The sequence below is a fragment of the Mytilus californianus genome, unplaced genomic scaffold, assembly GCF_021869535.1.
Source record: "Mytilus californianus isolate M0D057914Y unplaced genomic scaffold, xbMytCali1.0.p SCAF_1, whole genome shotgun sequence".
NCBI lineage: Eukaryota > Metazoa > Mollusca > Bivalvia > Mytilida > Mytilidae > Mytilus > Mytilus californianus.
This window is the reverse complement of record NW_026262581.1, coordinates 124,407,418-124,524,600: the sequence shown is the minus strand read 5'-3', so window position 1 is coordinate 124,524,600 and position 117,183 is coordinate 124,407,418. Positions and strand designations below refer to the sequence as shown.

Below are 117,183 nucleotides of genomic sequence, written 5' to 3'. Positions count from 1 at the left end.
ACACGGTTAGATTTGGCATATCAAAGAACCCCAATAATTCAATTTTTGATGAAATCAAACAAAGTTTAATTTTAGACCCTTTTGACCTCAATATGAACCAATTTGATAGCGGGGCCCACAAATAAAAAATCTAAATACATGGTTAGATTCAGCATATCAAAGAACCTCATATATTCAATTTTTGTTGAAATCAAACAAAGTTTAATTTTGGACCCCAATTTGGACCAACTTGAAAACTGGGCCCATAATCAAAAATCTAAATACATGTTTAGATTCAGCATATCAAAGAACCCCATATATTCAATTTTTGTTGAAATCAAACAAAGTTTAAATACTGGACCCTATCTTGGACCAACTTGAAAACTGGGCCCATAATCAAAAATCTAAACACATGTTTAGATTCAGCATATCAAAGAACCCCAAGAATTCAATTTTTGTTAAAATCAAACTAAGTTTAATTTTGGACCCTTTGGACCTTAATGTAGACCAATTTAAAAAACAGGACCCAAAATTAAAAATCTAAATACACGGTTAGATTTGGAATATCAAAGAACCCCAATAATTCAATTTTAGATGAAATCAAACAAAGTTTAATTTTGGACCCTTTTGACCTCAATATGAACCAATTTGATAACGGGGTCCACAAATGAAAAAATCTAAATACATGGTTAGATTCAGCATATCAAAGAACCCCATATATTCAATTTTTGTTGAAATCAAACAAAGTTTAATTTTGGACCCCAATTTGGACCAACTTGAAAACTGGGCCAAAAATCAAAATTCTAAATACATGTTTAGATTCAGCATATCAAAGAACCTCATATATTCAATTTTTGCTAAAATCAAACAAAGTTTAATTTTGGACCCTTTGGACCTTAATGTAGACCAATTTGAAAACTGGACCCAAAATTAAAAATCTAAATACACTGTAAGATTCGGCATAACAAATAAATAAATGTGATCAAAGATTTTACAGATCTAATGCGCCATACTGTGCAATTAAAGATTACTTCTTGAAATTTTTCAATATTTGAAATTTGAAAAAAAAATAATATTTGAAGAATAATTCTTTTTAATTTCTGAAATCTGAAATGAGAAAAAATTGACCCCCCACAATTTCTTTTTATCCCCCCCCCCCCCCCCCCTCTTTTTTCCCCAAAAAAATTCTTTCCCTCAAGATATGGTCATAATCTCAATTCAAATTTCCAATGGAGTTGGCAACCATAATTACCCATTTAAATTTACCATAGTGCTAACTTAATCTATTTTATAATAGAATTAAAAATATAGTGTCAAATCTTTCATATGAATTTTTTTGTAAAAAAAAAAGATGCAACATTTGAAGATATTTTTACTGCTCTTCCTTTATAAATATGTATTTCTTTAATTACATAATTTAAAAGCAGTGTAAGGGAAGTAACCAAAACGTTGTATTTGGATTACCTCCCTTACACTGTTTTAAATTATCTTTATTGTTCATTAACCATTACTTTATACATAATTTAAAAGCAGTGTAAGGGAGATAATTTCAATGATGTATTTGATTTATCTCCCTTACACTGCTTTAAATCATGTTTTGTACTAAAGTATTTGTCCATTAACCAGGACAACCTTGTTTTTCCCCCTTTTTTGCCCCTAATTCCTAAACGGTTTGAGCCATAAACCCCCAAAGCAAATCCTAACCATCCCTTTGTGGTATGGAAACTTGTAGTATAATTTCAGAGAGATCCATACACCGTTCCACAGTTATTGTCTGGAAACTAGAAAATGCTTATTTTTGGCCCCTAATTCCTTAACTGTTGGTACCATAACCCCCAAAATCAATCCCAACCTTCCTTTTGTGGTATTTAACCTTATGGTCAAATTTCAAAAAGATCCATTCACTTAAACTAAAGTTAGAGTGCGAAAACCAATGTGTCTTCGGACGACGACGCCAACGTCATACCAATATACGACCACAAAATTTTTTTACGGTCGTATAAAAAACTCCCCCCAATTTTTTGAACCCCCTTATGATTCATCACCCCCAAACTCAATCCCAGCTTTCCCTTTGTGGTATGGTACCTTGCAGTACAATTTCAGAGAGATCCATACACTTGAACACAAGTTATTGTCTGGAAACTAGAAAAATGCTTGTTTTTTGGCCCCTTTATGGCCCCAAATTCCTTAGCATTTAGGGCAATTACCACCAAACTCAAACCCAGCTTTCCCTTTGTGATATGGAACCTTGCAGTACAATTTCATAAAGATCCATACATTTGAACACAAGTTATTGTCTGGAAACTAGAAAAATGCTTATTTTTGGCCCCTTTTTGGCCCTAAACTTTTTGGGAAATTACCCCCAAACTCAATTCCAGCTTTCCCTTTGTGATATGGAACCTTGTAGTACAATTTCATAAAGATCCATACACTTACACACAAGTTATTTTCATGAAACTAGAAAAATGCTTGTTTTTTGCCCTTTTATGGCCCCTTATTACTAAAATTTTGAGGGAATTACCCCCAAAATCAATCCCAGCCTTCCCTTTGTGGTATGGTACCTTGCAGTACAATTTCAGAGAGATCCATACATTTGAACACAAGTTATTGTCTGGAAACTAGAAAAATGCTTATTTTTGGCCCCTTATTCCTAAACTTTTTGGGCAATTACCCCCAAACTCAATTCCAGCTTTCCCTTTGTGATATGGAACCTTGTAGTACAATTTCATAAAGATCCATACACTTACACACAAGTTATTGTCATGAAACTAGAAAAATGCTTGTTTTTTTGGCCCCTAATTCCTACAATTTGGAGGCAATTACCCCCAAAATCAATCCCAGCATTCCCTTTGTGATATGGAACCTTGTGATACAATGTCAGAGAGATCCATACACTTACACACAAGTTATTGTCATGAAACTAGAAAAATGCTTGTTTTTTGCCCCTTTTTGGCCCCTAATTCCTAAAATTTGGAGGCAATTACCCCCAAAATCAATCCCAGCATTCCCTTTGCGATATGGAACCTTGTGGTACAATGTCAGAGAGATCCATACACCGTTCCACAAGTTATGTCTGGAAGTTAAAAAAATGCTTATTTTTGGCCCCTTTTTCCTTAACTGTGGGTACCATAACCCCCAAAATCAATCCCCACCTTCCTTTGTGGTATTGAACCTTATGGTAAAATTTCATTGAGATCCATTCACTTAAACTAAAGTTAGAGTGCGAAAACTAATGTGTCTTCGGACGACGACGACGATGCCAATGTCATACCAATATACGACCACAAAATTTTTTTTTGCGGTCGTATAAAAATCCCTGGCACTTGTGCTGTGGCTGAAATTCTCACGAAAGGTGTCATGGTTAAGGTCACTGCATACAAAAAAGATTTCAGAAAATAGAGTATGGGAAGACAATAATTCAACAGCAGTACATTTCAAAGATTCGGATAAGAAAAAGGGATTTTCTTTTAAAGGAAAGACTATGTACACATGTTTTATAGTAAAACTTAGCCATAAAACATGTTCAACATTTATTATATGACCAAGTGAAATACAGATTAAACAAGACCAAGACCACTTCAGGTTATTTATACATGTACCACAAATGTTGCATAGATTGTGTGGTTTGACAAGGATGTAGTTTCAAAGGAAAAGTTATTTATTAGTTCTGATGGCCATGATGACTGATATAATTTTATGTACTATTAATCGAAATAATGTAAAATGTGTTTATTTTTTGTCTCAGAGAGTGCTTGTGTAAAATGAATGCAACAAAAGACAGTGATGCCAGTACCTCAAGCCTTGCTTCCCATTTTAGTTGAAACCTATTTCTTTTTCTTTTTTTAACTAAATCAAAGATAGTGAAGGGTTAACATTTCCTATTGTCTGACTACAATATATCTGGTTTCTGTAACTACTGGAAAGCTACGTAGTAGATTTATCTGTTTTTAGTGTGTGATGTTATCGTTCATTGCATATTTGTTTTCTATAATGAAGGTCCACAATGGCAAAAGTTTTGGATCAAACAGTAAAAGAGGCATTTCCTATTGTCTGACTACAATATATCTGGTTTCTGTAACTACTGGAAAGCTACAGATTTATCTGTTTGTAGTGTGTGATGTTATCGTTCATTGCATATTTGTTTTCTATAATGAAGGTCCACAATGGCAAAAGTTTTGGATCAAACAGTAAAAGAGGCAATAAAATTCTTTTATCAGTAACCTTTATTCTGAATGACATTTTTTTATGTTTAATTATCCAAAATAAAATTTTTCATCTGTTTGCAAAATGTGACAGCAGTCTTTTTTATGGCCACCTTATGAACACAATGTGCCAAAAAAAATAATAAATTACACAATAAATAATAGCAAATTTCTGCTTGGCTACTATTTACAATTGTATTGTACATTAATAATGATATAAATAATGTTATCTAAGGCAAACATACACAGAAAATAAGAACAATTGATAATTAAAAAAAATACATAAAAAAGTAACAATTTTTCTGAAAATAAGAATATGAAGAATTCTGGTAAAATGTCAAAAATGTTTTTAAAATGATAATCTTAATTATATATGATAATACTGTTATTTATTTTAAGAATCAGTTGGTAGTTGTATACTTTGAAAAAAAACCTGCAACATTATTTCTTTGCTATAAAACAGCATATTTAAGTTTTCATAAATATAAACAACTAGAGGCTCTAAAGAGCCTGTGTCGCTCACCTTGGTCTATGTGAATATTAAACAAAGGACGCAGATGGATTCATGACAAAATTGTGTTTTGGTGATGGTGATGTGTTTGTACATCTTAATTTACTGAACATTTTTCCTGCTTACAATTATCTCTATCTATAATTAACTTGGCCCAGTAGTTTCAGAGGAGAAGATTTTTGTAAAAGATTACTAAGATTTACGAAAAAATGGTTAAAAATTGACTATAAAGGGCAATAACTCCTAAAGGGGTCAACTGACAATTTCGGTCATGTTGACTTATTTGTAGATCTTACTTTGCCGACATTTATTGTTTTTTACAGTTTATCTCTATCTATAATAATATTCAAGATAATAACCAAAAACAGCAAAATCACCTTAAAATTACCAATTCAGGGGCAGCAACCCAACAACGGGTTGTCCGATTCATCTGAAAATTTCAGGGCAGATAGATCTTGACCTGATAAACAATTTTACTTCATGTCAGATTTGCTTTAAATGCTTTGGTTTTTGAGTTAAAAGCCAAAAACTGAATTTTACCCCTATGTTCTATTTTTAGCCGTGGCGGCCATCTTGGTTGGTTGACCAGGTCACGCCACACATTTTCAAAACTAGATAACCAAATGATGATTGTGGCCAAGTTTGGTTTAATTTGGCCCAGTTGTTTCAGAGGAGAAGATTTTTGTAAAAGATTACTAAGATTTACGAAAAATGGTTAAAAATTGACTATAAAGGGCAATTACTCCTAAAGGGGTCAACTGACAATTTCGGTTATATTGACTTATTTGTAAATCTTACTTTGCTGAACATTATTGCTGTTTACAGTTTATCTCTATCTATAATAATATTCAAGATAATAACCAAAAACAGCAAAATTTCCTTAAAATTACCAATTCAGGGGCAGCAACCCAATAACGGGTTGTCCGATTCATCTGAAAATTTCAGGGCAGATAGATCTTGACCTGATAAACAATTTTACTTCATGTCAGATTTGCTTTAAATGCTTTGGTTTTTGAGTTAAAAGCCAAAAACTGAATTTTACCCCTATGTTCTATTTTTAGCCGTGGCGGCCATCTTGGTTGGTTGACCAGGTCACGCCACACATTTTTAAAACTAGATAACCAAATGATGATTGTGGCCAAGTTTGGTTTAATTTGGCCACGGAGTTTCAGAGGAGAAGATTTTTGTAAAAGATTACTAAGATTTACGAAAAATTGTTAAAAATTGACTATAAAGGGCAATAACTCCTAAAGGGGTCAACTGACCATTTCAGTCATGTTAACTTATTTGTTAATCTTACTTTGCTGAACATTATTGCTGTTTACAGTTTATCTCTATCTATAATAATATTCAAGATAATAACCAAAAACAGCAAAATTTCCTTAAAATTACCAATTCAGGGGCAGCAACCCAACAACAGGTTGTTCGATTCATCTGAAAATTTCAGGGCAGATAGATCTTGACCTGATAAACAATTTTACTTCAGTCAGATTTGCTCTAAATGCTTTGGTTTTTGAGTTATGAGCCAAAAACTGCATTTTACCCCTATGTTTTATTTTTAGCTGTGGCGGCCATCTTGGTTGGTTGGCCGGGTCACGCCACACATTTTTTAAACTAGATACCCCAATGATGATTGTGGCCAAGTTTGGTTTAATTTGGCCCAGTTGTTTCAGAGGAGAAGATTTTTGTAAAAGATTACTAAGATTTACGAAAAATGGTTAAAAATTGACTATAAAGGGCAATTACTCCTAAAGGGGTCAACTGACCATTTCGGTTATATTGACTTATTTGTGAATCTTACTTTGCTGAACATTATTGCTGTTTACAGTTTATCTCTATCTATAATAATATTCAAGATAATAACCAAAAACAGCAAAATTTCCTTAAAATTACCAATTCAGGGGCAGCAACCCAATAACGGGTTGTCCGATTCATCTGAAAATTTCAGGACAGATAGATCTTGACCTGATGAACAATTTTACCCCATGTCAGATTTGCTCTTAATGCTTTGGTTTTTGAGTTATAAGCTAAAAACTGCATTTTACCCCTATGTTCTATTTTTAGCCGTGGCGGCCATCTTGGTTGGTTGACCGGGTCACGCCACACATTTTTAAAACTAGATACCCCAATGATGATTGTGGCCAAGTTTGGTTAAATTTGGCCCAGTAGTTTCAGAGGAGAAGATTTTTGTAAAAGTTTACGGACGACGGACGACGGACGACGGACGCAGGACGACGGACGACGGACGCAAAGTGATGAGAAAAGCTCACTTGACCTTTCAGGTCAGGTGAGCTAAAAAGCACTGTTGAGAATAAACAGTTGTTTGGTTATGATGTATCAAAAATTATATCACTGCTTGATACTTCTTCTTGAATGGTCAACAAGGTCCATTTGATTAGACAGCATTACCTAGGTACCTAGACACGTATCAGTTATTCATTGAAACTTCTTTAAGTACAGCTAGAGAATGATATAACAAAAACTCCTACAAGTAAAAAGTCTAATGTTTACTTTATTCAGGTCTGTATTAATGTTACACAAGTATTCAACTTGTTTTTATGGTGTACAATCCTAAATCTCTGTTCATAGACTTAAGTGTGCGGCAATGTGTTACAGTTGCTTTTATACAAATTCCATGTTCATGTCTTCATCAAACATGTTTTTATCGTGTAAGTAAATACCAAAAATATGTATAAAATGATTATTTGTTAAAAAAGCACCTTAAATGAAAAAATGAAATGAAAGCAAGTAATGGCCAAATTAAAACGGGCAGTGAAAAATATAAATGTTTAAGTCTGCAATGCATTATGTATGCCATCATTATAAATGTAGATGGCAAGATTAAAAAGTTGAGTATCATCTGAAAATTATGTTTTAATGATTTTTTATTGTCTAAACAATATATGTGTAATATTTCTTTTAGTGGTCAGCAACAGACAATGATTAAGGACAATCTCTATTTATTGTTTGTTCTCGCTCATTGGTTACATCATCTTTCTGGTTTAAACAGGAATATGAAAAAGCTTCAACAACAAATAAAGAAAAAATATGGAAACATTCTACTTGCAGATAGTAGGCATTTAAACCCTGTACGAATTAGAAATATGAGAAACTTTTGAGATTTCATTTTGAAATGGTATATTTTCTGGAATGTGAAGGGGAAAAGTAACTATTTATCTAACAAACAATAAAAATAAAGGGAAATCAAACTAGCTAAATTATTTCAATCATACAAGAATAATTTCATTGTAAAAACCATTGATTTTCATTGTTTAAAAAAAGATAAAATAGTAACACAACAATCTTAATGCTAAGAAAAACACTACTAAAATGTCTGAATATCACAAATCTTATAACACTAGCAACATTGTTTATGCATATGAAAAATTATATACATATGAGATATGATCAAAGATCCTTGTCCTTGATACGACTAGCTTATTCAACTTTCAGTCTTTTGGCACTTGCATCACCAGATCCAACTGCATTGGAAACTGGCATAACAACAATAGTTTTTGCCCCTGGGACAGAATTTTGGGCTGTAGCTGCTCGGACTGTCACTGTTGTAGGATTAGCGGCTGTGGATATCACATTTCCATTGACATTGTGTGAACCTGAATTTGATGTCAGAACCATAAGTGTAGTTGTATGTTCCTGACCAGTATGATCTCTCGTAACTGCTGGTTTACTGGCTGGAGCTTTGTTTATAACAGGTGAAGGCACGGAATCAGATTCTAATGTTCCTAACATAACAGCACTACTAAGGTCAATGAACTGAAATATAAATACATACATTTTATCAAATAGATCCTTCCTTATTTTATAACAGCACTACTAAGGTCAATTAACTGAAGCTTAAAAACGTAAATTTTATCAATAGATCATCCATTATTGTAAAAGTTTCTTTTCCTCATAACTATGACAAAACAAGTCTGATAACTGATGACAAAAACTTTTATAAACAATCTCTATGAGGTGACTTTACATTAAGTGAAATATCACAATTTGTTCTCTTAACTACCTGATTTTTAGCATTATAACTTGTATTTCATTTTTGTTTTCTTGCTGACAAGAGTGTTTTAATCAGCAAGCGTTTAAATATTTACAGACTTTAACCATCTCAAAAATTATCCAATTCCATGAAACTAAGGAAGGACACATCTGTAAAACAGATGAATTTTATAACAAACCTGTCTGACCTCTCCCATAACAGCTATAGGTGTTTCTCCTGTAGCTGCTGCTACTTTATGTTCCACCAAATAAAACATGTACTCATCATACAGTAATCTAATCAGATGGAAGGATCCAAAACTTGCTGCACTACGTAAGGTCAGGTCTCTGATCACCATTGAGCTGATCAAACAAAAAAGTATTCCCATAAAGTTACGTTGATCAAATTCAAGATTCTTACACTGCTGTGCGAGAAATTCTGTACCTGTTCCATTTTTTTAGATATGGTTTACTCAAGAGAAAGTACTTTCTAGGTTATATATCTTACTTTTCAACTGAGAACATATGATGTCATAAATTTCTTATTAAAAGTACATGGTGTGATAAAAGATCAGTATGCTCTAATGTTTTATGATGCTTTTTCCATTGTTAGTTGTGTGGCAGGAATAAATAATGAAGTACATTTTCAGTACATAAAGTAACTTCAAACAGAAATTTTATCAAACTTGTTTTTTTTCTTAATATATATATTAAAGAGTCCTTTTGTTAGTGGATGTGGAAAACTGTAGTTTGTTTGGGCATACATTTTGCAATTATGGTTCATTCAAAAAACTAGTCCCATCCTTCTTGCCAAAATAAATGACAAAATGAAAAGATGAAACCGTGTGCAGAGATAAATTGACTTTGTTTGTTGCTTTACAATTCCCAATTGCAGCAATTTATATAAAAAATTATGCAGAACTGATTGTATTTTTGTCACACTGCTATCATACACTTGAACTGGTTCATGAATTAAAAACAAACTTGACAGAAATATCAAAATAATGTCCAAAGCATGGATTTCTTTTTTACAAGTATTTCTAAATTAGTGCTTAATGTGTTACTCACCTATAGAAGGACCATTTTAACAAAAACTGTCGTGCAGCTTTAGGAAAGTTATCTGTTCCATCATGTGGTTTGAGCACTTTGTTTACAACACTTTCTAACCATACAGCCCACTGTTCTAAAGAGTTTTGTCTTTCTAATGTCTGTTTGAAATCTTCTTGCAACTGTTGAACAACTGTGTCTTCACACTGACATACCCATGATGCTTGCTCCTGTTTTGATAGAACAATACTGAATGTTTACTAGGTTTTGACCAGAAAACATCAATGCTGATAAACTAGGAAATACATTAAAGAAATATTTCAAAAAGTCTTGCAAATTTGTCTTGTCAGAGGAATATACATGGTTTTGGAAGATAGACTGTGATAAACTCTTTATATAAATGTTACTAAAAACTAGTGTTGTCAAATTGAACATTTTTAACTAACCAGTTACTCGGATAATCTTTCGACCGGTTAACCGGTATGAAGTTAATGTTCGAAGAGAATGTAGCCAATGGGTGATTGGGGTAATGAAAAAATGGACATTTTTGGTCTTCTTCTGACCTGTAGTAAAACAGTTTCCACAATGGGGTGTCCTTTTGGCTGTGTGGGATGTATGAATTCGAAGCCATGTCTAGTCAAAATAGGGAAATTAAATCTGATGCCTCGAGTAGAGAAAGTTTCGCGATCATTGCACGTTGATAACCCTTGCCACAACTCTTTGCAGGTGAGTTGGTGGCCTGTTACAAGGCTTAATTTCTGTAACTTTTGAATACCTCCTCGTTTTCCAGTAGCATTCCAAATGTCTTATCCTCCAAACCGGTTGACCTCTATTACAGGACCTGCCTATTGATTAATTGTTAATTTGTTCTAATCCTGAACCTGCATGAAATATTTTCCATATGACGTTACAATCTATCAAGGTGTATGCTTACATAAAATGATGTATTAAAGTTTATCGTCGTATCCTTTTCCTAAAATATTCTATACAGTTCATGTCTGCATAGCACTGGAACTAAGTTTGCATTTCACAATCAGCATTTCGTTTGAAATATGATCAATCTTTGGATGGAGATAATTTGCATTTTTAAATTTACTCAAGATAAAGTTAGAATGAAATAGCCAACTAAATCCTATTATTTGATCAGCTTACAACTGTTCAATGTATGTTTTAACACACCTATACAAATTATGTTTATTTAAGATTTTGTCCCAAGCTGATAGTGTCTTCTTGCTAATTAATTTAGGTAAAATTGAAATGTATTCAATTTTAATTGTCACAAAATGTACTGGATAATCTCCTTAAGTACCATGCTGATTATTGATTTTTTTATGATTTCAATATATATTTATATCCAACTATTAAATTTGATAAATTTGGAGTTTGTAATTTTGTTGAAATTTTCTGACACATCAAAAGATTTCTTATGCTGGTATTTTAAGAATTAAATTTATTTAATTTAAAAGCTATGATAAATGTGGATAAGTGATGGATATTTTGCACAATTATTGATTTTTAAGATTTGAAGTCATGAGGTAAGATTCTGATAAGATATCATAAACACAAGCGTTCTGTGAGTGTTGCATGGCAATACATAGTCCCCTACAGGTTACAAATTCATTGTAATGGAACAAAATTCTAACTTGATCTATAACTTGTCATGGTGTAAGCTACATAAAAATATCAAGTCAAAATCTTCAAGCATAACGAGAAAACTGTTGAAAACTGATTATATATGTGAATTTTCTATGTCAAAAGACCATAACTCTGCACAAATTATCAGACTGGAACAAAATTCCAACTTGATCTGTAACTTGTCATGATAAAACTATATACTAATTATCAAATCAATATTTTCAAGAAGAGTGACAAACAAACCTACCACTAAATTCTTCAAACAATTTACCAAAGAAAAAGGAAAAAAATCCAAATGTCATTTTGTCTTTTAAGTCTTTTGAAAATTGAGTTATTTCCCTTTGAACAGAAATCTTCTAATTAATAAGTATTTCATCAAAAATTTAATTCTAGGGAAAGGGCTTTAACTGAACAAAGAGAAAATCTAAAATCGTGAAAATTGAACTTGACCTGTAACTTGTCATGATAAATCAATAAACCAAATATCAAATCAATATCTTCAAGCACAAGAAAAAAAGTCTGGAAAACTGATTTGCTGGACTGACAGATGGACAGACGGAGTGCAAACCTAAAGTCCCCTTCGACTTCCTCGGTAGGGGACTAATAACAAGTAACAATGGGACATCAATAATTATTGTATATTATAATTATCTCCCCTGAAATTATATAGATTCCCCTTAAACAACAGTGCACAAGAAATATTTGCATCATTTCTGCCTTTCTAGTGCAGTTATTTTACGACAATCATGGCAGTGATTTTGCAAATAAATTAGTAACCTATACACACATGTAATAAAAGTTTGAAATGAACACTTCAATCTAGAATTACAAAGGTAGGATTTTGAAAATTAATTTTTTTTATCAATTATAAAGCAATTCAGGAACTTCATATTTTAAAATTTTTCCAGGAACTTTGATCAACTTACTGACTTATCCAACGAAATGTTATTTTCCCTGAAGCAACAAAAATTAGTACATGTACTACTTAATATCTTAATATTAATTTCAAAATCAATAAAAATGATTTCCCAGTATGCAACATTCTTTTTCTACCTGTGAAAGTACTTACTTGTACATTAGCAAAATCCACTCTATTGAGGTCAGTTAACATTTGGTTTATCTGTGATGTGTTCTGTAAAACTGCCCTAGCTGCCTGTGCCAGATGATTTAATGATGTGTATCTCCTTAATGTTTGGGCAAAAGCACTAACTGCTCCTGCCTGAAATACAAATGTTGGATCTTTAACATTGAGCATTTGCTTTAGTCTTTACAGAATAAAATTTTAGCAGGAGAACCTTTTTAATATGAAGCCTCTTCTACAATCATTTCCAAATATCATTTAAATAAAACAAATTTTTAATGCATACTTGATATATTCAGGAAGTTAAGATTAAAATAGATTATATGACAACTTGCAAGATAGTAAACTTTTGATAACAGTGTGAACAACTTTGAAAGAATTATCCATACCTTTGCTTTGTACATTTTATCAGGAACACCAGTCATTGCACCCTTCAACCAATTTTCTAAACTTTTTGCAAAATTTCTGATGGCTTGAGTAAGAGAACCTGAAAAATCGCACATTTTCATTTCATATCTAAAATTGTAATGAAAATTATTTGAATGCAGTCTATTTATTTGTTAACTGCAGATTTAGTAGTTTTATTCAAAAGTCTTCCTTACTTTCAATAACACTACAGTTATTATTTATTACTGATAATAGGTACCCTCATTAGAGAAAATTCATGTAAATAACAATTTTCTTTTTCCAAGAACATCAAAAGATGTGCTGTACACTAACTTATTTTTGGGATACTTTTTGTATTTAGCACTTTCCAGCTAACTTTGTGTTTATCAATTTTTGCATTTTTCTATGTTTCTTGATGTACTTATATATATATATTCAGGCTATTTTTCCATTCCAATTCCAAAATAAATTGCTTTCTAAAATTAAGTTGGTTTTCTGTAATCTGTCATTATTTCAAAAAGTTAATGCTTATCAACTTTTATAGTCATATAGTTACTTTCAACAGAAAGAAACAAATATATTTTCTCACTAAAAACAAAATACATACTACAGAGAACTTCATTGCAAAAACTTTGGACTTACTTGGTATTGGCCTCAGCACATCAGGTATAAGAACTTCTACTAAGGCTTGATAAAAAGCATAATCTGCCTTTCTAACATATTCTTGAAGTGGTTCATATAAACTAACAGCATATAATTTTTCCCTTGGCAATCTCTTTTCATAATCATTATCTGCTCTGAAATTAAAAGAACATTCTTTTATAAAACATGTAAGTAATGCATAAAACATTCAAACCCATAATGTTAAACCATATAACAAATTTGAACAAATAAAATCAATGTCATACAGTCATGAATAAACTAATTATTAAGTACAAGTTGAAATTTCTCACCTGCTTAGATGATTGAATAACTATGTAATATATTGACAGTCTTTGAGATAAATGGCTTACTATACATTTTCTATATAAAACTCAAGCATAATCAATGAACTGTGAAAATGAGGTCAAAATCAAGTGACAGATATGTACAGACACCTTGAAACCAAACTTTAGCCAAATCAAGTTGAAAATTTTACTCTTAGGTTACAAGTGACTAACATAAGGTTGAAATCTTAATGATTGATCAGTGACATGTACACCTTACAATACTAAATAACAAAATAGGTCAACTGACAATGCATGTGACTTATGCAAGACAAGTAACTTACATTTAATGCATATACAGGGTGAAAGACAACACGTAGATTAACAGTGTAAAATAAACTGTCATAAATCTATTTCTATAATACTTACATCATCTGATCAGGAGGAGTATTTCTCCAAAATCCTTGCCATAAAGCTTCAATCAAAGAAAACTGTAAATTGACCACTACATCCACTATAGCCTATGAAAAAGACAAGTCATGTTGAGATCTTTTATTGTGTTCAGATAGATTCATTCAGAGTTATCATATATAGAATCAAAATTGCTCCCACATAAATATGTTTGTTGAGATTGATATCATTCCAATTTTGTATACAATGAAATTGCATCTTCATGCCATATAAATCATTGAAATAGAAAACCATGAAACCTTAAGAGGACAGTCAGTTCATCAATAACATAAAATCCTAACTGTTTAGACATGAGAATTTCCTTTCTTCATAATCAAATAAACACAGTCACACACAAGAACAGTTGTCCATTAAACACCATGTAACTTTTTTCTGTTAAATAAACCACGAAAAATCAGGGTTCAGACCCTCATTTTACATAAAATTCAAAAAGCTCCTGGCATAATGTTCATGTGTACTAAGTTAGTTGATGTGACCACACCTTCATTGCAAACTACAAAAAATCAAAATTCATAACACCTTTAACCAACATTTTAACCTGATATGAGAGGGTTAGACTCACACACCAGAAAACTCCATGACTATGCCCTCCTACTATCATTGGCAGTGCATGTAAACAGTATTTCATGTGCTAAAACTGTGAGCTACATTCATATTCATTCAAGTCCATTCATGCTGTTGAAATTTCAACTTTCTCCCATTTCATTTTAGACTGTTAACACTTTAAAACTTTGATAAAAGTATTTCAACAAACTACATAGCATGTTCACCTCAGCATGTTCTTTGTGCATTTTTTCAAAGGCTTTGATATGGTCAAGGGTAACACCATCTGGTAAGGGTATTTTTGTTGTGTCTATTGTTCCAAAGTTAGGTAAGGCTCCAGAAGCATCTCCAAGAAACTGTTGGTGTTGTTGCTGTTGAGCTGTTGCAGCATCTACTGGTCCATGTTGGGCACTGTCATAACTGTCTTCATCTGACTTGTTGGGTGGACGGAATCTATAAATAAAGTATTTAAATAAAACACATTAATTCTTAATCCATATCTAATATACAAATTAAGCACATTAAAAGGGATGAGATTAGTTAATACCAACTCAATGGGAAGAAACTACTCTAGTCCATTTAAATAAGACCATTTTAAGATGGCTTTCTGAAATCAATTTGGTTTGAGGAATTCTTATTGGAAATCAATTTAAGAAGACAATAATATATTTCTGCCTGAGGGCCTCATTCTACAATAGTTTCTTCAAACTGTACTAATGGCCCTATGCACAGAATTTGACCTTAAATGTGCACTAAGAGTTAACTATTTGGAAAAAGAACTCATAATTAACCCCTTACACCTCAAAAAAGATACAATAAAATTACTTCTGTTCTTAGCAGCCTTTGAAATAGGTCTGATATATACTTTTGATATGAATTTCATGAAAATTCCTGCAAGAAGTGTAGTTGTGAGAGTGCTTACAATGCAATGTTCAATATAAATTACATTTTAAAGGGACATTGCTCCTGTAAAAAACAATTGATCAGTGCTTAAATTTTTAACTAGTCCCATCCAGTCCTGATATAAACCTTTGATATATAAATTTCATACAATCCTACAAGAAATGTAGGTGTGACAGTGCTTACAATCTTCAACTTTATATTTCTATGTTACCTACACTAAACAATCACTTACTTTTTACCCTGATACATGGGTTGTTGTCTCATGGCCATTGTTTGATCATCTGTAAATTGATTTAGAGGTGAACTGGCCTTTATTCTAATACCATAGTAATGATACTTGGAATTTCCTCTGAAAGACAGAAATTTTAGTTATATGCAAGGTTGAAGTTATAATGACATATTTTCTATACCTTAAATCTGAAACATAAATCTCCATTTTATCTTGAAGTTTACAAATAATCATGCATGTAAAAAAGTTTTAATTTTGCAGAGGTTTACCTTGTTCCCAAACGTCTTGTTCTCAGACCAAGAAACACAGATCTTATCAGTTTACCAAAGGAAGCTGGATTCATTGGGTCTAAATTCTGCTCTTGACAATGACGAAGGTAATGATTATATAATGTACTCCGCGGCAGACTTACACCCTCTGCTGTTTCATAATTGTCTATCAACCACTGAACCTGTAGTAAAGAAAATTGCTATAAATTAGTATAAACAATGTTTACATCAGGCCACAATAAATTAATTCCTAGTTCTTCAGACTCCTATAGTTGATAAACAGAAGCTAGCAACAATATTTTTTAGAACAATTTTAATGCGTAATGAAGAAAATTGATTCTATTTAAGCGAGTGGCAATTGTCTAATAATTTTTTATATAAAATTTGTTCGAGGACATTCTTTAGCTATCAATAAAAGATACTGAGCATCATTTGTGCTTTATATTTCTATTTATCTTACTTAGCCTTAAAGTTATTACACATAGCTTATCAATTCATTTTCTGACACATGCACTTAACAAGGAGTCCACCTCCTTTAATTCTTTGCCAAGAAATCTCCATGCAATCCTTCATTTAAATTGAAAATAAATGGAGAATGTGTCCATGGGACACAGATGATGCCCCTGCTTGCATATAACGTTATAAAGGGACATAAATCAAAAACAGTAAAACGGACGCTACCAAATTCTAACTTGATATGAGTTTTGTGGTAAAAAGCATTGTGTATAAGTTTCATAACAGTTGGTTGAGGCAAACTTAATTTAGAGAACAAACGAAAAATTCTTTCCATTTGTAAAGGGGCATAACTCTAGAACAGTAAAAGAGACGCCATCCAAATTCAAACTTGATCTGTGTGTTGTGGTAATAAGCATTGTTTCATAACATATGGTTGAAGCAAACTAAAGTTAGAGAACGGAAATCAATTTCGGTTCGTACGGACATACAGATGGACAAGGGTAACACACTTAATGCCCCCTCCACTGCGGTAAGGGCATAAAAAGTCAGTGAAAAATTTGCATATAGTACAGCAGCTGTCAACCAGACATCGAACAAATCTTTTTTCTTGCTGACCTTTTTAAACATGCTGCAAATCTGACGAACAAAGTATAAATTTGGTGTGGCCTAACTCTTATTATTTTTAAAAAATTATAAATCATTTAAACTGCCGTAAATTAACACTGAACTGCTAAAACTCTTTTTCTACCTTATATACTTTACTTAATTTACCTCCTGTCACTTAATAAAGTGCTATGCCAAGGTAAATTTTGTATTTATAATAGCAAATTCTAAGACCAATAATTATCATATAAAAACTTTTTTAAACACATCCAATGCTCTTCATCACTTTATCAGATGCATGTACAAACTTTCATTTAAATCATTTACCAACAAATAAATTTAAAGAAATAATTCAAGACATTATTATCCATTAACATAAAGTATCTTCCATTACTACCCTCCTCAGTCATCATTATCAAGCTGCTGACCAAGTATGAAGTCTCTCTGTTCAGTAGTACCCGAGAAAAATGTGACTGAAATAATTGCTGGACAAGAACAGACAAAGTGAATGATAATATAGCACCCACGCCTAGATAACTTCCAGTGTTCAGCCTATATATAAGTTTTTTTTACTATCAGTTAGTATTGAAACAAAAATGGTGCAATGATTTATTAACCTTTTCACTGCAATACATGGCTTTTAGTTGTTAACAACATAAGACAATAAAGGATCATGATAAAAGCATGCAAGTTGACCACTAGAAATTCATTGTCAGATCACTTTAATGTACATAAAATACAGAATGTACATACATACAGGGTAACCTTTTACTTTCATAACATACAAACATTAAAAGCAAAACAACAGTCTATCTAAACAGAACATGCTTTTATTATGAAGTCCTTTACCGTAGCACTTACTGTGGCTGGTGATGCCCTGGTAGTGGTAGTAAGTGGAGTACCTTCTCCATCCATTGTCCCTCCCTGTATCAGGTATGTACCTGTCTGGTGTTGTAATATTTGTCCTTGCATAGTACCCAATTGTGTTAATCCTGTAGCTACCTACATAAATTAATGACAATAAAAGTATGAAAAACAAGATTGCTATGCCGTAGCAAAATGTCCCCTGCCCTGTATAATGAGGAATTCAATCTTGTCACAGTGCGTTATTGTGGTACCAGTCAAAATATGGTACAAGTCCAAAACTCACATTACATATATCAAATCGAAATGACAGTATATTATAGTCAACTTAATATGATGACAAACAATCCTACCAAGTATAAGAGCTTTCCGTCATATGGGTTCAGAGGATTTGCTTTCACAAGGTGACACTATTACAATGATCCAAAAATAGTCAAAGTCCTATAACTCCCATAAAAATGTTTGCATTAAACAGATGATGTGATATGTTCAACAAAACAAGATGGCAACCAACTGTACCAAGTATGAGAGCTTTCTGTACACTGGACTCAGAGTTGTGTTCAAAAGGTCATTGTCACAATACAAAAACTAGATAAAGTGATGCCCCCGCACTCCACTCTGAAGTAACTGTTTTATAACAAAGTCAATGTAGGACTTTCTCTGAGATATTATTGTGTCTGGGAGACACAAATGATGCCCCCGCAGATGCAAAGTGTTATTTTAAAATACACAAAAATGAGCATGGGAGCACATAGGTCTATGGTTCACTGTAAGAGGAGTTATCTGGAAACCCTATGCACCTCTTATGCAAGTATATGTTCCAAAAAATAACAAAGTTCAACTATCTCCTAAAAGAGCAAATATCAATAAAATTCAAAACCCTGACCACATGCACACCTCCAATATATATGTACAAACAGCCACTGAGCCAGAAAAGTGAAAACTTCCTAGCATTCAAACTGTAGGAGGAGTTATCTGGAATAGCTATATACCCATAATGGGAAGGACAGACAGAAGGACTGATTGATTGATTGTTGGTTGCTTAACGTCCAGTGGCAAATATTTCATGCATATTCAGGACGAGAACAAGTTCACAATAAATACAATAGGTAGGATCTGTAATAGATTAAGGGATTAAGGTCGGAGAAATTTAGACTGCCACGGGAAATGAGGGTATATTGGATAGGGACAGAAATTTAGCCTTGTAACAGGTCACCTACGGACCCCTCAGAGAGTTGTTGCAAGGGTTCTTAACGTGCAAAGAGCGTGGCACTCTCTTTACACGAGGCATCGGATTTAATGTCCCCATTCTGACCGGACGTGGCTGCAAATTTGTACATCCCGCACAGCCAAACGGACGCCCCATTTTAGCACGGGTTTTACTGCCGGTCGGAGAAGACCAATGGTGACCATACTTCTATACCCCAGTCACCCTTGGGGTGCAGAAGGACTGAAAGATGGAAAGAAGGAAGGACAGACGGAAGGACGGACGGAAAGATGGAAGGAAGGAAGGACAGACGGACGGACAGGGGTAAAACAATATGCCCCTCAACTTTCAGTTGGGGGGGCATAAAAAAAGTTTAAAGTCCCAAAACTCCTGTAAAAATTGTCTAATCAAACTTATAATATAGCACAGTCAAAACATTATGACAAAAAATAATCCCGTCAAGTATGAAAGCTTTATGTCAAACAGCCGGAGAAGTGATGTGTTTTAGACCGACAAATGTGATGAGCAGGGACAATAAGTACCTCACAAATAATAATGAATTCATATTAGTTTCTGAAATTGCTGTGGATCAATTCAATTCAGTCAAAACATGCCTACGAAAAAGAAATCAAAATTTCACCTCCAAACAATAATTAGCATACTGCAGTAGAGGTATATCAATGAAATAAACAGTTCCCTCCAAACCATACATCAAATCACACAACTTCACCATGTCATCAAGCATGAAATGTAGAATATTATACTGGTGTTCCTGACCAGTGTCCTACCACATAAAAATGACTTGATACGGGATTGATACATCATGATATGTCTCTGAGAAATGGGCAACAACTGTCAGGCAGAGTAATATGTGTCTCATGGAGAGTCAAAATGCATTGAAAGTATAAAGGGAGTTTATAGTGATGAAAAACAATGATAAATTACAATTCTTAAAAGAACCCATCTATAGGCAAATCAAAACAAAGTGGATTTACAGAAAATTCATTGATTCTTGGTGTTTCACGCCTTTCAGCACTCATGGCTATATCATGGCGATCAGGAAGTCAGACCACCAGAGAGATCTGTGGACCTTAGACAAGAAAATTGGCAATCATAGTCAATTAAGACTAATGTTGAACACATCTGCCACGAGGGATATTTAAACTGTCAACCTTGCTGTTGACATTGTAGTGATCACTGTAGATAAACTACTTACACCACTCTGCCACCTAAACCCATAAGCATAAAGAATAAATCTATTTGCCAAGTAGCTAAATAATGTATTATTATTTGATTGGCGTTTTTCTGCAAATGCTGCAATTTTCTTCACCAATAAAATCTACAGATAAGAAATGCACATATAATAATTTCCAAAAATATTTTCTTATTACAATGATATTGTTATTTAAAGTTCACAGTTTTCTTGTGAAAAAATCTTACCTGTGTACCAGAAGCAGTCTGGTAGTAAGTACCAGATACTGGTGTGTACATTGTTTGTCCGTATTCTGTTTGGAAAGTTGTACCCTGCCTAAAATATATCATTTAGAGCATATAATAATTCATGTTCAAAAGTCTGCTAATGACCCTGCTTGATTCTTTACACAGATTAATTATACTCTGTTTAATCTTGGGCAACTCACTGTATTTCAAATTTATCTTCTTAAATCTTTCCTACAAATTGTATACCAAACATAGACCATACAATCATACCCAAAAAAAATCAGTTTTATTTGGATATCATTTATATATTTGTTGAGAAGAGATTTTTGTTTAATATTTTGTGACACCATCAGCAGAGATATGACATATGTACTGCATAACAGAATTACTTAAGGCTATAAGCTTTAAGCCGAGGGGACTGAAACATTTAAATTCAGAAAATAATTTAAAAACTCAAGTTAATCATGTGTTTCTTGTCATTTGTTTAGTTAGTGGAGATAACTGCCTTAGATTATAAACAAAACTTCAACAATCAAAGGTACCTTTTTCTCAACCTAGAATAAGCTTGTATATAGTAACATTTGCAGAAAAGGTAAGAAATTAAAACAAGTAGCAAGTGCAATCATGAGTTCCAAGTTGATATTAGGGAAATTCATAACAAGGGTTCATCCATTAAATGAAAAGTTTGTAAAGGGTTTCGTGGGTCCCTGTGAATGCTGCCTTTTTCAGTAAATAACATAATTTAAAATAAATAATCAATTTTTTCTTTAGATGCTATTTCTTGAAGAGGAGCTTCTGTCCAAGATATATATTTAAATACCTGGGTGTCTACATGTTAAGAGTTTCAAAATTTGCTCTGGACACTGTCTTTTGGTCATAAAAAATATCCTATCCAAATGTCATAAAATTTCATCAAGGTTTGACAAAGTTATTGATAAATTAAAAACTTTAAAATTAAATACATTTTAAGGTCTTAGTTTTTCAGTCACCAATAAAAAGTCCATTTAAGCTCACAAGGGCCATGTGAACTCAAACTGAAAATACCATGAAAGACAACACAGTGTAGTTACAAAATGTAAGTGAGCATGTGTAAAGGTAAACAGAAAATATGTCTCCCATTTCTAATACATGTACCAAAATAAATTTTGATTAAAAATAACAAATAAAATGCTTCACTGAGCGCAGCCTGATACGACTGCAGAGGTCAAACCCTGAACAGTTCGGGCAAATTTGGACACAACATTCAAGCTTGATACTGTCTGAATTTGGATTGTGATCAAATTTTTGACATAATATAGGCTTCTGACACAAAATAAATGTGGTCAAAGATCTTACAAATATATTGCGCAATACTGTTGATTGAAAATTTCTTCTTGAAACTTTTTAAAAATTTGAAATTTGAAAAATTTTGAAAAAAAAATATGAATCACTTAAAAAAATTGGAAACCCCCCCCCCCCCCCCCCCAAAAAAAAATTTTGTGAAACCCCCCTTGGAGCAATAACCCAAAAACTCAATCCCAGCCTTTCCTTTCGTAGTATGGAATATTGTACTACAATTTCAGAGAGATCCATACACTTAAACACAAGTTATTGTCTGGAAACTAGAAAAATGCTTGTTTTTGGCCCCTAATTCCTACATTTTTGGGGCAATTAACAGCCTTCCCTTTGTTATATGGAACCTTGTGGTACAATGTCAGAGAGATCCATACACTTACACACAAGTTATTGTCTGGAAACTAGAAAAATGCTTGTTTCTGGCCCCTTTTTGGCCCTCAATTCCTAAACTGTTGGCCCCATAACCCCTAAAATGAATCACAACCTTCTACTTGTGGTATCAAACATTGTGGTACAATTTCAGAGCAATCGAAATACTTATACACAAGTTATTATCCTGAAACTAGAAAAAATGCTTGTTTTGGGTCCCTTTTGGGCCCCTAATTCCTAAATGGTTGGGACCATCATCCCCAAAATCAATCCCAACCTTCCTTTTGTGGTATTAAACCTTCTTAAAAAATTTCATAGAGATCCATTCACTTAAACTAAAGTTATTGTCCGGAAACCAATGTGTCGTTGGACGACAACGCAGACATCATACCATTATACGATCCCAAAAAATTTTTTGCAGTCGTATAAAAACCAATATGCTGTTTTATTTGCTGTCCAATAAATATTACTGCCATTCTAGTGATATTTTTATTCCATTAGATAGCTAACATTTCAATGTATAAAATGATTTGAGGTGAAATACATGAATCAAATGTGAATTTTGCATAGAAATAAATGTGAATGTGTTCCATTAACACACCAATCTTCAAATCATTACAGAATCAAAATTTTCAAACTGGTAACAATCCCTCCCATAATTTAGACCAGGTTTTGATACCCATTATACATTTGTTAGTGCACACAACTTCAAACAACTGACTTTGATTGTTAGTTAAAAATTCATTCCAATAATTACCACTGAGGTTCTGGTGATTGCATTCTGTACAATAAAGTACAACAGAATGTTAGGAAAGGCTATATGAATTGTGTCACATTACTTTTACTAAATATGTGCGATTCATTCAAATGAATACTTGGAAATTTTTTTATTCAGTCCTAGTTTGGCTAAATTAAAAAGTTTTAAGTTTTCATATAATATCATATAATAAATAATAATTCTTGTATACTTAGTAATTTCCCAACATACCAGGCAAATGTACGCATCATCATGAGTCGATGTGATCAATGCAAAAATAATAAACTTAGATGAGAATTTAAACAAACATTAACTGAAAGATGAAACAAATGTTGAACATGTATGTAAAGATAAAATCATCTGAAACCATGCACCTAAAACAGCTACTCAAAATAATAAGATATGTCAGTTTCACCTGAGGTACCTATAGCATAATTTATAAACCTATACAGCTGAATAAATATTTGCAGATTAAAAAGTACATCAAAACATGCATTACTACACTTATACAAAATAAGTACATTTAAAATTTCTACTAAGAAAATATTAAAGTGAAACAAAATTTGGAATGTAGTGAACTGAAAATAAAGAAGATAACAACATTTTTGAAATATGCTTAAAGGTACAACAAAATGTAAAGGGTAAAACAGGTTAATTGTGAGGAAAACAAACACATCAGGTCAAAGTATTTAGAACAAAGTGCATGATTATCATTCTTATGTTGCAGAAAAAAAACAAAACAATAAAAGCCTTAAAATGCTATGTTTACATGAACTGTGCAATAAATTTAATCCTGTGGACAAATTTCAGGGACAATATTTTGTATGGAAGATCATGAAAATGTTGTTCAAATCATTACAAAGAACTAATTGAATAAAATATGTATTTTTTAGAGTCAGGACAGAACTTGGTCCCGGTAATAAATACAGTCAAACCTGCCTAAACTCTCACCTGTCAATAACAGTCACTTTCAGACCCTCCCAAACACTTTCTCAATACAAATTAACTTTTTTCAGCAGTCACCTGTCTGGACAGAGTTGGCAGTCACCTAATATTGACACAAAATTGTCATTTCAACTTTTAACAATGGTCATTTTAACTATCAATATAATATGACAGAAAATAAATGCATTCAGTATGGAAGTCAAAATGAGAATTGGAACCGGTTTTCAACTGAGACCCCTAATAGGAGGTGAATTCCTCGTCTTCTACATCTTTTAGTTTCCATTGAAAACAGTATCATAGACTTTATTTTTTAAAGAATATTAACATATTGCTAAGTTTTCTACTAATTTACAACACCTGATCCACCATTTTTTATTTGTTTGTTGGCAAGAAAGATAACTCTACTGATTAAAGACAATAAAACATTTTGCCGTGATCCCCGCAAAGGGCCATGTAGGAATTCGTTGGAACCTCTTTAAAAAGGTCAACTCTCTTGAGCTGTCACTTTTGATAATTCCCAGGAGTGACTGATTAATACAGGTTTGACTGTAATACTTCTATAAAATAAATAATTATTCATTAATGAAAAATAGCCATTTGGAAAATGTTGAAAAACAGGAATTCATATTTTTGATATTCAAGTAGTTACCTTTAAAAATTGATTTCAATGAGTACCAAAGGTACAAGAAAACTGTTGCAGAACGGTAATTTTTTCGATTTACATATGGTGTAAAAAAAATATAAATGATAAAAAAAAAAAATTTTAAAATAAGTTTTTTTTTCAGAAATACTTCCAAAAGCTTAAAATATTTAAAACACTGCTAGTCTTTTCTGACATTGAACTTTGTATTAATAAGTGCATATTTCAAGATCTTTTTAATCATCCCTTTAAAAGGAGTTTATTTTTCATCTAAACTACTTCTTGTACTTAAAAATTACTAAGAAAATTTTAAAATGCACCTTTCTAGGTTTTATGTACAATTTTATTAAACACGGCGAGATGATCTTGATTTTATCTTTATATACTGGTGTGTCTTTCTAGTGACATTAATTTTGTTTGACATAAAAAAGGGAAACTTTTTTTCCAAACATGCAAACCAAAAGCCTATGAGCAACTGTGCAAAATAAATGGAAAGCCACAACAAAAAACACTGCACTGCCACATCTATAGTATTCGTACATTTGCCCGTTGGTTGAGTAGAGACTTGGATCATCTACATACTGTACTTGGGTGGAATAAACAGTTGGTCCACCTTGTTGTAGTGTAACATTTTCATGTCCATGCTGGTTCTCTAAGGCTTCCTGGACAGCTGATGCTAAAATGAAAAAAATATTTTTATCTAAACAGTTCACTGGCATGTGGACAGTCTGAACAATTCAATTTGTGCTAATATGTTTGCTTGAACATACTTTTTTATACATAAAAGATCCATTTCATAATCAATTAGATTTAAGAAGAAGAAAAAGGATTGTCTTTTTCTCAAACATTTAATTGGTATGATACCATCCATATCTAATCTACAGGACTCTCAAGATGTGTGTATGCACCTTAATGAGAACCCCTTTTTTTTATTTATATTTTTTTGAATCACTTTTGGAGTTTTGGTGGTGCTGTACTCTTTTTTGGACATTAACATTTATTTAGTATGTACATTGCATCATTTTTTCCATAACTATAAGACAACTAAAAACAGCTGATCATGACTTTTAATGAGATTAACTGGGATACCTAATGTTATTGTCTGTTTGAATGAGGAGAATCAAACCAATGCTTACAACTTAAAACATGATTTCTGAACTTATAGCATTCAACTGTACTGCCAGTTTGCTTAGACTTACTTGTAATAACAAACTGTTGAGGATGACCCTGTGCAGACTGTATTATTGTTGTGCCCTGGGATTTCTGAGATGAATCTGAATTCTGAACTTGCTGTGCCTGTTTGGAACTCTGCAATATATATATAAAATTTACAACTCCCAGAACTCCCTAGTCATTTTAACCTTTGTATAATCATGATTCCTTGGCATTTGTGGTTCACTTTTGATAAGATTTTTTACTTAAAATATTATTTATAGTTTTAGAAATGACTTGCCTGACATAGCTGAGAACCTGTCTGGCCAAGTAAAACTTTACGCCGACTGGTAAGTTGCTATCTATGACAATTATTGAAAAGGATTATGAATGCTACTTTCTGAATGGTAATAAAATATCAAGTTCCTCCAAACAAATTAACGGAATCATTTTTTTTGCTATTTAAAAAGAAAGACAACTGTTCTATTAACTCTTAAACAAGGGGTTTAAACAGTACACAGAGAAATAAACGGGTGTATAAAAAGAAAACTAAATCAGCACAAAATAACAAAAAGAAAATATTTTGATACCAATGAAAGGAAACAAGAATTTCAACTCCATAAATTGAGAGTACAAAAGCAAAAATTATACATAAATAAGTTTAAATTGATATGATATTACAACAGGTTGTAATCCTGAGGGACAAGTTGAGCTTTATTACTTGTAGGTAAAATAAATGGGGAATGTGTCCATTAGACACAGATGATGCCCCCGCTTGCATACAACGTTATAAAGGGACATAACTCAAGAACGATAAAAGTGATGCTACCCAAATTCATCTTGATCTGAGTTATGTGGTAATAAGCATTGTGTACAAGTTTCATAACATTTGGTTGAGGCAAACTTTAGAGAATGGAATTGAAAAATTCAGCAATTTTCAATTTGTAATGGGGCATAACTCTAGAATGGTATAAGTGACGCCACCAAAATTCAAACTTGGTCTGTGTTTTGTGGTAATAAGCATTGTGTATAAGTTTCATAATATTTGGTTGAGGCAAACTAAAGTTAGAGAACGGAAACCAATTTCGGAACGTACGTACGGACAAGAGTAAAACTTAATGCCCCCTCAGCTACAGCGGGGGCATAAAAAAATCATTGTTACACTGGAGGTGATAACTATTATCATCAACATAATTATTAACAGAAACAATACACACAATTCACTTTCATGTTATGACAAAATTCCTTGTTTTGGTTTTTTTGATGGTTGTATTTATGTTCACTGTTTAATGGGGTTCAAACAGTGGTTAATAAAATGCTCCGTTGGGCGCAGCTTGATACGAACGCAGAGGTCGAACCCTGAACAGTTAGGGCAAGTATGGACACAACATTCAAGCTTGATACAGCACTGAATTTGGATTGTGATTAAATATTTGACATAGCATAGGTTTCTGTCACAGAATGAATGTGGTCTAAGAACTTGAAAATTTTTTAATTTACCTATTCAAACCATATCATTATTTTTTACTTTTATATATAAATCAGAAATAACCAATTAAAAATGGAAAATTTTAAAGAAAAAAAAATCCCTCCCCCAAATTTTTTGAACCCCCTTATGATTCATCACCCCCAAACTCAATCCCAGCTGAACCCCCTTATGGTTCATCACCCCCAAACTCAATCCCTGCCTTCCCTTTGTGGTATGGTACCTTGCAGTACAATTTCAGAGAGATCCATACACTTGAACACAAGTTATTGTCTGGAAACTAGAAAAATGTTTGTTTTTTGGCCCCTTTTTGACCCCAAATTCCTAAATGTTTGGGGCAATTACCCCCAAACTCAAACCCAGCTTTCCCTTTGTGATATGGAACCTTGTAGTACAATTTCATAAAGATCCATACACTTACACACAAGTTATTGTCCTGAAACTAGAAAAATGCATGTTTTTGCCCCTTTTTGGCCCCTTATTCCAAAAATTTTGAGGCAATTACCCCAAAAATCAATCCCAGCCTTCCCTTTGTGGTATGGTACCTTGCAGTACAATTTCAGAGAAACTTAAACTAAAGTTAGAGTGCGAAAACCATTGTGTCTTCGGACGACGATGCCAACGTCATACCAATATACGACATAAAAATATCTGACTAGCATTTTTTTGGAAAACCTGGTATAAATACTGAATAACAGTACAATGTTTTACGATTGAGAGCAGAACTTCAATCCTTGGTAAACAAGACCAATACTGTATCTGCATCTGCGTCGCTGCGTGCAATTGATTGCGGTTACATTTAAACTGAAGCAAAACAGATCATTCCCTTTCGTTAAGGCAAGAAATCTATGGACTTAAATTTTCGGTGTACAATAAGTATTGGAAAAAATTCAAACTTTTGGCAATCAGGAAGTGGCTCCATTGCGAAGTATAAATTGCTCACATCTGATGTTCATTTTTACTGAACTTATACACATTTTTGTTTAGGGGCCAGCTGAAGCCCGCCTCCGTATGCAGGATTATCTCGCTGTGTTGAAGACCCATTGGTGGCCTTGGGCTGTTTTTTGCTCTTTGGTCGGGTTGTTGTCTCTCTGACACATTCCCCATTTTCATTCTCAATTTTACAACTCAACATTAACAAATTACAGCTGACCAAAAACAAAAGCATTCCATTGCATAAACATGTAGAAGGGTAGAAGCAAGGAAAGCTTTGATGAAAGTTTTCTACACAAGGTCTTTTGGACAGATGAAATGACTAAGTGTAGTGGTTACTATAACTGCTTTAGTACATAACAACACAAGTAATGTCCTTATTCTTACCTGTAACTGTACTACTGTTGGATTCATGGCTTGAAGATCCGTTACAAAGGTCTGTGTAGCCATGTCTCATGCCTACAAATATAATGAAAACTGTTAAAAGATGACTTCTACTTCAACTTTATTTTAAATGTACTGGCAACAAAATCTTTCTTAATGTTACATCTATATCTCCTTTCCCTTGAGGTGTACATGTAGAACTTCATTAGGTCCGGTCAAGAAGAACATACAAAAAAATTGTTCATTTTTTAAACAAAATGGTTCCTACATGTACACATAGCTGTAAATTTGTAAATAAGTAAAATATTTTGGTCATTTTTATATCAAATGAAAGCTTAAGACTTGGGATTACTGTTAAACCCTTTTTGAAAGTTTTAGAAAAAAAAAATTATGAAATTAAAATAGAAGGGCATATTTGCCATGAAGCTCAGATCAGAAGTATCTGATTTTTATCTACCAAACATCCAGGAAGCAGCGTGCCCTTATATGCAATTGAAGGTTTGTAAAATTTTTCAACAAAAGCCAGGATAAGGTATTGTTTTGATCTGAAATAGGTGTTGCTTTATTTAAACGCAAGACCAGGGTTCTCACTAAGCAGTCTATGGATTTTTGAAGGCAAGTTCATGCATTTGTCGTTTTTGGCTATGGCGAGTCCAACAGTAAGACAATGAAATTTATTCTATTTTATTCTATATAATTTATCATTGAAAGATCTCTACTAGAAAATTTGTATTTCTCATGAGTTTGTTTTAATCAAGTTAAGTGATTAAGTGTAAAGATGTCATAAACAGTCTGAGAAAAGCATGGCTTTGTGTAAACGTATAGGCAGGATAATATTTTAAAAAACACTTTTTTCCTACATCCTACAGGGTTTTCACTAGGATAAAAGTGTTTTTAAATATATATATACTGAATATAGCCACATACATTGTATTTCTACATGTAGTTACATTTTAATTTATCAAAAATTAAAACAATGTTATCACAAATAAAGACAATATTCAATACTGTAATCAGCCTTGTATAGTTTACACTGGTACATAGTCCGCAACCCCTTCTAGCCACGAGAATTCAAGTAAAAAAATATTTGTAACGGGTCAAAACATTTCTTGAAACTACTGTCAGGGTTTTCATTAAGAACCGGCACCCGGCAGAATGTAGCCGTTTCAAAAGACGGAAATCTCCGGTTCATATGCTTAAATAATAAATATTTTTTAAGAGAATTGTCTCATGGAGTTCTTAATTTCATAGATTTTACAAATACGATGCCCTTTTATAACCAACTGGAGTTAAGTTAACTTAAATCAGTGTCATTAATACATTTCACTGCATTCAAATATGATATTCAATCAATCGCATGAATGATCAAGATTGTTTAGTTAAAAGCAAGAGAGGCGTTGAAATAAAAACTACGTTATCAATGGATAGTTAATGAGAAACCAAAATTTTAAAGTTTTAGGAGGCAATATTTTTAATGTCAATAAATGAAACGGAATGAAAAGAACGACAAAAATAAAATGATTTCTTTAACAGTAAAAATTCAAAATCAGTAGAATCATTAACAGGTTAAGACTTTCTATTTGAAGTTTAAAAATTTTAAAGAAGGTTTGTACAGTATCATGTTTATATAAATGAGGCCTGCCCAAGTTTGCCTTCTTTGCCCTTTTTTATAATGTAATTAATATGTCACTGATTTTTACCATCCTTTAGGCTAAGGGGGTGCTGCCCAAATTTTTTTGATGTTTGGACCTTTTCTCTCAGTTTGTACTGAATACTAATAGCATAATGTAGTCCCAGGTTTTCCTCACTGCCCATTTGTTGGGGATGGGGGTCAACAAAGGAGCCTGGGCTAGGAGGAATGCAATGTTTATTTATAGTTGGACCTTTCCTCTCAAGTTTTTACTGAAAAAGGGGGAGGGGTAAATGTCAAGGCTATGGAAAAGGCTGTCATTTTTCATAGTTATAGTTTTCCCATTACTAATCATTAGCCCACATGTTGAAAAAAGTACCTAAGCTAGGTAAAAATAAGGAGATGTGGTATGATTGCCAATGAGACAACTATCCACCAAAGTTCAAATGAAGTGGATGTAAGCAATTATAGGAAACCCTACGGCCTTCAACAATAGAAAAACCCATACCGTTTAGTCAGCTATAAAAGGCCCCGACATGAAAAATGTTTGGATCGTTTGCAATATTTTCCTGGAAAAACTGGTTTTCCATCATCAAGAAGTTAAAAATGCTTGTAAATGATTCTAGGACATTTCACGAGTGTTAAAATAAGTCAAAATCACAAAAAAAAATATCCGGAAGCAAGAATAGCATGTGTAAATCGAAAATAAATACAGTGATAGTATGCAGAAAATCCGAACTTAATAGATAACACTAGAATACTACTTTGAAAGTAATACAGTTCCATCCTTTAGTAAAATACCGTTCAACATATCCATCATATTGATGTTTGAAGGATCTCAAGCTAAAACAAAACACATGCTTCAGTTTGAATCACCAAAACGGAACAAATAACTGATTACATTTTGTAGTTTATACATCGTTATTCATAATCTGGTTCCTGGCTGACTTATACACTTTTTTAATGCTGTGAAAACAAACGAAAAATTTGTAAATAAACATTTATTTTTGAAATTTATCACTTTTATAATGGATTTTTAATTAAAATTGCATATTTACATGGGTTAGGTAAAATATTAGTTTTGAAAATAATACATGTAAGGGCGCCCTCTACAATTTCAATAACAAACATGGTGGAACGTAAACAAACCTTGCGAAATAGAGTTTTTCTCTTATTTTCTTGCTTATCATACTCCATTATCCGCAACCATGTCTGGCAGCTTTAATTTTGGAGAATAAAACAGCGGACAATACAAGCCTGAATTCTTCAGTCATAAATAAGGGCAATAAGTGCGAGATCAATAAGGTGTCAACCAAGGTAATTTAAAAAAAAAACAACACTCCCTCTCAAAAGATATTATTTATGGAATGGATTTCAAATTAAACAAAATAGATTCTGGATGAACTTTAAAAAATGACAATGCCTCCTGCTTATTCAAAGATTTCACTCCAATTAGGCTCAGGCTGATTTGCTTTCAGGTTAAACATGACTGGACATCATAAATGAAAGAAGATTTGAATGAGTGTAATCAATTCATTTTTGTAGGTGATGAAAAAATGCATTTAATGCATTGTTAAATTTTCTCAGATACAACACTTGCACACACGAAAACTATCTAGGTCAATGAATCCATATTACAACACTGAGCCAACATTGAATAGGGCACATTGAAAGCACAGAAATACTCTTTACTTAATGATTAAATAATAAAATTCTCTAGAATTTTTGAAACAGTTTTCTTAGTCAAAGCAATATGATTTCTCATTACCATTTAAATCATTTTTCATCAAGTACCTAATATCTATATCTCATACAATGGTAAGTATTGGATTCTAAACAAATTAAAAAAACGATTTCCTAAAGTTCATATAATTCAACACATGTAAGTGTTTTATATTACACTTCTCAAACAATGATGGACATTTTCATTGACGCTTCAAAATGTTACAAGTTTCGGCCTCTGTTGACTTGAACTTCCGCAAGAGTTGAAATATGTCAGAAAACATTAAACCCTCAAGATAATCATTCTGAATATTTAAGTCAAAGAGTTATATAATGTTATCTGCTTGTATTTTGCTTTAATTTAAAACAATATTATTTTCAGTATATCTGAATTTAAGAAATTGTTCAAAATGAAAAGTAAATATATATATTAAGTATAAGGTTGGATCCATTATAAGTTTTCAAATTATATATTGAACTTAAAAAGAAGTCCTAATTCTGTAAAAAAAAATATTCACAAGATTAAAACAATATGTTGAGTATACACTGAAAATGAAAATTTATCATTAAGAAGGATTAAATAGGTTGAACATGTATTAATTGATGTTACTTTAATTCAAATGTGGCCTACTGTTTTATTTTGTTTTAATGTACATTCACTACAATACTGAGTATTCTGCAAAATGCATATTTATCATTAAGAAGGATTATATAGGTTGAACATGTATTAATTGATGTTACTTTAATTCAAATGTGGCCTAATGTTTTATTTTTTTTTTAAATGTACATTCACTACAATACTGAGTATTCTGCAAAATGCATATTTTTCATTTGATAATCATTAGTGATAGAATTCAATATATCCATATATATATATACATGCTGTATCTAAATAAACAAGACAAAAAAATTACAATGAATTCATATATGACACATGATTGGACATGTTCTCTTATAATACCAATGTCAGAAAATATTAAACACACAAGATATTCATTCTTAATACTTAAGTCAAGAGTTTAAACATTAATAATAAAACTAGCAAATTCCCACATATTTATCACACTTTTAATACCTGCGACAACGTTTTTAAGAATTCGATCCTGTTACTTAGCAACCCTCTTTTTGGTCCTTGGTATCAGGCCAACAACCATGGCATTTGCCCTACATACGAACCAATCGACGTTTCGAATGTTATTTACTACCAAAAACGTCTTTGTTATAACATTTCTAGCCAAAAATACAATAATGGGTGTATATATTATAAATTAAAACTTTAAGGGTAAAATTACAAAAGTTTTAAAAGTTGAAATACACTTTAACAAATCAATGTTTTTTTTAATGATTCGCCATTTTAACTTGTTTACACAACGACAGTAACTGGGGTGTGTTAAAACACAAAATGGGGAAATTTCTCTTCATTTTAAAGGGTATCATAATTTCAAATGATGCGCTCTAACTACATATGATTAGATGTAAAGAAAATTCACCTTAATTGTTGGTGGGTAACAGTCGTCAGAGCTACGGTGGCTATGGCGTTTATTCCTACGGCAACTGTTGCCAGACTCCTCGCGTCAGCAAAAGGAAATATTCATCCGCACAGGAACTGAACTATTTTCTGCATATCCTGTTTTTAGTTGAATGAATAACATACAATTGAACTATTGAAACTTGAATAATTCCTTACAACAATCAATAAAAAATTCAGTAGACAAAGTATTTCATTTGTCGCAAGTACAGAAAATTAAAGAATATGAGGAATTATTTTATCGGAGAAATATCCTGTTGCATGTTCTGCGTAAAATATGAAAATGAATTTTAAAATGGCGGAGATGCTATTGATGACCTTTTGCGTCCCTTAACAACTGGGGCATGCTTTGAGATAACTTTGTGTTTACAGAACAACAACACAAAGATAATAATATCAATAAAAAGATAAAAGCGAATATCTTCGCTTCCACTCTTTTGAATATTATAAGCTTCTTGTTGGAGCTAAAAATAAACCGTTAGCATAGGTCACGTGAGTTACTTACATTCGCACGTGGCTTTTCGCTTTGATGAGGCCCACGGGGGAACTGGAGTTTTTTTTTAATTTTGCAACATTTATTATATAATCATTCAAATAGTCCGATTTTCAAGTATGGACAAGGGATTGCAAAAATGTTAAAATATATGCTCTGTTAATTTATTTTTATCAGATACTAATAATAATATGACGTTACAATACGTTACGTTAACAATTAGAGTTGCATAAGTAAGTGTCTCTGTATTGCGGTTAATTCGTAATACCAGGCTTATAATTTGATGCGACTGTCATACAAGTGAGAGGTTTAGCTAGCTATAAAACCAGGTTCAATCCACCATTTTCTACATAAGAAAATGCCTGTACCAAGTCAGGAATATGACAGTTGTTATTCGTTCGTTTGATATGTTTGAGCTTTTGATTTTGCCATTTGATTAGGGACTTTCCTTTTTGAATTTTCCTCGGAGTTCAGTATTTTTGTGATTTTACTTTTTTCGTACGCCAGACACGCGTTTCGTCTATATACTCAACAGTAACGCTCGAATAAGAAAGTCAAAACTTATAGATATCTTCAATGTAGATATCAAATAAAAATAGCAGAAATAGGTGTAAACACAAATTTAATATTTCTTTTTTATCATCAATAATGACTATTTCTATTTAATCACCATAATTTCGGTAATATTCTAGAAGGAACTAAAATTTTAATTTTAATGTTATATGTTTCACATAAAAGAAACTTAAATCTTTAAATGATGCTGAATTTTTAAAGTTATCAAAACAATTTGTTTTAATGTGAATCCAAATTTCTACTTATCTTTATTTTTTTATTATAATACTTAATTTATACCTAAAAAAAGGGGGGGGACTCGTTGAAGCTGATTGTTTTTTGCTTTTTTTGTTGTTGTTGAATTCGTCTTTTTATTTTATTTGTTTTATGATATAATCTCATTGCATTTTACCTGAAGTCATAATGAATTAAATTAACCATCATTAATGTAAATTTAACTATTCCAATCTTCAAAAATAGACAGATGCATGTCTACACAAAATGTAAGGCTTTAAGTTGTTTCTATAGACAGTCCGAATTGTCTTTTTAGTAGACACTCAATCATCAGTTATATAGTAAAAACTCTCCTTTAATACGTTGTTTGAGTTGACATTACAGACGGTCCGAGTTGACTTTATAGACAGTCCGTGTTGACTTATTGACGGTCCGAATCCAGTCTGTGCCTTCAGCCACTAGCACTATGCCCAGGTCTAGTAAAAATTGATTCAGACAGTGATAAGATCAGATATAAGATAAGATATTTTTTATTCCAATTAAAGGGCCCATGAAGAGCAAAGTAATTTATTACAATGATTTTGATAATTGACTGGCACAATAATTTTGGTAATCATATATAAATATGAATATAATCATCTCAATTCTAAGATCTTAAACAGCCAGACCAGAGCTATCTAATTGTGTTATCCCTGATTCAGGCTAGTGAAAATTTAGTGAAATTTTGTTTACTTATGTAGGAATAATGTTGAAATCGGGCTAGTAGCTGGAAAATTTTTTGGCACAGACTGCGAGTTATGTTCATATACGGTCCCGAGTTGTCTTCTGGCCAAGTTGTCTTGCACCCATCGATACAGATAATTTTATCAACCAACCAAGGTGCCCTTTGGAGGACAGCTTAATTACGATATTACGATATGTATAATTATTTATAACGTAATAAACAAACGAAACGATATTAACTATTAAGACACTAATGGTTCATTTGCATAATAATTGTATTGATTGTATATATATTTTTAACTTAATCATAAAATTGAAATGTCAACATTAATGTATTTTTATTGAAGATATTCATCTAGATTTGGACAAAGAGAGACAACTCCATCACACTCATATTAGATGTGCGGTCCGAATTTCCGTCAGTTCAGATATCATATTTGATATAAGTTTTATAACATAACTATCTTCATTAGTCATTAACCATTAACATTTATTCTCTGAAGAAAGCTAAATAAAAATTTTGTATCTATAATTCAGATCAATGATTTAAATCTTTAATATCAGTATAAATAAGAAGATGTGGTATGAGTGCCAATGTCTCAGACAACTTTGTTTTGATAAGAAACTATGCTTTGATAGTAGTTGTTACTGTCTTGCCTTAACCATTTATTATAAATGTTTTCGTACAAATAAAGATTGTCTATTGTCTTTTGTCTGTATTCAATCATATAATGTTTTCTGATAGATCTAAATAGAAATGCATGGAATGTGTCACCCAGCATAAAAATAATTTAATTGTCTATGGGCCTCAGTATTCTGTGCTGCGCAGTAGTGTCAGCTGGATTTTGTCCTTATTTTGCATTTTTGTGTTGTAAGCATGTTTTAATTTCATTTCTTAAAATAATGCATTCTTCTTTTCGATTTCGTCTAAAATCTGTAAATAGAGAATCCATGCTGAAATATATATATAATCAGTGACTGCAGTGGACAGCAAACTAGGGATTAATAGTAAATGGTAAACACATGTTTTTTTCCAGTATATTTGTGATGATATCACATAAAAACGCGAAAATGATTGAAATTAAAAGAAGATAAAAAAATTACGGATTTTAGAAAAAAGGGGGAGGGTAAAAAAAAATTTGTCCTGTCCCCAATTTCCTATGATCTTGACGTCGCAGTATCAAATCGAAGTCCAAAACTTTTATTTGTGGAACGCCACAGCTGTCTTATATGTGGTGGTTTTTATTATCTGTTGATAATATTATATCTGTACATTTACTTAAGAGCTATCGAGGATGGATAGAAGGCAACAGACGATAAAAAGTTCGTCGAATTAATATTGTAAGGCAATCGACTGTTTGTCGCATGAGTTATGGTTAATAAAATAGTTTAATAGTTGCCTATAATTGTTTACATCCACTTCATTTGAACTTTGGTGGATAGTTGTCTCATTGGCAATAATACCACATCTCCTTTTTTTTATATTAATAGACTGATTACAAAGCTACTTGCAAAACAGAAAACAATGTGTAAAGTTTAATAATAGCTGTAGTAATTTTTCAAAGGTGATCCGCCACTGGACGTTAAGCAAACAACAATCAATCAATCAATCAAAGGTGATCCATAATTGGTCATATATGAAAAAAGAAGATGTGGTATAATTGCCAACGAGATAACTCTCCGCCAGGGACCGAATGACGTAGAAGTTAGCAACTGTATACGACATTCAACAATGAGAAAATTCCATACTACATAGTCAGCTATAAAAATCACCGAAATGACAAATGTAAAACAGTTCAAACCAGAAAACTAATATATTTGTATGTAGAGATAGCCAAAGCCAACAGAAAAAGCTGCCTGTGTATATACGTGGCTAAGCCTAACAAAATCTTTGTAAGGAGACTTCTCTTGAAAATATAAACCTAGATTTTCCAATCTTTTGAAAAACAGGAACCGGCCTGCACAAGAAACTACCGTTTTGCGTTCTTATTTTTCATGTGAGGCCAAAAGAGAGGATGAAATAGCTATGCCAAAATAGATGAAAACAGTCCAATAGCGGAAACGTTTAGTGACCACAATAAACACAATACGTTTCAAAATTTAATGAACCTATAAGCCGTTAATAGCAATATATTTTTGATGACCAGTAGCAGTAGACTAGTTTAATACAATAAAGAAATTAGATAAAATATCAATAATATATCTTTTAATTTTTTTCTTTCATTTCTCAAATTGTTTTGTGATCAGATGCAGTGCACGCAATGGCGTGTTAGCGTATATGGAGCTACCCTCTGTCTACCTTAATCTTGGAACGTTGTTTTAAGAATACAGCATAACATCAGTTGGAAAGGGCTCACTTGACTCGTCAGATCGGCACAAAACTCACAATTCAACTTACAAAACAAAAATTAAGAAAAACAACAAGATATACAAATTTTGTTTACCGTTTGTTTTGCCTTATATATATATAGACTTCTTTACTTATTTGACGACCGCCACAAAAAAAGCGTGTATGACTAATGTGTCTATATTGAGAGAAAACAATAGTTTTAACATTCGAACTGTTTTATCTATTAAACTATTTCTTTGATTGGAAAATAATTTTTTTGCACTTTATATATATATAAGAAACTGTTAGTCCTATGTAGAGAGGTTAACAGGGACCGGTCTTGATTATCATTCCCCTCCCCTTACCCCCAGACTGACATCGGTCAAAGTAACGTTTCAAGCATATTCATTCCCCCCCCCCTCTTCCCTGGGATTCGGGCCCCTGCCGGACTACAGCTTCTCGCCCCTCATTTCCAGGATCCCTAAATGACATCATCAGATAGGACAGTGCATACCTTGTTGAAAAGGACAGATTTGTGACGTCCATGACGCAATATAGAATAGGACACAGATCTGAGGAATGGACACAGATTTGAGTGTAGGTATAGATTTGATGCCTACATACTAGTATATACGAACATCAATCTTTTATTTCGATAAATTGCATTCTCTGATATACCTCGCACTATCTTGAAAAAGCAACTACTATAGTATTTGGATTTTTATAACACTGAAAGAGTTTTGTCTTAACTATTTGTTTGCAAATAGTAACTGTGAAAAAATAGGGGATGGAACCATTGAACAGAGAACATTCCCTTTGTGTTCGAAAATTTGGTTTTTGTGTACCCTTTTCTCATATTTTACTACCTTTTTTTCAGCGGGATCCTCCATCCCCTTTATGAAAGTACTCGGGGGAAATAAGAACTCAAATTAAAACTCAAAGTTTAACTCAAAACGCAACTGGAACTATATCTCGAAACGCACATACAGATTTATCTTACCTCCTATACAGTAAATTCCATATGGGTTGCGAGTTTTGCTCTTACCCATATGGAATTTACTGACCCGATATATATCGTATTAGGTCACTAGCACACTGTGTAACTAATAATATTGATGATGTTCTGTCTATCAACAATTCTAACTTTTCTGATTGGTTGCATACCCTTTGAACTTTTCCCAAGACTGCCTGTACTTGAAAAACGATGTTTGATAGAAGGCAGAATAAATAACTTTTGACATAATGCTGAAAGCACCCTTCAAGTGAATATGAAAGAAAATAATTCCTGTAGGAAAAGGGATTTTGTGGGGCAACTAAAACAATGTATAGTTTTGCTTTAGAAATAACTTTTAATTGTTGTGATTACCATATTAAACAAACTATTGATGATTAACGTCCAGTGGCAAATATTTCATACATATCACGACGATAACATGTTAAGTGACGATCATTTGTGGGCAAGCAATATACTTAACCAATATATCATGCATTGGGAATCATGGACCCTGTGGAACAGGTCCAAAATTAATGATTTTTACTATTTATTAATGACTTACCAGAACATGTAACTTGCATTGCAAGACTTTTTGCAGATGACTGCTTATTGTATAGAAATGTAAATAATAATTCTAATGCACAATTACTTTAAAATGATTAATCTAGTTTAGTGAAATGGGAACAGGACTGGCAGATGAATTTTAATCCTGAAAAATGTTATGTAATACATATATCTAATAAAAATAACCCTTCTGCTTTTGATTATACATTGCATAATCATGTTTTAGAATCTGTTAAAGACAGTAAATATTTAGGTGTAACTATAAGCCATGATCTTGACTGGGGAACACATAATATTACCTGTAACAATGTGTAAGGCAAATAAAACCTTACTGGGTTTTCTTCGTAGAAATTTAAAAACTGCACACATAAGGTTAAAAACCTTACGTACACATCACTTGTCCGTCCAGTCGTCGAATACTCTTCCCCTGTTTGGGATCCGTACAAAAAGCACCACATCACTCAGGTTGAGCAGATTCAGCGTAAAGCAGCCTGATTTGTCTTTAACGATTATAAAGACAGAACACCGGGAGCAGTTTCCAACATGATAAATTCTTTGCAATGGGAAAGTTTACATATAATAGACGAAATAAAGCTAGATTTACGATGCTATATAAAATTAATTGGGGGTAGTAGAAGTTCCAAAGGACAATTTAACAAAATCTGATAGACGTACTAGGGGGCAACATAAATTTCGTCAAATTTCAACTAATAAAGACTTCTATAAATATTTTTTATCCGAACACCATCTCTGACTGGAATTCACTACCTGAAGCAATAGGTATGTCTGACACCCTGGAATCCTTCAAAAGTGGCATATCTGTCGGGGCTAACTCAACTATCGTTATACAGAAAGAACACAACCATACAGTTTAACGTTTACTTCATATATATTAGAGCTGCTAAGGCTACGTCCCGCATTGACGTCAACCCTAGATACAATTGGTAAAACGCGACGTCTTAACTCCCGCGGTATTCTCAACATTCTCCGGGCCGCTAAAAGTAAATATTAAAATTAAATTACAATAAAGTAAAAATGAATGAAAATTACTGTCTATCAAATCTAAACTTGACTTTAACTTAATAACTTTAGCACAGTCATTAACTTCCAGATTAGTTATCTTCGAATTAAATCACAATGAGTCTATCTCGTATACACAAATCACAGTATGTCTATATTTTCCGTGCACCTGTTCCTTCTTTCAATGAAATAGTATCATATTATAGGTTTTTGAAAGTAAGTCAATAAATCAAACATTTTCGTAACAGTCCATGATAAGTCACAACAGTTCATTAGATACGTATCATTCAGTCCATCTTTTAATATTTTCCCTGTCGGTCCTGCTTCCTCATCTCTCTCGATAAATCCGCGACGTGTCTGTTCCTTTATCATTTCTTTTAAGCCAAATTCCTCTGATTTATTCGAAACCAGTACGTTCAAGATGCTGGATGTCGTAGACGAATGTACCCTTCCTGGTTGTAAGGGTCCTGATAGTAAGTATCCAAGCTTTGACTTAACCGCGATCGGTCCGTCTCCTCTTATTACTTTGTCTTCGATAAAGTTCCAATAGTAGTCGGCACCAATAAGTAACGATATCTCAAAAGAATCGTCCTGAGTAACTGGATGAGCGAGTCTTAATCCTTTGAGATAATCCATATTTCGGTTTACGTACCGCATATGATTATGTATTGGAACTGCTATAGTAGGAACAATAAGGACTTCAATAGGAAATTTACGCCTATTCTCTGTTTCAATGTGTACGGTGGATTTACGTAGTTCGCTCGTGCTGGTGTTATCCTTTCCAAATGCCGATAAATGTACAATTTCAACTCCTTCAGTTTTCAAATTCAATTTTTTCGCTAGATCATCAGTTAAAAAAGATCTTTGTGCACCCTCATCAAATAAAACATTCGTATCCATACATATATTACCTGACCATACAGGAGCTACAGCAGTCTTCAATAGCACATTTGTACGCATCTGTGTCGATGAATGCAAAACTTTAGTATCTTCCTCGTTTTCAGTGTCATTTATAAGATTGACGGGTATAGATTGAATCTGTTTATCGGTATTGCTTGTAATGAATGCTAAACCTTCGCTGTTAACATTGCTACTTGCACTACATAGGCTGGAATGATGTCTCTGGTTGCAGTGTCGACACGTTCGTTTCGATTGACACTCATTAGCATGATGATTACCTAAACAATTAAAGCATAAATCATCACGTTTTACGATAGACATGCGAGCTTTATGATTACTAACATTGGTACAGTGTGCTGGTGCATGTATCTCTTTACAAAAAACACATGGTCTTTCTGTAATATTCTGGGGTTGGCTCTTCGCGTTGTGTGATGTGTTTTCTCGCGGTGATTCTGTTCCTGTATGAAATGTACAAGTAGATGCAATTGCGAACTGACGGTTTAAAGACTCGAGATATGTACCTGTATTTTGTCCTGCCTCCATGATTTTCAGGTTGTCCGAGCGAATCTAAACCTCTTACGTAGGCTTCACATCGGTCATAAAATAATCTTAAGCTTGACAAGGTGTATCGTGGTTGGGCAATATCTAAAAGTGCCTGTAAGTAGGCTTCCGTAATTCTGTGTGTTTGTCCGAACCGTTCCTTGAGTACATTTATAGCCTCCATGTAATTACCATTTGTAAGCGCAAATCCAGTTATCGTATTTAATGCCTCGCTTTCAAGTTGCGATTTCAGATAATTAAATTTCTCAATGTTTGTCAAAGTAGGATTAAAATGTACAGCAGATTCGTACGAGTCCCAAAACGTTTGCCAATCTAAAATGTTGCCATTAAACTTCGGTAGTGATAACTTGGGTAAACGATGGTTACTAGTACTAGCTATATTTTGTGGAGCAATATGACCTGTATCAGAGCCATTGTAGCTTGTCTGTGGTTGAGCGGCGGATGAAGCATAGAATGGTGTTGCGTTTTGAAAGTTATCAACATTTGCCGGGCGGAAAGGAGGGCTTTCTACATTGAGTACTTGATATGAAGATTGTGTTACATTGGAACTTGGTGTACGGTTTTGACCAATTTGTATGAAATTACGAAAATGTCTAAGTTTAGTGTCTAAATTATTTGAATACTCATCTGTATCTACTATTTCACTTTCAACGTTGTCTGAATCCGTTGCTTCCAATATCTGTTCGTTCAGTTTTTCCAACAATTTTTTCTTTTGCGTAAGATTTTCGTATGTTGCAAGTAGTTCATCTCTGTCGAAGTCCGTGTTTTCCTTCGCCTCCTCGAATTTTCGGAAAAGTCTCGTCACTGCACTTCTATTTCCAGTCCTAATATTCTTTAACTTCTCCATCTTCGATGTAATCCTTTGGTTACGGCACCATAAATATCGGGGCTAACTCAACTATCGTTATACAGAAAGAACACAACCATACAGTTTAACGTTTACTTCATATATATCCGAGCTGTTAAGGCTACGTCCCGCATTGACGTCAACCCTAGATACAATTGGTAAAACGCGACGTCTTAACTCCCGCGGTATTCTCAACAATATCCACTCTAACATTTGAAGGACCCACACCAAAGCCACTGTACATAATGTATATATGTAATTCTATAGACTATTTTTATTTTATTGTTTATAGTAATTTTATTTAAGTCCATATGTACATATGCGTCTACAAAGATATAAGACACAAAGAGGTTCCATGCTATTGGCAGAACTTTATAATTGCAATACTCATGTGACTTGAATATTGCATAACTGAAAACATACACAACTCCATACGCGTACTCAAGACCTTCTGAGACAGCCAGAGTGCTGTAGGACCCCTCAGTCAGTAATGGCGCCGAATAACTATATACTAGTATTTATACACATATAAGTATATAATTCGAGATTTGAAAAGATAACAGTTATTACCATAATCTATGTGTATTCTTTAAATTCGTCTAAAAATTTTACAACTTTACAACAGACGTTATCCATCAGATAACCCGTTGTACAGTTGTCTATTATTGTTAACATCCACTTCATTTGAACTTTGGTGGATAGTTGTCTCATTGGCAAACATACCACATCTCCTTATTTGATATTTAAAAACATAATGATGGGGGTTATTAACCCCTGCTTCTGTGACATCGTGGCAACACCGCTAGCACATTGTGTCCAGCGCCCTAGACAATAAACCAACTAGGCTACCATGTAGAGTTCGTTAGTCGATTACTACATCGAATTCATTTCCTCGTCGGCTTTATCTAGGGTTGTAACCCAGTACATTACATGATTTATAGTGGCAAGCAATCTAATTAAAATATAGATCTCGGATTTCGTTATACTACGTTATACTACAGATCTCGGATTTCGTTATACTACACGTAGTATAACGAAATCCGAGATCTATATTTTAATTAGATTGAGTGGCAAGTAAATAGTGTATCTTTCAGATCAGCTATGCTTTGTCTGTCGTAAAGGATGATAATGGGTCATCATATTTTAATTTTATTATATACGCAGTGGCTATTTTGCCGGCGCCGGCAAAATAGAAAATATGCTATTTTGCTGGCACTGATTAAAATATCTGAATTAAAGCCGGCAAAATAGCATATTTCTATAGCAATGGCTATTTTGCCGGCGCCGGCAATATAATGAATTTGTTATTTTGCCGGCTCTTTGTGTGAGCAAGGATTTGTATAGTCTTACTATACACTGAATCCTTGGTGTGAGTGAATTTTAATATTTACTCTTGAAAAGTACTACGAAAATGTGCATTGCCAATATAAAAGAATAAAATTATTAATTATATAGTTAAATAAGATAACAATATATTTGTTTAAAAACTGTCTTCACGATAAACTCTTAAATCTACAGGCCTGGAGCTAAATTTTTGGAAATTTTAGTTATATTCTGTTGGCCTGTAGAGATGATTTTTACAGGCCCGAAAGCAATTTTACAAACCTGGGCTGCTGGGACTGTGGTAAACCAAGAAGACTGAAAACCTGTATGAGTCCAAGTGAAACTAAGAATTTGTAAAAAGTAATAAAAATAAAAATATCGAGCATCCATTCGTAGCAATGAAATCATATCAAAACACATAAAGTTGAAATTACTTCAAAAATCATTCAGTCTAATGCTACATGCTACAGCCTAATTTTAAATTGTATGTTGTGAAAAAACAAAAGGTAAAAATCTCACTGCATATAAATTTGATAAAACATTATCCAATCTAACAAAATCAATCACATATTATATAGCTTCAAAATCAGAAGTGTTTAAATCATTTGCTTTTGAAATAATAGTCAGTTCTTCGAAATGCATTTCTGTAAACAAAATCGTTTTCTACGGCAAAACTGGCTTCCACTTACCTAGAGCCGGCAAAATAGCATATTCAAAATAGCATATTTACTATTTTGCCGGCGCCGGGCTAACACCTCAATTTATATATACTTTGAGTCAAATTTAGCCTAACAATGTTAGATCTGCAAATTTGCAAAAAATATATATCCATTGAGAAATTAAATAAACTGAAAATCTAAAGCAAAACAATTTGTTAAAATCATGGAGAACAGGCGTGACACGCCGTTTTTCCCCAGAAATGATGAGGCCGACATCCTTACAAAAACATCTTCACTGGGTGCAAAAGATATACCACTAGAGAGGAACATTATAACCTAACATGATGTCAAAAACATAGGACATACAAGAGCACCGCAAACAAGAGGCTCTCAAGAGCCTGAATCTCTCACCTGTGATTTTTTTCTTAAATCTTTCATCAATGATTATTTTTGCTTTTCAATATATATTAATGAGTGGCTTAAAAATGCCATTTAAATGTTCTTTGTATCTATCATATTTTCTTCAAAAGCAAAAAAATCCATTTTAGGGAGCTACCATTTGATTTTTATGGGTGCTAGGATGAAATTTGAAAAAAAAAACAGGACAGGAGTTTTGAGTAAAAAAAAAGGCAGGATGAGCAACTTGGCAACAAAAAAAAGGCAGGATGACAATTTATGTAAAAAAAGTCAGGACGAACTTAAAAAAATGCAGGACCGAATAAAGTGAAAAATAAAAAAGACACGACAGAGATTACAACTAAAACAGGACTCACCTGTAATTTTTTTGCTTTTTTACTGTTTACAGTTTATCTTTATCTATAATAATATTCAAGATAACCAAAAACTGCAAAATTTCCTTAAAATTACCAATTTACTGGCAGCAACCCAACAATGGGTTGTTAGATTCATCTGAAAAATTCAGGGCTGATAGAACTTGAACTAATGAACATTTTTATCCCATGTCAGATTTGCTCTAAATGCTTTAGTTTTTGAGATATAAGCCAAAAACTGCATTTTATCCCTGTTTTATTTTTAGCCATGGCGGCCATGTTTTTTGACGAAACAGAAAGTTAAACACAAACTTTATTCTAGATACCCTAAGGATCATTCAGCTTAAGTTTGGTTGGAATTGGTTCAGTAGTTTCAGAGGAGAAGATGTTTGAAATAGTTTACAACGGACTGACGACGACGACGGACGACAAAGGATGCCAAGTGATGGCAAAAGCTCACATTTCCTTTGGAAAGGTGAGCTAAAAAGGCAGAAATATTGGAAAAATGAGAATAAGGCAATGACTACACAAGAAAATACCAACCATTAAGGACATAGTCGCCCAACTGAGAATAGGATAAACAATTACTGAAACGCCAATTGATCTATCAAATGGTGAGCACCATAAATACTAATTTATCCGGAAGTGTCCCTTCTACGAAAATGTAGGGGGAATTATGTACTATAAAATAACGGAAGATGTTGGGGTAGGTAAACCAACCTAGCTACATTACTCACTATAATAGACTGCAGAACGAGGAAACAAGCAACCAATTTAAGCACTAAGAAAGTAGGTATACCTTCACCCTAGATGCATATTGTACCTAAATGCCAGAAGATTGAGGTTTTACTGACCTACAATCAATGTCTCATTATTGTGATTAGTTTGTTGTTATTTCTAAATTAGAATTTAAATTTAAAACAGCTATTATAATAGGAGAGATGACATTAAAATCAACCTTATTTTTTAACTTTGGGATGCACCAGAATTTCAAAGTTGTTCTTACAATGATAACAACATGGGCGGTGAGGGAACACTCGAAATTTAAAGTTTGGATGGTATAGACGATAAACATTTTTCCCATCATGCAATAGTTTCACGAGAAAACTGCATGCAGGCGTGGATCCAGCCATTTTGAAAAGGAGTACAGGAACACCATGAAACAAACACATCATTGAATAAATGGAGAATGTGTCTTAACATTTAATTGAGGCAAACTAAAGTTAGAGAACGGAAACTAATTTTGGAAAGTTCGTATGTACGGAAGGACAACGGTAACACTTATTCATGGCGGGGCATAAAAAACAAAACAAAAACAAAAATCGAAAAAAAGGCTGAGTCCCCCTCCCCCCCTTGGATCCACCAATGGTATGGTAGCTATACATTATTGATGTTTCAATGTATAAACAGCCCTATTACCGTATTAGACCAGCATTGACCTATCTGCTTACGGTTATCACATTAATCAACATTGATTGGTGATTCCATGAAAGTTAGGTCAGAGCAAGGACTTGTATAGTATAGTCTTTCTATACAAATCCTTTGTTAGGGTCAGATAGACATTATCAGTACAACGAACATGTAGACCTTACAATGATTAGAAATAAATAATAGATGTAACTGATCTATTGCTTTTTAAGAAGTGAGCAAATTTCCTCATCATGAAAACTTAACATTGGTCAGATGTAACTTGTCAACTAGACATGTACACCTTATAATAATTCTGTTCACAAAATATATTTGACTATCATTCTTTATTAAGAAACTGCCCCAATCCTGAAAACGTGACATTTACCAATTAAACTGAAGTTAAAGTAAGAGGAAACCTGTCAAACAGACATGTACACCTTACACACATTCTATATACTATCAAATATAGTTTTTGTGTACCCTTTTCTCATATTTTACTACCTTTTTTTCAGCGGGATCCTCCATCCCCTTTATGAAAGTACTCGGGGGAAATAAGAACTCAAATTAAAACTCAAAGTTTAACTCAAAACGCAACTGGAACTATATCTCGAAACGCACATACAGATTTATCTTACCTCCTATACAGTAAATTCCATATGGGTTGCGAGTTTCGCTCTTACCCATATGGAATTTACTGACCCCATATATATCGTATTAGGTCACTAGCACACTGTGTAACTAATAATATTGATGATGTTCTGTCTATCAACAATTCTAACTTTTCTGATTGGTTGCATACCCTTTGAACTTTTCCCAAGACTGCCTGTACTTGAAAAACGATGTTTGATAGAAGGCAGAATAAATAACTTTTGACATAATGCTGAAAGCACCCTTCAAGTGAATATGAAAGAAAATAATTCCTGTAGGAAATGGGATTTTGTGGGGCAACTAAAACAATGTATAGTTTTGCTTTAGAAATAACTTTTAATTGTTGTGATTACCATATTAAACAAACTATTGATGATTAACGTCCAGTGGCAAATATTTCATACATATCACGACTATAACATGTTAAGTGACGATCATTTGTGGGCAAGCAATATACTTAACCAATATATCATGCATTGGGAATCATGGACCCTGTGGAACAGGTCCAAAATTAATGATTTTTACTATTTATTAATGACTTACCAGAACATGTAACTTGCATTGCAAGACTTTTTGCAGATGACTGCTTATTGTATAGAAATGTAAATAATAATTCTAATGCACAATTACTTTAAAATGATTAATCTAGTTTAGTGAAATGGGAACAGGACTGGCAGATGAATTTTAATCCTGAAAAATGTTATGTAATACATATATCTAATAAAAATAACCCTTCTGCTTTTGATTATACATTGCATAATCATGTTTTAGAATCTGTTAAAGACAGTAAATATTTAGGTGTAACTATAAGCCATGATCTTGACTGGGGAACACATAATATTACCTGTAACAATGTGTAAGGCAAATAAAACCTTACTGGGTTTTCTTCGTAGAAATTTAAAAACTGCACACATAAGGTTAAAAACCTTACGTACACATCACTTGTCCGTCCAGTCGTCGAATACTCTTCCCCTGTTTGGGATCCGTACAAAAAGCACCACATCACTCAGTTTGAGCAGATTCAGCGTAAAGCAGCCTGATTTGTCTTTAACGATTATAAAGACAGAACACCGGGAGCAGTTTCCAACATGATAAATTCTTTGCAATGGGAAAGTTTACATATAATAGACGAAATAAAGCTAGATTTACGATGCTATATAAAATTAATTGGGGGTAGTAGAAGTTCCAAAGGACAATTTAACAAAATCTGATAGACGTACTAGGGGGCAACATAAATTTCGTCAAATTTCAACTAATAAAGACTTCTATAAATATTTTTTATCCGAACACCATCTCTGACTGGAATTCACTACCTGAAGCAATAGGTATGTCTGACACCCTGGAATCCTTCAAAAGTGGCATATCTGTCGGGGCTAACTCAACTATCGTTATACAGAAAGAACACAACCATACAGTTTAACGTTTACTTCATATATATTAGAGCTGCTAAGGCTACGTCCCGCATTGACGTCAACCCTAGATACAATTGGTAAAACGCGACGTCTTAACTCCCGCGGTATTCTCAACATTCTCCGGGCCGCTAAAAGTAAATATTAAAATTAAATTACAATAAAGTAAAAATGAATGAAAATTACTGTCTATCAAATCTAAACTTGACTTTAACTTAATAACTTTAGCACAGTCATTAACTTCCAGATTAGTTATCTTCGAATTAAATCACAATGAGTCTATCTCGTATACACAAATCACAGTATGTCTATATTTTCCGTGCACCTGTTCCTTCTTTCAATGAAATAGTATCATATTATAGGTTTTTGAAAGTAAGTCAATAAATCAAACATTTTCGTAACAGTCCATAATAAGTCACAACAGTTCATTAGATACGTATCATTCAGTCCATCTTTTAATATTTTCCCTGTCGGTCCTGCTTCCTCATCTCTCTCGATAAATCCGCGACGTGTCTGTTCCTTTATCATTTCTTTTAAGCCAAATTCCTCTGATTTATTCGAAACCAGTACGTTCAAGATGCTTGATGTCGTAGACGAATGTACCCTTCCTGGTTGTAAGGGTCCTGATAGTAAGTATCCAAGCTTTGACTTAACCGCGATCTTATTACTTTGTCTTCGATAAAGTTCCAATAGTAGTCGGCACCAATAAGTAACGATATCTCAAAAGAATCGTCCTGAGTAACTGGATGAGCGAGTCTTAATCCTTTGAGATAATCCATATTTCGGTTTACGTACCGCATATGATTATGTATTGGAACTGCTATAGTAGGAACAATAAGGACTTCAATAGGAAATTTACGCCTATTCTCTGTTTCAATGTGTACGGTGGATTTACGTAGTTCGCTCGTGCTGGTGTTATCCTTTCCAAATGCCGATAAATGTACAATTTCAACTCCTTCAGTTTTCAAATTCAATTTTTTCGCTAGATCATCAGTTAAAAAAGATCTTTGTGCACCCTCATCAAATAAAACATTCGTATCCATACATATATTACCTGACCATACAGGAGCTACAGCAGTCTTCAATAGCACATTCGTACGCATCTGTGTCGATGAATGCAAAACTTTAGTATCTTCCTCGTTTTCAGTGTCATTTATAAGATTGACGGGTATAGATTGAATCTGTTTATCGGTATTGCTTGTAATGAATGCTAAACCTTCGCTGTTAACATTGCTACTTGCACTACATAGGCTGGAATGATGTCTCTGGTTGCAGTGTCGACACGTTCGTTTCGATTGACACTCATTAGCATGATGATTACCTAAACAATTAAAGCATAAATCATCACGTTTTACGATAGACATGCGAGCTTTATGATTACTAACATTGGTACAGTGTGCTGGTGCATGTATCTCTTTACAAAAAACACATTGTCTTTCTGTAATATTCTGGGGTTGGCTCTTCGCGTTGTGTGATGTGTTTTCTCGCGGTGATTCTGTTCCTGTATGAAATGTACAAGTAGATGCAATTGCGAACTGACGGTTTAAAGACTCGAGATATGTACCTGTATTTTGTCCTGCCTCCATGATTTGAATTTCATTCAATATGCTCCTTCTCAGATCTTTCAAATTCCAACTGGACGGTCCATGTTCTCTTGCTAAGTGTTGTCTGATTTCACTTGGTAACTTTCTCATGATAATCGGTACCAGTAAAGTTCCATATGACGTCTCAGGTTGTCCGAGCGAATCTAAACCTCTTACGTAGGCTTCACATCGGTCATAAAATAATCTTAAGCTTGACAAGGTGTATCGTGGTTGGGCAATATCTAAAAGTGCCTGTAAGTAGGCTTCCGTAATTCTGTGTGTTTGTCCGAACCGTTCCTTGAGTACATTTATAGCCTCCATGTAATTACCATTTGTAAGCGCAAATCCAGTTATCGTATTTAATGCCTCGCTTTCAAGTTGCGATTTCAGATAATTAAATTTCTCAATGTTTGTCAAAGTAGGATTAAAATGTACAGCAGATTCGTACGAGTCCCAAAACGTTTGCCAATCTAAAATGTTGCCATTAAACTTCGGTAGTGATAACTTGGGTAAACGATGGTTACTAGTACTAGCTATATTTTGTGGAGCAATATGACCTGTATCAGAGCCATTGTAGCTTGTCTGTGGTTGAGCGGCGGATGAAGCATAGAATGGTGTTGCGTTTTGAAAGTTATCAACATTTGCCGGGCGGAAAGGAGGGCTTTCTACATTGAGTACTTGATATGAAGATTGTGTTACATTGGAACTTGGTGTACGGTTTTGACCAATTTGTATGAAATTACGAAAATGTCTACTAGTAAGTTTAATGTCTAAATTATTTGAATACTCATCTGTATCTACTATTTCACTTTCAACGTTGTCTGAATCCGTTGCTTCCAATATCTGTTCGTTCAGTTTTTCCAACAATTTTTTCTTTTGCGTAAGATTTTCGTATGTTGCAAGTAGTTCATCTCTGTCGAAGTCCGTGTTTTCCTTCGCCTCCTCGAATTTTCGGAAAAGTCTCGTCACTGCACTTCTATTTCCAGTCCTAATATTCTTTAACTTCTCCATCTTCGATGTAATCCTTTGGTTACGGCACCATAAATATCGGGGCTAACTCAACTATCGTTATACAGAAAGAACACAACCATACAGTTTAACGTTTACTTCATATATATCCGAGCTGCTAAGGCTACGTCCCGCATTGACGTCAACCCTAGATACAATTGGTAAAACGCGACGTCTTAACTCCCGCGGTATTCTCAACAATATCCACTCTAACATTTGAAGGACCCACACCAAAGCCACTGTACATAATGTATATATGTAATTCTATAGACTATTTTTATTTTATTGTTTATAGTAATTTTATTTAAGTCCATATGTACATATGCGTCTACAAAGATATAAGACACAAAGAGGTTCCATGCTATTGGCAGAACTTTATAATTGCAATACTCATGTGACTTGAATATTGCATAACTGAAAACATACACAACTCCATACGCGTACTCAAGACCTTCTGAGACAGCCAGAGTGCTGTAGGACCCCTCAGTCAGTAATGGCGCCGAATAACTATATACTAGTATTTATACACATATAAGTATATAATTCGAGATTTGAAAAGATAACAGTTATTACCATAATCTATGTGTATTCTTTAAATTCGTCTAAAAATTTTACAACTTTACGACAGACGTTATCCATCAGATAACCCGTTGTACAGTTGTCTATTATTGTTAACATCCACTTCATTTGAACTTTGGTGGATAGTTGTCTCATTGGCAAACATACCACATCTCCTTGTTTGATATTTAAAAACATAATGATGGGGGTTATTAACCCCTGCTTCTGTGACATCGTGGCAACACCGCTTGCACATTGTGTCCAGCGCCCTAGACAATAAACCAACTAGGCTACCATGTAGAGTTCGTTAGTCGATTACTACATCGAATTCATTTCCTCGTCGGCTTTATCTAGGGTTGTAACCCAGTACATTACATGATTTATAGTGGCAAGCAATCTAATTAAAATATAGATCTCGGATTTCGTTATACTACGTTATACTACAGATCTCGGATTTCGTTATACTACGTTATACTACATATGTAGTATAACGTAGTATAACGAAATCCGAGATCTATATTTTAATTAGATTGAGTGGCAAGTAAATAGTGTATCTTTCAGATCAGCTATGCTTTGTCTGTCGTAAAGGATGATAATGGGTCATCATATTTTAATTTTATTATATACGCAGTGGCTATTTTGCCGGCGCCGGCAAAATAGAAAATATGCTATTTTGCTGGCACTGATTAAAATATCTGAATTAAAGCCGGCAAAATAGCATATTTCTATAGCAATGGCTATTTTGCCGGCGCCGGCAATATAATGAATTTGTTATTTTGCCGGCTCTTTGTGTGAGCAAGGATTTGTATAGTCTTACTATACACTGAATCCTTGGTGTGAGTGAATTTTAATATTTACTCTTGAAAAGTACTACGAAAATGTGCATTGCCAATATAAAAGAATAAAATTATTAATTATATAGTTAAATAAGATAACAATATATTTGTTTAAAAACAGTCTTCACGATAAACTCTTAAATCTACAGGCCTGGAGCTAAATTTTTGGAAATTTTAGTTATATTCTGTTGGCCTGTAGAGATGATTTTTACAGGCCCGAAAGCAATTTTACAAACCTGGGCTGCTGGGACTGTGGTAAACCAAGAAGACTGAAAACCTGTATGAGTCCAAGTGAAACTTAGAATTTGTAAAAAGTAATAAAAATAAAAATATCGAGCATCCATTCGTAGCAATGAAATCATTTCAAAACACATAAAGTTGAAATTACTTCAAAAATCATTCAGTCTAATGCTACATGCTACAGCCTAATTTTAAATTGTATGTTGTGAAAAAAACAAAAGGTAAAAATCTCACTGCATATAAATTTGATAAAACATTATCCAATCTAACAAAATCAATCACATATTATATAGCTTCAAAATCAAAAGTGTTTAAATCATTTGCTTTTGAAATAATAGTCAGTTCTTCGAAATGCATTTCTGTAAACAAAATCGTTTTCTACGGCAAAACTGGCTTCCACTTACCTAGAGCCGGCAAAATAGCATATTCAAAATAGCATATTTACTATTTTGCCGGCGCCGGGCTAACACCTCAATTTATATATACTTTGAGTCAAATTTAGCCTAACAATGTTAGATCTGCAAATTTGCAAAAATAAATATCCATTGAGAAATTAAATAAACTGAAAATCTAAAGCAAAACAATTTGTTAAAATCATGGAGAACAGGCGTGACACGCCGTTTTTCCCCAGAAATGATGAGGCCGACATCCTTACAAAAACATCTACACTGGGTGCAAAAGATATACCACTAGAGAGGAACATTATAACCTAACATGATGTCAAAAACATAGGACATACAAGAGCACCGCAAACAAGAGGCTCTCAAGAGCCTGAATCTCTCACCTGTGATTTTTTTCTTAAATCTTTCATCAATGATTATTTTTGCTTTTCAATATATATTAATGAGTGGCTTAAAAATGCCATTTAAATGTTCTTTGTATCTATCATATTTTCTTCAAAAGCAAAAAAATCCATTTTAGGGAGCTACCATTTGATTTTTATGGGTGCTAGGATGAAATTTGAAAAAAAAACAGGACAGGAGTTTTGAGTAAAAAAAAATGCAGGATGAGCAACTTGGCAACAAAAAAAAGGCAGGATGACAATTTATGTAAAAAAAGTCAGGACGAATTTAAAAAAATGCAGGACCGAATAAAGTGAAAAATAAAAAAGACACGACAGAGATTACAACTAAAACAGGACTCACCTGTAATTTTTTTGCTTAAATCTTTCATCAATGAATATTTTTGCTTTTCAATATATATTAATGAGTGGCTTAAAAATGCCATTTAAATGTTCTTTGTATCTGTCATATTTTCTTCAAAAGCTAAAAAATGCATTTTACCCCTATGTTCTATTTTAGCCATATTGGCTATGTTTCTTGACATACAAGCAAATAAAATACAAAATTTATACTAGATACTCTGAAACTCATTCAGCCCAAGTTTGGCTGAAATTGATTCAGCAGTTTCAAAGGAGAAGATTTTTTAAAGTTAGAAAACATGATAAACAAATTGTGTAAAATTTTCCTTAAAGGGCAATAACTCCTTAAGGGGTCAATTGACAATTTTGGTCATATAAAACTTATTTGTAGATCTTACTTTGCTGAACATTTTTACTGTTTACAGTTTATCTTTATCTATAATAATATTCAAGATAACCAAAAACTGCAAAATTTCCTTAAAATTACCAATTTACTGGCAGCAACCCAACAATGGGTTGTTAGATTCATCTGAAAAATTCAGGGCTGATAGAACTTGAACTAATGAACATTTTTATCCCATGTCAGATTTGCTCTAAATGCTTTAGTTTTTGAGATATAAGCCAAAAACTGCATTTTATCCCTGTTTTATTTTTAGCCATGGCGGCCATGTTTTTTGACGAAACAGAAAGTTAAACACAAACTTTATTCTAGATACCCTAAGGATCATTCAGCTTAAGTTTGGTTGGAATTGGTTCAGTAGTTTCAGAGGAGAAGATGTTTGAAATAGTTTACAACGGACTGACGCCGACGACGGACGACAAAGGATGCCAAGTGATGGCAAAAGCTCACATTTCCTTTGGAAAGGTGAGCTAAAAAGGCAGAAATATTGGAAAAATGAGAATAAGGCAATGACTACACAAGAAAATACCAACCATTAAGGACATAGTCGCCCAACTGAGAATAGGATAAACAATTACTGAAACGCCAATTGATCTATCAAATGGTGAGCACCATAAATACTAATTTATCCGGAAGTGTCCCTTCTACGAAAATGTAGGGGGAATTATGTACTATAAAATAACGGAAGATGTTGGGGTAAGGTAAACCAACCTAGCTACATTACTCACTATAATAGACTGCAGAACGAGGAAACAAGCAACCAATTTAAGCACTAAGAAAGTAGGTAGGGAAAAAATCACCAGAGAGTATACCTGCACCCTGGATGCATATTGTACCTAAATGCCAGAAGATTGAGGTTTTACTGACCTACAATCAATGTCTCATTATTGTGATTAGTTTGTTGTTATTTCTAAATCAGAATTTAAATTTAAAACAGCTATTATAATAGGAGAGATGACATTAAAATCAACCTTATTTTTTAACTTTGGGATGCACCAGAATTTCAAAGTTGTTCTTACAATGATAACAACATGGGCGGTGAGGGAACACTCGAAATTTAAAGTTTGGATGGTATAGACGATAAACATTTTTCCCATCATGCAATAGTTTCACGAGAAAACTGCATGCAGGCGTGGATCCAGCCATTTTGAAAAGGAGTACAGGAACACCATGAAACAAACACATCATTGAATAAATGGAGAATGTGTCTTAACATTTAATTGAGGCAAACTAAAGTTAGAGAACGGAAACTAATTTTGGAAAGTTCGTATGTACGGAAGGACAACGGTAACACTTATTCATGGCGGGGCATAAAAAACAAAAACAAAACAAAAACAAAAATCGAAAAAAAGGCTGAGTCCCCCTCCCCCCCTTGGATCCACCAATGGTATGGTAGCTATACATTATTGATGTTTCAATGTATAAACAGCCCTATTACCGTATTAGACCAGCATTGACCTATCTGCTTACGGTTATCACATTACTCAACATTGATTGGTGATTCCATGAAAGTTAGGTCAGAGCAAGGACTTGTATAGTATAGTCTTTCTATACAAATCCTTTGTTAGGGTCAGATAGACATTATCAGTACAACGAACATGTAGACCTTACAATGATTAGAAATAAATAATAGATGTAACTGATCTATTGCTTTTTAAAAAGTGAGCAAATTTCCTCATCATGAAAACTTAACATTGGTCAGATGTAACTTGTCAACTAGACATGTACACCTTATAATAATTCTGTTCACCAAATATATTTGACTATCATTCTTTATTAAGAAACTGCCCCAATCCTGAAAACGTGACATTTACCAATTAAACTGAAGTTAAAGTAAGAGGAAACCTGTCAAACAGACATGTACACCTTACACACATTCTATATACTATCAAATATAGCTGACCTTTTATTCATAATAGCTGTAAGTGACCAAATTATGCAAATATAATGTTGATCAATAAAGCATAAAACTGAGGTCAAGGTCAGGTGAATCATGTTTGATTGGCATACATTCAGGTGAATCATGTTTGATTGACATACTTCTATACACTAAAAGTAAATTACATGTTACTTATTATGAAGATCACATGATAAATCAAAGTGATCAAAAGCACTAAAATGTTAATCCGTGTAATTCCTCAGTATAAACATGATACAACCTGGGACCAATAAATCTATAATTAGGAAGCTGATGAGCAATGAATCTGAAAACGTATCACATGTTTTAGTATTTTCACATGAAGTCTGATATCAAATGTCAGGAAGCTCTGAATTCATGTAAACAAATAATTACACTCATGTAACTATGCATAATCTATAAGTTTTACATGAGTTGATGAGCAATCAATCAGAAAATGTACCACACATTTCAGCACTTTCAAATGAAATCTGATACCAAACTACAGGAAGCTCTGATTTTGTAGTTCCTGAGAAAAATGCAATAGAAGTTTAGTGTTAGGATGGACTACTGATGGACAGATGGAGGGACAGACAGTAGTAAAACAGTATACCTGCCAGTATACCCCCTCCTTTGGAGAAGAATATAACTATATTTCAAAACAGATTTAGTGGCTAACAAAACTACATCCTGGTTGGTGAGGCAGATGCCTAAGGAAAGAATTGAAACAATAGTAAAAAAAACTACGAAGTTTTTAGGCAATTATTGAACCATGAACTTGAGATAAAAGACAAAAGTATACCAGATGGAAAATTCAGACTATAAGATATCTGCCTATATATAGAATTTTCAAGCTCTTCTACCATCTAAAATATTAAGTTTTATACAAAAGGTAATTGTCAGAAACTGTTAACAGCCATGGATTGGCATACTGATGTCTTGCATTCTACTTCATCCCAGATGAGATAAAAAATATGGAAAGAATAAACAACACTGGACTTAAAGAAACCCTTTTCAAAGCATTTTAACTGATTCATTGGAAGCAAAATTGTTGATAAAACAGCATTTTCCTTGCATAACATACATATATAAAACCAATATATATCTTCATTATTCTATTTTATTCCTTTCTTCTGACTGCTAACCTTGAGCACACTGTCAAAACTGGATATCTCTTTACATTACCATCTTCAATTCTCTATATGTATGAGAATTGAAAAAAAAATAGCTCTTCAAAAATAATTAAATTTAGCAAATACAAAATATAAATGTGTTAAGGAAAACACTTGATAACCTCTATATTTAACTCTGTCTTTTTCTTGTAGTTTAATCTGTCATTTTTAATTCCAAAGATGTCATGATTTTTTATTCAAATTTACTTCCATAGCATTTTCCTTTTCAACAGAGAATAGCAAAGCTCAGTAATACACTGGATGAAAGACATTGAGTAGTTTCTTAAATTGTCCTCACATAAAATCATCTGAGTCATTATCAGCATCCTAAAATAGAAAAAATAAATATCATATTAGATTATAAAATCAAAACTAGAGGCTCCAGGAAACCTATATCATCTTTACCACATATGTAATCAAATATAGATTAGATAAACAATTCACCAATATAATCAATCTGTTTTGGATGTTTGTTGAACTTTTCTACACATTTTCACTCAATAAGGTCTGCTGTCAATTCCACTGTTGACGTTCAGAGTCATTGGCAATGACGTTGTGCAATCACAGTAGATGTTTCCATCAAATTTTAAAAGTTTTATTTTTAAATATTTTAGAATTCATTTCATTTTGAATATTTTTAGCACATGTATTTTGCTTTTTTGTGAATAGTTTGGTCATTTCGATGATAACAAGACGTTCTGCTTTTTCCATCTATCGAATTAAGTTCACATCTAACCAGTTTAACAGGTATTTTATCAACACAGTTTGCATTTACATGCATGATACAAACATTCCAACTTTTTTTTTTATTTTGTAGATGGATGTTTTTGTATGAGAACAACATGTTGTCAGCTATTTATGAAATTCAATGTCAAATATTACATATGAAAATAAAATTTGTTATTTGTTATACAGAAATTAGAAATGTTTCAGATTCATATGTAAGAAGTAAAGTAGAATATCAATAGAATTATCCATATTTTCTTAAATTTTACTTTGTTTTTTTAGTACAATTATTTACCATTTCATGTGACTCAACTGAGTTTTTCTCAGTTTTTCTCAGTTGATTTAAGTGAGAAGATAACTATTAAATAAGCCAACAGGTCATTGAGGTTGCCTAGGAAAATAGCAGATTATCTATGGTCTTTCAACTAGAGGAAGCTTTTAGTCTACATCTCAACTCCAGGCTATTGCCCTTCCATGAAACTCCTTCTTGTTTATAAATCCATAGATTACTTATACAAAACAGTAATGTATTTGTACAGTTGCCACTGTCAATTGGTATTTGACTAGCAAATATCTGCATTACTAGCTCTGCTCTGTATCCTAGGGTAAACTGCATTTGAAACCATCTTTGATGGTGGCAACTCTTCAAACACAATACTGTTAATCCTTAAATATTAACAATTTAGATGAGAAGACTTTTTTTTCTAATATCTTATGAACTGCATTTTAGGTCAGGTAAAATAATAAAATTAATTGATTCTGGTTATCTTATATTCAATAACTTGAATTACAAATAAATAATTATAAATTAATAAATTCCTTAAATTGATTTTTTCTTTCTTATATGATTTTTCTCCCCCGCATAAAGCGTTGCGGAGGACATGGAAATACTTGGCGTCAGTCCATGTGTCTGTCAGTCCGGTTTTGTTAGCGCTCTCACAGGTACAATTCTTGGCAGATTTTTATAAAACTTACACTATAGGTTAATATCAGCAGTATCTCGAACAAGTTCTATAATGGTGGACGATCGACTTTTTTTAAAAGAGTTATGACCCTTGGAAATATTAAATTTATGGAAAATGGCATCGTTTGCGCTCTCATGGGTACAATTCTTGCCAGATTTTTATAAAACTTATACTATAGGTTTAATATCAGCAATATCTCATACAAGTTCTATAATGGTGGACGATCAACTTTTTTTTAAGAGAGTTATGCCCCTTGGAAATATTAAATTTATGGAAAATGGTCTCGTTAGCGCTCTCACAGGTACAATTCTTGCCAGATTTTTATAAAACTTATACTATAGGTAAATATCAGCAATATCTCGGACAAGTTCTATAATGGTGGACGATCAACTTTTTTTAAAAGAGTTATGACCCCTGGAAATATTAAATTTATGGAAAATGGCCTCGTTAGCGCTCTTACGGGTACAATTTTTTATTAAACTTATAGTATACTATAAGTAATGCCCTTGAAAGTCTGTTTGAAATATTAAGTAAACAATAAAAAAAACTTTTTTGTCCCCTGCGGACACTTTTTATTTATAAATTGTTTTAAAGAACAACAAAAAAAAGTTTTTTTTTAGTTATTGCCCCTGGATAGATAAAATATGTGCAATGCGGGGGACATTGGAACTTTGTTCTTTTATTTTTTTTTCTTCTATGAAATTGCAAATTGTTTTTGGTTATGATTTAAACATTAACAGACATTAAAGAGGGGGCAGGGGTTGGGTATATACAATATACTTATTAATTTTTGTTGGTACCAATTTTCGTGACTTCAGAACAAATTGTATTTTTATGGATACTTGATTTTTTTGGTTTTAGCAAATTCTGAATACAAGTCTTTAGTAAGTTTGTATTGTGTTGAAGAAAAGATTCATGGTCAACTTTTACCAATGGTATTCACAAAAAATTGTTTTACCACAGATAGTACTAAATCCAAAGTATATCATGCATTTAGTGAACATAACAGTTTTGTACATTTTTTTTTCACAACATTTCTGAAACTCACCACATTTGATGTCATATTTTCCGGCCTCATAAGTGAGTCATAAGATCTATAAAATCAAAAGAATAAAATATTAATTTTGTTTTTTGTTTAAAGTAAAACCTACAATAATTCAAGAGTTAAAAATTTAACATATGTTTCAAAAGTTGCTTGTTAATTTAAGGATTTGGTATTCATACCAGATATTAAGTATTATCTTTGGAAATCATTCAAAACCTGAATTTGGAAGATTACAATTTTGAAATAATCCTCGTCTATTATACATGTTGTAGAGTACATTTTATTGTCTTTTTTGCTTTGTGATGTTAGGTTTCTGTCTAATTGAAGTTAATGCCATATATTCTTTTCTCTGTATTTGATATGTATGATTATCTTTTGAAGGTCAAAGTCCTCTCTCATCCATTATACTTTTGATTTTTATTTAGCTATCAGTAACAAAACAATCAGATCTGCAGATAATAACTGATCAATTAGGTTCTACTTCCCTCACTATTTTTGAACTCAAATGAGTCATGATCATTATTTTCTGATTTTTTGATTCAATCAATTAAGATAAGTTTATGCGAGTTAATAAAAAGATCCCAATTTGATTTGGGGTCATAGGATAGCTGGTACCAATAATTTTCACATATCCAGGTAATCCACAATGTATACCCAGGTTATCAATGATTCTAAGATGATGCTATTCTTTTGATTAATTAACAAAGCCCTGTTCTAACTACAACATAGAATATTGTATTGAATTTACACACCTTATTGTCTCGATACATGTGTTGACATTTTTGCACTTATCTATTTTATTTTCTGTATTAACATTCATACCTAGTTTCAGCATCCTTTTTCTTTTTATCTTCATCTTCCTTTTCTCTTTTTCTTTGTTCCTGTAATTTTTTCTTCTGATCTTCTCTTTCTTCTCTATCTCTTTGCTCTCTCTCTGCACGTAAATCTACTGTTCGTTCTGCTTTTGTTTTATTAAGTCTATTTACAATTTCATTCATTCTTTTTTCTACTCTTATTTTTCTCACCTAAAGTTAAAATGCATATCTTAGTACTTGTAATTGGTAGCAACATGTATAAAAAATGAACCAAAAGGTAAATTTATCATTTAAAATTTTTGAAAACAGTTACCATTTTCAATCTATGAACAAACTTTGCATCAGAAAAAAAAAATGTGTGAGTCTTCTAAGGAGGATGGTTACGTCCATGATTTGTAATGGTGAAACTCTATTAATCTCTCAGATCAAAAATTAAGATAGCAGATGCACATCTCTATGCCCTGTATTAGAATCTGTGGAAGATTTGTAGAATTCTGTCCAGCCTTTTTCAAAGATTTGCAGATAAGCAAACAGATTTAAGCAGACATGACTAAGGTCAAATTTTGGTATAGGAAACCACAATAAACAGCTGCGCCATGAGCGCATGATACGCCCGTCGTCTTGTGTGTGAATTTTTATGCAATAAGCATAAATAGTTTCTGACATACGGCATGACATGCGAAAACCCCCTTTTTTTTTTACAAAAAAACTCAATATCTCTAAAATAAAATTTTGAATCAAAACCAAAAAGTATACAGATCTTTAGATTAATATAACTAAGAAGTGTGTAAAATTTTAAGCAATAATCATGAATCGTTTTTGAGATACGGCGCGACATGTGAAAACCCCCCCTTTAAAAAAAAAAAAAAAATCAATATCTCAAAAATAAAATTTTGAATCAAAACCAAAAAGTATACAGATCTTAAGATTAATATAACTAAGAAGTGTGTAAAATTTAAAGCAATAATCATAAATCGTTTTTGAGATACGGTGCGACATGTGAAAAACCCCTCCCCCTTTATTTACAAAATACTCAATAACTCAAAAATAAAATTTTGAATCATCACCAAAAAGTATACAGATCTTAAGGTTGATATAACTAAGAAGTGTGTAAAGTTTTAAGCAATAATCATAAACTGTTTTTGAGATACGGCGCGACATGTGAAAAACCCCTCCCCCTTTTTTAAAAAAATACTCAATATCTCTAAAATAAAATTTTGAATCATCACCAAAAAGTATACAGATCTTAAGATTAATATAACTAAGAAGTGTGTAAAGTTTTAAGCAATAATCATAAATTGTTTTTGAGATACGGCGCGACATGTGAAAAAAAACACACACCTGTTTTAGTTACTAAGTCCCGTAACTCAAAAAGTTTTAATCTTATTTTCACCAAAAAGTATACAGATTGTTTGACCATCATAAGAAACAACTGTCTTAAGTTTCATGAAATTTGGATAAGTCATTCTCAAGTTATGGTGCGACATGTTTACGCCGGACAGACAGACGGACAGACAGACAGACGGACAGACAGACGGACGGACGCCGGACATTTGTATACCATAATACGTCCCGTCAAAAATTTGACGGGCGTATAAAAATTATTCAAATCTAGGAGCAGATACTTTCTTTATACTGAAATGGATAGTGTTACCATGCTCAGTGATTTTCAGTTTTTTATTACCTCTTTATCTTTGAAGAAGCCAACTTGTCCCACATCCATTGAACCAGTCTTTTTCAGATTGTCCCACATTGTATAAACTACATCTACATTGTTCATTTTATTTCCTGCAAATTATGATATATATATATTATGTACAGGTATTTGTATCTAGTTTAACTATTTTAAGTGTTTTTTAGGTTAAACTACAAAAGAAGAAACCATGATAAGGTTTTTTTCTTGCCCTTTGTATTCAAAGAAAGAATGAGCTGTCAAATTTAAAACGGTTTTCCGTATTTTGAAGGCACTTTCAGGCTTGTTTGACCTGCCAAGTTCTGTGCCTATATTCCAATTTATCACGGATCATAACTCCTGAACGGCAAAAGTGAAAATTATCAATATGAAATTGACCTCCATTTTGTAATCAGTAGTAACAAATCAAAATTTGGAAAGCATCAGCTAAACAGTTCATACATTATTACATTGAAATGACAAAGTGCAAATTTAAAATCTATCAAGAACCATAACTCCTGAACCGTAAAAGTGAAAATCATCAATTTTTTTACCTTGCCCTCCATTTTGTAATAAAAAACAACATTTTAAAATTTGAAAAGCATTGGTTAAATGGTTCATAATTTTTGCATGGAAACAACATTAAGTGCCATTTTCCAGTCTATCAAGTACCATAACTCCTGAATGATAAAAGTGAAAATCATCAATATCAAACATGACCTCCATTTTGTAATCACTAATAACATAAAAAATTTGAAAGGCATAAATTAATGTGCAGAAACTGTTAGCAGCTGTCTGCCAGCATGCCACCCTCTGTACTTCACCATATTATTAACCAGGTCTTTCTTTCAGAAAACTTGGTTCAAAATTACAAATCTATCAAATAACATCCTACATATGCAAACCGATATTTTTGTCAAATCGGATTTCAAATCCAATTTTGCTGTGTCATGTGAACTGTGTAAAATAACATAGCCCTTTTTGGATATGTGAAATTATGATGTATATATGACAGCACAGTGATATCATAATGATAAATCCATCCCTGTTGTTGGTGACAGAATAAATTTAAAACCTGATATACTGTTGGCTTTAACTAATTGAGCACAATCTTCTATAACTGCTTGTGGTAGATCATCTAATGTCTCATACTGAAATATAAAAAAATATTGCATGAAATATAGAATAAAATGCTCCGCAGGGCGCAGCTTGATACGACCGCAGAGGTCCAACCCTGAACAGTTGGGGCAAGTATGGACACAACATTCAAGCTTGATACAGCTCTGAATTTGGATTGTGATTAAATATTTGACACAGCATAGGTTTCAGACACAGAATGAATGTGGTCTAAGAACTTAAAAATTTTAAATTGGACATTCACCTATTATGGTCCAATATCCAAAATCTAAATACATGGTTAGATTCAGCATATCAAAGAACCCCAAGAATTCAATTTTTGATGAATTCAAACAAAGTTTAATTTTGGACCCTTTTGATCTCAATGTAGACAAAGTTGATAACGGGGCCCAAAAATCAAAAATCTAAATACATGGTTAGATTCAGCATATCAAAGAACCCCATATATTCAATTTTTGTTGAAATCAAACAAAGTTTAATTTTGGACCCCGATTTGGACCAACTTGAAAACTGGGCCCATAATCAAAAATCTAAACACATGTTTAGATTCAGCATATCAAAGAACCCTAAAAATTCAATTTTTGTTAAAATCAAACTAAGTTTAATTTTGGACCCTTTGGACCTTTATGTAGACCAATTTGAAAACTGAACCAAAAATTAAGAATCTAAATACACAGTTAGATTCGGCATATTAAAGAACCCCAAGAATTCAAGAATAAAACCCCATTGAAATTGATCAAGAAATAAGCAATTTATACGAAGTATATTCTTTTGCACAATACTGTGCAATTGAATATTTCTTGCTATTGCGCAATACTGTACAATTGACAATTTCTTGCTATTGCGCAATATTGTGCTATTGGATATTTCTTGCTATTGCGCAATACTGTGCAATTGAAGATTTCTTGTTATTGCGCAATACTGTGCAATTGAAGATTTCTTGCTATTGTGCAATACTGTGCAATTGAAAATTTCTTGCTATTGCACAATACTTATTGTATATTAATTTACACATCCTGTTTGGTGTGTATCTCCAACCATATCATTATTATTTGCTTTTAAATATAAATCAGAAATAACCAACTTAAAATGGAAAATTTTAAAAGAAAAAAAAAAGGAAAAAAAGAAAAAAAAAGAAAAAAAAAAAAATCCCCCCCCCCCCAAATTTTTTGAACCCCCTTATGATTCATCACCCCCAAACTCAATCCCAGCCTTCCCTTTGTGGTATGGTACCTTGCAGTACAATTTCAGAGAGATCCATACACTTGAACACAAGTTATTGTATGGAAACTAGAAAAATGCTTATTTTTGGCCCCTTTTTGGCCCCCAATTCCTAAACGTTTCGGGCAATTACCCCCAAACTCAATTCCAGCTTTCCCTTTGTGATATGGAACCTTGTAGTACAATTTAAGAAATATCCAAACACTTACACACAAGTAATTGTCATGAAACTAGAGAAATGCTTGTTTTTTGCCCCTTTTTTGGCCCCTAATTCCTAAAATTTTGAGGCAATTACCCCCAAAATCAATTACAGCCTTCCCTATGTGATATGGAACCTTGTGGTACAATGTCAGAGAGATCCATACACTTACACACAAGTTATTGTCTGGAAGTTACAAAAATGCTTATTTTTGGCCCCTTTTTGGCCCCTAATTCCTTAACTGTTGGTACCATAACCCCCAAAATCAATCCCAACCTTCCTTTCGTGGTATTAAACCTTATGGTAAAATTTCATGGAGATCCATTCACTTAAACTAAAGTTAGAGTGCGAAAACCAATGTGTCTTCGGACGACGCCGGACGACGCCAGACGACGACGACGCCAACGTCATACCAATATACGACCAAAAAATTTTTAATTTTTGCGGTCGTATAAAAAGGACACAAGCTGCTATTGTCTATTTCAATATAGATGTAAATTGTCACACTTTTTACATTACTGGTAATTGTGTTAGGTCGATTCCTGTGACTCATCAAACTGATACTTACCGGATGAAGTCTGAGGTAGACGTGTGCTGAGGATACTTTATCTACATGGAACCTACAAAAGTAAAACTATTGTATTATGGAATTAAAAAAAAAACTATTGTACTATGGAACCTACAACATTATTGTACTGATACTGATTATTTTCCATAACGAAGTTTAATATATACTAATAAAACGTTTTGAAAAAGAAATAACGTAGGTGAGAAAGCTCATGCCTTTAACGTAAAAATTTTGCTGAAAAAGGACTAATTTTCAAGGTCCAGAAAAATGCAGAAAAATTCCTTAAACTATACTACATGTATAATCTCAATACTTATTAATGGAACTTGACCAACATAAAATTTAGGAGACTTTTGTTCATCGTTCAGCATGTTTTTATCTTATATCAATATTTTGGTTTAAACTTTGACTATGTGTTTGAAATGCATGTCAAATGAAACAAAATGTCTTCTGATGAAAAACTAGATGGCTCCATCTGGTTTTAGACCAATGACATAAGAAGGATTTCGAATCTTTCCAAATAATAATGTCATGAAACTTTTTGTCAAATGTTTGTAGACTTCTCTGGCATATATTCCATTGTTATCAACTGTTTTTTTATTGTCTCAACTTATATTTTTAATTAAGGTAGATATTCTAGGTAACTGAACAGTTTTATGATGCTTAAGAATTCTCTCATCTACTGTCCAATATTAGGTACTTGCCATACATCTTCAGGAAATCCCCATTTAATTAAGTCTTCATCTATAATTCAATTGGAAATGAAATAATACATGTATCATCAAAATACAGACTACACCTACATTAACCTTTACCATAGTATTAGTTTACAATATTTTTTATTCCTATTTAGTCTTTATTTTAACATAACCTGGTAGTCTGCTTAGATATATTTCATATGAAAACTACAAATATTAAACCTGGTCAGATAAAAAAAAAACTCCTTGAATTCCACTGGAAAATATCATGACATCATGACATCAAGAAAGGCTGCTAACAATGAGTACATTGACCAGGATCAAAGATCAGATTTTAATATTTCCAATATAAAATTAACATGTCTTGGATGGAGAGTTGTCTCATTGGCACTCATACCACATCTTCTTATATCTATTTTGCAAGGTTTCTTCAATATCTTTTTGAATCAAAATGACTTTGAAAATTTTAGTTGTTTAATATCTCTTTTGTAGTCTAGCAACCCATTTATATCAAATTGTTCTTTTCTGTTACGGTTTAGTAGAGGAATATCCATATACTCATTTATATAGTACAAATGTAGTTCTTCCTATAGCACAACAATAATATATCTTTAGGACATACGATACAGTTTTGATCCCACAGTGAATTTTTGACAAAAGTTTGCATACAAGCTGTTTTTCACCTAGTCACTTCAATTATGTAATAAAAAATATACCTTCATGTGCTACTTTTTGAGATAAATGGGGTTAAAATTTAAGACATTTACTGGAAATTTTGGTTTCTTGGACATTTCTAAATTCTAAACTTTGGATTGATTGATTGATTGTTGGTTGCTTAACATCCAGTGGCAAATATTTCATGCATATTCAGGACGATAAACTTTTGAAAGACATCCTAACATTTTTGTTCTAAAAGATAAACGCAAACAGATTTTTGTAAAAACATTTGGAAAATCTTCTCTTCATAAGTGTGCATTGAATTTTGTGTAGCAATTTTTTGGAAACAATTCTTTTTTTTTTTCAAATTTTCATGATTTTAGTTAAAAAACAGCATTTTTTGCTGTATATTTATCTAATTTAAAAAAATTTCATCAGTTATTTGTTCATAAATATTGGCACAAATAATCTTCATACATACATTTTTTGTAATCAAGCCAAATGTCATTTTTAAAAAGAGGGGTCAGTGTACTTGTTTCCAAGTTAAGTCAGTCAGAATGATAAAATCAGTTGAAAATACATCTTCTGTCACAGTTTGATGTCGCGAAAAATAACATTTTACATTAGTGATGTCATTATCTCCCGTGTAACTGTATCCTATGCCCTTATAAGTTAAGATAATAAACATTGGTTGATTGTTGTTTGCTAAGCATTCAGTGATCATACACATGGAGTATTCCTGTACAACAGATATTACTGTTCACTATCACCAAAGGAATTGTGCAAGAATCCAGTATGCAAATTACTGAACACCAATACTAAACTCCTGTAAACAAGGAATTAATTGGATCTGTAATAATTTTGAATTCACGAAAACTGATAAGAAATGTATGATGAAAACTAACCCAACTAAATAGGGTTAGCCATGTGCACATGGTTAAGGGGGGTTAGTTAGTTCATACTGAAATATCAGTGAAAGTAAATTTCACCATAGCCATGCGCTCATGGCTAACCCTATTTAGTCAGATTAGTTTTCATCATACTTTTTTTATCTATTTTCAAGAATTCAAAATTATTCCAGATTCAAATAATTCCTTGTTTGTAATACAATGTACTATTTAATATTGTGAGCAATTAAAAACTAACTTTTAGAAATCTACAATGTACAACAATATACTCTAATATGTAAATACTGGAAATATAAAATTTTAAAATTAGTTTCTTCTATCCCTTAGTAAAAAAGTTTCTACATGTTTAATAGTAAAAAGTACAATTTTATACTACTCACTTTCATGTTTATCCAGTCCCATATAAATAGTGTGTGGTGGGGAAGTAACTGAAAATATAAACTAAATTTCATGCAAAGGAACATTTTTCATGTACAATGACAACTACTTAAAATATTATGATTTGATAACAAAATATAAAACATTAAATATATGGTATGTCTTGTTGTGATCTTAAGAAAAAAAGGAGAAAAACTCCACCATGTGTTAATGTACATGGTCCCATCCCAAGGTAACCTTGTAAGCAGTTGTCTTTTTCAAATCTTTATGTTTTTAATCATTGGAGAATTTGGTGCTGATGAAGGATCCTTGGTCCACAATGTTAAATTTATTTACAATTGTTTTAGCCTCAGGGCAATACAGAGCTTGACATATTGCATTAACACCTGTCTATTGTTGAGGACCACAATTTGATGACCATGTCCCCCATATAATCTTTGGCCAGTTTGGGTTTTTGTTTTGTTAGATTGCTGTCTCATTTATGTATATCCTATATCTCCTATTAATCACATCTAAAACAAGCATTCTGAGAGTATTGCATGGCAATACATAATCCCCTACCGGTTAAAAATTCATTGTACTGGAACAAAATGCTAACATGAACTATAACTTGACATGGCGTATAACAAATATCAAATCAATATCTTCAAGCATGATGAAAAAAAAATGTGGAAAACTGATTATTTGCATGAATTTTCTAATCCAGAGAACCATAACTCTGCAAAATAATCATCCTAACGGAACAAAATTCGAACTTGATCTATAACTTGTAATGGTTAAAAACTATAACTCTGCAAAATAGTCATCCTAACGGAACAAAATTCGAACTTGATCTATAACTTGTAATATGGTTAAAAACTATATACCAAATATCAAATCAATACCTTCAAGCATAACAAATAAAAGTGTGGAAAACTGATTACTTGTCTTATTTTCTAAGTCCGAGGACCATAACTCTGCACAAAATCATTAGACCGGAACAAAATTGAAACTTGGTCTGTAACTTGTCATGGTGAAAGTATATACCAAATATCAAATCAATATCTTCAAGCATTAAGAAAAAATGTGTTGAAAACTGATTTGCCGGACTGATGGGTGGATGGGCAGACAGACAGACGGACAGAGTGCAAACCTAAAGTCCCCTTCGACCTCGTCGGTAGGGGACTAAAAATCAAGTCACTGTAGTCAAGCAAAAGTTGGAAATCAAATAAATTTCTGGTAAATGTAACTAAAATGCTAATGCAACAGCGTACCACCTATCAATAGTCTATTTTTAGTAATCATTTAAAAACACACCTTTAATGTTAAAAAATCTAACAAATTCAACTATTTATCAACTTGACCCTTTCGGCAATTCAAGTGACCATGATATTTGATTTGTCCTGTATCTAAATTTTTTACTCCCATTAATGTTAATGTCGTTATCATGATTATTGACCCACAATCATTTAATGCATTTGTAAAAACTACCGGTAATGTGTAGCAGAAAGTACTTTATCCTGATGATCTTTCAACTGTAAAACTGCTTGGCATTGACATTGATTATCACTTTTATCAGTCAAATATAGATACTCATATCAGAAAAATATGCATGAAGGCATACCAGCAACGTAATATTCTTAAACATTATGGACCTTATTTGACAAGCTAGGCAAGCTATTTATATTCCATACATTTATTTTTGCAACTGAAATGGGATTTGATCATCATAAGATAACACCAGAACATCCGAGAGCAAATGGTGAGGCAGAGAACTTTATGAAGTTACTAAACAAAACGGAACAAATTGCTCATATGAAAGGTAATCACAGTAACGATCCGATTCAGGATATGTTAATGTGATTTAGATCAACACCACACCCAGCAACAGGATTCACACGGTATGAAGCATTAATGAACAGAGAAGTGAGGACTAAATTAGACCACGTACGGAACAACGATGAAACTGAAAACATGGACAAGGAGACCACACAAAGAGACAAGGAATACAAACAACGTTTTTTAAATAAAACATTCACAGAAAATGAAGTACAGAGAACATTCATTTAAAATCAGTGACCGTGTCTTATTCAAGCAAGAGAAAAGAAATAAATGGTCAACTGCATATGAACTTGAACCGTATATCATATACACAATAGCCTGATCAAGCATTGGAGCTCAGCGGAAGTCAGACGGAAGAAAAGTGTTTTGTGACTCTTCACACTTCAAACTCGCAAATAACATTGACATTCCAAACTCAAATGATAAGTGGCGAGGTAGAATTTTGATACACACTAAACCGAATGGAGACAAACACATGGTTGTACCAGGACAAAGAGAGATGCCGATCCGAACCAAGAGAGCACCTGATAGATTTAGAGACTGTGTGGTGTGATTTTAAATATGGACTGTAATTATTGAATTAGATATCATAAGTGAAATATTCAACAGTACTTTATTTGAAATGAATGATCAGAACTTTTGAAGAAATGGAGAAATGTAATGACTTTAATTGCGCGTAACGTAACTTTATTTTTGGTGTTCTGTATGTAACGTCACATCCTTGGTTACTTTGTTATGTGTTCTTATATAGATTCTAATATACGTTCCACTGTTATATTTGTTGTCTTATACATGCCCAAGTTATTTCAACTTTTATCAGTCAAATTTTGATACTCATATCAGAAAAATATGCAGGAAGGCATACCAGCAACGTAATATTCTTAAACATTATGGACCTTATTTGACAAGCTAGGCAAGCTATTTATATTTCATACATTTATTTTGAACAATTTCAATTTCTGCCCTTTGGCATATCATTTTACTTAGAAAAAGTACAAGGAAGATCACTAAGTTTTGTGTATAAACACTAGCTTAAAAGGGCTTAGATGTCTTCACTGTATAGAATAGAATAGTATAAAAAAATTTATTTTAAGTCGGTATTATATGAATACATTACAAACATAAGCTCTGTAGAGCCTTTTTGCCGACATTAATAACAATAACAACACATACAATGTTAAGACATATAAAACATACACATGAAAAGACATACAAAGTCAGACAGCTATATTGCATAAGCAAATATGTCCATATAAAATTTGTAAGGGGTTCTGCGGAACCCTGTGTCTCGCCTGCGATTGCTGCTGATAGTGTAAAAGTGTAATGTTGACTTAAAAAGTGAGTCCATTTATCAGTTAAATACAGAATTTAAAAAATTTTCAAACTTTTTCTTTAAATGCAATTTCTTGGTCTTGAAGATTAGCTTATTAGCTTCTGTCAAAGTTTCATAACAATCTATGAAGGTTTACAATTTATCATTTTCAAAAAAAATTTAATCACAGATGTCTGTAAATCCATGATCCATCTATCAGAAAAATACTCAAAATGAAAAAAAAAAAATTTCAAAGGTTTGCTTCAGACATAATCTCCTAATTATTAAAAAGCTTCTGCCAAACTTTCATAAAACTTTATGAAGTTTTGACAAAATAATTTATGTGTAACAAACTTTAACCCCAGACTGTATCTACTTGTTAAAAAACTAAGTCCATTTATCAGTAAAATACAGAAAAATGTAAATAAATATTTTCAAAATTTCGATCTGGATACTGTCTTTTGGTCATAAACAAACTTCTGTCCAAATTTCCTAAAGTTCCATGAAGGTTTGACAAAGTTATTGATGACTGAAAAACTTTAATCTTGGACTAAATCTGAATGTTCACTATAAAAAAAAATTAGTCCTCTTATTAGTAAAATTAGGAATTTATTTTCAAAATTATGCTCTGAATACTGGCCATAAACAAGCTTCTGTCTAAATTTCATAAAAATCCATTTAGTTTTGACAAAGTAATTGATATCCAAAAAAATTTTAACCACAGACTGAACCTAAATGATGACGACGCCGACGACGGAATCTAGGATCGCTCTGTCTTGCTTTCGCGAAATAAATTTTGCAGGCTCGACAATAAACACACAAACTAGCAAAGCACTCAAATAGATTATAAGCACATGCAAAGCAGACAAAATAAATAAGGCAAAACTAGTTCTTCAAGCTGCATGGAAAACTCAACATAAACAAGAATGTGTTCATAGTACACGTATGCCCCACTCGCACTATCATTTTCTATGTTCAGTGGACCGTGAAATTAGGGTCAAAACTCTAATTTGGCATTAAAAGATCATATCATAGGGAACATGTGTACTCAGTTTCAAGTTGATTGGATTTCAACTTCATCAAAAACTACCTTGACCAAAAACTTTAACCTGAAGCGGGACAGACGGATGGACGGACGACTGAATGGACACACAGACCAGAAAACATAATGCCCCTACTACTATCTTAGGTGGATTATAAAAACCTTTAAAATTCATGAATTAGCACCTGTCTGTTTAGATGATCTATCAAATGTAAAAGATTGTTAAAAGTCCTTTAGATATAATATTCTGGGTATTTCCCAGGTAAAATTGAAACAGTTTGGTAAGCAAAGGCTTAGATTTGAAGCTGCTACTCTGTGAAACAACCTTCTGGACCATTTGAAGACTAATAATAGGTTTTCTTTTTTACATTTCAGGGGCGTAGCCAGACATTAAATGAACAGTAGGCACAAATTACGGCAGCGAGTCTAGGGCAGAACCCTTGTAGGGATTCAGGGGGAAAAACGGTTTTCAGCATTTCTAGATGCAAAATTTTTGATTTTGGTGTACACAAAACATAAAATTTACTGGTCATTTTACAATGAAATAATTACATGAAAAAATTTCCAAGTTTAACAAATAATTCCAAAATTACATCTGACTGATGAATGACTGTCCAAAAATGATTTTCAACATTTACATAATATGCAAATTAGGACAACGTAAAACATAAAATTAACCATTAAAATGTAAAACTAATAAAGTACTAAATTTTCAGACATGACAATGACCAAATGTCTCTAGCTTTTAAACGAAATCAAGGCGTTCTAAATTTGTCAATAATGTCTGGGATGTTTTCGCTTCTTGAACTGTGAATGTGCAAAATTGATAAGTTAGATAGCCTTTCATCAATCCCATAGAAGGTAGCTCGTAAATAGCATTTGATACAGCACATTGCGCTGAATGAGCCCTCACTAGATGCCAAAGAGACAGGCATTGTAAGCGGTAAACGGAAAAAAAGTCACAGGAAAAAAGTCACAAATTTGGTAGGAAAAAGTCGCAAATCTGATAGGGAATAATGTCCATTTTTGTATAAATGTTTAATTGTATTTCATTAATTTTCACTTGTTTTAAAAAAGTTAAACAAAATTTTCAAAAGTAAATAAATGACAAATTATTAAAAAACTATTAAATAAATTTAAGGTTTTAAGAGTTAATCGGTTCAGACAGTCGACGATTGACAGGAAATGTAAGTAGTAAACTGAAGCCAGTTTATTAGTTAATAACAGTCGGTCTGTTGAATTGTTTTAAAAACTTGACATTTTAACGGACAACATTTGATTCAATTGCAATAAATACAAACATTGAATCAAAGCACGAAAGCGCTGTAAAGGCAGTTAATTACAGGTTGTGTGTATTTTAAGTCCAGTTATATCATTATCTTGCATAGTACAGTGTACTTATCAGAGGTGGCTTTCAGTATTTAAGATTTAGAGTTCTCTAATGATATTGAATAAGTTTTATGAATGTCATATTCTGAGCACTATATGAAGGCGATTGTTCTCACTTGTTTATGAACTAGTGCATTTTGTCCAGTTTGTACCTTTTTTATCTATGTTTATAGTCAAATTAGTTATCAAAGGTACCAGGATTATAATTTAATACGCCAGACGTGTGTTTCGTCTACACAAGACTCATCAGTGACGTTCAGATCAAAATAGTAACAAAGCCAAACAAGTACAAAGTTGAAGAGCATTGAGGACCCAAAATTCCAAAAAGTTGTGCCAAATACGGCTAAGGTAATCTATTCCTTGGATAAGAAAATCCTTAGTTTTTTCATTGGCAATCATAACACATCTCCTTATTTATATAATGATCTATATTCAACGACCTCAGGTACAAAAAAAATGTATGTAACTAAACTATGATGTTATATAAACTTTTGATTTGGTACCATAGAACTATGTAGAGTAAATGTACATTGCAACATGTCTACTCTTTCAACTCCAAGCAAAATTATATTTCCAAGCATAAAGTAATTTATGAATGAAATAAAATGCTCCGCTGGGGCGCAGCTTGACACGACCGCAGAGGTCGAACCCTGAACAGTTGGGGCAAGTATGAACACAACATTCAAGCTTGATTCAGCACTGAATTTGGATTGTAATTAAATATTTGACACAGCATAGGGTTCTGACACAGAATGAAAGTGGTCTAAGATACTTAAAAAAATTTAATTTACCTATTCAAACCATATCATTATTATTTGCTTTTATATATAAATCAGAAATAACCAATTTAAAATGGAAAATTTTAAAGAAAAAAAAAGGAAAAAGAATCCCCCCCAAATTTTTTGAACCCCCTTATGATTCATCACCCCAAAACTCAATCCCAGCCTTCCCTTTTTGGTATGGTACCTTGCAGTACAATTTCAGAGAGATCCATACACTTGAACACATGTTATTGTCTGGAAACTAGAACAAGAGTGCACACGCTGAAATGTCTCGCCTTCTTTACTAATCATTGATATTATGTTGATAGTCCTAAATATAAAGCTTTATTACAACTGTCACATAAACTTAACATTAACCAAGTAAACTAAACATTGACCAATGAACCATGAAAATGAGGTCAAGGTCAGATGAACCATGCTAGGCAGGCATGTACAGCTAACAATTCTTCCATAAAACAAATATAGTTGACCTATTGCTTATAGTTTAAGAAAAACAGACCAAAACACAAAAACTTAACACTGAGCAAAGAACCTTGAAAATGAGGTCAAGGTCAAATAAAACCTTCGTGACTGACATATAGATCATAAAATATTTCCATACACCAAATATAGTTGAACTATTGCATATAGTATTAGAAAAAAAGACCAAAACTCAAAAACTTAACTTTGACCACTGAACCATGAAAATGAGGTCAAGGTAAGATGACACCTGCCAGCTAGACATGTACACCTTACAATCATTCCATAAACCAAATATAGCTGACCTATTGCATGCAGTATTAGAAAAAAAGACCAAAACTCAAAAACTTAACTTTGACCACTGAACCATGAAAATGAGGTCAAGGTCAGATGACACCTGCCAGCTAGACATGTACACCTTACAATCATTCCATACACCAAATATAGTAGACCTATTGCATACAGTATAAGAAAAACAGACCAAAACACAAAAACTTAACTATAACCACTGAACCATGAAAATGAGGTCAAGGTCGGATGACACCTGCCAGTTGGACATGTACACCTTACAGTCCTTCCATACACCGAATATACTAGACCTATTGCTTATAGTATCTGAGATATGGACTTGACCACGAAAACTTAACCTTGTTCACTGATCCATGAAATGAGGTCGAGGTCAAGTGAAAACTGTCTGACGGGCATGAGGACCTTGCAAGGTACGCACATACCAAATATAGTTATCCTATTACTTATAATAAGAGAGAATTTAACATTACAAAAAATCTGAACTTTTTTTTCAAGTAGTCACTGAACCATGAAAATGAGGTCAAGGACATTGGACATGTGACTGACGGAAACTTTGTAACATGAGGCATCCATATACAAAGTATGAAGCATCCAGGTCTTCCATCTTCTAAAATATAAAGCTTTTAAGAAGTTAGCTAACGCCACCGCCGCCGCCGCCGTAGCCGCCGCCGCCGCCGGATCGCTATCCCTATGTCGAGCTTTCTGCGACAAAAGTCGCAGGCTCGACAAAAATGCTTGTTTTTTGGCCCCTTTTTGGTCCCAAATTCCTAAACGTTTACGGCAATTACCCCCAAACTCAAACCCAGCTTTCCCTTTGTGATATGGAACCTTGTAGTACAATTTCATAAAGATCCATACACTTACACACAAGTTATTGCCATGAAACTAGAAAAATGCTTGTTTTTTGGCCCCTAATTCCTAAAATTTGGAGGCAATGTCCCCCAAAATCAATCCCAGCATTCCCTTTGTGATATGGAACCATGTGATACAATGTCAGAGAGATCCATAGACTAACACACAAGTTATTGTCATGAAACTAGAAAAATGCTTGTTTTTTGCCCCTTTTTGGCCCCTAATTCCTAAAATTTGGAGGCAATTACCCCCAAAATCAATACCAGCATTCCCTTTGTGGTATGGTACCTTGCAGTACAATTTCAGAGAGATCCATACACTTGAACACAAGTTATTGTCTGGAAACTAGAAAAATGCTTATTTTTGGCCCCTTATTCCTAAACTTTTTGGGCAATTACCCCCAAACTCAATTCCAGCTTTCCCTTTGTGATATGGAACCTTGTAGTACAATTTCATAAAGATCCATACACTTACACACAAGTTATTGCCATGAAACTAGAAAAATGCTTGTTTTTTGCCCCTTTTTGGCCCCTAATTCCTAAAATTTGGAGGCAATTACCCCCAAATTCAATCCCAGCATTCCCTTTGTGATATGGAACCTTGTGATACAATGTCAGAGAGATCCATAGACTTGCACACAAGTTATTGTCATGAAACTAGAAAAATGCTTGTTTTTTGCCCCATTTTGGCCCCTAATTCCTAAAATTTGGAGGCAATTACCCCCAAAAATCAATCCCAGCATTCCCTTTGTGATACGGAACCTTGTGGTACAATGTCAGAGAGATCCATACACTTACACACAAGTTATGTCTGGAAGTTACAAAAATGCTTATTTTTGGCCCCTTTTTCCTTAACTGTTGGTACCATAACCCCCAAAATCAATCCCCACTTTCCTTTTGTGGTATTGAACCTTATTTTAAAATTTCATTGAGATCCATTCACTTAAACTTAAGTTAGAGTGCGAAAACTAATGTGTCTTCGGACGACGACGCCGGACGACGACGACGCCAACGTCATACCAATATACAACCACAAAAATTTTTTTGCGGTCGTATAAAAAGGAGTTCTTAATTAAGAAATAAACTGATTCGCTGAGCGCAGCTGGATACACCCGCAGAGGTACTACCCTGAACAGCTGGGGCAAAAATGTACACAATATTCAAGCTTGATACAGGTCTGAATTTGGATTGTAATTAAATATTTGACATATTATAGTTTCTGAATAAATGTAGTCAATGAATTTGAAATCGGTTATATGAATTGAATTTATATTCAATTAAAGATTTCTTGCTGTTGTGCAATACTTAATAAATCTGTTGCCAGACTATAAACAAATAAAGTTCAATTTCTTCTCAATGTCATATTTGAAATTTATGAAAATCAATAGGGAGATTACATCAATAGCTATAAATAATTCACCAAAGTTTCATGTGAACTGCTTAAAGCATTTTTGAGTTGTTGTCCAAAAACTGGGAAATCCCCCCTTTTTTAATGAATAAAACCCCATAACTCAGAAATGTAAAATCTAAAATTTATAAAATTCTAAAGGGAGCTTACGGATTGATAATTTAGTCTTAGATGCAAGATTTTTTTATCAGTTGTTAGTGGCTTTGAACTAGCTGTCAGTAACTGCGAGTACTCTCAGATTTGTACTTGGTGTCTTTTTGTTGTTTGGATGTACAACTACCTGACCACGTCCACTTGTATTTGTATTTATCCATCTGATGAGTTTAGCCTCTTTCAACTGATTTTTATAGTTCTTTCTTATATTGTACTGTTACACCACTGTCCCAGGTTAGGGGGGAGGTTGGGATCCCGCTAACATGTTTAAGCCCGCCACATTCTGCATGTACATGTATGTGCCTGTCCCAAGTCAGGAGCCTATAAGAGTGTAATTCAGTGGTTGTCGTTTGTTTATGTGTTGCATATTTGTTATATTTGTTCATTTTTTTACATAAAATAGGCCTTAGTTTTCTTGTTTGAATTGTTTTACATTGTCATTTCTGGGCCTTTTATAGCTGACTGTGCGGTATGGGCTTTGCTCATTGTTGAAGGCCGTACTGTGACCTATAGCTGTTAATTTCTGTGTCATTTGGTCTCTTGTGCATGTGTGGAGAGTTGTCTCATTGGCAATCATACCACATCTTCTTTTTTATATTTACATCAACAGATATAAAAAATTCACCAAAGTCAAGGTGAGACAACAAAACTTAGTTGTAAGATCTCTGAAATTTTTTACAGGGTACGAGTTTTTCTCATTGTTGGAGATTGTACGGTGACAGTAACACCTGTAACTGCTTAAACCCATTTCTTATGCACTTTAGTTTGATAAACTCACTGAATATCATACCACATCTCCTTATTTTTATATGCATTACAATTTACATGTGCATGTAATTGTAAATATATATATATCATAACAAAATTCATTGCGTCACTTTTATTCATGCATCCTTTGGCACAATACAAGTTCTAAAATTACACAACATAAAACAACTAAATGTTATTTCAGATGAAAGTTTTGTTTCAGTTCCATTCATAGGATTTATTAGAATTTTGTATGTTTTGCCAAGTCCAATAATTCGCTCTATGTGACATAGAGACATAGTTGACTAAACCACCAGGTGTCGAACATTCAAGAATTTTCAGTGTTTCTGTTTTTATTTGATGAAAAGGTTGCCTGAGCTCTAGGTTTTATCACGGGATATTCTGTGCTGTCAATAATAATCCAAGTCGTAGGAAACTTTAATTTGAAGTTGGATGGTGAAAAATACCTGACTAAACCACTAGATGGCCAAGTGTTAGCCTCACACCACTGTTTAGACATAAAAACAATCCATGTACAGTGTTCTCCCCAGGATTTTATGATAGCACCAGGGTAACACGTGTCAAAATGATTTGTACAATATGCTGTGTTGCGTTGCATTGCTTTTTTTTTTCTTGTTAGTTTTTGTGTCATTACCTTTTTGTCTTTGTTTTGTTTACTGTGTTATGTAGACTTTGGGTCAAAAAATTACTGGTAAAAAAAGAAGTAAATCAATAAACAGTTTGTATACTTTAATTTCTTTTAAGAATAAATAAAAGAAAGCACTATTAGTCTTTAAACTTAAGTCACTTTTTATATTTTGATCAAGCCAATTTGTCCTGATACTTGTAGTTACACTACACTTTCCCCATTTTTGTTAGATTACACCATAACAATTAAATTTAAACAAGATTAAATTTTAATGCAGAACCTCTAGTAAATTAAAAACTATTTTCCATAGCTTTAGACATGATTCTTTTAAACAACAATACAATTATTATTAGAATCATTATTGTGTTACTTGGTAGATAGACATGTAAAGTAAATTTATATCATCTATATGTACACCCACATATCATATCAAGCTGAGTTCCAATCAGTGTTTAAAGACTGGGAAGAAATCAGTTACCAATTAGAAAATACTATCTATTTATTATAATATGTCTGTGCATTAATAAAAGTATGATTATCAAAAATAATTTGCAATATATTTTTTGTTGGTTTGTTCAAAGATAGTTTTTATCCTTAAGGTAACATTCTTGTATAATTTTGCATTCAATTTGTACTTTATTTCTATTTTCAATGATAGATGATATTTTAGGAGCACTTATTTGTAATAAGCTAATTCAGGGGAAGTAACTCCAACACGTTTAAAATACGCAAGTTATTTATAACCAAAGGCTGGAGTAATAGAGTTAATTAACAAATGTCTGCTTGTCCCTCACAAGTCTGATCATTAATTATGATCTCTTAATTAATTAAAACACAAACGAATCATGTACATCGATTAAATCCAATCATCAAGGTTAACCTCAAAAGGTAAATCGATCACGTGGTGTAAACAATCAAGTTGTTTGAACTGGTTTGAACTGGTCAATTTTCATCTGAAATTTTATACCCCACGGAAAAGGTTTAACAAGTCGTTTAAAACTTTACCGATTTACGATTTTTTTACTGACAATTTTAGCACCACGGAGAAAAATTATACATCGCGGCAAGAACGATACCACCACGGTAGAAAATTATACATCGCGGGCCCGCGGTCCTTTAAGGGCCTGGGGAGAACACTGCATGTATACACAATATTCATAACACTAGATTCAATCTAGAATCTAGACAGTTCAAAGTTGGTTGTATGATGCCTCAATTTCATCAAAGTCATAAAAAAACTGATTTTCAACTGACACCCTATCAATTTGAAAATATATGTATCTCAAACAATGTGCTGCTGGACCAAGTGTGGTCAAAACAAATAAAAATTTAGTATACAACTCTAAACCGGTATAAAAATGCATGGCTGTGTCACGTGTCTTCATTTCAAAATTCTCTGCTGAAAACATAGGCATTGATGGTGTTTGCGTAATTCCATCTGTGAGGCTCAACATTAACTCAGCAGTTGGTGGTGGACAGTCATAAATCCTTTCTGCAGTATGAATGACTTCTTCAGGAAAACCAACTTTACAATCAAAACTTTCCTCTAGATTTCTACTACAATATTCATCAAGTTTAGTTCTTTTGCTTTCACAGGAAACTGCCCTGATTTTTCTTTTTGCGGACGATTCAGTCTCTTGCTTGGTCCAGGAAAATAGGCTGGGAATTGCAGTAGACTTAAGTCTCTGTATGTTGGGTTTGCGCCCTGAAAAAGGTTATAAAACATTAGTTTTTTTATAATTAAATGAACTTCCATTAGCAATGTATACTTTGTACTACCTGGCGAAATATTAACTAGATTTATTCATTACAATCTGGATAAAACTATGTTTGCCGGATTCAATGTATGTTATATAAATCCAAAGGACAAACAATGAGAGACTTATGCAACAAACGTACATAGTTTGTACCTAAATAACTATAATATAGATGAGAGCATGTCATTGTTTTGTTCCTGTTAACATTGTCATTGATATTTTTCAAGAAAGTCTATGAGGCATAGCTTATGCATTCCTGTCATTACTACATTAGCATAATTACTGCTAAAATAATTCTTAGTATGATATACCTCTTTTAAGAAATCGTTATAATTGTAGCATAAAATAATTCTTAGTATGATATACCTCTTTTAAGAAATCGTTATAATTGTAGCAATCACCAAAAAATCTCAAACAGATCACATTGAATCGTAATCCAAAAAATTATGACGTCTTGAATTACCCACCCCCTTTAAAGGCCTTTTATTCTAAAACGATAATTGCGGTTGTAAACATACTTTGGTTTATTCGCATGGCGATTACATATATAACTATATATTTCACAAAGAAAATAGAGTTTTACCATGAATAGTTTCCTGCACGTAGTCTTTTTCAGTAAAACGTGACTTGCAAACAACAGCTGATTGAGATGGACTCCACGATATCATCGTGTTCTCGTCCAATCTGCGTATGGGCCATGGCGTTGATCCAACTTTTCCTTTCTTTTTAAGTCATTTGGAAATGCATGTCCTCCTCTTAAATGACATCCAGGTACACAACAACAAGTACTTGGCATCGTTAATTAAAAATATAACTGAAATAGTTGCACAGTGCAGAAACCGGAAGAAGAGGAACAGGATCCGCTACCACGGCGCCACCTATTCAGCAACGATAATTTGCTACTTTATATAACTGCGAAAATAACGTTAGACGGGTTCACGTGCATAAACAGAAATGCGCTTTAAATTGTATAATATAATTCATGTTCAGTCGACCTTTAATTATTATATCAACGACTGAAATGATTTATAAACATCTAGATTGCAGATAACACTCGAAATTAACCCGAGCTCTTTCCACACGGAATTCAAATAATTCTAGTTTGTCAATCGGTTGACTGCTTATAATGCAAAATACTAATATATCAAAAGTTTTTAAAACTAACAAAACACAATGATCGTTTCTCTATTTCCCAATGTAAATGAAATGAAACAAAAAACATTTTATATCGCAATAAGAAGAGGAGAGAATTCAACATTTCCGGATCTACTTGGAGTCTAATGACCCCCCACGTAGATAAGTTGGATATCGCGGAAGGAAGGATTAACCCGGCAACTAGAAAGGCATTAAAGCACTGCCTTTAAAAACCATATACCCCTGTATTCTAACATTTAAAGATGCTGAATTATATTAAACACTATTCAGTTGATATGATTTGCAATTTCAAATAATTTTCCTCTGACTTTTTCCATATAATAGAGACATAAAATGCATATATATTTCTGCCTTCATCTTAATAAAGATCTATTAAAAAAAATATACATGTAAATTCAAAAATTTATTATATATTACATATATTTTTTTTTTTCATTGTGACTTTATTTCCTGTGACCTTTTTTCCTGTGACTTTTTATCCGTGACTTTTTTTCTTACATTCTTATAAGCAGAACCGTTAGAATGGAATAAATGTTCGGATTCAGTGCTTTTAGTGTCTTGAATAGTTTCTACCAAAGATCTGCACGGAAGATTTCAAAGATTGAGTTGGTAGTCTGATCAGTTAAGGTTTGGAGCTTTGAAAGATAAGTTAATCACCGGAGAATCTACCTTCATTCTTGATCACACGACTTGTTATTTACGTAACTAAGTGATCAAGAAAAACCAAGAACCGGTAAAGGGACACTCCAATATTCAGAAGGGTTTTTAATTGGATGATTCTGTCGGTGCATCTGACGTCCAGCTTGCCTGGGAATGCTTTAGGGAATCTTGAATTCCTCGCCAACTTTTACTGCTTTTTCAAAAAAGGCTGTCCATACAATTGGGCCAGTCCATTCATTATCTAACCTTTGAACTACTATTCCAGCTTGAACAGTGTACATTTGACTGGATGATTAAAGAGTTTTGACAGCTTCACGTGCTTCTAAAAAGGGATGGGGAAAGAATCTAAAAGTTAGATGATTAAGGTCATAATGATCAAAGAAATGAAAAGTAAAAAAAATCTCAGAGTGACACAAATTGACTTTAAAATGTAAGTACATATAGTGCTTTGCATGTAATTCAATGTGACTGTGATGTATCTACACATTTAAATATATGCTTCATAAAAACTGTATTTGCATGCTTTCTGTTAATATGTTACGTGTATGTATGTATATGTTATTTACATTCAATAAGACTATGTATTGCTATATGTAACCAAATCAAAATAAAATGAATACGTGCGAATGCTAGTCAATTCGTTCCAAGTCCGATTCGTTCCAAGCCAGTTCGTTCCAGATTTGGACAATTCGTACCAAGTCAATTGTCAATTCGTACCAAGTCAATGGTCAATTCGTTCCAACTAATTTAGTTCATTGTTAATCAGACTTAACAATTTGTTCCAACTTTTTTTTAATGTATATGTCCGTATATCACTGGATTTGTGTAAATTAACCTACAGTGCACGGCAAAAATCGGCAATTCCATGTACATTGTTTCTGTATATTTCATATAAAAGGTCATTTTTCAATAATAACTTTGGAGGCATTTATGGTTTGATTTTAACAAAAAATTGTGTTGAAAAACGCAGATTTATGTGTACTATACATGTATATGTTTATTCAGTCATACATTCTTTTGGGTTGTCTTTGTTCGTTTTTTTTTTCCTTTTGTCAACCTTTATCATAATTCGGGATAATCTTGTCTTATGCAATAAAAACTAAGATTGAGGTTTACAAGTTTATTTGATATGTATGGCATTGACACATGATAATAACAACATACAACAATAACAGTTCATAACAGTTCATAGATAATATTGTTCAATATTCAGACATCAGTATTTCATTTTACTTTCTTACTGGTCAACGCATGGCACAACGATCAGTGCAACAGATGTCATCAGCTGGGTAACTGTAATTTGCTGACTTCTATAGCTGTCCCAAAGCTCCATCAACTTGGACTGTGATGTCTTTGTGGCTGCTCTTTGGTAGCGGGTGAGTTTGTGTTCCGACACCAACTGGATCTGCATGGGCAGGTACCTGGCTTCATCGCTAAGAACTTTCAGCATGACATAAAAGTGAAGGCTTGCACCCTTGGCCTTGCGGTTGAGTCTGTTGTGCCAGTCTTCGACATCGTTGTTTGTGCGAATAGGTTGTCCAAACACAGTCCAAGCGCTGATAGGAAAGATGGTGCTGTTTATCCATCTGCGTTCAAGGTAGGTCAGCAGGCGATACATCTGGTTGTTAGGCTGTACACGACTTTTCAGCTTTTGGAAGGCTGCTGGAATGTGCTCTTTTGGCAGGTAGGGAAGAGCCATCAGTTGACGAATAAACCGGTGCACGTTGTCTTGCTTGGAATAGGCGACCTATAAAGATTAAAGAACATGTTAAGTACAGAACATAAGTATGTGCTCTCGTTGACTACACTCGGTTCCTGGAACGATCTGCTTGTCAAGTCGAACGATATAGCTGCTGGCACACTATCGTCTGTGGAGTCGTCGTCACTGGAACCTGTTGGTGATGGTGGTGGTGATGGACCGGCTGGTGAAGAGAGCATTGGTCTTGCCCTAACAAACATTCCCCTTGGTTCGTCGTCGTCGGAAGATGAACCTGTTGGTGATGGTGGTGGTGATGGACCAGCTGGTGAAGAGAGTACTGGTCTTACCCTAACAAACATTCCTGTTGGTGATGGAGGGGGGGATGTTACAAAGCCCATACTAAAGTTGCCAAGTTCACCGTTGTCAATGGAGGAAGCAAGTCTTGTACTTTCACCCACTGGTGTACACTTCTCACATACATAGCTTATGTTGGTACTAGAGCGTACTGCTTCTCTGTAGACTGCTATACTGACACCTATAACAATACAAAGAAAATACAGTGAGAAATATTTTACTGTTCAAAATATTGAATTAAACTTATTAAGAACAATTTCATAAAAGACTTGTCGATAAAAGTAAATTTGTTTAATAATTGATTTAATTTTCTGATTCACTTATTGGTTTGCAAGAAAATGGACATTCAGTTGATATTTTTATAATTGGATTAACTTGTTAATTGTGACACGTGTACGGGTTTAGTGTTAAGGGCATGACCTTTTGTAATATTGCGTTTCGGTATATCTTTTTTATACATTGTTTTATGTAACCTAATACCAATAGAGGCAGAACTGTCATACGTTTTTTTAATGGTAATATATTTTTTATAATAATAAGTATGTTTTAAATAAGGGAGTGCGGAATAAGCAAAGGATAATTTTTCAAACAAGGGAAGGTTATATAGTGCAGACTATGTATAACAAAATATAAATTAGTTTTTCTTGAAATTGCAAGCTTTACAAAACGTGAAAAAGATCAATACAAAACATTCATTGCTTAATTGCTTAACCGAATAAAAAACAATAAGCCATCTGTAATTTAAATTCTTAAGTGCTTTAAAGGTTTTATACACAAAATTACACTTTATCTGTCCTGTATTTTTCTTATTTAAAGCTGATTTTTTGTCAAAGGTACATGAAATCAGAAAACGTCACCAACATTGTGCGTAACGTCATAACAATATAAATCACGCATGTAATACCTCATTAAACAAAATGTCGATACCCGTAATTGGATTAATTAACTTGTTAATTGTGACACGCGTACAGGTTTATGGCACGTGCATGTATGGCTTATATATCGATAGAATTAATAAATAGATAATATATGAATGAATACTTTATTGCAAAAAGCATATATATGCATATGGTAGAGCAACGCAGTTTTTATGTAAAACAGACTTTAATTTAAATAAATACTGTAATTTAGTAATGTTTGGCCAAGAACAATAGAAATTGGACAAATATTTAGGCCTAATTGATCTATAGACAGGGCATGCTAATAAAAAGTGGTATTCGTTTTCAACACACTGCATATTACAACATTGATAAAGGCCGTACAGTGACCTATCGTTGTTAATTTCTGTGTCATTTGGTGTCTGGTGAAGAGTTGTCTCATTGGCAATCATACCACATCTTTTTCTTTTATATAAGGTACAAAAAGCTGAGCAATTAGAAATGTGATGGTATTCGTCGCCATGAGTAATTATATTGTTAAAAACTGTTAAGTTTAAAGTAACTATGGACTATTGTTATATTAATCTATAGAAAACAAAAACAATTTAACTTACCAGTTCCACAGGTTCTGTGAGTCCAAGAATCACATAAGTCACAAGACAAAGCATGTTGGCGAACACGAACAAAACGATGACAAACAACACACGAAGATTCCATGATGGAATATAAAAATAATATATGGAATTAGGAATCTTTTATAATATCTATGTTTCAAAATTTATTTTTCATTGGTTTGAAAGAAGTTGACCTATCAAAAAATAGGTATTATAATTCCACACCTCCAAGCCCATACTTTTGTTTCTTTTGTTTTCCATCTTTCTTTGAAGTTACTTTTTTCGGTTTCGTACAAGGAAACTGAGTAAAATTTTATATTGTAAAACATACACAACCACTGCTAATGAGTAGTAACGATGCACGTAAGAAAAACATAGTAAATGTGGTATGGCTTCAATTTTTATTTACAAGCATTTATGACCCAAGCTTTGACCCAAGCTAAGTACGGCATTATTCTTTTGATGAATGCATAAACAACTATTCTGTGCATATCATTGAAATACAATAATCAATTATAATGATAACGATTTCCTTGAAAATCACACTAGTTAGTACTTTATTCAGATTTAAAATATTAAATTGTCATGAAATACTAACCTAATATCATTCCCAATATCTCTTTCTTCCCAATTAATAAACCATAGAATTTTTTTTAGATAACTATTTCTATACATTTTATATAAATACAGCATTAAAAATTAAAATAATAAGGCTATTTAAATGGTTAATATTGTTTAATACTGTTCTTGAAAAAGTTGGAACGAACTGACCAAGCAACTTGGGACGAATTGGTTGGTACGAATCGGAGTTGGAACGAATCATCCAGATACCATACGTGCACACAATTTCATCAAAATGCAATTTGACCTTTGTAAAAATGCATAAATCTTTTTCTCATGAAAACAGACCATTTACCCTTCTTAAGTGATCCTAGTATTTTGATAATCAGTTGAGCATTAGTTTTGTTATGGTTGTAGAATTTTTTTAATATTTCATTAGAAAATATAGCTAACCACGTCATGTACATGAATATCATTTCCAAAGATCCAAATTAATATGGAATGTGTGATAACCCACATTTAAGGTTCTTTAAAGAAAAGTACACATTGTTATATTATTCTGCTGTCATGGTGAATGATATTCTTAAAATATCATGTACATTTTACATGTTTTGTGTACATGTACAAATGTATATTAATCATGTAACTGATTTAATAGATGACAACAATGATAACGATAATTAACTATCTGACAGCTTTGATTAATCACTAATGTATTACCTTTGATGCACATACCAGTTGGTCAACATATTTCACTCAAGGGGTTCAATTCTCCCTTTTAAACGTTGTTCCTGGCCAAATGCACATAAACACTTTACAATATACATTCTTGATCCAAAATTTTTTTTTTATAAAAATCGGAGCATAATGACCCACTACACCCAGGGAAAATAGGAATCAAGGCGAAACAGGAATATGGGCTTAATGAACTGGATTCCTTCAATTTCAAATCAATCAAAATATTTTATTGGATAAAGCACATATGATAAATATAAAAATTGCATAATCCAAGTGTACAACATTGTCTCATTGGCAATCATACCACATCTTCTTTTTTATATGACATACATGATATATATATACACCTTATCAGTATTTAGTCCAATCCGGAAAAAATAATCACTTAGACAACTTCCTGATGGGTCATCCGGCGTCAAAAACAAAGGTCATCAGTGACGAGCTGAGGGAGGAAAAAATTTAGAAAGCGAACACTTTGAAACTTTGATAGATTATGATCCACTTTTTCGAAACTCAAATTAAAGTAAAAAAAATATTTTGTTTGAAGTGTTTACGATTGTTTAAACAGGTCTCTTTAAAAAGTATTATGCATGATACATTGTTTAAACAGGGCCCCAGGTAGCTTCAACTGGATGAAAAAGTTGTGTAATTTCAGAACTTACCCGGAATGGAATAAATAGCGATAAAGTGTTGACAACATGACAAATAATGTAAATAAAACATAATGCAAAATAAGAGAAAAATTAAAGACAGTGTGACATGACAAATAATTTAAATAAAACATAATGCAAAATAAGAGAAAACTTAAAGACAGTGTGACAATATGCTACATATATAGCTACTAGTCTATTTTTTTTAATACTACTTCCATACCCTATATGGGGAAGTCCCCAATAATGGTAGAAAAATCATTAAAAAAAAATCAAAAAAAAAAATCTACTAATGACCTCAAAATCGTTAACTTTTTTTTTTTTCAGACTTTTTTAAGTTTCCCGCATCTGTGCAGAAATCTCTTTCTTTCTTCCGGTCTTGTTTGTCACAAGACTTTGAGTAAAATATATATTTATCAGTCTAGTAAAATATAGGAAGAAGCACAATAACAATTTCATTTTTTTTATTCTTTGATATGAAAAAAAAGAAACGTTACCGGATGATAGCATTTCTTTGTTTACATTGAAAATGACATCAAAACAAAATTCCCTAACAACAGGCCCAACGTCGGAAACGTTTCCATATTTCCGTTTCTTTTTTAACAGATTCTGAAGTTAAAATATGCTTGAATTTAAAAAACTAATGTAAACAGCTTTGTTCCCTTTCACAGGTAACGCCTGCCTCATAGTAGTAAACCAACTGGCACTAAGCGTTATTATGAATTTCAATTTTCGCTTAAAAAAAAGTTCAATGACAATGATAAAAAAACTTTATTTGGGATTTAAATAAAAAAAACATTTGCAGTTATATTATAGTTAGCTTTATCCCTTATTACAGTATATGTTAGCTGAATCTGTCCTAGTGATTGATAAAAAAAAATGATTGATAATTTTTTGTTTGCCAATCGTCCAGTGGCAAATATTTCAATCATGTTCAGGACGATGTTAGCTATCAATGAGTTAGATTTAATTGTTCTTTATAATTTCTGTTTCTCCTTTGAATAACTGTGGATTTTATTCAAAATTGAATTACCATTTGTTGTGAAGAAAAATACCATTTTCCCCTTTCTTTTCTAAATGAACAGTTTCACGTTTTTGGAAAAAGTATTTTCCTAACTTCAACGAAAAAGATTATAAATATAGTAAAGTGCGAATTTAAGGCTGTATTATTTTAATATCAGATAAAAAACGTTCTAGCAGCGTATTTTTTAGATATAAGGGATATATTTTAGAAATTAAAACTCATTCATTCCTTAAATAAAGACTTTGAATGGACTACTACCACTACTACTGTAAAGATATTCACAAATATCATCACTTTAATAGAGCAATCCATGTGATATTGACTTCCGGTAATTGCACGTTTGTCTTTTTTTAGTGTTCCTCCAGCAGATTGCATTGGATAGAACAAAAATGGGAAAACCGGGAATGAAGACGACTAAAAGGGATGGCATCAATAAGGCAAAACATAGCTTGAACCCAGGTGAATCACAGTTATTAAAATAGTTTGATTGCACAGTTCTTCAAGGTCTCAACACCCCCCCCCTTTTTATTAGTAAATTTCTATACATTTTTAAAACAATAAAATTATTGAAAAATTCATTAAATTACGGGTTTAGTTGTTGTTTTATGAAGTTGCAAATTTTCTTGTATTTAGTAGCACCAATGATTTGTATACAAATCCTTGGTAACACTCCTGTAATAAATTTTTAGGGATTTTTTTTTATTACATTATTTTCCTCTATTATCAATCTGAACATTTTGTAACAATCCCAGAATCATTATCATGTCAGAACACATATATTTAACAACAAATTTAATGCATGGTTCTATAATTATTTATTTGAAATAATATTATTTAGTTTTCTTGTCGCTGAATTAATCTTCTTGTCGCTAAATTAGTTTTCTTGACGTTTCTTGTCGCTAATTAGTGAGACCCTGCACTAGTGTTGAATAATCAGTTGAAATTACCAATCTATCTATTTTATATGAAATCATGCAATTATAACGACAATCAAATTTTACAAAATCCCAATCAATTATCGACATGGCTGAGCCCAACCAACTGATTCCGATCATTGGAACACCACTATCTTATTCATAATTCCCATTTTCAAAAAATCAATATGTAATATTCCTTATTTTTTCTGAACTTAATATTTTCGTGTAGGTTTCTAATTTACTACATCTCACAGATCATTTATGGATAGCACAAATAATTTTGGGCCTAATAATTGAGTTTTCTGGTATTCCAGAGGTATAATGTAACCTCAATCCAATTAGATCATGGATGCTTCCTGATTTACTGATACTCTTTGGTATCTATATGTGAGGAAATCTAGTACTGGGTTTATGCAATAGTTTTCAATTTACTCAACAAGAATACTGTGAAATTCTTTGTCAAAACCTTTTGGAAGTCAGTATACATGTATATGCAATCTGCTTTTCCCCCATATTATCTAAAATAATTGTTTTCATTTAGTCTTTTACTTCCAACTGTAGGAAAGCAGTAGATCTCCCAGCAATAAAACCATACTGTTTGTTTGATAATAGCCTTTAATAGTTTATGTGTTCTGACAATAATATAAAAATAAGAAGATGTGGTATGACAGTCAGGGATATAACTCTATAGGGTTATTACAGAAAAATAACATACATTTGTTATTGTGGACTAAAAAATCAAAGAACTGTGATAACATATGTATGTTACATGTTTCAAAGGGACAATATACATCACTAGTTTAGTTAAAATGCATACAAGTTCTATTGATATTACTATTGTCTTTATGTATACTTAACTATAGAAAGATATAACAGTTCATAGTTTGCCAATTTTGCAAAGTACACCTATATGTTATTACAGAAAAAATATGCCTGTAATAACTAAAGGGTGTTATCACAGCTTCTCTATATCACTCCAAAGCATTTTCTCAGACGTAAATCATGCTTAATTTCAATGTATTTTAATTTATTGTAAGAAATAATGACCAGAGCATGTAATGAGGTTCTGCGCAAGCTTCCCAGTAATTCCCAAGTGTCTCATATAATAGGTTATATTCCTTTAATAACTAAGCTATGTTATTCAGGGTCCGACACTTATGGTTGTCCGATTGCCCGGGGCAAGCTAATGCCGTATTCGGACAAGTAAAAACATCATCTTGGTTGTCCGATCGGGCAAGAGAAAAAAAGTGTTATATGATTAAAATTTCACAAAATCAATAGTGTCTGTTGTTTTGTCCATAGATTACTCAGTGATAACACCGCACGGTCGAGTAAAGTGGTCTTAACCCCCCTTCAATGCGTATATTTCGTCAATTGTTCGCACTGAATTCCCCATTTTACCAAAAATAGATCACGTTTAAAAATATTGGCCAATCAGGCGGCCGCGGCGTTGCTTCGCCATTATCGTTATCCATCGGGACACCACTCGGGCGTTTCCGACGCACGTGTTATTCCCACCGACCAATGGAAAGCGGAGGTCTATTTTCGTTGTTCTAACTTTATAATTTGACATCGGATGTGTATTTCCCTAAGATGGAAAAACGTAAAAGCTTGAAAGAGAAAATTAAATTAAACTTTAACAAATTTGTCAGTTGTTGTCAGTTTATCAAGAAGGGTTATTTGAAATGGCATTTCTTAGATAAATTATTATGAAATAAGTATCTCTATGTAAATAATCCAATTCCCGTATATTCATCGATCTTTTCCCTCCCTCCTTGGCTCATATATGCCTCATAGTATATTTTCATACTCCATAATCAATTTACACCCCATATACATGATAACTATATTTTATCTGCATGTACTACATTACAACCACAAAAATAGCATGTACAAGTTTGGGCATGTAGATTTCACTTTCGGACAAGTAAAAGTAATAGGGCACTTGCCCAACTGGACAAGTTGGTATAAAAGTTAATGTCGAACCCTGTTATTACAGCTAATTTTATCCCTTAAAAGCCTCATCTCATTGATTTACCATGGTTAATCAAAAATGCATTAATTTAATTAAAAAATTAATTAACAAGGCTATGCATTTAGTTTCTGTGCAAAGTCTCAAGAGTTCCCTAGAGCCCATTATAAATTAAAATATTTTTGATTTATTTCACAAATAACAAACATATGTTATTACAGATTTAGAAAATTTAAGGAATAAAGAGTAGACAACTCATGAAAGTATCTGTAATAACACATGCAAGTTATTTTCTGCAATAACCCTATAGAGTTATATCTCTGACTGTATGATTGCCAATAAGACAACTCTCCAAAGAGCCCAAATGACACAGAAATTTAACAACTATAGGTCTCCGTTCGACCTTCAACAATGAGCAAAGCCCATACCGCATAGTCAGCTATAAAAGGCCCTGAAATGACAATGTTAAACAATTCCAACAAGAAAACTGAACGTCTGATTTATGTACAAAATAATGAATGAAAAACAAATATGATATACAGCAACAAACAACAACCACCGAATTACAGGCTCCTGACTTGGGACAGGCACATACAGAGTTTTCTCGTAAAATTTTCTCCAATAACTTACACTCAATAGATGCAAGATTTATGAGCCGCTAATGTTTTGCTTGTGATTTTTTTGACTGTTTTTGAAGATTATATGAACAAGTGAATTTTCAAAGTCTCTAGGTACATTGCATTACTAGTGCATTTTCCAAGTTTTTATAATTATAATAGATCATATCCTTTTATTTCTTTTTAAAAGTAGTAAAACTTAAATCAAATTTAAGACATTGTGTCTGTTTGGGTTAGTAACAAAATTCAGTGCTTCACCTGCCAAAAATTGGTAACAAAGTTGAAAATGATGCTGGTTTTTGAAAGTGTGAGAAAAAAAATCTGATATGCTATAGAATACGGTGAGTGCTAAAGTAATGTTGTCTAAAAAATTTTTTTATTCAGATCGTCCAAAAATAAAAGATGGAGGAGGCACAAACATGCGAGACAGGTCTACAATCAAACGGCTTAAAATGTACAAGAACTTCAAAGCTAAAAGGTAAGGCAAACAGTAGTTTACAGAATGCAATATTTATAAAGTACAAAATTATAGCAGTTGCCAATTATAATCCTGCAAAAAAAAAGATATAATTGTGATTTTGAGATACATTGTAGATCACGATAAACTCTTTGAAAAATCATTAAATAAAACATAGGCTACTGTGCTTGTTTTAGAGAAACATGAGGTACAAAATTGCAAGAAAATCACTTTCCAAAGTTCTGAAAAGTTTTTTAATGTCTCTGGCTTTATTCCAAATGCATAGAGAAATAACTAAACATTCTTGGAAAAACAAATTATTTTGTCAACTGTTTTATTTGAAAACAACAAAACATTTCTTTTGTATCTGATTCAATGTGTAATTCTTCACAATTATAAAAGTTTGTTTTGAAGTCCTGTGACAAGACACTGTTATTAGGACATCATCATACACAAAACCAGTGAAAAGGGACGTTAATGTTCATTATTATGTTAATGATTATCTCCCCTTGAACTGTATCAACTTCCCTTAGAATACAGAATTACAGACAAAAGATATAGGTGTAGTTGATGTTATTAATGAATGACTATAAAATATCATTTGTTAGTACTCAAGGAAACTTATTATTTTATTTAAAAACTGTAATGAATTTGTCTTTAAATGTAAATTTATCTATTTTACAGAAACAGGTCAGGAGAAATAATAAAAGCTGCACCATTCCAGTCCTGGTTACCCTCTGGATCTGTTGCTAGGGTAGAACCTAATAGAAAATGGTTTGGTAAGAAATTGAAATCAATTAACGATCATGTCAGGATCTTCACTTAAAGATGGCTGAATGTTTACTAAATATATCTGAAATTCAATGTAATATTTCAAAGAAAAAGATATATATATTTAATATCATTGAGACAGTAACAAACAACACATAGCAACCAAATATTTATATGTCTTCTGTCTTGTTCTGTACAATTTGTCCTGTTTTATACCCCACCATTAGTACAATAGTAGAGGGACATTGTGTTTAAAAACTGACTGCCAGGAAATAGCACAATAGTGCTGAAATAGGCGATAAACACCAATCAATCAATCATTATGTGTTACAGTCTGGGTCCATTCATCTGTCTTGTATCAGGTTAAAGTTTTGGTTAAGGGTAGTTTACCATGAAGTTGTGGTTACATCAACTTGAAACTTGTACGCATGTTCATTTGATGCAAACTTTTTAAAATATATGTGCCAAAGTAGGGTTTTGTGGTTCAATGCATATGTAAATTGGAGAGGGGCATGTTGACATATTGACACATATTCTTGTTATATAATCTGTTATGGTTTTTTTTTGTACACAACTCAATTGGAAAATAAAATTTCTTTAACTCAGGCTTATTTTGTGTATATTGTTACACTTGTGTGGTTGAGGTGCTGAAAATCTTTTAACAAGGAAAAGCATTGCAACGATTAGAATATATGGAAAATGTTGAATTACTTCAATTATACTGTATGGATGGCATTTTAAAAGTTGTTATGATTGAAAGCAGAAGAGTTCTGGTATATAACCTGCTTAACCATACCTTATTGTAGTCCAGATAAAACCTCAAAGCTGTAATTATAAATTCCTTAGACAAAAAGCTTGTTTGACTGAAGGTAATTTTTCTCACAGAAAACTAAATTATATTTTTATTACATTAAGTCAGGTACTTGGAATAAGTGCAGGTTAAACCACTTTGGAATATGAAATATTTTATTAATAAATTTCATATAAATGTATTAAATTTTACAGTTTGTTTTATATATTTTTATAGGTAATACAAGAGTGATCACACAGTCAGCGTTACAGAATTTCCAGGAGGAAATGGCCAAAGTAAAAAATGATCCATATAAAGTTGTAATGAAGCAGACCAAATTACCTATTACTTTACTAAATGAAACTGCTAAAGTATGTATAATAATAGTCTTTTATTCAAAAGCAATACAGCTTGTAGAATTTACATATACAAATATAATAGCATCAGTGATTAATTACGTACAGGGGTACTACTTGTACAAGTTATTTTTATTTTCTTGAAGAAGTAAATAATAATATACTTATATAAGTAAATTTGTTATATTCATATTTTCTTATAAAGTTTGAATAATCTCCCCTTAATTTTCTCAAAAAATCGACTTGTATAACTAATTTTTTTTTACAATCCCTAAAATTCTCCAGTTTTGGGATGTAAAAACATGCCTTCAACAATTTTTCTCTGGTAAGCTCATATTTTTTTATTAGAGTTCAATGTTTGATCTCATTAATTCAACAGAGAAACTAATTGTGCAAAGATCTTAAGTAATTGCTCAAGGACTTCAAAAATTGCCTCTTGGAGGCTTGTAAATGAGCAGTGTTTTGAAGACAACAGACAAATGAGATTTTCGTTGTCCATGAAATACACTTTAATGATTAGTAAAGACATCTGCAAAGTCGGACAATTAAAAATTCTATTAGAGCAAAAATGTCCTGAGAAATTCCAGAAAAGAAGATACATTGACTTTTTGTCTAGCCTTCGACTTTTGTCGAAAAAGCGAGACATAGCGATCCTACATTCCGTCGTCGTCGGCGCCGTCCACAAATATTCACTCTGTGGTTAAAGTTTTTGAAATTTTAATAACTTTCTTAAACTATCCTGGATTTCTACCAAACTTGGACAGAAGCTTGTTTATGATCATAAGATTATATTCAAAAGTAAATTTTGTAAAAAACAAAATTCCATTTTTTCCGTATTTTACTTATAAATGGACTTAGTTTTTCTGCCAGGAAACATTACATTCACTCTGTGGTTAAAGTTTTTGGAATTTTAATAACTTTCTTAAACTATCCTGGATTTCTACCAAATTTGGAAAGAAGCTTGTTTATGATCATAAGATAGTATCCAGAAGTAAATTTTGTAAAAAAAAATTCCATTTTTTCCGTATTTTACTTATAAATGGACTTAGTTTTTCTGCCAGTTAACATTACATTCACTCTGTGGTTAAAGTTTTTAAAATTTTAACAACTTTCTTAAACTATCCTGGATTTGTACCACACTTGGACAGAAGCTTGTTTATGATCAAAAGCTAGTATCTAGAAGGAAATTTTGTTCTATTTTTTCCGTATTTTACTTATAAATGGACTTAGTTTTTCTTCCAGTTAACTTTACATACAGTCTGCAGTTAAAGTTTTAAAAACATTTATTAGATTCAAAAACCATCCTGGATTTTTACCAAACTTGGACAGAAGCTACTTACAATCAAAAGAGTATAGAGAGGAATATTTTTATAATTTTTTTCCTCATTTTTGTTGAGCCTGCGATTAACGGCAAAAGTAGGCGAGACACTGGGTTCCGCGGAACCCTTATGAATTTTTTACTTGTATAAGTAAAAAAATCTGAATGTCTAAAGGACATAACTAAGCCATTAAAATAATTTACCTATACAAGTAAATAAAATACACTTGTATAAGTATCTTACAATTTTACTTATATAAGTATATTAATATTTACTCCTTCAAGTAAATGAAAATAACTTGTACAAGTAGTACCCTTGAATGACATATGTGTTTTACAATTACAACTTCTTCTACAGTTTTCAACCAAGATCCTTACGACTTCTTAGAAAGATTTTACACATGTTGAAGTTGTGCACCTGCTATTATGGAATTGTTGGAATAATTTTTTCACATTTTCTGAACCATTAGTACAATGTTCTTTTCAAGCAATATCAACAAAATAGGGTATTAAATTTTTGTAATTTTGTAATTGTCTACTTCTACAGTTTTCAACTCTGATCTCTCAAACATCCCTCAAACACCACACAAACATTACATACATCTTGAAGTTGTACACTTGATTTTATGGAGTTGATAATGCTACAGCACCCTTATGGAACGCCATGACTGCCTTATGTTGATGATCATCATTATATGCAGTGGTCACAGCATTATATGCAGCCGTGACAGCATAATATGCAGTGGTCACAACATTATATGCAGTGGTTACAACATTATATGCAGTGGTCACAACATTATATGCAGTGGTGATAGCACTATATGCAGTGGTCACAGCATTAAATGCAGCCGTGACAGCATTATATGCAGTGGTCATAACATTATATGCAGTAGTTACAACATTATATGCAGTGGTCATAACATTATATGCAGTCGTGACAACATTATATGCAGTTGTCCGTCATAACATTATATGCAGTGGTCACAACATTATACGTGTTTTGTTGATGAAGGTGATGATCAGTGATGGTGATGATTGATGATAGTGATGGTGTAGGTTCAGATTCGGTAAACTTCGTAAATTTTTTATCGGAAATTGCTGAATCCAGTCGTAATTGATAATGCCCTGCAAACAAAACGAAACAGTTATTGACGTCATGTAATTTAGGCAATTCGATTGAAATCTTTATCAGAGAAAAAATAACACCTGCTATTGTCTTCAAATTTTTTCAAATCAACAAACAATCTTGCTTTAAATTTTCAAATTTGAAGAAAATTAATTGAATATAAAATGACTTTTAACAAAAATATCACTTTTTATACGCCCGTTTACGGGACGTATTATGGTATACCGTTGTCTGTCCGTCCGTCTGTCCGTCCGTCGTCAACATGTCGGACATTAATTCAAAAACTCTTTAACCAATATGCATGACACTTTGGTAAATTGTTTATATCTATTGATGTGAGCTCCCTTTCATTTTTTATAAATTTTGGATTTACCGTTTCCGAGTTTTGGGGTTTTATTCATTAAAAAAGGGGGGATTTTCCAGTTTTTGGACAATAACTCGAAAACAATTTCACCAATTTGCATGAAACTTTGGTGAATTGTTTATATCTATTGACATGAGCTCCCTTTCGTTTTTTATAAATTTTAGATGTACTGTTTCCGAGTTTTGGGGTTTTATTCATTAAAAAAGGGGGGATTTTCCAGTTTTCGGACAATAACTCAAAAACAATTTCACCAATTTGCAAGAAACTTTAGTGAATTGTTTATTTCTATCGACATGAGCTCCCTTTTGATTTTTATAAATTTTAGACTATAGGTTTCTGATTTATGTTTTTTTTTTTCATTACAAAAAGGGGGATTTTCCAGTTTTCAGACAATAACTCAAAAATGCTGAAAGCATTTTTTTATGAAACTTTGGTAAATTGTTTATATCTGTTGATGTAAGCTCCCTTTTGATTTTTATAAATTTTCGATTTTACGTTTCCGTGTTATAAGATTTTATTTGTTTATAGTCTGACAACAGATTTACTAAGTATTGCGCAACAGCACAGTGTATTGCACAACAACACAGTGTATTGTACAACAGCAAGAAATCTTTAATTGAATATAAATTCAATTCATATAACCAATTTCAAGTTCTTTGACTACATTTATTCAGAAACCTATAATATGTCAAATATTTAATTACAATCCAAATTCAGACCTATATCAAGCTTGAATATTGTGTCCATTTTTGCCCCAACTGTTCAGGGTTGGACCTCTGCGGGCGTATCCAGCTGCGCTCAGCGAAGCAGTTTTTAGAAAATATGTCATTATATTTAAATTTTATCTTTTTTTAGTGCAAATATTTACAGTAAAGTCTTTCAGACCCTGTAGAGCAAATTCATTCACATATCAATCAAAGTATGCATTAGTATAATGGTGAGCTGTCATCTGACAAACCATAAGGCCACATATTTTATGTGCTTGTCAAAATAACTTTTGCGTACACTTTGTATTTACCTGTTGTTTTCTTCGTTGCTTTAGTGTACTATTGAAATGTTAAAAAAAAGCTGTTTTGGACAAGAAAAGCATTTCTGTATCTTAATCAATCTCTTTCAGCATGCCAGGGTACATCTTCTAGACACTGAATCTTTTGAAACAACATTTGGTAAAAAGGCACAAAGGAAAAGGCCAAATATAAAAATAGATGACTTAACGGTTAGTATTTAAGGTAAAGTTAACCCACACAAAATCACTCTGTAATTAACACAAAATATATACTTGATGTAGAGTTTTATATTGAATTGAACAGACCAAAGAAATTTATTCAGTATATTCATAGTTTGCTCTAAAATTTATGGTCTAGTAAATTCTTTTGTCATATAGGAATGAAATGAAATAGGCTTTGACAATTTGTTAGCCCATATGATTATGGTGAAATGTAGCTGTACTCACTGTACATAGTAGTTAGATACTTGTAAGCAAAGCATGAACACATGATCTGTATTCTAATCAATAAATAAAATCATCTGTTCTTGTTTACAATTGTATAAATAAAATCATCTGTTCTTCTTTACAATTGTATAAATAAAATCATCTGTTCTTCTTTACAATTGTATAAATAAAATCATCTGTTCTTGTTTACAATTGTATAAATAAAATCATCTGTTCTTGTTTACAATTGTATAAATAAAATCATCTGTTCTTGTTTACAATTGTATAAATAAAATCATCTGTTCTTGTTTACAATTGTATAAATAAAATCATCTGTTCTTCTTTACAATTGTATAAATAAAATCATCTGGTCTTGTTTACAATTGTATAAATAAAATCATCTGTTCTTCTTTACAATTGTATAAATAAAATCATCTGTTCTTCTTTACAATTGTATAAATAAAATCATCTGTTCTTCTTTACAATTGTATAAATAAAATCATCTGTTCTTCTTTACAATTGTATAAATAAAATCATCTGTTCTTCTTTACAATTGTATAAATAAAATCATCTGTTCTTCTTTACAATTGTATAAATAAAATCATCTGTTCTTCTTTACAATTGTATAAATAAAATCATCTGTTCTTCTTTACAATTGTATAAATAAAATCATCTGTTCTTGTTTACAATTGAATAAATAAAATCATCTGTTCTTGTTTACAATTTTCAAGAATAAGTTGGCAAATTTTAGACTTCCAAGAGACAGTTATACAGTACAATTTCCAAATTTTTAGGATCAATTAAATTCATTTTTCATAATAAAAAAAAAGAAATACATTTAAATTACTCATTTCTTAATGCTATGATTGACCAGTTTAATGCAGCAAGTATGTATCTTAACACTTTTGAAGGGCATTCAATCAAATGTATGCTTTTCAACTTACAAACTTTGAAATATAATCTTTCCAAATTATGTAAAAAATTGATTAAAAATTTCTCTACTTCTAAACAATTTTAAAGATGAATCATTCTTTTAAAGGACACTAGAACACACCCATGCATCGCTGGTCCGTGACTGAATTAAAGTACCTACGCTTCATTTTTAGCCTAGATTTTTAGTATTCGTATTGTTATCTGAGGGTGGTAAAGGGTTATTTTCGTGCAATGTGATCGCCGATTTTTATTTCACGTTCAACATGTTTTTACTTTTTTATTTGACGTTCAGTCGTGCAAGACAGGTGCCTCGTTCAACGTGTTCTGCTTATTTAATTTTACGTGCATCGTGATTTTCAAATGCTTATTTTGCGTGCTCGGTATTTTTCAAATAAAATTCAAACACTTGGCAGGGATCGTCAAGAAATACTTTTTTAAAAGCCGTAATCCATTTATATCATAAATGTGTATACTAAATCGGGAATAACAAGTAAAACAGAGAGTTTATATATACAAGAAGACAATGACTCAGTCACAAAAGGTTCACATCAAAGTCTTTATTTTTCGTGCAACGTTCATGACAGAAATTATTTCACGTTTAACGTGAAATTATGTCTTATTTCACGTTTTTTCGGTTCAAGCACCCCCCCTTTACCACCCTCTTATCTGATAAAGTCATGCTGATTAAAAGGTGCACAGTTTTCTCTGCTTTCAAAATCTTTCTGTTTGACCCGGTCCTGGTTTCTTACTACAACTGGAAACTACATGTGACATATACAATTGGTATCTGTATCGGATTTGACCTGGAACTTGTTAGTTATTGGTAATATTAATTATGTTGAAAACAAAAAGGCCTGGAATGGTATAACTATTAATCAACACTATTGTCCTATATTAGTTATATATGAAGTTGAATTCTTTGAATCGTTGTTTTTACGTCATGCTGGCTAACAAATTGGACCTCGTTATTTTAGTAGTATAGATTTGTAAATTATGTCATCAGAATTATAAGTAAAATCATTTTTATAACACTGAATAATTTTAGTCATTAGTGAATAAAGCAACAGAATCAAGTGAAAAATATGATGTAGAAAAAGACCAGGATTTGGAACGAGATGAACCAGAATTTAGAGAGGAAAATAAAGAAGTAATATTTAGAGCAGGACAGTCAAAGAGAGTATGGAATGAATTGTACAAGGTAGGAATTTTTTATTGTTGTTGCAAAAAATACCTTTTTCTTTCAACCATTCATTTCAAGAAAAATCTCTCGGATGTAACTTAGTAAAACTATGGTAAAGTTGCCATAAACAAGCAATTTAATTAAAAAATGAACAATTTTGAGATAGCTCTAGATAAAAATTTTAATTTGACTGACAAAATTGCATGAAATATGGATTAAAAAATAACAACATGTTATTGCATGTTTGGTAATGAGATATTGTCAAAGCAAGCAGACAAATTTTTGTTAAATAAATAATTGGTTGGTTAGTTTTTATGCCTCCACCGCCAGGCGAAGTTTTATCCTTGTCTGTCAGTATGTACGACCCGAAATTAATTTCTGTTCCGTAACTTTAGTGTGCTTCTACCAAATGTTATGAAAGTACGAATTTGGGTGGCGTCGCTTTCACTGTCCTTGTGTTATGCCCCTTTATAAATGTAAAAATTGCCAAATTTGCTGTTTTGCACCCTCGACATACAGAAACAAACGTCATTTTATAAGGGGAAAAAATCATTATAAATTGATGACAAAGTTGTAGTAATTTTTCTCTGTACTTCAGGTAATAGATTCATCAGATGTTGTGGTACAAGTGTTAGATGCCAGAGATCCAATGGGAACTAGGTGTTACCAGGTAGAAAAATACATGAAGAAGGAAAAACCACACAAACATCTAATGTTTGTCCTCAATAAAGTGGATCTCATTCCTGTTTGGGTTACAGTAAGTATTTATTGCAACCTGATGTTATCCAGCATTCTGGGAGAAAGAAATACCACAAAAACATCAGAAACTATATCTTGTTAAAAACAATTTTATATCATTCATATCATAGTTCTAACTCCTATATTTAGATCTAAATCTGACTCTACTACATTGCATCTTGATTATTGTGGAACACATGCACTTTAAAACATCAATGAGTATAAAGCCATTATATCTGTGCACAGAGTTTGCCATCCAATCCATAATCAAAGCTAAGAACACATCAAGTATCCAGTCAATACTTTATAATGGATTAATATCCAGTCCTTAATCAAACCTATGAACATATTATCAAGTATGTAGTCAATACTATAGAATGGTTTATTAGTAGCAAATCCTGCTATTTCCTGTAGAGCTACCAATAAAATAATCCTGTTTTATAAAAACAAATATTAATTGGATTCAACACTAGTGTACAGCAACTGGTAACCGTTCCTGATCACATTAGTTCATCTCTGGTTTTTGGCTGTCAGAGAAGTGTTAAGTAAACGGTTGTTAGTTTGTCCATTTTCTTTTGGTCATGGTGTTCTTTGTCTTTCTTTAACATGTGCTTTCTGATTGCTTCTTTGTTATTCTCTGCCTCTTTTTACGAGATGCAACATGATGTAGCTGAAGCAATACATATTAATCCTACATTCTGTTGTTGTCTGTCATCTCATATTTAGATTCTTTTTAGTGTTTAACTTATCTTAAATGTAAAATCGACTTTATAAATATAAAGCTAGATTCAGATGCAGGTATGTACTGAACATTATGTGCAGGGGGTAGGATGAATTAGGTATGGACTTGCTGTGGCCTACATATACATTAATATTTGTAGTGCTGTACATGCAAAAAGCGTTTGATCAATCATAAAAAAATAATCTTTTCCAATTTATTGTTATAAAAAACAGCAAAAAACCAGATTTTGTAAATAATTATACATGCATTTGAAAAAAGACTGGCATATATACAAGATTTAAAGACTACTTCAAGAATTCAATAATATTAACCACTGGACGTAAAGCAACCAACAATCAATCAATCAATATTATTAGAATATACATTTCCATTTAAAAGAGAAATCCTCAAGCATAAGGAATATAAAAACTTTTATTACTGTTGATTATGTTTCTTTCGGCAAACAAGATAAAACAAGATTTTCACAAATTAAATATAAAAGAAAGGATATGGAGTATCCATCCATGACACAAAATCAGTACATGCACGGCAAAACGCACAAAAAGCAAAATTTAGTTTTCAAAATTAAAAAAAAATACTTTACTTCTTTACAAAACAGTACAACCAGATGGGAATTTTCAGAGTTCACAAACACTTTGTGCATGTTCATGATGTTAAAGAACATATTTTTTAATTTTTTCAGCAAAAGTGGGTAGCTATATTATCATCTGAACATCCAACAATGGCTTTTCATGCTAGTATTACAAACCCATTTGGTAAAGGAGCTATGATAACTCTACTGAGACAATTTGCAAAGGTCAGTTAAATGCATACACTTGTAAAATATTGTTCGATATTCATATGGAGCTATATGATCTCTATTAATTTTTTTGAAAATCTGTTTTACTATTTAGCATAAAAAATGTATATTGATAAACAACATAATCATGATTAAACAAGAATGTGTCCATAGTACACGGATGTCCCACTCGCACTATCATTTTCTGTGTTCAGTGGACAGTGAAATTGGGGTAAAAAAACTTAATTTGGCATTAAAATTAGAAAGATCATATCATAGGGAACATGTGTACTAAGTTTCAAGTTGATTGGACTTCAACTTCATCAAAAACTACCTTGACCAAAAACTTTAACCTGAAGCGAGACAGACGGACGAACGGATGCACAGACCGAAAAACATAATGCCCCTAGGTGGGGCATAATAATGTTTTCATCTCTGTGGGAAAAAAATGACAGATTACCATTTTAATGACCCTTCCACTCAGTGACAGAGGCATATAGTGTTACCAATGTCTGTCATTAGATCATACCGTTACTCTGTCAATCTGTCATTTTGAATTTGAACAGTTGTCCAGCTAATTTTTTGTTATGTGTGCAGATGTTGATCTGATATTTCATACGCCCATCGAAATGTGAGACGTATTATGGTATAACAATGTCCTTCTGTCAACACTTGTCAATGTCAACACTTCGTACGATAAACCAAATTCACATTAACCAATGTGCATAAAACTTAAACACAACATTACAATCAACAGAAGAAAGCTCCCTTTCGATTTTTATCTCACCTGAGATGAAAGTCGCAGTATGCGAGACTTAGGGATTACTATCCAGCGTCAACTGTGGCTGCGTAAACTATTTGTATAAAGCTTTATATTTCATACTTTGCATAAAGATACATTATGTTATGAAGTTTCCGTCTGTCATATGTCCATTGTCCTTGACCTCATTTTCATGGTTCAGTGACTGCTTGAAAAAAAAATCAAGTTTTTTTTGTCATGTGAATTTCTCACTTATTATGGGTATAAGGATAACTATATTTGGTATATATGTTCCTCACATCGTCTACATGTCTGTCAGACAGGGTTCACCTGACCTTGACCTCGTTTCATGGATCAGTACACAAGGTTAAAGTTATGTGATTAGGTCTGTTTCTCAGATACTATAAGCAGTAGGTCAACTATATGTTTTGTGTATGGAATGATAATTTGTAAGGGGTACATGTCAGACTTGCAGGTTTCATCTGACTTTGACTTCATTTTCATGGTTCATTGGTCAATGTTAAGTTTTTGTGTTTTTGTCTGTTTTTTAAGTACTATAAGCAATAGGTCAACTGTATTTGGTGTATGGAATGATTGTAACGTGTACATATTGGTCTAGCCGGTGTCATCTGACCTTGACCTCATTTTCATGGTTCATTGGTCAATGTTAAGTTTTTGTGTTTTAGTCTGTTTTTCAAATACTGATAGCAATATGTCAGCTATATTTGGTTATAGAATGATTGTAACATGTACATGTTTGGTTATAGAATGATTGTAACATGTACATGTCTGTCTGGCAGGTATCATCTGACCTTGACCTCATTTTCATTGGTCAATGTCAAGTTTTTGTGTTTTGAACTATTTTCAATTACCATAAGCAATAGGTCAACTATATTTGATGTATGGAATGAGTGTTAGTGTGTACATGTCTGTCTGGTAGGTAGCATCTGACCTTGACCTCATTTTCATGGATCTTAAAAATGTTAAGTTTTGGGATACTTGTAGTAAAATCTTTATCTTTAAGACTTTCAACATAAAATCAATGGTCAGTAAAGCAGGCAAGACATTTCAGCGTGTGCACTCTTGTTTTAATTTTAGATTTGTCTTTCAAGAGTTTTGACTCTTAGATTTAAGACAATTTTTTCACAAATCACGCAATAACTCCAGTATTCGTGAATTCAGTTCCTCCAAATTTTACATTATTGTGGATATTGATGCAAAGAAAGCTCTCTTGTAATTTTTTTAATTTACCAGTTTGTCGCTCTAGAGTAATGGGACTTTAATTGTCAGATTTTATTAAATTTTTCACAAATTGTACCATAACTTGCGTAATTGTTGGAATTGGTGAACATATGATTAAATGCCTTCCAAACATCTCATTTTATTCTTGCAACGAATTTAGTATGTACAATAAGGGCATTTCATGTGCTCTTGGAACTAGCTACATTCCTAAATTTTCCAATAATTAGGTGAAAGTTAATGAATGTTTTGAATCGTTCATCTTTTTTAGTTGCACTCTGACAAGAAACAAATTAGCGTAGGATTCATTGGATATCCTAATGTTGGAAAAAGTTCCATTATAAATACTCTGAAAGCAAAGAAAGTTTGTAAAGTAGCACCTCTGGCTGGTGAAACAAAGGTTAGTTTATTATATATATATATATATACCAGTATAGTTATTTAGCACATCTAATTTTATATTGATGCTTTATATTAAAATGCTTGATTTTGATTAAGGATACTGTATTAAATCTCTTAATTTTCTTTTAGACCTTGAAGGCCTATGAATTTGTTGTGTTCTTTATTTCTATAGACAGATATGGTTGAATGCCAACAATTAAGAATTATTATTTGTATCACAGGTATGGCAATATGTGACATTGATGAGAAGAATATATTTGGTAGATTGTCCTGGTGTAGTATACCCAACTGCTGAAACACCAACAGAATTTGTTCTTAAAGGAGTTGTAAGTATCAAGATTATAGTAATAGTCCATAAACAAAAAATCAACAATTATAATGTTAAATTAAAAAAAGAAACATAATGTTTAAGTTAAAAAAACACATTATAATGTCAAGTTTTCAAAATTATTAATTTTCTCTCATGATATCAAATATTTCTGCTCTACAGCTGTGATTCAATACATTTTTAGGTAAGAATAGAGAATGTAAAAACTCCAGAAGATTATATACAGGCCATGCTGGACAGAGTGAAAACAGATTACATAAAGACAACATACAGTCTAATTAGTTGGAATAGCCATGAAGATTTCTTAGAACAGATTTGTCGTAAATCTGGCAGGCTTCTTAAGGTAGATTATAGTTTTTGTATAGCCAAATCAGATAGAATTAATGTAATGATTTTCAAGAACTACTGTAGATTCATTATTATTCGTTGGATACCAATTTTCATGGATTTCGTGAGTACAGACAAACCATGAAATCAAATCTTCAACAAATAACACATTTTCAATAGGTTTGTATGCAGACTTCAGAAAATCCACGAAATTAAATATCCACGAACATGTAAATTTTCTTTAATCCACGAAAATTGGTACCCACAAAAATAAATGAATCCACATTAACTATTTTTAAATTTTGAAGAGTTTTTAGGATAGAGATTGTTGTGGTGTTGCCACTTTTACCGTTCTCGAGGTATGTCTCTTTATAAATGGAAAAATTGCTGAATTTGCTGTTTCCACACTAACTTTACTTTGCCTAAACCAAATTTTACAAAACTTGTGCATTATGCTTATTATAACCAGACATGATCAAGTTGGAATTTGAGTGGTGTTACTTTCACTGTTCTTGAGATATGTCCCTTTATTAAAAGAAAAATTGCTGTCCGAATTTGCAGCATAATTGCAAGCTGTATATCTGTGTCCAATTCTTCTTTTAATTCATTTAACATAAGTTCTCAAGTAGTTAATGATAGACCAAAGTATGTCTGAGATTCAGGAACCATACAGTAAGGAAATATACATTCTTCAAGAAGATTGTTTTAATAATTTTGATGTGTTTAATGATGTAAATGTTATATATTTTTATAGGGGGGTGAGCCAGACATATCTACAGTAGCAAAGATGGTACTGAATGATTTCCAGAGAGGCAAAATACCGTACTTTGTTAAACCACCTGGTACTGAGGTAAGATACACAGTGTCATATACATCTAATAGCAGTGCTATGTAAGCAATCTGAATATGCATGGGACATATAAATTTATTGGTAGCCAGTCCTAACCCTTTGGTGTCATTGTGTATATATTCAAAATATCTATAAAGACAACAGAGAGCATCTGAATCTCCCTCATATAAAATTTATGGTTGTTATTTTCTTCTTGCCTGATGCAGAATGAGAGATATAGGGATGCTAATCAGGTGGTGACGCCTAAAATATTTGTGTAAAGCTTTATATTGCAGAAGGTAAAAGACCTGGATACTTTATACTTTGAATACAGATGCTTTTTGTTTCCATCTGGCATACTGTGACAGTACTTTTGTTCATTGGTATCAATTTTCATGGTTTGAGCAAAAGCTACATGTTCGTGTGTTCTTAAATACGTGGAATTTAGTTTTTCTGAAGAAAAAAAATCGAGTGAAAAATTTGAAGCCATCAGAAACGAAGATTCTTTATAATAATAATCATATGTTGTTTATAGTGATTTGTGGTCATTGCAAAATAAGATGTTCATTTTGACTTGCTTGTTCGTTTTTCATAACTTCTATAAAGTTACATTACTGTCTGTACATCTCAGTTTGTCGACCATTTTCAGGCCCTTGCCCACTAGATCATGGTCCAGTGACCGAATTAATAAGCAATGTTGCTGTCCATCAGATTGTCTTTTTCTGAATTTTATGCTGATAGGCGAGACATATTTCTGTGTCAACAGTTTATGCTATTTTACTTTTTTTTATAAGCACTAGCTAAGCTATATTTGGAGTATACAATGATTGTAAGGTGCACATTCCCTTCTGCCAGGCTTCATTTAGCCTTGACCTCTTTTTCATGGATCATTTATAATGTTCAGTTTAGGTGATACCTGTAGTAGAACCTTTATCTCAAAGACTTTCAACATGAAATTCAATCATGATCAGTAAAGCAGGTGAGACATTTCAGCATGGACACTCTGGTTTATTTATATATTGCAAGCGCACATAAAATCTGATTCTAGTATAAAATAATACATCTCATAATAAATTTTGTTAAATCATATAAAAAAAAAAAGCATTATAAAATAAATCTTATTTATAAGTAATTTTTGTAGATTTTTGTTAATAGTCTAATTTAGACATTTTAGTAATTTTTATACGACCTCAAATAATTTTTTGGGATTGTATAATGGTATGATGTCGTCGTCTGCGTCGTCGTCCGAAGACACATTGGTTTCCGGACAATAACTTTAGTTTAAGTTAATGGATCTCTATGAAATATTTTAAGAAGGTTCAATACCACAAAAGGAAAGTTGGGATTGATTTTGGGGATGATGGTCCCAACCATTTAGGAATTAGGGGCCCAAAAGAAACATTTTTCTAGTTTCAGGATAATATCTTGTGTATAAGTATTTCGATTTCTCTGAAATTGTACAACAATGTTTAATACCACAAGTAGAAGGTTGGGATTCATATTAGGGGTTATGGGCAAATAGTTTAGGAATTAAGGGCCTAAAAGGGGCCAAAAACAACAATTTTTGTAGTTTCCGGACAATAACTTGTGTGTGAGTGAATGGATCTCTCTGATATTGTACCATAAGGTTCCATATCACAAAGGGAAGGCTGGGATTGAGTTTGGGGGTAATTGCCTCAAACATGTAGGAATTAGGGGCCAAAAAAGGGCCAAAAACATGCATTATTCTAGTTTCCAAACAATAACTTGTGTTAGATGTGTATGGATCTCTCTGAAATTGTACTACAAGGTTCCATACTTCAAAGGAAAGAATTGGATGGAGTTTTGGGGTAATTGCTCCAAGGGGGGATTCCAAAAGTTGGGGGGGGGGGGGGTTTCCAATTTTTTTAAGGAATTCATATTTTTCCAAAAATTTTCAAATTTCAAATTTTGTAAAAGTTTCAAGAAGTAATCTTCAATTGCACAGTATTGTGCAATAGATTTGTAAGATCTTTAACCACATTTATTTTGTGTCAGAAACCTAGATTATGTCAAAAATTTGATCACAATCAAAATTCAGACAGTATCAAGCTTGAATATTATATCCAAATTTGCCCCAACTTTTCAGGGTTCGACCTCTGCGGTCGTATCTGGCTGCACTCAGCGAAGCATTTTATTTATATTTTCTTCTCAACTTGTACTTTAGGTAAAATCAGTTTCCAATTATTCATCAATTTTGTTGATAGTCTGTGGTTTCTTCCGGCAATATAAGTGACTGCAATGATATGATGAATAAGTTCAGAAACTGTGTTCAAACTTCAAACCTGTATGAAATAAACATATTAAAGGGGCATTAGCTAAGAGATATAAAAAAAAAATACGATTTGTTTTGTTCAATCAATAATGAAAGTGAAATAGTGAAATAATAATTCGCTTTTAGTAGCCAGTTTGGTTCAATTTTGTCAAAATAAGCTAAGAAACATCGTTCATGAATTATTCGTAAGTGAATAATTCAACCTCATTCAATCCGTATTCATGTGACGTTCAATTTAACTCCTTAGCTAGAGATGGGTTATGCATGAATAAGGCGTGTTCAGTTATTAAAAGGAAAAGAATGTCAACATTGAAAGTGAAACAAGGGTAAACCATTTGATTGACTGATTCGATCCACAAAAACTCATTTTTATACAGGTAAAAATGTTTTGATGATTAACATATATTTTTCACCTATAATATGAAATCAAACAGACCTAGAAAAATCCAATTGTACGAGTTTGTTATCTATTTATATCTATATATATATTTATATAGGGTTATATGACCATCAGCAGTCTTGGGAGGTCACCTCGATGGTTAATAAGATGGCGACTAGACTAAAATACACATGAAAGGATGATACATTTTATCGAGCCCATGCATTGTTAATTGTTTTTTTTAGACTTTATAATTTGGATATATGTTTAAGTATGTTATAAATCAAATATGAGAATTTGAGTCAAATCGGTGAACATGAATTTGAAAGCTAATGCCCCTTTAAATACAATATTAAAGAAATGTACTAATTTTGAAATAAATGTCATTCTTATACATCCCTTTACATTCTTTATTAATTTGACGAAAAATATGTTAAAATGTTAAGAATGATCTTTAGATGTTTTATTAGCATGTGCATTTTCACAAGATTGTTTCATTTCTCAGGGAGAAGATTTTGATAACAAAGTAGAAAAAGATGAACAGAAGTCTGCCTCTGCTAACAAGAAAGAGAAGAAGTTACCTCAAGTAGCTCAAAAATTTAGTAAAATAAGGGTTGAACCCGAGTTCTCTGGAAATGATGTGAAATGTCTGGATGAAGAAAAGGTCCAGGATGCATCAGACATTGAAGTTATGTCAGATGAAGATGATGGTGTTGATGAATCTGACGATGAAGGTGCAGAGTTAGAGGATTCAAATAACAGCCTAAAGATGGAAACAGACGTAAAAGAGGAATGTAGTAACACTCTAAGTGAAGCAAGCATGGCTGAATGTGATAGCAGTACTGATATAGACAAGACAACCAAATCATCTAGCCTTGTTGTTGAAATGATGAATGACTCCAAAAACATTAATAAATGTGATAAAAAAGTAAAACACAAATCAGACTATGGATCTAAAGGAAAAAAGATAAAACATACAGACTTAAGCTCAGATAAACAAAAAGCTGTTAACAAAGAAAGCAAAGATTTTACAGTGGCTTCATCAACAGAAACAGACAAATTAAGAAATATTGATAAATATACACCAAGCCGTAAACGACAGTTTAAGACAACAACAAGTGGTAGCTTTGTTGTAGAAGATTTAACCCCTGCAAAGAAAAAGAAAGATATTGCTAATCCTACAGGTATGTAATTCTCCTTGGAAGTGAAGACTATATTTTGTATTTTTTGTATTTGAAATTCATTGTTAGTCATATGCATTGCATTGAATTTCAGTGAGAATTTTAGAAATTTTAAGATTTATTGACACTGCAATATTATAATACATTATAACAAGTATTTAAGGCTTATTCATGCATGCTGCTGAGACATGTAGATTTACCCCTTGTCTGACCTTCTATATATATATGTACACATCCTTATTTGTTCTCTTGGGTTTAGGTCCATTTCTTCGCTACCTATGATTAAAGGTCAGAGATTTTTCAGAACTACAGTCCTATTAAGATCACTTTAAAACATTTCATGCTTGAGAAATTAAGCCGAATGCTTACATAAAGGTCTCGTTTAAAAACTGTTGTTTTGTAAGTGCTTGATTTGTGAAAACTAGAATATGATAATAAATGAAGCTACGGCAGAAATAATATTAAAGACTACATTTAATGTTTTGTAATTTGTTGACTGTTACAGATGGAAATTGTGTTTATACTGTAGAGGACAGTCCATCTGTGACTTGTGTTGATGTTATAAGTAATCCTAAAGTTCCCAAGAGACAGAAAAACGTCATACCTGAAGATCCTGTACCTCAAAGGAAGTTAACCAGTAAACAGGTGAGCAAAACAACATCAATTGTTTCATAGTGATAGATTTTAACTTAACATAGAAATTTTTATTGTATATAACTTCTAATCATTTCTCATGAGGTGATATAATTGTTGGAAAAATTAGATAATAGATCAGCTATTTTGTCATTTTTAGCTCAAAGGTAACATTTGTAAGTGAGCTTTTCTCATCACTTGGCATTTGTTGTCCGTCATTGTTAACTTTTACAAAAATCTTCTCCTGAAGCAACTTGGCCAAATTTAACCAAACTTTGCCACAATCATCATAAGAGTATCTAGTTTTTAAAATGTATCCGATGACCCCACCCCACCTGCCAACCAACATGGATGACATGGCTTAAAGAAGAACATAGAAGTAAAATGCAAATTTGTCTATTATCTTGAAAACTGCTATGATTAGAGAAAATCTGACAAGGCAGAAATTTTCAGAATGTTGAGATCTACCTGCTGTCCAGGGCTTCCAAAACGGTCATATATTCCGGACTTGACCGAAACTTTCATAAAAAGACCGGCTGCTCTCAGCCTCAAACGGTCAAATAGAATTGGTGTGCCACATTTTGTTATTCAAGGCATTTTCATGAAACGGTCATTTCAATTTTTACCAACTATCGATCGATAAAAATGTCCGTTTGGGGCTTTGGGCATGTCCGTTTGGGCATTTTAGTTTATAATTGTGGCAATCTATTTCACAAAGATATTTCGGTCATAATTGGGTTTAATAAAACAGAAGCAGCATATTAGAGATACTTTGAAGTGTCTCAGTTAGTCTAATCCTCTGGGTACATAAATGTACGGCTTGGTCTTTAGCTTGTGTACATCAATAAAAAGTAGAAAAAACACGTTTTCTTTTATTTAAATAACAACAAGCTGTCAAACAATTATCCCTTCAATAAGTTATATTGAAGCCATAAATCATTCACTGATTACAGGTTTGTTACCTTTGATGAGGTGTCCTTAGCTTATCTTTATCAATAGAATTAATGATGCATAACAATGTACATAAAGGTAATCCGGTAAACGAGGTCAAACATGTAAGCGTGTATGGAACAACATCCTATTTAATTACGCTTTATAGATATTATTTTAAATGAGCATTCAGTTTTAAAAGTATCCTGATATTTAAAAGTTATTCTTCAAATAAGGATATTTATAAATGAATAAGTATGATATATATTATTTTATTTAACACTGTACATCGTGTTAAATACTGGGGTACTCTCAAGGGGAAAATTTACTAAAATATATAGGAAAAACCAATGGACAAATTTCAGTCAATAAATGATTTAACTAAGTTAAATGGTGCCGTGATCACTTCTAAATTATATCAAGAGAACAATGCCTGCTCCGAATTTATTCAGACAATTTCCGATGTTATAGAGAAAGAGGTGATGTCCGACGTAAAGTTAAGTCCCGCCGTGGGAATTATGATCGACTAAGGTGTAGTCTAGGTATTGACGCTTTAGATCAACTTATGAGGATAAGCTTAGTAGGTGTAGATGTTAAAGACTTTGACCCTGTTCCTGCTATCCGCAAATGGCAATCCGTTCGTAACCGCCATGTTTATCAGAACAATGCATTTAGCAAGCTCATGAATGTAAAATCTTTAATTAGACTAAATGAACTCTAATCTTGTGCTGTGATCTGTGCTTCTTTTCAATGTGCTCATTGTAATATTTATTGCGTGTGTTTGTCAGCATTGTGCTCTTCTGACATTTTATTGTTGTTATATGCTTACATAAAATATCATGTTGTTATTCATTAAATTATTTATCAACTGAGTATGTTTTTATTTATTCCTTATTTTCTAAATCAGGTTGGGAAATTGTACAAAGAAAAATGTTATCACTGTTCAGTAGATTTTACACGGTTTAAAACAATATCCTTCATCGGGCCTCCTCAATGTTATCTATAAATACCGCATCAGTTGTAAAAGTCACGTGGTCAGGTAATCAATACACAAAAAGAAAAGTATCACGTGTATTGATGATCAAGTTGTACTGCAATTAAAGCCAACATCAACAGTTTCAAATAAGATGGCCTTAATTTACAAAGTGTTAAGTACTCACAGAGAGAAGATAGATTATATAAACAGAAACAAAAACATGAGAACAGTCAGGTACTGAAGCTGATTGATGCAATGATGGTTACTGTATTACGATACACAGAAAAATGACACAATACCGAGGATAATATTTTATTTATTTTTAGAATGAAGAAAACAAAACAGTTATAAATAATTTTATTGCATATAACACTACTAATTATTTAGACACATATATCAATTTATGCATCCTCTCAGTTACATTTAAGTATCCAGCTGATCATTGACCGTCAAAAATATTTCTTTGAAAAATGTCCGGCTGTCGTCAGGAAATTTTGGAAGCCCTGCTGCTGTCCATTTATGTCAAAACTGTCCGACAACTTATTCTAGGAGTTATTGCCCTTAAATGTCAAATTTTACCTTTTTTTTCATTTTTGCTGATTATTTTTGAAAACTATAAATGATAGAAAGAATCTAATCAGGAAAAGTGATTAGCAAGATAAGATCTACAAATAAGTCAGCAAAGCTGAAATTGTCTCCTTATTGGAGTTATTGCCCATTAATGATGATTTTTACCAAATTTTTGCCTAAAACCTTAGAAACTATAATAATTATATAGCCAAAATGATCAACAAAACAAGATCTACAAATAAGTCATTATGACCCAAATCGTCAGTCGACCCTTATTGAAGTTATTGCCCTATAATGATGATTTTGCCCATTTTTAGCATATTGCCTATTATCTTAAAAGTTATAAAAGATAGATAGAAAATTTGAAAAGCAAAAATAATCAGCAAGACAAGATCTACAAATAAGCCATCATAGCTGAAATCTTCAGTCAACTCGTTAGTTATTGCCCTTTAAAGATAATTTTTACCATTTTATTGTGTTTTTTGTCTATATTCTTGAAAGGTATCATAGATACAAATGTACATAGAAACTTTAAAAAGGAAATATGATCAGCAGGACAAGATTTACAAATACGTCATCATGACTGAAATTGTCAGTTTAATCTTTATAGAGTTATATATATTGCCCTTTCATGATGATTTTTATCAAAAAGTGGCCATTGTTGAAGATGCAGGTGAGCAACACAGGCTCTTTAGAGCCACTAGTAAATAAATATTTAAAGAAATGATGTAATATACATATGAAACTTGCAGTATGAATGAGTATTCATTCTGATGAATTCATCCTGAATAGTCCATTAAAACAGAAAAGACAAATGAAAACACATTTCTAGACTGATTTGGAGATAACAGGATAGTTTACTTATTTCTACAGTACCAAACTTATTACTCTTTAAGTAGTTAAAAAAAGTATATGTTCAATACTACAAAGGTTTTTTTATTTAATTCCAGAGAAGAAAACTAGAAAGGGATGCCAAGGAAAAGAAGATAGGGACTCATTTCTATGCTACTGCCAATGTCAAAAATAGAAGGAGCAGAAAATAAAATTGTTTGAATACATATTTATTGAATATTTATTTCATTGTTTTTTTTCCTTCATATTCTTCCATATATATAATTTGTGAAATACACTACATGGTGTAGAAAAATATCTGACAAATAAAAAGTAAAGCAAAAAACAAACAGATATAAACAAACTAGGTCCTACATACTAAGGCCTCAATAACTTTAAATATACCTCTCATTTAAGTTCAGGATTATGTATGGCTACACCAATTTTATGTCATGCAAATTTGGAATCATAAAGTCATTTTCAAATTTCCTTTTCTTCATTCCCAGAAGAAAATAGTCTTTATAGTATATTCATTGTTTTTACCTTAAAAACAATTTAAGAAAAAAATATGATAAAATTCTTTGAATTTACTCATTTCAATTTCTTATTGAAATTCAAATAGGAGCAAAAGCTTTTCTTTAAAAAAATATTTTGTGAACAGCCCAAAAGGTTTCCTTAATAGAATGTGATGTATGAGTAAACTCTTTAGTATGGATAGGCAGTTAAATATATATATTTTGTTCAACTGTAATCTCAATTTAATATAACATTTTACAAAATAATAGAACAAAGTTAACAAAAGGAATAGTGACATTAGCAATGTTGAAAGGAAAATAACACTAAAAGTAATGTTAATGCTTGAAGTAATTTAACTCTCTAAATCACTGACATACTCGGGAACACCAAAAAGCAAGACCATTGGCTGAGATGTATGGTGCTATGTCAAATGAACTAAAATAGAATTATATAAAAACCAAAATAGGAAAAAATAGGAATTGTATTTAATATTGAATTAAGTAGTCTTTTCATGCATTAGAAAATTAACCAGTGGTTGTTTCCACAGTCTCTTGTTCAATTTGTTTGATTTTGGTGCAGGTAAAAGAGAGGTAGAAGACACC

At 32.5% G+C, this 117,183-nt stretch overlaps 3 protein-coding genes and 1 long non-coding RNA gene across 4 annotated transcripts; 1 reads left to right on the top strand and 3 right to left on the bottom strand.

Moving 5' to 3' along the window:
- Nucleotides 1–4,184: 4,184 nt before the first annotated feature.
- On the bottom strand, nt 4,185–6,992 carry LOC127712919 (uncharacterized). Its single transcript, XR_007987347.1, has 2 exons — nt 6,658–6,992; nt 4,185–5,654 (listed from the first exon to the last, which is right to left on the bottom strand). It is a non-coding gene; the product is annotated as an uncharacterized LOC127712919 (long non-coding RNA).
- A 680-nt stretch (nt 6,993–7,672) lies between these two features.
- On the bottom strand, nt 7,673–90,003 carry LOC127712733 (DNA-binding protein RFX2-like). The gene is given in 29 exon segments (XM_052219346.1): nt 7,673–8,466; nt 8,892–9,045; nt 9,751–9,959; nt 12,434–12,583; nt 12,835–12,932; nt 13,475–13,629; nt 14,188–14,279; nt 15,000–15,225; nt 15,908–16,024; nt 16,174–16,355; nt 18,094–18,234; nt 20,759–20,831; nt 25,330–25,459; nt 25,989–26,097; nt 28,748–28,812; nt 29,021–29,042; nt 33,593–33,615; nt 33,618–33,723; nt 35,953–35,981; nt 47,587–47,603; nt 58,194–58,222; nt 60,635–60,680; nt 61,454–61,656; nt 63,131–63,234; nt 64,194–64,269; nt 66,244–66,295; nt 66,948–66,987; nt 68,887–68,934; nt 89,906–90,003. Coding segments are annotated over 29 exon segments (3,057 nt in total). The 5' UTR covers nt 89,931–90,003; the 3' UTR covers nt 7,673–8,130.
- On the bottom strand, nt 80,945–82,437 carry LOC127712695 (uncharacterized). The gene is made up of 2 exons (XM_052219297.1): nt 82,147–82,437; nt 80,945–81,511 (listed from the first exon to the last, which is right to left on the bottom strand). The coding sequence occupies exons 1-2, from the start codon at nt 82,229–82,231 to the stop codon at nt 80,997–80,999; spliced, it is 600 nt and encodes a 199-aa protein (XP_052075257.1). The 5' UTR covers nt 82,232–82,437; the 3' UTR covers nt 80,945–80,996.
- Nucleotides 90,004–90,203: 200 nt separating the features above from the next.
- LOC127711877 (uncharacterized) lies at nt 90,204–116,294 on the top strand. Its single transcript, XM_052218044.1, has 15 exons — nt 90,204–90,355; nt 93,787–93,880; nt 94,544–94,638; nt 95,658–95,791; nt 99,702–99,800; nt 101,995–102,147; nt 102,728–102,886; nt 104,292–104,405; nt 106,658–106,786; nt 107,010–107,114; nt 107,301–107,459; nt 108,198–108,293; nt 111,450–112,128; nt 112,631–112,770; nt 116,185–116,294. The coding sequence occupies exons 1-15, from the start codon at nt 90,286–90,288 to the stop codon at nt 116,275–116,277; spliced, it is 2,319 nt and encodes a 772-aa protein (XP_052074004.1). The 5' UTR covers nt 90,204–90,285; the 3' UTR covers nt 116,278–116,294.
- Nucleotides 116,295–117,183: the final 889 nt, after the last annotated feature.

What these genes read in the sequence shown, in the direction of transcription:
- LOC127712695 (XM_052219297.1), bottom strand. Translation starts at nt 82,231, where the DNA reads ATGATATCGTGGAGTCCATCTCAATCAGCTGTTGTTTGCAAGTCACGT. An exon ending in CGTGCAGGAAACTATTCATG is followed by an intron (nt 81,512 to 82,146) that starts GTAAAACTCTAT and finishes AACCTTTTTCAG; the next exon opens with GGCGCAAACCCAACATACAG.
- LOC127711877 (XM_052218044.1), top strand. Translation starts at nt 90,286, where the DNA reads ATGGGAAAACCGGGAATGAAGACGACTAAAAGGGATGGCATCAATAAG. An exon ending in ACCTAATAGAAAATGGTTTG is followed by an intron (nt 94,639 to 95,657) that starts GTAAGAAATTGA and finishes ATATTTTTATAG; the next exon opens with GTAATACAAGAGTGATCACA. An exon ending in TATGGAATGAATTGTACAAG is followed by an intron (nt 102,148 to 102,727) that starts GTAGGAATTTTT and finishes TCTGTACTTCAG; the next exon opens with GTAATAGATTCATCAGATGT.